The sequence below is a fragment of the Ambystoma mexicanum genome, chromosome 1q (assembly GCF_040938575.1).
Source record: "Ambystoma mexicanum isolate Mex_15411 chromosome 1q, UKY_AmexF1_1, whole genome shotgun sequence".
Taxonomy (NCBI): Eukaryota; Metazoa; Chordata; class Amphibia; order Caudata; family Ambystomatidae; genus Ambystoma; species Ambystoma mexicanum.
In genome coordinates this window covers 1,336,802,221-1,336,946,399 of record NC_090922.1, presented here as the reverse complement: position 1 = coordinate 1,336,946,399, position 144,179 = coordinate 1,336,802,221, and the positions used below count along the sequence as shown (strand labels likewise).

Below are 144,179 nucleotides of genomic sequence, written 5' to 3'. Positions count from 1 at the left end.
TGCGCACACGTGCAAACTAATCACTGCTTGCCGACCCTTCTTATCTACGGACAATTGCTTGATCCTTGCCAGAACTCTCATCTTATCCAAAATTGATTACTGCAATGCCCTTTACTTGGGAACCAGTCAAAAAAACATTGACAAACTTCAGGTAACCCAGAACAACGCCATCAGGGCTGCTCTTAATATACCTAGGCGCACACACATCTCCTCCACTAGACGCAACTTACGATGGCTCACCATCTCACGGCGCATTGCCCTCAAAACACTGGTTCTTAGTTACAAAGCACAGAACAACGCTGCACCAGCCTACCTGTCAGAGCGCTTCACACAACACACAGCCCACAGACCCCTAAGATCTGCACAAGCTAATACACTCATCATTCCTAGCTTCAAGCTCCAGACTGCCAGAGGCTCGAGCTTCCCAGTCCTGGAAGCCAAGCTCTGGAACTCACTTCCCAATGATCTCAGGAATGTCCCCTCCCTTCAATCCTTCAAAAATAGAGCAAAACAATGGCTTTATGAGCAAGACAAAGCTTCAGCCTCCTTTTTGTAAACACTCACTGCACGCTGTACCAATCCTATCACCTCTGTATATATTGGGTCGACTAACTACCTTGTAAATATATGTATATTTCTTTGCCTTATGTATATTTATACTTTGTAATATGTAACTGCCTTCCTGTAACTGTCTTTCTGTAACTTCTCATTGTAACCCTTCCAAACATGCGCCCTGATGCCCTTGGGCAGGCTGCGCAATATAAATAAACAAATACAAATACAAATAAGCGAGAAATAGGGATTTCACCCAAAATTCCTCAAGCAGTACACAGTACCTTTTCAAAGAAGAAGCTGGTGCCACGGCAGTTGTTCCTGGTAGTTTCCTGTAGACCTACGATTCCTGGCTTCGGCATGAAGAAGGGGGTCTACACCACACAGGGATGAGGCCGGCAGCAGCGGCGATGAATAAAAGGTGTGCTCCTTAAAACAGGAGAGGCTCTTCAGGTGGCTATACGGACCACTGCAGCAGTGTGCAGCGATTTCGACCACGAAGCGGACCTCTGGATGAAGAAGATGAGCTGGTTATCCCCACCAGGCTCAAGGGAAGAAGACTCCGGACTGGATCTTCTCTTAGTCGTTGAAGGGTAGATAGCTCAGGACTGCAGCAGGGCTTCACCGGGACGGGATAGTTGCAGCAGTCGACCTTTCCTCCGCTTCTCTTCGGTTCCTTGTAGTTCCAGTGGCGACTCTCGGACTTCCAGCCCAAGAGACCTGCCTTTTATGCGAAAATCCCCCATTCACACAGCCTGGCTGTCAATCACCCAGCAGGGGGGTTGTCCAGCTGGACAACCACCTCAGCCAATCATGAAAAAGTGCGACTTGGGTTTCCTAGGATACCCTGTGCAGGGGGTGACTACACTCCTCCCTTACATTCAGCCCACCTAGACACCCAGGCGCCTTGAGGAGGGCTTCTTGGCAGAAGCCCGCCAAAAGAAAGTGAACAAAGAAGGCAACCCTGGTTTGCCGCGCAAAGTAAAACACAAGAAGGAGTTCAACAAAAAGAAATGGCGAATAAACCGCAGCCAAAAGAAAAAACATTTGGTCAAGCGGGTTTAAATTCGAGGCTAACACAATAGCCTACAATATTACCACGGTTATATAAGATCACCGCGGTAGAAAATTAGGGTAGATACCACTGCCACCAGCCATCTCTAGATGTTAAAAGAGCAAAACAATGCTCTAGGAGGTACAGATTAAAAAGGGCCAAGGAGTAACCCTTTCCAGCACTCCATGTAAGGTGGGGTGTACTGGATCTGTGGTTAATTTGACTAAGTAAAGTTAATGGTAACTTTACCCTTTTCTGGGGGACAGTAGTGACCTCAGAAATGGAGTCGGTGGGAAGTCTGAACAACAACCCTGTGTCACTGCACAGAAGGTGCTGTGTGACACACACAAAGAGGGGGCTACTGAAGTGGTGTACTCCAGAGTCCACAATCACCAAAAACAGGTAAAAACACATAGCAAAACACAAGTATGAGTGGGGGAAAAGCTCACACTCTTACCAAGTGGAAAGAAATAACTCCATAGATCCAGCAAAGCTGCAGAGGGACTCACTAGGTAAGGGAAATTAGCCATGAAATGATAATTCTCCCTAACAACCACACACCGAATTGTACTGGATGTCCTCCCAGGCACAATATGCGTCATAGCTTTACATAGTGGAGCTCCCCCTGCCCCCTTATGTAAAAACTGGAATCGCTGGCTGCAGGACCCTCATGCTAGATACCCACTACAGGGATGATTCCCCGTTGGACCCGGTGGCCTCTACACTGAGGGCCTGGCGGCTGCTCTTTGCCCAGTTGGGGGGCCACTCACCCTTTCTATAAATGGCTCCCAATCTGGAACTTCCCGGGGCTACTGCAGATGCGTGATAAGGCGATTCATGTCCATTGGGAAGCGCTGGGTTACAGAGCATTCACTGACCTGTTTCCAAACGGGGCATTCATCACACCTGAGACCTGGAAACCGGGCCACAGAGATAATGGGGGTTACCTCTTACACTACTATCGGGTCCGCGCTGCGATTGCAGTCCACTGGACCGCGTACCCGCAGGAACCTCCAGAAACACTGATTCTCGCTTACATTGCCAACTTGGGGGATAGTAGCCACGTGGTATATAAAATGGCATTGGATGGGGTGGCCCCTCTCTCCCAGAAAGCGTGCTTGCGTTGGACAGAGGAATTGGCAACTGCCATTTCCGATACCCAATGGGCACACATGTGCGCACTCACCAGACTGGTCTCCCTCAACTTTTGCTTTAAATTCATGCAATTTAAGGTTCTACATCGCCTACACTATACCCCCGCCAGACTATCCAAAAGGCCCCCATCCCCTACACTACATGGTTGTCCCAGATGTGATGAAACAGCAGCGGACCATCTACATATGTTCTGAGGATGCCCGCGACTGGAAACGTTTTGGTCAAGAATCATTGAGATTCTCTCTGACATAACAAGCACCTCATTAGAGAAACACCCTCTGGGCGCGTTGTTTGGTTTTTGGTCTGGAACCCTGGATAGAGATGACCGGGCCTTTTCCAACGTTGCTTGCATGCTGGCTAAAAGGTCAATACTCCTCCATTGGAAGAATAGTTGCCCCCCCCACTGTGGGCGAATGGATGAAAGCACTGACATTGGCGCAAGAAACCGAGAATCTCTATGCCAACTCTCTTTCCCCTGTGACTGCACCCCGTGATATCTGGTGCAGTTTCCGCTCCTACTTGGCCTGAGAAGACGGGTGTGAATTAAACTGTCCATGCACTTTGAATGTTTCTGCTGATATACTCTCCTTATGTGTGATGACGTCTGTAACGATGCAATCGGATATTAATGTACAAGACATCTGTCTATAGGGTGACCCCCTTTCTCTGTTGTACCTTCAACTGCCAACTGTATAAATAAAAGTTAATGTTAGGAGAGGTATCACTTTTCCAAAATTTCAAAATCTGCTTCTTGGCTAGCAAAAGAGCTCTATATATCCAAAACAGTTTACTCGTAGTTAAACCAATATTTGAAGGCAGTAAACCTAACACAGCAACAAGTGGATCTCTGGGTATGGAGAGATCCAGAACCAACTCCATCCTCTGGGAAACACCATCCCAGAATAATTGTATTTTACCACATAACCACAACATGTGGAGTGTAGTGCCCACCTCCCTATTACAGTTCCAACAAAAGTCCACATTACTCAATTTACTCATTCTCATCTTCCATGGGGACCAATTTAAATAATGAGTAATTCTTTGTTGTGTATATCTCAAATCTCAATCCACTTTGTATTTATCTGGACCTGCACATATGTGGCTGCAATCAATATCCAACAATGTGCAATCTAAATCTGAATCCCAATTCCCTCTACCACACTGCGATGGTAATTTAGATGTAGAGGGTGCAATCAATTCATACAGAGTAGATGCAGACAAGGGCACAGTCCTTGAGAGAACAAAAGTTGTAGGCGAGGCATGCATTGTAGCATTCAACGGCGAGAAAAGTACAACAAAAAGGTCCCGCAGAACATTATATCGACAAATTGCAGACGCTTTCAGCATATACTTAAAGCGCAGAAACTCAAAATCAACCATATTCTGACCATCATAAACCTGTCCAATCTTCCATATACCAGCTCTCTGCCACAAGACCCATGACAAGACACGGTTATTCTGTTTCACAGCCTGGTTTCTCCATAAACTAGAATCTGCACACAATAAGTATTTCTCCTCACGAATCTCATTACTTTTACGCCATTCCTTCACAAAGTGCTTTACAAAAGGCGGAGTGGTACCAACAGACAGTCTCTTATCCATGAACAAAAGAACATCCGGTGTGACGGGAGAAACGGATTCCTCCTCTATTTTAATCCAACCTGCACAAGTACTGCGATCAGACATCAACCAATGATGCAACGCGCGCAGCGTAAATGCAGAGTGATACCGCTTTATGTCGGGAAAACCAAAGCCGCCTTGCTTCACTGACTTATAAAGAACATCTTTCGGAACTCTCGCTCTACTTTTGAAATTTTGGAAAAGTGATACCTCTCCTAACATTGATGACTGGCTGCAGAGTTTGGCCCTTTTGTCCAAGAGGGAGAAAATATCCTTTAAAACAAAAGATCAGCTTGATAAATATGAGAGGATGTGGGGTGCATTTAATGATCTCAACGCTTAAAATATTTGATTGTGTTCTAGGTTTCTTATTTTGCTTTGTTTTTGTTTTTTTTCACTTTATTTCTTTCCTTTACCTTCTGTCACCTTACTCCCTGTATTCAATTCCCCTCTGTTACTTCTTAAAGATTTATTTAGGAAATTATGGGTGAATAAGTATCACCTTGTGCATTTGAGATATTGTATTATGTTCTATTGCTTCTGTAAAGTTCTAAATGTATAAATAATGTTTTGAAGAATAAATAAAAGTAAAAAAAAAGAAATGAATACAATGGTGTTGTTGGTGTCAGACTACCGCCCCCTAGACCCTGGCACCTCAGGCAGCTGCCTGCACTGCCTGATGCAAAGACCAGTCCTGCACTCTGGATACTGACAGGATGGTAGTTGGTAATTAATCACATTAGTTCAAGGATACTTGGTTTCAGCACAAAGGGAGCAATGGGTCGCATGCTTGAGTCTACATATATCTGTTGCTGCCATTCTGTTCATGCAAGGGCGCTGCGCTTGCATGTACTAGAAGCATGGCTCTGTATCACCATTTTCCACTCAAAAGGAGAATGAAAGATCACTTAGGTCCAGTGGAGTCCATTTGTCCTTTCCGTGCCCTTGCTCTTTTTTGTCAGCAACATGAAAAGTGTGTAGCAGAGTGCAAATCCTTCCTCTAAGAGGATATCGAGAACTGGGCACAAGGCAAGGCGAGTAGGTTTGAGTTACAGTGTATGTTGTGTTTTAGTGATTTGGGCTTGAAATAAATGCCTTGGTGAATAACCTATAAATAATGAGTAAATCTGGAAAACAGTGTCAAGGATGGGACAACACAAAGTGGGGATCTTTGGGGTTTATCATAACCCTGAGCTGATGCCTTCAGTGAAAATAAGAGTATAGACGTTTTAGTATTGTCGCTATTTTAGCAAATCCCTTTCACCCCACGTATGCCCTAATCTATAAATCAAAGTCCAGGATGATGGCCTTCTGGCTAACTATAGGCTTATCCTGGCCAACACATGAATTCACACCTGACCTATCAATGTGCGGTCCTAATCTAGAAATAAACGTAAAAGATGGTTCCCCTGGAAGTACTCACGGTTTTGGCCTCCCCATGGGCTCGTCTCCCCATGGCCTTTCAGTTTCTCCTCCAGGCCTCTTTTTGGTGTTTTCTCAGACCTCTACATGTTCTGTCTCTTCTCTAGATCTCTCCACTGTCTCTGTCATCCTCTAGACCTCTCCATGATCTTTCTATTTCTTATCCAGACTTCTCCATGGTTCTTCTTATCTCTTCACCTTTCCACTGTCTTTCTCTTTTTTTATCCAGACCTCTCCATGGGTCTTCTTGTTTCTAGACCTTACCACTGTCTCTTTCTTTTTTAATCAGACCTCTCCACAGTCCTTCTCTCTTTTAGACCTGTTCACAGTTTTTCATAAGCCAAGGAGCTTTCTCCTTCCCCTGCCTTTGAGTTTCGGTGGGGCTCTTTTAATCCCAACCTGGGAACCAGAGGGTCTTGCTTTTGTGTCCATCTAGGTTATCTTCATACACTGTATGGGCCCAAGGTATTCATTCACGGCCCTATGCCATGTTGCAGCTGAGTAGCATGGGAATGCTAGTGGTGGGCTCGCAAAATCTACTAGCACACTCACATTGGCGAGTAGATTTTATGAAGGGTGAGTACCATTTGCATGGTTCTCGACCTTGCTGGCGAGTATGGGGATGTTTGAATCTTTTACTTGACATTTACTGAAAACCAGCTTTGTTTGCAGTAGCTGGCAGCATTACACCATTGCAGCATTCTCGAGACAGACGCGAGACACGCCGAAAGGCTCACACATTAGCTCCTCTGCAATGGCGCAGCAATATTAGCTTGGTACAGATGCACTTTCAAAGTAAGGACTGACACGGTCCGTGTTTCTACTGGTGCAATTACTGGTTCAGTAAATGGCTCAGCTAATCATTCTCACCACCAAACAGATAACACAGTGGGGCTCATTACGCGGTAGGAGGTAGCCATGGTGCTGCTAGCACCATGGCTACCCCCTTACCGCATTCCGGGTCCGGGTTCCCGAAATAGGGACTTACCGGGTCATTCCAACCTTGGAGGACCCGGTAAGTCCCCATTCCGGGAACCATTCTGCATTCCCATTCGAGCCCCCATAGGGCTCAATGGGAATGGGGATGGAGCTAATAACGGTACCGCAATTTGCGGTACCGTTATTAGCTCTGAAGTGCCTTAACGGGTTCCATCCATAACGCCTGGTAAAACCAGGCGTTGAGGAAGGGATCTGCTAAGGGACCTCGGAAAAGGATGGTAAGGGATTACCGGCACCGGTGACCTTGCCGCCTTTATTCCAACTCCACTCACATACAACCACCACGAACAGGGATGTCATCAGGGACTTTCAATGTTTTAAGTTGCAATGTATGGATCCCGAGCCAGGGCCACCTGAGCAGCTGCCCCTATGTTGGCTGCCGTCCCCTCCCGTGGGCCTCTTGCAGCATCCAGTAGCATTATCACCTTGCTGCCTTTTTACTCATGTTTCGAACACCTGAACCCGTTTCTGACAGGGATGAATAGCTTTTCTGTGGACATTTCGTGTTCAGCTCCCCACTGGTTGCCTGCCCCATGATAATCTGCAGCTATTACATTTTCCTTGCAGTCCTTCATCGAAATTACAATTTAAGCAAGGCATTGCTAGGGGGGGGCTGGGAGGAGTAAAGCCCTGGATAGAAGCTCAGGGGCTACAGCCAAAAGGCTAGCTAGCCACGAGTCCCGACAGCCCCGACAGTAGTGTCTTTTCTAGACCTAGCGACATCCATGCGTGACCCTGCGGTTGCCTCAGACTGTTTTTTCAAAAATGTAGTCCACGGGGCCACCAAACATGTTGAAATGGGTCACCAGAAGCCATGATACCTTTAGCTGGCCAGACCACAAACTAGAGTGAGAAGAAACAGCACTTTTCTGCTACCAGCCCGTCTCCTTTCTTTCTGGAAAGCCCTAAACACCTGATCCAATTCTCAGGAAAAACTGGACATGTAGAAAGTTTGATTAGAGCCAGGGACGTCATTTAGCGGTTGTCAGGGGTCTCCCTTGCAACCCCTAAAAAAATGAGAAATATTTTTTTGTTTTTTGTTTTTGTACACATTGAAGTTCCTGGGCTGTGGTCAATGTCATGTGACTGTTTGTTTCTGGACTGGCTGGCTTTCTTGTTCAGGATTCTTAAAAAAACAGGGGGTTCAAAAAGTGTAACACTTTAAGCAGTGACCCTAAATAAGAAAGAATAGGAATAACAAATCATTTGTCTTTCTGGAATTCTATACAATATTTGCTAGTCTCATTAAAGGGTTGAAAGGTCATGCTCTATGCTTCCTATGATGTCACTTCGGGGTGTGGTCAAATGACATCACTTCCTGTGATGTCATCAGAGGTCAATGGCCATGTGATGTCACTTCACTACCCATGGCATTTCGGTGAAATGACGTCCCTGATTAGAGACTATTTCAAATGTCTAACACTTTACAGACCATATCCTTTCAAGACGAGAATGTCACGTGGTTGTTCGATCTTTCGCGAACGTTGCGAGTGCGACGCTGAGCAGAATGTGGTGTCCAAATAGGTCACCACGGGGCCTACACTCCTTGGTAATGTCACAATGTGCAGCGGCGTGCGCGCGCCTCTGACCTGCTCGCAATAAAATTAGACAATTTGCACAATGTGCCCATTAACTGTGCATGCTCATGGGTTTCTCATCTGAACCGGAAGGCCTAGGAGAACGGCCCTCTCATTAGATAGTCGAATGTGCAAGTCAGGTATGCGCACGGTGATTGCAGCATGGGAAGGATGCAAGGGGTTAACAGATGCGGTCCTTACTGCCATTGTTAGATAGGTTAATGCGAAGCTAGGAACTTTTACTTCAACACAATTCGATACGCTTGTGTAATTTAATGTTAAAACGTTTGAAAGGCGGTAATTATGCTGTCTATAATTTACTTGGGTAGGCATACAAAACAACGGGCAAGGGGGCACAGAGTGTGCGTCTCCGGAGCATAGCATCTCAGCAGAGGCTGCGTTCGCAATATCCATTGAATGCTTGACTTCTTCTCCAGCGGCTCAGGGGCAGCAGTCTGGGTCGGCCCCTTCCTGCCCCACCCCTGAGCTATTTCGGTGCACTGGCCCGGCAGTCGCCCGCTTCACCCGCCCCAGGAAACGGGCCGGCCCTAGAGGCAAGGAATATTTCTGTCTTGAAGCTCCTATAAGCAGACTGTTGGCAGGTGTCGACGCGGGCAAGGAGACACCAATGTTCGGCCTGATGGGAGTTGTTCTTATGCTGTGCTCATATCTATGCTGCTTGATGGGGAGGCGATGCCACCTACTGCATGATATGGGTCTGCCAATTTGCACTTAACGATTATATTCTGGAACGAAAATTATGTTTTCTTGTATCTGGTTCTAATCTATTTGCTAACAGTTTTCTACTGTTGTACAGCCCACTGTGGAGGCCTTGCCAACCCGCTTTGAACTTTTCTCTGTACAGCGTTTCTAAATGAAACAGTTGCCATTATTTCAAATAAATATGATAGATACAGCAAAATAATGAATATACGACTACAACCAACCGTGCCAAGCATTCACATTGGGAATGAAATAGCGCCATCTAGTGTATATTGTTTGCTAAACGCTGCATAGTAAAATCTGAATCAAAACCTCTGCAAAATTGCAATCAGTGAGTCAGAAATATGCATTGTTTACTGCATGAGAAGAAGGCCAGCATAGTAGAGATTAAGGTGCAGTACTAAGAAAAGAACAGATGCATGGCCACTATACATATCTTTCCGGCCCACTAGTCATGGCCTTTGGCCGTGTCCACCTTCCATATTGCCCCTTTCCGGTTCCTTAAAGTATAACCACATCCTTCGGCAACACCCATTACCCCCACCTCACTGTAGCTGTAAAAGTCACTTTTTTTTGGTATTGATACATTTTTTAAAAACTTTTTCCAATAACCGCATTTATATTGACAATGCACTACAAAAAAACACGGTTACCTGTAGGCGCCCACAAATAACAGCAGTTATCTGTAAAACACGGGCACAATGCAAAACTCTTCCCTGCCCTCCCAGCACTCACCAAGTGCCCCCTCCTCTTGGCATGCTCGCCACACTCCCCTCAAGTCCTCGTCACCTTCCCAACCCTCTCCCATTCCTCCCAACACTCGTAATTTCATGTGACGCACTTTCATTCCTGATCTCGTTTTCTTTTATAATCATGGTTATCCCGCCCAATAGCCACGTTTATGAGAAAATGAACATGGTCCCTAGCCCCCTACCCATTCCCCATTTTCACATGGTGTCCTCTTTCCCCCTCCCCACCTCTAGCCTGTTGACATTGCATCCTCTTTCCTCCTCCAAATGGCATTTTGTCCACTTTTCGTTTTTGGCTATCCGCAGCTATCCCCGTAATAACAGCGGTTATATTTCGTATCGAACAACAACAATAATGGCAGATTTTTTTTTTCTGAAATGCTTCTCTCCTGCAAAGCATCATATATCAAGATATCGCTATAATTTTGGAAGAAGGGGACACCCCATTCTTGTAATAACCATGGTTATATCTTGCATCGAAGCAAACAAGAATTGTAGATTTTTTATTTCTGAAAAGCCTCTCTCCTGCAAAGCACTATATAGCTATAATTTGGGAAGAAGCGTCACTCCATTCTCTGTCAAATATTTTTAAAACCCCAAACCCCTCCCAGAAATCGAGTCAATGCTTCATGCCCAAGTTGTTTAATTACTGGTCAAATCCTGTCCAGTGGCTTTTGCTGGGCGCTGCACAGAAATGTGTACTTTTCCCTCTATGGGTAAATGAAGGGGTCTAGGTCGAAAACAGTTTTTTTTACTTTCTTAATAACTTTTTCATTTTTACCTTTTTTAACAGACCTTTCTCCAAATTTCCAGTCTGGAGGAGGTGCGGGGGCCGGGGGGCCGGTTGCAAAATATTTGTTTACACAATCTCAGCTAAAAGCGTCATGTGAGTCAAACATTATCAGCAATTCATTTTTCGGATTTCCTATGTATCTCAATACTCAACTATAATGCGGCGACTGCCGCACTATAATAAATATATATATATTCTCCTTTCCACCCCACAAGCAATAAAGGATATTTCATTGCTATGGATATTGTGGTACTTTTCTTTTGCAGTGCAGTGATTCCACTTTGCTGCTGCTATTTGGAGTGCAGTCCATTTCCGTACTCTTCTATGTGTGTTTTTTTTTAACATATTTTCATGCTGAGGGAGAAGGAGTTGCACTTTGCACACGCTTACTTAGTGAAGCGCAGACAAGCGTCTCTGTCTTTCATATGAGAGCCTTTTTTTCTGCGCTCCGGCATGACAAAGCGTGTTATACGCTGAAAAGTGCCAGTTGCTGGGTGGTGAGCCGGACAAGCCATGGATAGCTGATTTCCCAGCATCGTAGGGTGAGGGAACACGCTGTACCTACGGGAAATTTGGCCCGTGCACTTTCTGGATTTTAAAATGTTTGCACTTCATGGTCATCCGTTATAGCCTCAAAATCAACTGGACCTATTTGGGCTTTGGATGTGTAAAGAGCGAACCTTGTGTCATGTAGAGAAGACACCACTTCCCACACAATCCTGTGCGCACCTAAGATGATGTCACAAGTGGATAATGAGAATGCTCCCAGAGAACAGGCTGCTTCCCTGTTCAATGAAATGCAATCTACCATGAGTACTACTAAACAAACAGAAGCCATCCCAGAGGTTCCACCTAACAACAAAGTGAAATTGCTGAGAGAGCTGGAAAAATTACAGAGGAGGGAGATTAGCAAGTGGTGGGAAGAACATTCACTACAGAATTACGTAGACGTGGGCAGAATTTCCAGGGGCTTAGTCATTCTCACTAATATACGGAAGGGTACCTGGTTACTGCCTTGCTCTGCCCAGGTGGGTACAATAATATTTAAAAAAAACAAATGAGCAAGGTCAGATGGATCTATCTGCTGAGGTGCAACCTCTACAATCCTGGGTGGGTCACCCCATGCGTGGGTCGACACAGAATTGGCACAGAATCTGTTGTCTGTGATTAAAATCCTCCATTTTGGGATACCCAGGCCCTGCCATTTGAATCAGTTGATTCCTGATGGAAAACAAGATGGCCCTGTGGCCTCTTCCTTTCTATTGCCTGTTACCTTGTTTTTCCAAAGTCCTGGGAACCCCTGCCTCTGTCCCTTCCCCCTGACTGGCTGTTGGGTGGAAGTTCCATATATGGTGTTGTTGTGAAGTCCCGTCCAGACTGGCTGGAGTTTTCCCAGTGACTGTATGTTGTGGTTACGCCCTGTGGGTGGGACCTGGGTGAATGGAGTATGTGACCAATATGCACTTCTTGTTGTGGCTGTCTGGTTTCTGGTATGAGAGACAAAGACTGAGACAGCCCTGCCCGAAACTGGCCTGAATGCAGTGTGTAGTGTTGAATGGCTGGGTACTTGTCCCAATCCACATTCCTTGTTGTGAGTGTCTGAGAGGGACGAGGATGGCCTGAATGCACTGTGTGCCTGATTGGCTGACTGACTGCATGAATGCCCTTCTGTATGATTGGCTGCTGCGTGTGACCCAGCAGTGTGGATGAGAGACAGGATAGTATATCTGGGGACCTCTCACCACTGGAAATTGTTCAGAAGCATTCAGAAGCTGTGTCTACACTTGAAGAATAACTGGAATTGCTGATCCTCGACGCCCAGCTGGAAGAAGAAGACTTGCTGTTGCATTTGCTTTGACCTGATCTGAAAGCTGCCGAATTCGTAGAAGACTGATCCGAGAGAGGACCTGGTAAGGCGCCCTCTTTCCGTGCTTTGAGGGACCATCGAGCACTGCTAACCTTCGCCGAAGCTCCCTGGAAGTCAGACCCTCGAAAGGCTGCCGACCCAAGACGGGACTGCCGAGGAGAACGAAGCAAAGCACCTGGACTTCACCGCTGTCGAAGTCTATTGCCATCGACCAGGGTTCGCAGGTTTGTGTAACCGCTGGAGGCCCGTCGAAGTTGTGTTGCCCAGCCGTGGGGACCACTTGATGCCATGCCACCGACGACCGGAGCCGCCCGCTCCTTTGCCTAAGAACATTTGAATCGAAGGACTCCCTTGTCCTCAACGTTGACCGCTTTGTCCTGGTGGAGAAAGTCGAGGACGACCAACGCGCCGAGGAGAATCAGCTGGTGGGTTTCCCGCCACCTGAAGGCCACAAAGACTTTGACGACTCGATGCCCTTGTTGGGCCACAGTTCTTCTGAAACTCTTTGCGGTCCTGAACAATCCATCGCCGAGGTGCCCCGCACACCTAATCCTCGCAGGACGTCGCTGACGAGCACCGCCTGGATCGATGTCATGGTCTCGGCATCCTTGAACTTCTCATCGCCGCCGTCGACGACAAGTTCACCATCTTCGACGCCTCTCGACGATCCGTGGCTCCTGCTTTAAAGGGAGTCACTCAAGAAGGATCCTTTGATGCGTCTTCGAAGAATTCTACTTCACCAGGTACATTGGGGGGGTAAAACCTAAAAAGGAGGAAATAAGACTAGTGAACAATATATGGACTGGGCTTGTGCTATATATCTTTATTTTACAGGTTGCCCAGGTGGGGGGATCTCCACACAGAACTGTGTCTAGCGGTAGGGGCCAGAAATCTGCCTATTGTTTCAACCATCTTGCGTTCCTTCCTAGCTCTATTGCTGTTTCCCTTGTTATTGATCTGTGTGACATTTTAACCGTACAGTTGATGCACTTTAATGAAATTTGAACCACTTTAGAATTGTATATATTTATCATTGTTGATTTCCGAGTACAAAGTGCGTTATTGTGATCGTGTACATACCTTTGAATATTAATTATATAAAGACTGTGTTTTCAGTAATACAGTGTATGGACATTCCTTTGTGGGGGTTTGGGGACTACACTGTACTTAGAACCAGCCTGCATCACCTCCTGAGAAGCTAGGCCTTGATTGCTCGTCCATTGCTACCTTATAGAGAATCTTGGCTGGGGTCCTCTGTGCCTCTCCTCTACCATATAGAGAGCGGAAGTACAGGCACCCCCCACCGGTATCTTTACACTGGTGGCAGCGGTGGGATGCTTATGGTTTTAAGAATCAGTGTATAACCGTGCCACTTACAAAATATCTGCACTTTATTAAATTAAGGTTTGGTTGTGTACAAAATAACTGAATTACAAGCAATGGAGTCTATTGCAAATGGTAAATTGACTAGGATGAGCTTAGAGACTCTCCAGAGTGCTTGTGAAGCCAGGGAGTTAGACTTGGTGGATAAGTCTAGGGCTGAGCTGATAGCTGCCCTGGTGGACTACCAGACTGATGGTGAAACTCCTGATGAGGGGGGAATGCAACCAATGAGGACTCTGCCCCTGGGGGTTCTACTGAATCTGTTTCTGGGAATGCCACCATTCCTGCTGCCTCTGTTCCGAACCCCAGCACTGCTCTTCAGGGGGAAGCCCTGAAGATTGAACTTTTAAAATTGGAGCTACAACGGGAACAGTTAGCCTTTCAATACAAAAAGTTGGCAACAGAAGCTGAGTTGAAGAAAGAGGAGTTGGCACAGCAAGTGATACTCAAAGATAGGGACACTGAGCACCAAAGAATCCAGCTAGAGAAAGCTAGAGTGGAGACTTCAGCTAAACCAGTTGAGAGTGGCAGGTCCCCAGCCACCAAGTTTATGAAAGATTTGGTTGGTGTGCTTATGGAGGGTTCTGATACCCTCCAATGGATTGAAGTGTTTGAAATGGTGCGTGCAATTCATGATGTTGACAAAAGAGATTGGGCTAAGTGTTTGTTAAGCAGAGTGCCTCAGACAGGGTATGACTGTATTCTGAAGCTGAGTGTGGAAGACAGGGGTCAGTATGAGTGTATGAAGTCTGCTTTAATTGCCAAGTTTGGCAAGACACCTACCCAATACCTTAAAAGGTTCAGAGATTTTAAGAAAAGAGAGAATGTGTCTTGGGTTGACTGGGTGAGTGCTGCGCACATGAACATGATGGGGTGGATTGATGGTTACAAGGTGAAAACTTTTGTTGAATTGTCCCACCTGCTGTTTTTTGAGCATTTTTCTGAAGCCTGTTCACCGGAGCTGCGTCAGTACGTTGCTGACCAGAACATTTTGGATCCCTTTAAGCTGGCTAAGTTGGCTGACAAGTGGATCTCCCACCGGGTGTCCCCTAAGGACTCCAGTGGGAAGGACAAGGACAAAGAAAAGGGGGCCTCTCGGAAAGCTGAGGAGTCCCAAAAGCAGTCACAGTCGGGTAAACCTAAACCCTCCTCTCCTAAGACCCAAATATCTAGTGGGGATAAGTCATCTGTGGGTGGGAATAAGAGTAGTGGTCCACCTGCTGCAAAGCAGGCTTCCAGTGGTTCCAGTACCGTACCCCGCACGTGTTGGGATTGTGGGGCTCTGGATCACAAGAGGGGTGACTCCAAGTGTAAAGGTAAGGCACTTGGACTACAGGCTGTCAGCCTGACCTACCCTTACCCCATGCCTGAGGTGGAGGCCACTGTCCTCCCCTCCTCTACAGGGATCACCTTTGGTGCTCCTGTAGAGATTTCCTTAGTGTCCCTTGGGGCCTGGGACCAGTACGCGGAAGTACTGGCGACTATCCCACAGAACACCCATAGATTTTTGAGAAGTGTCCTCCTGAATGGCCAGCCTTCTATTGGTTTGAGAGACACTGGGGCAAGCATGACAGTGGTGGACAGGACCCTGCTCAAGCCAGAGGACTACGTAGGAGCTCCTCTGAGAACCACCAGGTTAGCTGGTGGGCCTCCCAAATTATTACCTGTAGCCCGAGTCACACTCGTAATTGGAGACAAGACAGCAAAGCTTCCTGTCCTGGTTCAGGACAATGTCCCTGCTAACATTCTGTTAGGTAGTGATCTACTAGAGTTGGGGTTGATCTCGGATGGTCTTCCCATGACTGAGGCTGCGGTCACTAGGTCACAGGTGACACCGGGTCTGGCTGTGAGTCAGGTACCCGAGCCAAAGGCAAGATGAAGGAAGAACAAGAAGGCCATCTCTGTGGAGGGAGCTCCTTCTCTTCCTGCTGTTCCTACAGCACCCATTGGGATCCATGCTCTGGACGGGCTGGGTCCAGTGGTAAACCCCGTCTCAACTCGTGTGGGAGAAGAGCCAGAAGACTCTCCTGTGGGAGAGGTTCTCAACCCGGAGGATCATCCCGATCTTCAATGCTTGTTAGCTGAAGGGGGACCCTCCCGGGCAGCCTTCTGTAAAGGACAGAGAGAGCCACTCTCTCGAGGGTCTGAGGAAACAGGCCCTGTCCCAGGCACAAGGAGAAGGGCCTAGGACATTCCGGATTTATTGGGAGGGTGAGCGCCTTGAACCTGGTGCCCTCAAGAGGTTGGTGGTACGCCAGGTTTACAGGCCCTTCCTACTGCAGTTGGCGCATGAGGTGCCCTTAGCTGGTCATCTTGATACCACGAAGACTAAGCAGAGGCTCTCTGCCCATTTCTACTGGCCTGGGATGGGAGTAGAAGTGGAGTTCCACTGCAGCACCTGCCCAACTTGCCAGTTGTATGGCAAGACTGGTGGCAGTGTCATTGCCCCACTGCAGCCATTGTCAGTGGTTGGCACACCATTTGAGAGGGTGGGCATCGACATTGTCAGTCCCCTAGACCATCCCACTTCAGGCAGACATAGGTTCATCCTGGTCTTGGTAGATCATGCCACCAGATACCCTGAGGCTATACCCCTTCGGACTGTAACTGCCAAGGTGGTTGCCAGGGCTCTCCTGGGTATTTTCACCCATGTTGGATTCCCTAAGGAGGTTGTCTCTGACAGAGGATCCAACTTCATGTCTAGTTACATGAAAACCATGTGGAAAGAGTGCGGGGTAAACTATGAGTTCTCCACCTCTTACCATCCTCAGACCAATGGTCTGGTTGAGAGATTTAATAAAACTCTCAAGGGCATGATAGGTGTTTTGGAAGAGCCCCTAAGGAGGAAATGGGATCTACTCCTGCCATGCCTGCTATTTGCTTACAGAGAGGTACCTCAAGAGGGTGTTGGTTTCAGCCCCTTTGAGTTACTCTTTGGACATCCCGTGAGGGAGCCCCTTGCCTTGATCAGAGAAGGTTTGGAAGCCATCCCTCCAGGTCCCGCCAAGCAAGTGGGGTCTATGTGTTAGGCCTCAGCCGGAGGATGACACAGATGATGGGTCAGGCAACAGCGAATCTCAAGGCCAGCCAGGAATTGAACAAGTACTGGCATGACCTTAAAGCATCGCAAGTGGATTGGACTCCGGGACAGGAGGTCCTGGTGATGGAGCCCACCAAGCCTCGGTCATTGGCAGATAAATGGACTGGACCCTTCAGGATAATCTCCAAGATGGGTGAGGTCAATTATCTGGTTGACATGGGAGCATCTGGGTAGCCCCCCAGGTATTCCATGTTAACAGGCTCAAGCCTTTCCACCCCAAGCAGAAGTCTCATGTCCCTTGCTAGCTTCAGAGCAAGAAGAGGATGAGAGTGAGCCCCTTCCTGATTTGCTGTATAGCAACCCTCAGGATGGCTCAGTGGAGGGAGTGCATCTCTCTCCCGATTTGACAACAGAGCAGCAGAGGGCCTGCAGGACTTTGCTCCAGCAGTATGCCTCTCTGTTCTCACTGACACCGGGCCTTACACCGTGGTGTAAGCACGAGATTGATACTGGTGACAGTGTGCCTGTCAAAAGCAGGAGCTACCGTATGTCAGATACTGTTAAGAACCACATCCAGGCTGAGGTCGCCAAGATGTTGGATCTGGGTGTTATTGAACCCTCAACCAGTCCCTGATCCAGTCCCGTGGTCCTTGTCCCCAAGGCAAGTTCCCAGGCAGGTACCAAGGATTGGAGGTTCTGTGTGGACTACAGAGGAGTCAATGCCGTCACCAAGACTGACGCGCACCCATTGCCCCGGGCTGATGAGCTCATGGACACCATAGGTGCTGCCAAATTTGTGAGCACCTTTGACCTCACCTCAGGCTATTGGCAAATAGCTCTGACGGACCATGCCAAGGAAAAGACAGCGTTCTCAACACCAGAGGGACTCTACCAGTTTAGGGTCATGCCTTTTGGGTTGAAGAATGCCCCTGCCACCTTCTAGAGATTGGTCAACCATGCGCTCAGTGGGCTGGAAGCCTTTTGTGTGGCTTATTTAGACGACATTGCTGTCTACAGTTCCACTTGGGAAGAGCATTTGACACATCTGGGTAAGGTGTTGCAGGCCTTGAAAAGGGCTAACCTCACTATCAAGGCCACCAAGTGCCAGATAGCTCAGGGGAAAGTCACATGTCTTGGTCATGAGGTAGGAGGGGGTCAAATCCAACATCTCCCCAGTAAGGTACAGGATGTACAGGACTGGGAGACTCCCACTACTCAAACCCAGGTGAGAGCCTTTTTGGGCATCACTGGGTATTATCGCAATTTCATGGCGGATTATGGAACCATAGCTGCACCCCTGACAGCTCTGACTTCACCCAAACAACCTACGAAGGTTAATTTGACTGAAGACTGTCAGAGGGCCTTTGATGGCTTGAAAGAAAGTCTGTGTAGGGCACCTGTGTTGTGTGCGCCTGACTGCAGCCGACCCTTTATCGTCCAGATGGATGCCTGCGACACCGGAATTGGAGCTGTCTTGTCCCAGTTAGATGACAAAGGGAGGGAACATCTTATCATCTTCATCAGTAGACAACTCAAGGGTAGAGAACTTAGGTGGGCTACTGTTGAGAAGGAATGTTTCAGTATAGTTTGGAGCCTTAGGCGTTTTAGGCCCTACCTTACGGGGCCTACCTTCAAGGTCCAAACAGATCATAAGCCCCTGAAGGGTGAAAACCTGAAACTGCTCATGTGGTCCATTAGCCTGCAAGGGCTAGACTTCACCATAGAGCACAGACCAGGGAAGAGTCACAATAATGCAGGTGGCCTTTTTAGAAGGTATGTTGACCGTCTGGATGAGGGTGTCTATCCCGTGAGAGATTAGGCACCCTCCACCTCAGTCTGGGGGGGGTGACTGTGATGCTGGAAATGCATCGGAGGGACAGGGCCTCCGTATCCTTGTCCTTTACTGCCTTTTTATTGTGTGTTTTGTCGTGTTTCCGTTCATGTGGGACTCCTGGCGGTGCAGCTCTCTTTCTTTTGGTTTGGTGAACAGACGCATGGAATACCCTTACGGCACCGATTGGTGAGGGGCACAACCCTGTGCCCCTAGTGTATGTTTATGGGCACCTATGGGTGGCCCGCAGAGTAGGGTATGGGCTGGTGGCAGCTCCATGCTGAATTTGACAGGTGCTCTGAGTATCCTTCATTTTGGGATACCCAGGCCCTGCCATTGGAATCAGTTGATTCCTGATGGAAAACAAGATGGCCCTGTGGCCTCTTGCTTTCTATTGCCTGTTACCTTGTTTTCCCAAAGTCCTGGGAAGCCCTGCCTCTGTCCCTTCCCCCTGACTGGCTGTTGGGTGGAAGTTCCATATATGGTGTTGTTGTGAAGTCCAGTCCAGGCTGGCTGGAGCCTTCCCAGTGACTGTATGTGCACTTCTTGTTGTGGCTGTCTGGTTTCTGGTATGAGAGACAAAGACTGAGACAGCCCTGCCCGAAACTGGCCTGAATACAGTGTGTAGTGTTGAATGGCTGGGTACTTGTCCCAATCCACATTCCTTGTTGTGAGTGTCTGAGAGGGAAGAGGATGGCCTGAATGCACTGTGTGCCTGATTGGCTGACTGACTGCATGAATGCCCTTCTGTATGATTGGCTGCTGCGTGTGACCCAGCAGTGTGGATGAGAGACAGGATAGTATATATGGGGACCTCTCACCACTGGAAATTGTTCAGAAGCGGTCAGAAGCTGTGTCTACACTTGAAGAGTAACTGGCACTGCTGATCCTTGATGCCCAGCTGGAAGAAGAAGACTTGCTGTTGCATTTGCTTCAACCTGATCTGAAAGCTGCCGAATTCGTCAAAGACTGATCCGAGAGAGGACCTGGTAAGGCACCCTCTTCCCGTGTTCCGAGGGACCATCGAGCACCGCTAACCTTCGCCGAAGCTCCCTGGAAGTCAGACCCTGGAAAGGCTGCCGACCCGAGACGGGACTGCCAAGGAGAACGAAGCAAAGCACCCGGACTTCGCCGCTGTCGAAGTCTATTGCCGTCAACCAGGGTTCGCAGGTTTGTGTAACCGCTGGAGGCCCGTCGAAGTTGTGTTGCCCAACTGTGGGGACCACTTGACGCCGTGCCGCCGACGACCAGAGCCGCCCGCTCATTTGCCTAAGAACATTTGAATCGAAGGACTCCCTTGTCCGCAACGTCGACCGCTTTGTCTCGCTGGAGGAAGTCGAGGACGACCAACGCGCCGAGGAGAATCCGCCGGTGGGTTTCCCGCCACCTGAAGGCCACAAAGACTTCAACGACTCGATGCCCTTGATGGGCCACAGTTCTTCTGAAACTCTTTGCGGTCCTGAACAATCCATTGGTGAGGTGGCCCGCACACCTCATCCTCGAGGACGTCGCTGATGAGCACCGCCTGGATCGATGTCGTGGTCTCGGCACCCTCGAACTTCTCATCGCCGCCGTCGACGACAAGTTCACCATCTTCGATGCCTCTCGACGATCTGTGGCTCCTGCTTTAAAGGGAGTCACTCAAGAAGGATCCATCGACGCGTCTTCGAAGAACTCTACTCCACCAGGTACATTGGGGGGGTAAAACCTTAATAGGAGGAAATAAGACTAGTGAACAATATATGGATTGGGCTTGTGCTATATATCTTCATTTTACAGGTTGCTCAGGTGGGGGGGATCTCCACACAGAACTGTGTCTAGTGGTAGGGGCCAGAAATCTGCCTATTGTTTCAACCATCTTGCGTTCCTTCCTAGCTCTATTGCTGGTTCCCTTGTTATTGATCTGTGTGACATTTTAACCGTACAGTTGATGCACTTTAATGAGATTTGATAACATTGGTGGTACCACTTTAGAATTGTATATATTTATCATTGTTGATTTCCGAGTACAAAGAGCGTTATTGTGATCGTGTACATACCTTTGAATATTAATTATATAAAGACTGTGTTTTCAGTAATACAGTGTGTGGACATTCTTTTGTGGGGGTTCGGGGACTACACTGTACTTAAGAAACAGCCTGCATCACCTCCTGAGAAGCTAGGCCTTGATGGCTCGTCCATTGCTACCTTATAGAGAATCTTGGCTGGGGTCCTCTGTGCCTCTCCTCTACCATATAGAGAGCGGAAGTACAGGCACCCCCTCCGGTACCTTTACAACATGCTCCACATCAACCCTATAAAAGGGCACATCGCAAAAGTGCTCTGTTTGGCTTTCTAGAGAAGACCACCGGTGCACATTGGTTGGGGCAGAAATTGCTTTCTCACCAATTGTGTGCCTGCAAACTACTTCTGCAAATAATGGCCACCAGAGCTTCTGCTACTACCTCTGACTCAGAAGCACCCACACCCTCACCACCAACACTTCCTTCTGAAAGTCCTGAGCAAGGGGACAGGCATCATAATGTGGAGGGACATCGAAAAGGAAACGAGAATAAAGTGGAAGGAATTCCCATTGCCTACCGCCAGCGTCAATCCTGGGTGTGGAAACTATTTAGGACCATTGGAGATGTGCCCAAATCTCATGCAAAGAGTGTAGTACTCAGCTGCAGAAAACCTTGCTTGTACAGCTATGACACCACCTCCATGCGGTGGCACCTGAAAGCTAACCACCAGGCAGCTATTTGGAGGGTAGTCCCCTTCCAAGCAGGCAGTAGGTTATTGTGCTCTAGAGCGTCCTCCACATCTGCTCCTGCCACCACTAGGGACACTCCAGTGGGCCACTGCATTCTGCAAGCAGCCGTGGATGACATACGCAGTGCAACAGACCCCTACCTTTCAAAAGTCACTGTATTGTGCATATACTGCAACGCGGTACTGTGTAGGGAAGAATATTTACGAAGTGCTTTTGAGGCTTCTGTCCGGGAGCATGGCAAACACTGCCCCTACCCAATTAAGGTACACCCAACATCTTCTGCTCTCCACGTACGATATCTTATCCCTGTGGTTGGTACCCTTTGCCAAATCTCCCTTCCACTGCTGGCTTTTCGGGTGTGTCTCATAACATCAGGAAAAATGCTACACAGCCAGAAAGTGTGGGGAACAAAAAGGCTTTTTTCAGAGCCACCTTCCACTGTTCAAAAATAGAAGTTGAATGCAAGCATGCAGGCGGTGACGCTGCCTATAAGCGCTGCGTACAGAGATGGCAACAACGGGCGGTGGAACGCAGTCAAACGCATAGTACGCATTTTCTAAAAGAATTGGTGGCTCTTAAAAGAGCCTTTTTGTGCTGGGTGTATTTTCAACAGGAAAGCTGTGAACAACCACAGGGAAAATGCTTCCTACACTTGCAGGAAGCGCTGCACAGCATTTTGGATATTACGCAGAAAGCTCTCATTGTCAGTATCAGTCAGATGGACTCCATCTGAACGAAAAATGTTCCTACTATTAAAAGTAATGTTTTCATTGTGGAAGGTGAGCATGCCAAAGTCGCGCAAAAAAGTGCAAACTGCCTTGTTCACATTGTGCCGCACTTTCTCCATTTGTGGGCCACAGAAGTAAGAACGCAGTCACATCTGTCTCTGGGCAATGCGAGAAATAATTATGTGAGATGTTGGAAACATTTCCATGAGTTGCTGAAATGTCTCCTTCATTGCAAACTGCAGTGAAATGCCAGTAACTCGCCCTAAACTGTTCCCTCCACAATGAACAACCATAATTTTTGGATGAGCAAGCGTCACCAAACTGGCACAAAGAGGACCCACATGGAACCACTGCATCCCACGTATTCCGTACCAGTGCACATCGACATTATGGAAACCAAGGTGTGCTGCTAGTGCACAACGTTCTGCATAAACTTGTACTCAATGTATCCACGCGTCGCCCAACAGCCATATAGTCTGCCTACTTAACGGCACACCCGTCCCCGTAGCCATGTGCACTCCTCTTGGCAAACAGACGTTCTGGCACAATCTGTTGATACACACCACACCCAGAAATTGATATTGACCAATCCCAACTCCTGCACAGTCCCATTTCCATTGCAACCACCCTCAAAAGACCCGGATTCAGCACATGCGCGCCCCCAAAAATGCGCGGCTTTCGCCAACATATTTCCCTGTATACGGGGCTGCACAAACACATTTTAAGCATCACAGAAAGTGTGCGTCTTCGTATTAAATGTTCAAAGTGTTTTTTCCTAATTTTGCCAAAGGGACATGTAAATAAACACCTTTTTGTGTGCTCCTTGTTAAGGGTTCCTCTCGTACATTACTAAACGTGTGTGTGCATCGTACATTGCACATAGTACAACAGATTACTAATTGCAAGAGGGGGGAAAAAATTCCACCGCCACTGACAAACGTCACACTACAAGCACTAATGTTGATATGGGCACAAAAGAACATCCTACCATGGAACACAAAAGCAGACACACCCGTGAATCGGTAAACCGTAGTCCCATTTCCATAGCAAGCACATCAGGAAGGACAGCATGTAGCACATGCGATTTCCCCAACTACCACAAGGTCCACGGCGCAGTAAATCAGGGCCAGTCCTTCTTCCCTTTCAAGGACTCTTCCAGCAGCACTCCCTGATTGGCTAGTGTTAAATTATTACATACGCATCCACCAATCACATCCATAAACTGTGCATATAATTCCATCACATCTATTGAACAGTGTGTAACAGCCATTAAACATGCAGAGGTGAAATATCCTGTAAATCAAATGCACCTGCATGGGAAAGTACTGTACAACGATCTACGCGTTCTGCACCCACAAACATCAGCATCGCTACCCATCACCACACCCAGTAGGTATTACTATTTTTTGTACTGTACAGTTCCAACTGTGTTATACGTACGTAGCAGCAGTGTACCTAGGAGTAAATCTCCATACCGTGCTCAAAAGCTGTACCATTAAGTCTCCCATCATCTACCATTAATACGCTCCTACAGTGGTAGGTGGTTCCAAAGGTTCCATTTGCGCACAACAGGTATTGGTATATGAAAAAGGTTACTCTGTTCTTTTGTTCTGTCATTTTTACAATGCTTTCCTCCATTAAAACACCTAGCAAATTTTTACAAATCGCACACAAAACTGTCAGTCTTTCCAACCAAACTGTATAAAGTGCAAACATTTCAAGCATAACAACAGTTTCCAACCCGCACGTTATACATAACAACATTTGTTCAGCAATAATAAAAAAGATTTGTCACATTCACAACAGTAACAGTGGTAAATGTGCATAATGAAATTAAAACCTCAAAGCAATGCCTGCACTCATGTACTAAGCATACATATGCAAATAGCTGCATGCAAATGGAAGCCCGAAAACCTTTGCACTATGTACATCTTTCTGCACCTTTTTTCTCATCCTTTCCCAATGCGCAGTACTACATTTGTGAAGTAAATAGGCCTACAATAATGCACACTCATTTTTTATAACAAGTGATACACTAAACTCCCAAATAGGCTGCCCAGTCCCTTAACAAACATGCTTATGCTCCCAAGTGCCCTCAATATTGTACAACTCCCTTTCAAACAGGCACACTTCGTCTTCCTGCCAAGACATCCCCCTATAGTTTTGGAAAATGTAATGTACAAATGTAAGCACTGTCATTAGCCAACATATTTTCTTACTATCTTCTTATGCAGGGGCAGTACCCACCTGTGCACTTCAAAATACAGCCTACAATACTCCTACTCTCTGCAATCAACTAAGTAAGTTCAATACCAGCATACTCTTGTATATCTTACTAGAAAAGTCCACCATTGTTGTACTGCAGCATATAAATGTGTGCCCGTCCAGCAATATGTACTTCATTGTTACTTATCACACCTCTACAGGTGCTAAGTGTTTGTTATATCGCCACCATTAGAGTAATGGCCACATACTAACATAGGGCTCATTACACGGTAGGCGGTGAGCCATGGCATCCTCTTTTCCTCTTTTGCATGGGGTTCCCTGCTTCCCTTACTAGATTCGACACCCTAGGCACAAATCTGTAGGTTGCCCACATGAAGAAAATGGCCAGTGGCGAAAGGCTTGGGGTTACCAGTGGGTTACCCTTTTCCTTTTGCGCCCCCGGTAGGTGCACCCACCCACATGTGAGGTACCGTTTTCATCAGGACACGTGTGGAGACGCGGGAAGGTAGGCCATGTGTTGTTGGCGGTGTGTTTCTGTGGGTGGCCAGAGCGAAATGTCTGAGAATTGTCTTCATTTCCAGCCAATTTCAGAGACATTTTCCTGTGTCCACTCACCGAAACACGTCGCCAACAACAGATGTCATACATTCTCGTGTTCCCACAGGTGTCCAGAAGAAAAAGGTACCTCACATGTGTGGCTGCAACTACCGGGGGCGCAAAAAGAAAAGTGTAACCGCAAGCCTTTCGCCACAGCACAATTTGTTAATGTGGGCAACCTACAGATTTGGGCTTAGGGTGGTGAAGCCAGTGTAAATGACCGGAGGGGGGGGTCTGTACTTCTGCTCGCTATATGGTAGAGGAGAGGCACAGAGGACTCCGGCCACGATTCTCTATTGTGGTAGCAATGGACGAGCAATCAAGGCCTAGCTTCTCAGGAGGTGATGCAGGATGGTTCTTAAGTACAGTGTAGTCCCCGAACCCCCACAAAGGAATGTCCCCACACTGTATTACTGAAAACACAGTCTTTATATAATAAATATTCACTATAATACACTATCATACATATAATACATTATCACAATAACGCACTTTGTACTCAGAAATCAACAATGGCAAATATATGCAATTCTAAAGTGGTACCACCCATATTATCAGATCTCATTAAAGTGCATCAACTATACTGTTAGAATGTCACACATATCAATAACAAGGAAACCAGCAATAGAGATAGGAAGGGAAGCAAGATGGTTGACACAATTGGCAGAATACTGGCCCCGTTACCTAGACACAGTTCTGTGTGGAGATCCCCCCACCTGGGCAACCTGTAAAATAAAGATATAGCACAAGCCCAGTCCATACATTGATCAATAGTCATATTCTCTCCTATAATGTTTTTACCCCCCCCCCCAATGTACCTGGTGGAGTAGAGTTCTTCGAAGAAGCGTCAACGGATCATTCTTGAGTGACTCTCTTCCAAGCAGGAGCCACAGATCATCGAGAGGTGTCGAAGAAGGTGAACTTGGCGTTGACGGCGTCGATGAGAAGTTCGAGTGTGCTGAGACCACGATGTCGATCCAGGCGGTGCTCGTCGGTGACGTTCTGCAAGGATGAGGTGTGCGGGGCACATCGGCGATTGATTGTTCAGGACCGCAAACAGTTTTTGAAGAACTGTGGCCCAACAAGGGCGTCGAGTCGTCGAAGCCTTTGTGGTCTCTGGGTGGCGGGAAACCCACCGGCGAATCCTCCTCGGCGCGTCGGCGGCCTTGACTCTCTCCGGCAGGATAAAGCGGTCGTCGGTGTGGACAAGGGAGTCCTTCGATTCAAATGTTCTTAGGCAAAGGAGCGGACGGCTCTGGTCATCAACGGCACGGCGTCAATCGGTCCCCTCTTCTGGGGCAACACAACTTCGACAGACCTCCAGCGGTTACACAAACCTGCGAACCCTGGTCAACGGGAATGGACTTCGACGGCAGCGAAGTCCAGGTGCTTCACTTCGATCTCCTCAGCGGCCCCCGTCTCCGGTTTGCAGCCTTTCGAGGGTCTGACTTCCAGGGAGCTTCAGCGAAGGTTAGCGATGCTCGATGGTCCCTCGGAGCAGGGGAAGAGGGCACCTTACCAGGTCCTCTCTCGGATCAGTCCTCGACGAATTCGGCAGCTTTCAGATCAGGTCGGAGCAAATGCAACAGCAAGTCTTCTTCTTCCAGCTGGGCGTCAAGGATCAGCAGTTCCAGTTACTCTTCAAGTGTAGACACAGCTTCTGAACAATTTCCAGTGGTGAAAGGTCCCCAGATATACTATCCTGTCTCTCATCTACACTGCTGGGTCACACTCAGCAGCCAATCATACAGAAGGGCATTCATGTAGTCAGCCAGCCAATCAGGCACACAGTGCATTCAGGCCATCCTCCTCCCTCTCAGACACTCACAACAAGGAATGTGGATTGGGACAAGTACACAGCCATTCAACACTACACACTGTATTCAGGCCAGTTTTGGGCAGGGCTGTCTCAGTCTTTGTCTTTCATACCAGAAACCAGACAGCCACAACAAGAAGTGCATATTGGTCACACACTCCATTCACCCAGGTCCCACCCACAGGGTGTACCCACACATACAGTCACTGGGAAGGCTCCAGCCAGTCGGGACTGGACTTCACAACAACACCATATATGGAACTTCCACTCAACAGCCAGTCAGGGGGAAGGGACAGGGTCAGGGCATCCCAGGACTTTGGGAAAACAAGGTCACAGGCAATAGAAAGCAAGAGGCCACAGGGGCCATCTTGTTTTCTATCGGGAATCAACTGATTCCAATCACAGGGCCTGGGTATCCCAAAGTGGAGGATACTCAGAGCACCTGTCAAATTCAGCATGGAGTTGCCACCAGCCCATACCCTGCTCTGTGGGCCACCCACAGGTGCCCCAAAAACATACACCAGGGGCACAGGGTTGTACCCCCACCCATGGGTGCCGTAAGGGTATCCCATGGGTCTGTTCATCAAACCAAAAGAGAGAGAGCTGCACCGCCAGGCTTCCCACATGAACTCCTGCGCGGAAAATACGACAGAACACACAATACAAAGACAGTAAAGGACAAGGATACGGAGGCCCTGTCCCTCCGATGCATTTCCAGCATCACAAAGACATTCTAAAAACAGCAGAGAATTCTAGAGAAATACATTCTAGAGAATCAACGTTTAAGAATGTTACTTTAAACCAATAGATCAGATGTCTACGTTGGTGGTGAGTAAGCTTTGAACTAGCATAATCCGAGCCTCCGGTCTTGACATAGAATACTGATTTTCCATACTAAAGTTATGGAAAGTCAAGATTCTATTAAAGACACCGAGGCAAAGGATTATCCGACCTAATTCATTGATGCAAATGTTTATATATATTTCTGATGTAATGTATAGAAATTGAGACTGTGGTGAGAATTACCTTTGACGATGACCCCCCCTATCGTAGCTACACTCAGTTTTGTTATATCATTATTTGACAGGAACTGAGACTAAAGCAGCAGGATCATGAGAAGAACAAGAAGGAGCAAAGTTCAATTACGGTGTCTACCGGTTGGGGCGCATGAGTTAACGGTTGAGACAGACAAAGAAAGAGGAAGGACAAGGAGTTGGAGAGAAGGTTATGGGACTGGCATTGAGAGAATTGGCTGGATATGTCACATGGTTCAAGTTAAACATATCAAAATTGGACTACGAAAAAGGACAATTTCTTGGGAAATGTAGTTCTTAATTTGTGTGGAATTTTAATATATTGTTTGATGTTTAATGCTGCTCGAGTTTCTAAGTAATAATCCTTTGCCTCCATGTCTTTAATAGAATCTTGGTTAACAAAGAGGGGTTTGCTCTGTCGTGTAACATTATAGGGGCGGGACTACTTTCTGATTCTAGTAGGCCCAAGTAATTTCTATTGTGTCCAGAGAAATACAAAAACACTGCAAATGTGAAAATGTACATGAAGTAGTTCAGACAGAAATAGGTATTATATTCAGCTTAAAAATTTATTTTGCTGTTTAGTGCATTTAATAAATCATGCATCCGTAATTGTTGATACACGACTGTTTTTACCGAGAATCAACAAAAATACAAAACAAGTTTTTCATTCAAAGATTCTTGGTGTGCAGGAGGTTAGAGCACAGTCTTAACCCTGTCCACACATTATTATGATGACGTCTAGATTTAGATCAAAAAGGTATTTGGGACCAGGAGAAGTATGCAGATATTGGTCCTAAAGACGTTTCGGCTGGTAGCCTTCATCTTGGGCCTGGAATAGGTCTCCCTAAAATAGAGGTATGGGAACTATTAGTGTCTGAAAACGTAAAAAACTGATGTTGTAATTAAAAGAACACAATCAGTTCCAAGATTATGGTACACCACAATAAAATCGGGGGCAAGGGAGAGACAGAACTGACCTTGGGGGCTGCGATGCTGCAAGATTCTATGGATTGTTTGTGCCAAGACAATTAGGGTGCAGAGTTGGGTGGGTATCTGGGCGTTGGTGGCAGGCTGTGAAGAGCTGCTGGAGTCAGAAAAATACATGTAAGAGTCAGAAACATGTAGTACAGGGTATTTATAAGCTGTGGTAGTTCGGGAGCGTGCGATTGTGGAGCGCTCACCTTGCTGGGTATTTACTGTGTCCAAACCATGCTGGAGAGTCATGGGAGGCCAGTAAGTTGGCCAAGGTCAGCAGAAGTCTGACTTCAACTTGAAGATTGCTGAATTAGGGCCAGATTCGTTGTCTGGTCTGTATTAGTAAAAGAGAAATACATAAGAAATAAGGAAAGGGAGTGAACGATCCCGATATATTGTGTATATAAATTGTTGCAGAAGTAACAGGAGGTTCTGATTACCTTTGGTATGATTCAGAGTGGGCTGTAGTCTGGCGAGTGAGTTCGCGTGGGCATCTTGATTTCAAAGCGACTCGTTCCCGTAGGGGAGTTCTTGGCAATAAATGGAGAAGATGTCGCGCTGCGCACAGTGGTACTTGGTGCGCATGCGCATCGCGAGTAGTGTTCAGCGATCGCGCATGCCTGTGCCGGATCTTCTATAGTATTACTGAATGAACCTGTCAGGAGGTGGAGATGCTAATCGCTGGCGCATGCGCGTTTGAGAGACTCAGTGCACATTGCTTATGTGCGCGTCTCTGACTTGGTCCTAGTGGTTTATGTGAGTGGCAGCAAAGTATGGGGAACAAGTTCATACACCATCCAGTAAAATGAGCCAAGTTATCACCGTTCGTGGTCTCATCTGGAGGACAGAAGAGCACATGAGGGGTCGCAGGAGGAGAGTAAGACTAAAGTTGATGTGTTTATCTGCTGAGGTGTATGGGATCTATCTCATTGAGGCCGTTAGTAGTGCTTTTGAGTTTAAATATCCACCACGCTTCTTTGTGGTTGAGTGAGTTGGTCACGTTATTTGTGTTCGGTACTGTGTCTGCTATCCACCACAGGATATCGTCTGGACCATGATGGTTTTCGATAAAGTGTTCTACCATTGGTGCAGATTTAGACTTACAACGGATTTGAGATCTATGTTCTCCGATCCTTTTGTTTATTTGTCGGGTAGTTTGCCCCACGTAGCGAAGCCCACAAGGACATTCGATGATATAAATTGCATTAGCTGTTTTGCAGTTAGTAAACTGTTTGAGTTGCCAATCTTTTTCACCTATTCTGAATGAGGACATTTTCTTAGTGAAGCGGCAAACCGTACAAGTGCCGCAGGGATGGTGCCCCCTTATTTCCCTCATGTTCCAGAGCGTTGATCTTTGTGACTTCTTTTCTAGTCTGGCATGTGAAAGCATGTCTTTTAGGTTCTTGGATCTTTTGAGCGCCATTCGCGGAGATTTTTCTTCAGGCAAGCTCAATTGTACCAAAGGCCAGAATTTTTTCAGTAAGCCTTTGATTTTAGTTGTATCAGGGCCAAAAGTAGAGACAAAAGTGATAATATTCTCTTGCTCTAGATTTTTGACTCTGGGTGTTAACAGGCTTTCTCTTGGTGTGTATTTTGCTCTTTTTATGGTCCGCTTAACAAGTTTTTTTGGGTATCCTCTTTCTTGAAGCTTACTTTGTAGCTTGATGGCATGCTCTTGAAATTTTTCCATTTCTGTGCAGTTGCGCCTTAGCCTTAAGAATTGTCCATATGGGAGGTTGTCCCTTAAATTTCTTGGGTGGTGGCTATTGTAGTGAAGCAGAGTGTTCCTCTCAGTTTCTTTTGTGAAAAGATCACACTGTAGTTTGCCATTTTTGACTAGGATGGTGAGGTCCAAAAAATCGATGGCGGTATTGCTCTTTTTCATGGTGAATTTGATTTCTTGGGTCTGGATGTTAATCCATTCAAAGAATGAGGTAAGACTACTTTCATTCCCATTCCATATTAAGATGACATCATCGATATATCTATACCATGAGGAGATTTGATCTTGGAAAGGGTTGGAAGTGTTAATGACGTGTTGCTTTTCAAATTCTGCCATAAAGATTATTGCCAGACTCGGGGCAAAGGCGGCTCCCATTGCTGTCCCACTAGTTTGGAGATAATAGTCATTATCAAAGGTGAAGAAGTTGTTGACTAGTGCAATTTCTAACAATTCCACTATAAAGTTAGTTGGAACTCTTCTCTGGGTCATGAAATGGGTTAAGTGATGTCGAATACACTCTATAGCTGCTTCTTGTGGGATGTTAGTATAGAGGCTCACTACATCCATGGTTACTAGGATTTCCTGTTCACTGTTGAATTGGCGTTCTTCAAATTTTGAGATAGTGGACATAGTATCTCTTAGGTACGTCGGAGTTTTTTGGCTCAGAGGCTTCAGGAAGTGGTCTATAAATTTGCAGATAGGTTCAAGGATTGACCCGCAACCAGACACTATCGGCCTTCCCGGAGGGTTTACGTTGTCTTTGTGGATTTTTGGAAGAGCATAAAATGCTGGTATTCTATTTTCAGAAGTGTTGAGGAAAATTTCTTCCCTTTCTGTAATCCACTCTTGCTCTAATGCAAATCTAGTTGTTTCCTGAATTTTATGTTTTATGGCACATGATGGATCTTTCCTCAGTCTTTTGTAGTTGCCTTCTGTATTTAATAGTTGCATCACCATTTCTTTGTATTGTGTAAGATTCTGAATCACAATACCTCCCCCTTTGTCCGCTGTTTTAATAATCAAATCCTATCAAAGGTATTGTGATTCAGAATCTTACACAATACAAAGAAATGGTGATGCAACTATTAAATACAGAAGGCAACTACAAAAGACTGAGGAAAGATCCATCATGTGCCATAAAACATAAAATTCAGGAAACAACTAAATTTGCATTAGAGCAAGAGTGGATTACAGAAAGGGAAGAAATTTTCCTCAACACTTCTGAAAATAGAATACCAGCATTTTATGCTCTTCCAAAAATCCACAAAGACAACGTAAACCCTCCGGGAAGGCCGATAGTGTCTGGTTGCGGGTCAATCCTTGAACCTATCTGCAAATTTATAGACCACTTCCTGAAGCCTCTGAGCCAAAAAACTCCGACGTACCTAAGAGATACTATGTCCACTATCTCAAAATTTGAAGAACGCCAATTCAACAGTGAACAGGAAATCCTAGTAACCATGGATGTAGTGAGCCTCTATACTAACATCCCACAAGAAGCAGCTATAGAGTGTATTCGACATCACTTAACCCATTTCATGACCCAGAGAAGAGTTCCAACTAACTTTATAGTGGAATTGTTAGAAATTGCACTAGTCAACAACTTCTTCACCTTTGATAATGACTATTATCTCCAAACTAGTGGGACAGCAATGGGAGCCGCCTTTGCCCCGAGTCTGGCAATAATCTTTATGGCAGAATTTGAAAAGCAACACGTCATTAACACTTCCAACCCTTTCCAAGATCAAATCTCCTCATGGTATAGATATATCGATGATGTCATCTTAATATGGAATGGGAATGAAAGTAGTCTTACCTCATTCTTTGAATGGATTAACATCCAGACCCAAGAAATCAAATTCACCATGAAAAAGAGCAATACCGCCATCGATTTTTTGGACCTCACCATCCTAGTCAAAAATGGCAAACTACAGTGTGATCTTTTCACAAAAGAAACTGAGAGGAACACTCTGCTTCACTACAATAGCCACCACCCAAGAAATTTAAGGGACAACCTCCCATATGGACAATTCTTAAGGCTAAGGCGCAACTGCACAGAAATTGAAAAATGTCAAGAGCATGCCATCAAGCTACAAAGTAAGCTTCAAGATAGAGGATACACAAAAAAACTTGTTAAGTGGACCATAAAAAGAGCAAAATACACACCAAGAGAAAGCCTGTTAACACCCAGAGTCAAAAATCTAGAGCAAGAGAATATTATCACTTTTGTCCCTACTTTTGGCCCTGATACAACTAAAATCAAAGGCTTACTGAAAAAATTCTGGCCTTTGGTACAATTGAGCTTGCCTGAAGAAAAATCTCAGCGAATGGCGCTCAAAAGATCCAAGAACCTAAAAGACATGCTTTCACATGCCAGACTAGAAAAGAAGTCACAAAGATCAACGCTCTGGAACATGAGGGAAATAAGGGGGCACCATCCCTGCGGCACTTGTACGGTTTGCCGCTTCACTAAGAAAATGTCCTCATTCAGAATAGGTGAAAAAGATTGGCAACTCAAACAGTTTACTAACTGCAAAACAGCTAATGCAATTTATATCATCGAATGTCCTTGTGGGCTTCGCTACGTGGGGCAAACTACCCGACAAATAAACAAAAGGATCAGAGAACATAGATCTCGAATCCGTTGTAAGTCTAAATCTGCACCAATGGTAGAACACTTTATCGAAAACCATCATGGTCCAGACGATATCCTGTGGTGGATAGCAGACACAGTACCGAACACAAATAACGTGACCAACTCACTCAACCACAAAGAAGCGTGGTGGATATTTAAACTCAAAAGCACTACCAACGGCCTCAATGAGATAGATCCCATACACCTCAGCAGATAAACACATCAACTTTAGTCTTACTCTCCTCCTGCGACCCCTCATGTGCTCTTCTGTCCTCCAGATGAGACCACGAACGGTGATAACTTGGCTCATTTTACTGGATGGTGTATGAACTTGTTCCCCATACTTTGCTGCCACTCGCATAAACCACTAGGACCAAGTCAGAGACGCGCACATAAGCAATGTGCACTGAGTCTCTCAAACGCGCATGCGCCAGCGATTAGCATCTCCACCTCCTGACAGGTTCATTCAGTAATACTATAGAAGATCCGGCACAGGCATGCGCGATCGCTGAACACTACTCGCGATGCGCATGCGCACCAAGTACCACTGTGCGCAGCGCGACATCTTCTCCATTTATTGCCAAGAAATCCCCTACGGGAACGAGTCGCTTTGAAATCAAGATGCCCACGCGAACTCACTCGCCAGACTACAGCCCACTCTGAATAATACCAAAGGTAATCAGAACCTCCTGTTACTTCTGCAACAATTTATATACACAATATATCGGGATCGTTCACTCCCTTTCCTTATTTCTCATGTATTTCTCTTTTACTAATACAGACCAGACAACGAATCTGGCCCTAATTCAGCAATCTTCAAGTTGAAGTCCGACTTCTGCTGACCTTGGCCAACTTACTGGCCTCCCATGACTCTCCAGCATGGTTTGGACACAGTAAATACCCAGCAAGGTGAGCGCTCCACAATCGCACGCTCCCGAACTACCACAGCTTATAAATACCCTGTACTACATGTTTCTGACTCTTACATGTATTTTTCTGACTCCAGCAGCTCTTCACAGCCTGCCACCAACGCCCAGATACCCACCCAACTCTGCACCCTAATTGTCTTGGCACAAACAATCCATAGAATCTTGCAGCATCGCAGCCCCCAAGGTCAGTTCTGTCTCTCCCTTGCCCCCGATTTTATTGTGGCGTACCATAATCTTGGAACTGATTGTGTTCTTTTAATTACAACATCAGTTTTTTACGTTTTCAGACACTAATAGTTCCCATACCTCTATTTTAGGGAGACCTATTCCAGGCCCAAGATGAAGGCTACCAGCCGAAACGTCTTTAGGACCAATATCTGCATACTTCTCCTGGTCCCAAATACCTTTTTGATCTAAATCTAGACGTCATCATAATAATGTGTGGACAGGGTTAAGACTGTGCTCTAACCTCCTGCACACCAAGAATCTTTGAATGAAAAACTTGTTTTGTATTTTTGTTGATTCTCGGTAAAAACAGTCGTGTATCAACAATTACGGATGCATGATTTATTAAATGCACTAAACAGCAAAATAAATTTTTAAGCTGAATATAATACCTATTTCTGTCTGAACTACTTCATGTACATTTTCACATTTGCAGTGTTTTTGTATTTCTCTGGACACAATAGAAATTACTTGGGCCTACTAGAATCAGAAAGTAGTCCCGCCCCTATAATGTTACACGACAGAGCAAACCCCTCTTTGTTAACCAAGTATTACTAGCCCAGTGTTCTGTCGCTTAAGGGCCATCCCTCCAGTTACCACTTTAATAGAATCTTGACTTTCTATAACGTTAGTATGGTAAATCAGTATTCTACGCCACATCTCCTGGTTCTCCTCTCCCACCTCTCTAAGACAACCCCACAACACCTATCCCTCACCCCATCATCCTAAACTTAGTACCTCTTCCATTATCCAGTTACTATATTATGCTCTACTCCTGTCCTTGTCCCTGTTTCATGTTTCTACCACCCCTGCATCATCTGGTCCTATATCCACATCCTCTCACCCATTGTCAGGATTAGTCAGGCGAGTACAAAGGCAGCGAATATGGCAAGGGAAATGTGCACTAAATTACACAATGAAAGGCTTCGAATTAAACTACGTGCACACAGGAACAACGACTCATGTATGCTAGAACCCAGGAGTGCAAATAGAGTGTGACAACAAAACCAATATATGAAAAGGGATGTGGGGTAAGCACCTGACCGCGAGGAAAGTCGGCAAGCGCCTTACCCCCAATTGCTGTTACAGGTACTGACAGCGCTAAACCCACGTGGACTGCAAGCAATGACAGGATCTGTGAACTAACACTCTTGATGGTATTAAATAAGGTAACTAAAGAACTGTACTCACGAGGACGAGATAAACCTCTTGAATGTCAGCTAGCCCACGAATCCTGTTGATGAAACTGGGACCCAGAAAGGCTCTAACAGCAATGGGAGGAAAACTAAATACCTAAATTGGAATAGTGTTTACAAATTAGTGAGGAAAACATAAGCATTCACACAGGAGCTAGCTACAACCACACACCACACCGAATAATCAAATGGGAAATAAATGCAGAAGTGCAATGGAAAACATGGAATGGATCCCAATAGAAAGTAAGGATCAGGAGCAGGGAAAAACGAAATAACCAATGCAAACTTCTCCCTACCCCTCCAAGGAAAAGACAGGAAGCTAATCTAAGAGGAAGGCTAAGGCATACGGGTTTACAGCAGCAAAGGACAGAGTCAAAGAAATATAGAACACAGACAAACTGGGCTGCATCTAAAAGGGGAAAGCACTGAGAAATGCTGCCTGCAAACAGAGGAAGACAAAAAGGGAATCAAGGGAGCATGAATCCGAGATTCAGGGCGGAGGAACAAGAAAACAGGAACTAGGAACAAAGGCAAGGAACAAGGCACTAGTCACAACAGGAACACTGCAAACGATGACCAGCGCTGGACTGAAGTAAGACTGAGGCTTTTAAAGCTGCTTAACGAGCACACGCCTCAGGTGTGCTGATTGCTGCACCTGCAGCCACAGCTGTTACCTATCCTCCACCCAACCTTGTCCTGCAAGGGTGGAGGTGGAGCAGTGGGCCAGGCATTCTGGGAAGCATAGTCATTCGGTTAAAGAAGCATGCTGGCTGCCAGAAACCTGGAATGGATCCGGAAGGGAAGTAGCTTGGAAAATAGGGATTTAGCGCTCCCAATTCATCACAGCACTGTAGCATAAGGTTCGGAGGAAAGGTCCAGTAGGGAATAAACCCCAAATCATGCCCCCAAGTGGTGGGAACGGGAGCGAAGGGAGCGAGTCGTGACAGTATACCCCCTCCTACGGCCGTCTTTGGGTGCCCGCCACCCGCACGAGACATCTTCTTTCCATGATGGGAGTGCTTTTTCTTTGGAGGTGGCACTGATGGAAACGGTGGCTTCTGGTGAGGAAGAGACTCATGGTTCGAAGAAAGGCATGAAGGACTTGCAGGACCTGAAGCAGAGTTGGAAGGACCAGGAAGCTCAGTCACTGGGAGTGGACCCTTATAAGTCTTTGAGGAGGGAGGCAGGCTGGTGCAACATGCCTTAGACAATGGTAGAAGCCCTGTTAGCCTTTCTGCCGAGAGTGGACATGCGAGAGGTGAGGAAATTGCTGGCTTCAGGAAAGGTTTATGTTCAGCCATTAGAGAAGGTGGCGGCTGAGGTAGAGGTTCAGATTTTCTTCTGTCATCCATCTGGGAAAAGGCTTGTGGTTGAAAGTGACTAAGGTTTGACTGCACATGTTCTACGCCTTGGAGACCTGAAAGTCCAATGGGTTGTACAAGGCTGGTACTCCTGGTGACAGTCGTGTAACCACCTTGTTGCACGTGGGATACAACAGTAGGGACGTTTGGCATACTGATAGGAGTGATAGACACAGTACTTGGTATTTCAGGCACACTCGCAGAAGGAGCAATAACAGACACATTTTGAACTGCAGCAGTCATTCCCTTCCTTTGGCTACTAGCACCCAACTGGTGCTTCTTGGCGGAATTCTGTTGCACAAGTCCTGTAGGTAATACGCCGGTCTGCACCACCCCCTGCGCACACCCAGGTGGGTGGTTCTGACTCACCACTTGGTCCAGCTTGATGACTCTGAAGCGGGAGCTGGCAAAAGTCTCAAACTCTGATGCTGCATTTTTAGGAGGCTCTGATGCTAAAGTGAAGCAGTTGGGAGAATCGTCTTGTGGAAAAGGCAGGCATTCTGGTGCTCCTCCTGAAGCAAAAGAAAGGCAAGCTAGACGTTCATCGACAGTAAATGGTTGGGATTCAGGAGGAATCGCAGAAGAAAATACAGCAGGATCTGATGGTGTAGACAGGTATACCTCTGATATTGGCAGCGAGGCTAAGCAGGATACAGGCGTCTCATGAACTGAAGGCAAATACTCAGTATACTCCGGGACTGAAGACATGCACTTTTGATGGATTACCGGAGGCTCTAAAGCTGAAGGATGATCTGCAGGATGAGTCACTGTAGCTGAAGACAGGCAGGCCAGGGGAAACCTTGAGGCTGAAGGCATGCAAGCTGAAGCAATCTCGGTTGCTGGATACAAACATGTCCAGGTCTTTGGGACTGGCTCTTGAGTAAATGGCAGACATGGCAGCGGTTCATTGGTTGAAGACTCGTGTGCCAAAGATGACTGCAGGGCTGTGGATTGGATCATAGAAGAGTCAATGGTTGTAGGAGGACGGACAGAAGTCTCAGAAGTTGACAGACACATTGGCGGCTCAGGAATGGAGGGCACCTTTAGGGCAGTAGACTCCTTGGCACCAGTAACCAAAGACTGAGCTGTACCCTTGCAGTCCCTTTCTTCAGTGGGTGACACAGAGTCTCTTTCTTTGTAGAAGTCAAAATCAACCCGTGGAATCACCATAGTAAAGTCTCTGTTAATCAGGATTTCGTCAATTGTCCATTCCTCTGTTTTAGCTTCTGAAAGAGGCAGATTAACAATCAACAGTTCAGGAATCGCCTGCCGGTCTTTTGGTTCTGTATACTGTGGAATGAGTCCATCAGAACATGAAATCTGTACTGTCTCTGACTGTTCGTATTGATCAGAATTGGCAGAAGGAAGAGTGAACCCAGAGGTAACATCGTTTTCCACATCAGCTTTAACATCTTCTTCAGTCTCAGCAGCTGTATCAAGAGCAGGGCCTAAGCCTACTGTAGTGACTGAATCTGTGTATGCCACCATTGTGGATTGTGTTTGGAAATCAGAAGCTTGTATGTGTGCTAGCTCAGAATTATGACAAACTGCTACACAGGAAATTTTAGGTAAAGGAGTGGCTTGTAAATCTTCAGCTAACTGCAATCCCTGACAAACAGCAGAACAATTGTTAGAAACTGTGCCCAGATTAAGCGCTGTGCTAGACGAAAGACCTTCACTCCCAATAGATCTAACATATTGACAAATATCATGGTTTACCAAAGTCTCTGCACTCAGGGGCTGAACAGTGTTCACTTCCTCAACATCAACAGATAAAGTCTGAGGTGTATTCAGTAAAGAGTGCAAGGTTTTATTCTCCTCTTGTAAAGAAATGAATTCTTGTCTTAACTCCTCAAGCTTAGCTCTTAGCATGCCCTGCATTAACTGTACATCACTATCAGTAGGCACAGGGGGAGGCATAGTGGCATCAGGGCTGAATCCTGCACTAGCAATCTGGATGTGCACCGATTGTACATTGTCCTCTACTGCTTGCAGGTGCTGTGATTTATAGTTTCTCTTACCAACTTGGTCTGTGTTTCTCTTAAGCAAACTATTGACATTAGACCTCTTGGCATTAGGGACTACGGTATGTACCTGTGCAAAGGAGTATGCTTTAGACTGAGGGTAGAAAACAGAAGTTATGCAAGGAACCCCTCCATTCTTTATGTTTGTATCATGAAACTGTTCTATCTGAGGTGAAGCACAACTGGAATCATGGGGTTCAACAACAGAGGTACTCTTGTATAATAAGTCTAACAGTGTGTTGTTTTCTGCGGCTAAGGCTTGCGCTGACATAGAATCGGGATCAAAACAAAAGATAGAACTAGGATCAGGCAATGTAGGATGTGCCATCCTATGGGAAAAATACTTTGCACGTAAATGCCCATTCGTGACAAGGAGTTCATTTAAGTCAGGACTAGTGATTTGATTGTCACAGGTAAAGGTAGGGGAAGCTTTCTGTACAAACTTGTTAGAGGCCTTGCTGCCTTTCTTTCTTAAACTTGCCATATTCAATGGGAATATTGGGCTGGTCATTCTGTCAGGATTAGTCAGGCGAGTACAAAGGCAGCGAATATGGCAAGGGAAATGTGCACTAAATTACACAATGAAAGGCTTCGAATTAAACTACGTGCACACAGGAACAACGACTCATGTATGCTAGAACCCAGGAGTGCAAATAGAGTGTGACAACAAAACCAATATATGAAAAGGGATGTGGGGTAAGCACCTGACCGCGAGGAAAGTCGGCAAGCGCCTTACCCCCAATTGCTGTTACAGGTACTGACAGCGCTAAACCCACGTGGAGGGCAAGCAATGACAGGATCTGTGAACTAACTCTCTTGATGGTATTAAATAAGGGAACTAAAGAACTGTACTCACGAGGACAAGATAAACCTCTTGAATGTCAGCTAGCTCACGAATCCTGTTGATGAAACTGGGACCCAGAAAGGCTATAACAGCAATGGGAGGAAAACTAAATACCTAAGTTGGAATAGTGTTTACAAATTAGTGAGGAAAACATATGCATTCACACAGGAGCTATCTACAACCACACACCACACCTAATAATCAAATGGGAAATAAATGCAGAAGTGCAATGGAAAACATGGAATGGATCCCAATAGAAAGTAAGGATCAGGAGCAGGGAAAAACGAAATAACCAATGCAAACTTCTCCCTACCCCTCCAAGGAAAAGACAGGAAGCTAATCTAAGAGGAAGGCTAAGGCATACGGGTTTACAGCAGCAAAGGACAGAGTCAAAGAAATATAGAACACAGACAAACTGGGCTGCATCTAAAAGGGGAAAGCACTGAGAAATGCTGCCTGCAAACAGAGGAAGACAAAAAGGGAATCAAGGGAGCAGAAATCAATTAGCGCATGAATCCGAGATTCAGGACGGAGGAACAAGAAAACAGGAACTAGGAACAAAGGCAAGGAACAAGGAACAAGGGACTAGTCACAACAGGAACACTGCAAACGATGACCAGCGCTGGACTGAAGTAAGACTGAGGCTTTTAAAGCTGCTTAACGAGCACACGCCTCAGGTGTGCTGATTGCTGCACCTGCAGCCACAGCTGTTACCTATCCTCCACCCAACCTTGTCCTGCAAGGGTGGAGGTGGAGCAGTGGGCCAGGCATTCTGGGAAGCATAGTCATTCGGTTAAAGAAGCATGCTGGCTGCCAAAAACCTGGATTGGATCCAGAAGGGAAGTAGCTTGGAAAATAGGGATGTAGCGCTCCCAATTCATCACAGCACTGTAGCATAAGGTTCGGAGGAAAGGTCCAGTAGGGAATAAACCCCAAATCATGCCCCCAAGTGGTGGGAACGGGAGCGAAGGGAGCGAGTCGTGACACCCATTGTTAAGGTCCTCTGATCTCTAAAGCATTGCTAAACATGGTGTACACATTTTTGTGCCACAAATGCATTGATTTCACTGTAATTTCCATAAGCAAACAAATAAGCATTTAATTTAATGTACTCAAGCTTTTTGCAACATACAATTATAAAATCATCAAAAGGCAATAAATAAATTTGACAGTATTTTGAAAAATTTAGATTAAAATATTTAAACTAAAAATACATTAAGATTATATACTGAAATGCCAACACATGACACATTTATGTGGGAGAGACATAATTGGGGTAGGGGTGAGTTGGCTGGGGTTGATGAGGATTGCCATGAAGACATTTGCAGTGATACCTTTTTTAAATTAGGAATACGGAGGGGTAGTATACTTGGTTACACTCCCTATGTTCAGGGGCGCAAGAAAACCCACATTTTAACTGGTGATGGGAAGGGCCACTTCAAAGACTGGGCAGGGCTAACCTGGAGGCTCCACCCCCTCTGGTCTACCCCCAAGGGTCGTCTGGTATGGGGACCAAGTATCAAATGGTACATTTTAAAGCGCAATATGCCAGTAAGAATGAAAATGGTATTGGATTTAAAGACAACATACACATTAAGTTGCTTTGATAATTTGTATATGCAATGGACAGCAACTTTTGAAAAATATTCCTGAGAAAATGTTTAGATTGTAAACTATAACACTTGCAACTATAAAATACTTGCCAATCCTACCAATTTGGGCTGTAACCTAATGCTTTTTACGCTGTCCTAACGCCTACAGATTTCACTGTCCAATCCTACCAATTTCTAGGCCTGCCTGCCAAGCCCAGCGTGAGCAGAGCACCATCCCCGGCATTCAGAAGGTGGATGTGTTAAATGGCTCATTCATTTGATGGATCATGGGCATCATCGGTGTAGTATGTTGTTCGGGTGTGTGTGCTTCTAAATCGAGTGGCAACATTTGGAAACGTAAGAGGTGGTTGAGTGTGCTTTTTGCTCCTTTTAGTTTGGAGCTGGGCAGAGTCTGGATTTCATCTTCATGTATAATGTTACAATTTCCACTAGATCATTATTCTTACACTATTAATGATAATACGACATTTCAGGTATTTGATATAGTGTAGCTGTAGCTCTCAGAAGCAGTTCAGCACTATAGTTCATTTCTTTGGACCCAGTAGAGTGGTAATATGAGTATTATAACCAGCACACTACTCCATTTTATGTTATGTCTGGACTGAAGAATAAATACACAGCCACAGTGAAATTGTAAAACACATTATACTGTGCAATGGAAATGGTAAATTGTGATAGGTAAAATATAGATATGTACATGTAATGACGCAAAACATGTTCTGTTTACAGTGTATGTGCAGTTATTTAACTGTAATACATTACCTGGTTTTAATGGAAACACTTTGACCCGTGAGAGAAATACACTGAACACTGTTTTTAAAAACTATGACCCACCTTGTTGACCATTTGCCATCAAATGGCTGCTCTTGTTGTGTCTGCTATCCAAGAATGTTGTCTCGCCAATTACCTCTGCCTTAATGCCAGTAAGACTGAGATTTTCCTCATCTGCACACCCGCTCCCTCCTTCCCTGCAGCTCTCTGGCCGGCCTATCTTGGCCCCCTTCCTACTCCCACCTGCAAGGCTAAAATCCTTGGGGTCATCTTTGACTCCACACTCTCCTTCTCTCCTCACATCTCTGACGTCTCTAAGAAGTCACACTACCAACTGTACCTCCTCAGAGGTATTCTTCCTTTCCTCTCCTGTCCCCAGAAGCTCACTGTCTCCAGAGCTCTGGTTCTCTCTAGGCTTGACTATTGCAACAGCCTCTTTCTAAATCTGCCTACTTCTACTCTCTGGTCCCAGAAGCACCTCAAAACCTTTCTCTTTGCGGCTCACCACTTGGGCCAATCACACAAGAGTGCGACTTGAGTTACCAAGGTAACTCAGTCCAGGGTGCCTAAACCCCCTTCCACACCCCCTGTGGTACCCAGACAGAGTGGCACCACTTTTGGAGGCTTCTGTGGAGCAGCCCGCCAAAAAGTGGAACAAAGGGCTCGACTTGGGTTGGAGTCACAGAAGAGAATACAAACGCCATTTTAGAATCGAGTCCTGGCAAAAAATACCAACCGGCGAATTAATATTAAATAAATAAACCGGCGGTATGTTCGAGACTATGAGAATTAAATAATTAAAGTTGGTAGCCTCGAACAATGGGAAAATCCCATAGGGAAATATTTGCGGTCGAATATAAAAAGTAGTGTCCACTGCCACCAGCCAAAACTCGATCAGGGGGGACGGAGACGTGCCCCCTCGACTAACAGACCACGGGGCAATCGAATTGCCCCGATCAGTACATCCACAATATGATGGTTTGTACCGGTTTCTGTTAATAATTTGGGACTAGTAAAGCCAATGGTGACTTTACCAGGGCCGTCACGAAGGGGGTCCAGGGGGGGCAAACTGCCCCGGGCCTCGCGCTTGCTGGGGGCCTCACGGCCCCCTCCTAAGTGGAAGGTAGCACAGTCTCCCGTGTCCTTTATTCACACGTGGGACTGTGCTGCCCCTGCAATGATTTTGCTGTTTCTTGTGAAGCCGTTTGGCTCCGCAACAAACAGCAAAATAATGGGAGACTGCTGCCTCCAGTCATTCAGCTGAAAATGTGGACATGCTGAATGACAAGAGAGGACTTCTCTCCTGTCAGTCAGTGTGTTCACGTTGCTCAGCGTGACCAAACTGACTGACAGGAGAGGAGTTCTCTCTTGTCGGTCAGTGTGTTCATGTTGTCAGTGTGACCATGCCGACTGATGGGAGAGGAGTTCTCTCTCGTCAGTCAGTGTGTTCACGTTGCTCAGCATGACCATGCTGACTGACAGGAGAGCAGTTCTCTCTTGTCAGTCAGTGTGTTCATGTTGTCAGTGTGACCAGGCTGACTGATGGGAGAGAGTTCTCTCTTGTCAGTCAGTGTGTTCATGTTGTCAGTGTGACCACACTGACTGATGGGAAGAGGACTCCTCTCCTGTCAGTCAGTGTGTTCATGTCAGCGTGATCATGCTGACGGACAGGAGAGGAGTTCTATCTTGTCAGTCAGTGTGTTCACGTTGCTCAGCATGACCACGCTGACTGACAGGACAGGAGAGGAGTTCTCTCTTGTCAGTCACTGTGTTCATGTTGTCAGTGTGACCACACTGACTGATGGGAGAGGAGTTATTTCTCGTCAGTCAGTGTGTTCACGTTGCTCAGCATGACCATGCTGACTGACAGGAGAGGAGTTCTCTCTTGTCAGTCAGTGTGTTCATGTTGTCAGTGTGACCACGCTGACTGATGGGAGAGGAGTTCTCTCTTGTTAGTCAGTGTTTTCACGTTGCTCAGCATAACCGCGCTGACTGACAGGAGAGGACTCCTCTCCTGTCAGTGTGTTCATGTTGTCAGTGTGACCACGCTGATTGATGGGAGAGGAGTTCTCTCTTGTCAGTCAGTGTGTTCACGTTGCTCAGCGTGACCATGCTGATGGATTGGAGAGGAGTTCTCTCTTGTCAGTCAGTGTGTTCACGTTGTCCAACATGACCACGCTGACTGACAGGAGAGGAGTTCTCTCTTGTCAGTCAGTGTGTTCATGTTGTCAGTGTGACCACGCTGACTGATGGGAGAGGAGTTCTCTCTTGTAGGTCAGTGTGTTCATGTTGTCAGTGTGACCACACTGACTGATGGGAGAGGAGTTCTCTCTTGTTAGTCAGTGTTTTCACGTTGCTCAGCATAACCGCGCTGACTGACAGGAGAGGACTCCTCTCCTGTCAGTGTGTTCATGTTGTCAGTGTGACCACGCTGATTGATGGGAGAGGAGTTCTCTCTTGTCAGTCAGTGTGTTCACGTTGCTCAGCGTGACCATGCTGATGGATTGGAGAGGAGTTCTCTCTTGTCAGTCAGTGTGTTCACGTTGTCCAACATGACCACGCTGACTGACAGGAGAGGAGTTCTCTCTTGTCAGTCACTGTGTTCATGTTGTCAGTGTGACCACACTGACTGATGGGAGAGGAGTTATTTCTCGTCAGTCAGTGTGTTCACGTTGCTCAGCATGACCATGCTGACTGACAGGAGAGGAGTTCTCTCTTGTCAGTCAGTGTGTTCATGTTGTCAGTGTGACCACGCTGACTGATGGGAGAGGAGTTCTCTCTTGTTAGTCAGTGTTTTCACGTTGCTCAGCATAACCGCGCTGACTGACAGGAGAGGACTCCTCTCCTGTCAGTGTGTTCATGTTGTCAGTGTGACCACGCTGATTGATGGGAGAGGAGTTCTCTCTTGTCAGTCAGTGTGTTCACGTTGCTCAGCGTGACCATGCTGATGGATTGGAGAGGAGTTCTCTCTTGTCAGTCAGTGTGTTCACGTTGTCCAACATGACCACGCTGACTGACAGGAGAGGAGTTCTCTCTTGTCAGTCAGTGTGTTCATGTTGTCAGTGTGACCACGCTGACTGATGGGAGAGGAGTTCTCTCTTGTAGGTCAGTGTGTTCATGTTGTCAGTGTGACCACACTGACTGATGGGAGAGGAGTTCTCTCTCGTCAGTCAGTGTGTTCATGTTGCTCAGCATGACCATGCTGACTGACAGGAGAGGAGTTCTCTCTTGTCAGTCAGTGTGTTCATGTTGTCAGTGTGACCACGCTGACTGATGGGAGAGGAGTTCTCTCTTGTCAGTCAGTGTGTTCACGTTGCTCAGCATAACCACGCTGACTGACAGGAGAGGACTCCTCTCCTGTCAGTCAGTGTGTTCATGTTGTCAGTGTGACCACGCTGACTGATGGGAGAGGAGTTCTCTCTTGTAGGTCAGTGTGTTCATGTTGTCAGTGTGACCACACTGACTGATGGGAGAGGAGTTCTCTCTCGTCAGTCAGTGTGTTCGCGTTGCTCAGCATGACCATGCTGACTGACAGGAGGGGAGTTCTCTCTTGTCAGTCAGTGTGTTCATGTTGTCAGTGTGACCACGCTGACAGATGGGAGAGGAGTTTTCTCTTGTCAGTCAGTGTGTTCACGTTGCTCAGCGTAACCACGCTGACTGACAGGAGAGGACTCCTCTCCTGTCAGTCAGTGTGTTCATGTTGTCAGTGTGACCACGCTGATTGATGGGAGAGGAGTTCTCTCTTGTCAGTCAGTGTGTTCACGTTGCTCAGCGTGACCACGCTGACTGACAGGAGAGGAGTTCTCTCTTGTCAGTCAGTGTGTTCATGTTGTCAGTGTGACCACACTGACTGATGGGATAGGAGTTCTCTCTCGTCAGTCAGTGTGTTCACATTGCTCAGCATGACCATGCTGACTGACAGGAGAGGAGTTCTCTCTTGTCAGTCAGTGTGTTCATGTTGTCAGTGTGACCACGCTGACTGATGGGAGAGGAGTTCTCTCTTGTCAGTCAGTGTGTTCACGTTGCTCAGCATAACCATGCTGACGGATTGGAGAGGAGTTCTCTCTTGTCAGTCAGTGTGTTCACGTTGCTCAGCATGACCATGCTGACTGACAGGAGAGGAGTTCTCTCTTGTCAATCAGTGTGTTCACGTTGCTCAACATGACCACGCTGACTGACAGGAGAGGAGTTCTCTCTTTTCAGTCAGTGTGTTCATGTTGTCAGTGTGACCACGCTGACTGATGGGAGAGGAGTTCTCTCTTGTAGGTCAGTGTGTTCATGTTGTCAGTGTGACCACACTGACTGATGGGAGAGGACTCCTCTCCTGTCAGTCAGTGTGTTCATGTCAGCGTGATCTCTGACTGATTGGAGAGGAGGTCTCTCCCTTCAGTCAGTGTATTCACGTTGCTCAGCATGACCACGCTGACTGACAGGAGAGGAGTTCTTTCTTGTCATTCAGTGTGTTCATGCTGTCAGTGTGACCACACTGACTGATGGGAGAGGAGTTCTCTCTCGTCAGTCAGTGTGTTCATGTTGCTCAGCATGACCATGCTGACTGACAGGAGAGGAGTTCTCTCTTGTCAGTCAGTGTGTTCATGTTGTCAGTGTGACCACGCTGTCTGATGGGAGAGGAGTTCTCTCTCGTCAGTCAGTGTGTTCACGTTGCTCAGCATGACCATGCTGACGGATTGGAGAGGAGTTCTCTCTTGTCAGTCAGTGTGTTCACGTTGCTCAGCATGACCACGCTGACTGACAGGAGAGGAGTTCTCTCTTGTCAATCAGTGTGTTCATGTTGTCAGTGTGACCACGCTGACTGATGGGAGAGGAGTTCTCTCTTGTAGGTCAGTGTGTTCATGTTGTCAGTGTGATCACACTGACTGATGGGAGAGGACTCCTCTCCTGTCAGTCAGTGTGTTCATGTCAGCGTGATCATGCTGACTGATTGGAGAGGAGTTCTCTCTTGTCAGTCAGTGTGTTCATGTTGCTCAGCATGACCACGCTGGCTGACAGGAGAGGAGTTCTCCTGTCACTCAGTGTGTTCATGTTGATTAGAGAGGACTCCTCGCTTGTCAATCAGTGTGTTCACGTTGCTCAGCGAGACCACGCTGACTGATGGGAGAGGAGTTCTCTCTTGTCTGTCAGTGTGTTCACGTTGCTCAGCGTGACCACTCTGCCTTGATGGGAGAGGAGTTCTCTCTTGTCAGTCAGTGTGTTCACATTGCTCAGTGTGACCATGCTGACTGATGGGAGAGGAGTTCTCTCTTGTCAGGCAGCATGTCTACGTGTCGGCTACGTGGATGCTTTTTAAGGGTGCATGGAGGTAAGGTAAGTGTTTTTTATTTTAAATTAAAAGTGTATATGTGTATTTAAATTAAATTAGTATGTATATGTGTATGTATTTATGAATGCATGCGTGCATGTTGATGTTTGTGTCAATGCTGTGTTTGGTTTTATGTATACATGCATGTATGGAGTTGTGTAACTGGTGGTTGAATGCATGGGTGAAAGTGTTTTTTGTGAGTGTGTGTTCAGCACCACCCCTAAATGTAGCCGCCCTGGGGGCCACTTCATTAAGGGGTGGGTTCATGGCATCAGAGGTGCACCTAGGCTAAAATGTCAGGGGGAAAAGGGGACTAATACTTCAAATGTTGGGAGAGGTGCTGACGTCAGTAGCTGTGAGGAAGGGGCAAACTTCCTTGTGTGGGGGCACCTAAAATCTTTCCACTTTTCGAATGAGACTATTCTGGTGAAGCTTCAATGTTACAAGCAGCTACCTCTTGCCTTCATTTCTGAAACATCACACTTAAGGACTGCTGTGAGAATGAGATGTCTCATGTCACCACTTCCCTTCTAATCACTCCCCTAGCATGCAAGTGCTAACCCCACATCACGATTTCAATTACCTACAAATGTATGGATATGAATGCAGGTGCTAACAGTGAAATTACTTCTCATGGCCATGCTAATCCCTATGGCAATTCTCACCCAGTCCCTGCCCTCCCCACCCAAAACAACTCCTCACTGGAACTCTTTGGGCTAGCTTTAAACATGGCTAGCCATCAAACTTTGCCCTCAATGTGCCTGCAAGTGTTTCCTCAAAGGAGTCTTCTAAGAGTTCATGACTTCATTGGAGTTGTAAACACATAACTGGTGTAATAAAAATGTCTTAATCAGGTCTGCCTTTAGCCACTCAATTTAAAAACACCATGCCTGTCTTTCGCTGAAATTCTTTTAAAAATAAGCATTGGCAAAGCCAACAGTTTTGGGTTGTGTATAAGTATTAGGCATTTACGAGGCACTGCTATTAGCTGCTCAGGTACTCAAACCATTTTGCACTGGCACTATCAATGGCCAGCTAATACCAATGCAGAAGTGCCTTTCCCATGCCTACACGAATGCCCAAACTGTTAACATTGCCAGTGCTCTTTTTGCTTTACCCTTGATGCACAGGACTATGCATCAAGGTTAAAGCAAACATACTACCTGGTTAATTGGCCCACTTTGAATGTAGGCCAATCTAGCCAGTAATAACACTTATGGTACACAGTCAGCCTGGATATACTTTCTGTGGCATGGCATTTTAACTGGTTGGGAATCCGTATATGGTAATAATGGCAAATATTGATGCAGCCTGCATCAACATAATTAGAACAGCCAGCATGAATATATGTTTATACTAGCATATCTCGCGTGGAAAGGCGGCATGAAATATATTGGAAAATGTTCCTATGCACAATTTGTGATTTGCAACTATTGGGAATTTCCATGTGCTTCCATACAAAACCAATTGCAAACTGTGCGGATTTCTACCCAATTTTGCAAATAAAGTGCTGTAAAATGCATACCTTTAACCCAATGTTTAAAACATTTTCATTTTCTTGGGAGTGAGAACCCCACCCCCCCAGCCGCCCTTGTTTGGTTTGGGCTCCCTCACTGTGCTCTGTTGATCTTGACTAATTGGAACAAACATTTAAGCCTCTTAAGTTCAGAAATGTACCAGCCTCCACTGTACATCATTTGTCACTGTGTATGAAGTGCTCCTTAATGATATGATATGGCATTTATAACATGCCTGTATGCAAGTGTTTCTAGGCGTGACAAGGCAAGGAGGGAAAAACAAAAGAGTAGGACAAAACACAGATCTTACTAGGCCTTGTGTCATTCAGATCGTGCAAGAGCAGGGAAGGGGAGGAGGAGAAGTGCTGAGGGTGGGGTAGGATGCAGAAGTGCAGGAACAAAGGAGAAACAAGAGTGCAGCCAACTGGAGGCAAGTGTGAGTACTCATAACTGCAGCCAACGGGTGGACAATGCAAGCAAGAGCGGGGACTGTGGGGTTACAGATACAGACCACAAGTGCAGGGGAACCAAGAGGCAGTGTGGGATTGCAACAGGACAGGCAGGGACCTGGGCCCGAATTCAGAGCTTGACCAGGTGACCAGTGCATGGATCAGGCAGGTGATCAGCAAGGGAGAGGAAGAGAGAAGGCAGAAGCAAATAAACAGGTCTTGAGGTGCTTCCGGAACCGGAGATGGTTCTCCTCAAGTTTCAGCGAGGCAGGGAGGCTGTTTCCAGAGGGAGGCCCCAGCCGAAGAAAGAGATCTGCCCTCAACTCTTTGCTTGGAAAAGTGATTGACCCACAGAGAATTGGAGGTGGCGCAATGGAGAGCTCATGCCATTTTATATATATTTATTCATATGATAAAAAAGTTAGTCTGGCATGAACCTTTCTTCAGTAGAGAAAGTAGTAATAAACCATATTTGGGATCCTGCACACAAACTCAAGGGTAGATTTCTCAAGTCTCCTGTGTGCGTATATGCCGCCGCTGGCCGAGTGCAAAAAATTGTAAGGGGGTCTCACCAAATGTTTTGCCCCGGGCCTCAACACATCTTCTGACAGCCCTGGACTTTACATGCCCTGGGAGGCAGTAGTCAGTCCCAGGGTATGGAGTCTATGGTGGGGTGTCACTATGACACCCCTGTGTCACTGCACGAAGGGTGCTGTGTAACACACATAGTAAAAACACATGAGACCCTATGGAGTAAAGGACCCTATAGCCCATAAAACACATTAACAGTCAAAGGAACACCATAAATCATGTCCAAGAGTGGGAGAAAAAAAGAGTCTCACTCTTGGCCATAGCTCTCAACCATTTGAGTCGCAAAAGCGGGTGAAAACACCCGATTTTGTTTTTGGCGGGTGAGAGGCCCATTGAAATGAATGGGCCTGCAGGAGGCTTGGCGGGTGAGTCCACTCTTTTCAAGGCGGGTGACACCCGCCAAAAGCGTGTGAGTTGAGAGCTACGCTCTTGGCAGGAGAAAAAAACAAACTCCAGAAATCCAGCAAAGTTGCTGGGGGACTCAGTAGGTTAGGAAATTCAGCCTAAAGAGAGAATTTTTGGGCTCGCATCCTGGGGAGAGGGCTGATGTGAGCATTTGATTTTGCTGAGGCAGGTGTCATACTGTGCATTTAGTGTGTTCAATAAAGAATTGCTACTCAAAAAAGTGTATTTTCTGTGTCCTTTCTTTATGTCAACGGAGGCAGGGTTTATTGCTTGCGTGTCCGTTTTCAATTTCCACGGTCTGATTTCCACAGAGAAGGTGCCGATAGAGCAGAGCAGGTCACGTGTTCTCGCCGTCACTGCCTCCTCTTCGGCTTCTCCTCCTTCGCCATCTTGCACACCGCGTGTAGCTGCATAGGTCTTTTCACAGGTCAGTGCTGTCTCTACCGGGCGTGGGCTGGGTGGTAGCGGCGGCGGGGAGTGTGTGCTGGACAGTTAACCGCAGGGTCCCTTCAGTGCGCCCGTTGGCAGACGGTGCAATCCCATTCTGCCAGAGCAGAAGACGGGCCTGTCAAAGTCTAGACTTCAGGATTATCCACCCTGCCGAGAGGAGCCCCCTTCCCGAACTTCGCTGGCAACATCTTCTGGTCTTTTTCCCTTCGCTGCCGCTGTTCTTTTTTTCCCCAGTTGTGTGTCTATTCTGGCGGGCGCTGTAGAATACTTCTTTCCCTGGTCTGACCCCAAGCGCCGTGCTGTGTGCACGCCTTACTCGTCTGACAGTGTCAGGCTGACATCCTGTGCTGTAGTGTACTGCTTCCTCGCCTGGTCTACCCATGGCGACTTCTCTCTCATAAACCCCGCTTCTCGTCTTATAACCCGTGCAACCACCTCGAGCGAAAACATAATTCCCCCATGACAGCTCTCCTTTTAGTGTATCCTCCTCTTCAATGGTGCCTCCCTGTTCGATTGCTCGCCCTGTATACCCCAACCCCGTGTAATGTGTGAGTCCCAACAGTAGAATGTCCGCTTTGATTCTTCCTTGATAGTAAAACATCACATAAACACCGCAATGCTGTTTTCTGTGTTCACGGCTCGTTTTCCTGCTTCAGATCGTGCCAATTAACTACAGTAGCTTGTGTTCTCCATAGCTAACAGTAAACGCGCATTGGGAAAGGAAAACGTTTTGAAGCGTAGAGAGGCTTTTTTGGCACTGACATAGTGGTACTACTTGGTTATAAGATGACACCAGCAAGTAGAGAGATGATGCCAACAAAGTTGGCTATTTTCTAAGCAAAGTCGTTTCCATTGCGGTATTTACACGAATTCGTTTAGTGCAACACATGGTAATGCAATTTGATAGCTGATAATCCACCGATAAAGCGCGCATCCATAATGTTTATGTGCTTAATATAATATAGTGTGCAGCTACCTTACAAAGGTGATTGCTTTCCTTGCAAAAACTGTTGGCTCTACCATTGCTTGTTTTTCACAGGAATGGTAGGAACATATACTAGGGCACACACGTTGGTTCTAAGTCAAATAATTGAAGACACTTGCTAAAGAACTTTTTGTCACACTTGACGCTTATTTACAGCTGCAATTCAGACATTGCATTTCAATGGCCTGCGTAAAAATAACTTGCGACACAGTTCCAAGGGCATGTCTTTTCGGTACGGAGGGGCGTAGTGCTTGGGATTTTGCTTTGGAGTCTAGCCTGGCCATAATCGGTGGGTCAAAAATCAAACGCATGCTGTGCCCCACTTCACAAACAATATCTGCGGTCTTCCCTTCCCATGCCAATGATTTAGGCTTGTATGCGGCATCTATGAGTTGGCGTAATAGGTCTGTTTGGCAAGATCCCGAGTGTGTTTAAAAAAAAAAAAAAACTTTACTTGGGATAAAACATGCTTTGGGGCATGGTGTAATCGATTGTCACTAACACCTGCTTGTCTGTTTCAGATTAATAATGAACCAAGAAAAGCTAGCCAAGCTTCAAGCTCAGGTTCGGATAGGCGGTAAGGTAAGCGCAATACGTTTCATTGATAGATTGTGTCCCTCCCCCCACAGAGCTTTGTGCGATTTGTCAAATACTTTTAGGTGCAGTTAAGTAAATGTTTTGTTTTGACGCGTCATTAGTACCACAGAATGTGAAATCTGCATGGGTTCGCACAGCACAATAAAACCAGTTTTAGTCTTCCATAATATGAATACATTGAGCTAACGCTTGGTTGCTGCAGTTATTAGACCCATGATCTTTCCATTCAGGTACCTTGGACTTTGCTTGGCTGTTATTTCATTAAATTGCCAGGTGTTGGGTTATAAAACCAATTAATAAAGGAATGGGTCTGTTACATGTTGTAATTATTTGGGTGTCTGTAAACCGTAAATGGAATTCAGAAGATGTTTATTTTGTTAACCATAAAATCCAAACCTAGTTTACACTTTGTTTATATGGAATGTGAGTGGTTGTTTTATGATGAGGTGGTTCTCTTTGAAGTCTGGCTCGCCCCACTCTTTGTGCTTGGCTCGATGGTGGGGGCCTGAGCCAAGGAAGCAATATGGTGGTACTCGATTGGATTTACGTTTATTAGCTATTGTTTGTAGTGGTTGCTCTGTACAAAGCATGGTGAGTACTAGCTCACAATAACTGCGTTCTTTTAAAGGTCCTTCTCCAGGGTAAGGAAACGGCTACAATATAGAAATTGTAAAGAAGCGACTACTTCGGCGTGCTTGGTTTCTCTGGTGGATTCCAGAATTTGAGCCCAGTGGGAGGGTCAACCTACTGTGTGTGGTCCCTCCCAAGTTTTGGGGAGACTGACCAACAGGGCCTTTAACAATAATTGTGGGTGCGGGAGCACAGCGTGCTGAGCATCCCCTATACCATTTGTGAGTTAAAACTACTCATTCGTTGGAAGTAAAAGCTGATGTGTATGTGAACTGACATTGTCAAGGGGTGATTGACTTGAATGCCTTGCTAAATTTGCAATTTTATTTTTCTTTATCTTAAATTATTTAGATGTTTGCATCGACGCCCTAATATCCTGCAGATACATGAGTTTCCATTTAGTGTACAAAATAAGTGCTGCAGTTTGGAGGTTCCATACAAGCCTATTTTACTTTCTAGGAATTAAACGAATCAAACTTACTACGGTGTTGCATGCATAGTCTAAATCTAGACGTTTAGAACTGTCACTTTGCCATGTGTTGACTATAAATAGAATGGAATTTGGCATTTGTTCACATAATGGAAAAGAGCACATAGCTTTCGGGTAGAAATGTGGGCACGTCGCTATTGAAAGAAAGTTGTTGGTTTACTAGTGCAACAGCCTGGTGTAGGGGTTGTGGGCCCTTGAGCACTGTGCAATGTAAATATCGAAGTCAGCGCTTTCTTGTAGAGTTTGTTTTCTGCTAACACATGCAGGTTAACAGCTGTCGTCGGCAGTTGCTGACTTTTGTTTTCTTTCTTTTTCAGGGTACGGCTCGCAGAAAGAAGAAAGTTGTGCACCGAACGGCAACAGCTGATGACAAAAAACTTCAGAGTTCTCTTAAAAAGCTAGCAGTTAATAATATAGCTGGAATTGAGGAGGTGAGTCTCTGTTGTGTAAAAAAAAAAAATACCCTGAAGTTTATAATGGCAAGGGCCTCTGGTTGCAATTTTTCACAAGCCCTACAGTGTTTTAATTTTGAAGTGTTCATTCATTTGGCAATAATGTATGATGGGGTCTTACTCGCCCTCCCCACCCCCATTTTAACGTTTGTTTATTGTGAGTAGTTTGGAATATGATAGTTTATATGTTATGTCTATATAGTGCCTATACACAACGTGTATCGAATCGCTTCACGACAAGGGAAAATACAAAACATTCTCACAGGCCATGAACAACTAGATTACTATCGGCCTAGCAATGTTTCAGGTGGTCCAAGTGCTAAGACACAGGTAGGAAGTTAATGGGGAAACAGGCGGGTGACTACCGTACTAGGCCTGACGACATTTCTGGTAGAACCGGATAATTACACCAGGTGAGGGAGAGGAAAAAAACAAGCGACTATCGTACTAGGCCTGACGACATTTCAGATAGAGCTGGAAACATTGTTCCTATCATACTAGGTCCAAGGACGATTCAGATAGAAGAAATAGTTCTGTTTCGAATCGATCTTGTACTAAAATAGCCCATATGTAAGCTTACATTTTTAGGCCTAGCTGGAGCAAGCTTTTCTCACTGCCAGAGCTAATGGTGGTACATAGAACAGTCTGGCTCTGGTCGTCTACTGTCGTGGATAACCAGTCCATCTTGCTGAAAGGATGTTAATGGCAGCTGCGGTTTTGTAAGGGCAACATTTAAAAGCAAAACAAGCTATATTTTTTGAATTTTTCTATGCGTGCACCATGGTACATGTTAATTTTGCCAGTTTCCCTCACCCACTATTGCCACTTGTGCTTCCACTCATCCTGCTCCAGCCTTGCAACAAAACTGCTCATTTAATAAGGGCTGTAATGTGGCCACCAATGAAAAGATAATTATTGGCTCAGACTCAGGCATTGTCGAACATTCCCGTGTTCTTCTCTTTAGTTTCCTCAACTGCGAGTTGCAGTGAAGAACTGGAAATGTCTTACATCATCCAGTAGTTCTCAAAGCACACCCTTTCAATTAATGTCTGCATTATTGGAAAATAGTCAAAATTCACGTTTGCAGTTGGTCTAGTCCGACAACCACCGCCCTACTTTTATTTTAGATATGCATAATGCACGTGTACAATTTGTATGGGTTAACAGTTTTGAGTAATGGCGGTAAAAACCATATCACACATTGTTTCCATTCCACCACGTGGCACTGAGTCCATTTATAACTCGTGTCTGCTTCTAGCTGCAAACTTTCTTGTATGTCTCTGGTACTCGCCTCCAGTAAGAACTGAGGCAAGGACACTTGCTGCCACTCTTAAGAGCTTACCGTTCATTATCGTCTGCATTGAGAGCACGCCATGATTGGAGGTGGACGGTAATTTTTGTGAGCGGTACAAAATGTCATTTGAGTGACCTGTTTGTGTGTAAGGGCCAGCATGTTCATACTCTACGTGCGAGACATCAAGAGTTCACTGTCGGTCTTGTGGTGCATCTCGTGGCATTTTTACTGTATTTGTCTGATGGGGCAGAGTGGCATACATTTAGTTTTCACATTTCATTTATGTATTTTAATGTCGGGATGCTATTTGTAAAGATTACCACTTTATGCAGATTAGTTTGTAAAAATTGAACACTTCGGAAACTTTGCAGGGAATAAGAATTATGTATACACATAACCCCGATTTAAGGACAGAACTGTATCCGTCAACCTGCACTATCGCTGACGTCCTGCTTGGCTAATGCATTTGTATCAATGCTTGAACGCCGTCCTGTGTTTGGTAACGGAACTATTGAATGTTTTGCGTTTTTGGGCAGCAATTGTACATCTGCATTGACATTTTGTTGGCATATAGTACCATTGAATGTTGGAAACTGATCATTTGCGCAACCTTATCAAATATTCTTCACGCCGGGCTGCGGTCCCCACCGTCCTCCCACCCACATACGCACACAAATGGCCACTTTGAGATGTTTGCCTTCTAGGTAGAATCACTACTGTTACGTTTTAAACCATTTGGAGACTTGGTTTTGGAATGATCTGGGTTCAGTTATTGGACGCTTCCTTAGGCAACCGCTATTGGGGCCTTGACATATGGTACGGGTGATAATCGTTTGTGAGGAAATGGAGTGTGCCGTGAAATGGTGCGCTTGAATGCAAAGCCCAGATGTTTAATTGTTCATGGTTCAGTCTCGCCGTACTGATGTGCCCCAGCATAGCATGTGACTGATCTGTGCACTAAGTACATTTTACTTTTAAAGGTGGCTGTCTTCGAGTGTAGTAGTCTTTTTCATTGCTTTGTTTAAATGTATTTTTAGGTTTCGCACATAAGGGAGGACTGATGGATGTAAATGCCTGGTCATTGCTTTTCTTTCTGCTGATTGTAAAGCTACAGTTGTAGCAAAAGGACATTGCTGTTGCATTTTTTAAGAACGCAAAGCTCCGGAAGTTCTTTCCATATGTAATAACACCAATATAGTGTTTAGAAGTAATTCTGAGCAGTCTAACAAAGCAAATGCAAAAGTACTGTAGCCACTGCCCAGATAAGATTTTGGAGTGTTTTACTCCCTATTAAAGTTGGGTGTAAAATTGTATTTTTAGGGAGTCAAAAGTCCAATTCCCAATGAGTATTTTATAAGCGAGTACACATTTTGTAACTGAAAGCGTGAATGTTTTTGTAATGGTTATTTCTTTGCACCTAGTTGCTCATGCACATAAAATGTAATCTCTGCAGCACTTCGCACAACTGTCTCCCCAGTTCATACTGCTGATTCGACGTACCTATTCTGCGTGCTACCCTTCTCCACCTACTTTCAGCCTCTGAACCATCGGTGCATAGAACCTTACTGCAGTTACTGACAAGTGCATTTTTCTCTCCACTGCTTGTGGTGTGTTCATAGTGGTTCTCTTGCTGGTTACTCAACGTACTCGCTAATTTAAATGTATGCCAACAGCTACTTGACCTTATAGTGCTTTTTTAATCTGTGCATTCTCCATCTTGTGCTTTTTTAAACAACTTTTTTTTTGTTGACTATGAGAATCTAGGTGTGCTTTTTTTTAAATCTGTGCATTGATTTATTTTCCATTGCACACCTTCAAAAATAGTACTTTATGGGCTATTCGATAGTACAAGCCTACATGTAAGGCAATGAGCAGCCAGTTCCATCTGAAAATTGGTTTTCTTTTAAATTGGGGGGTGGGAGACTACGTCCGGCTTTGGAGGGCATCACAATTTGAAAATTTACCCACTGCTCTACCATTTGTCCTACCCTATTTCACCTCTCCACTATCAACCGAACCATAGTCCACTATTGACCAACTCCTCAATCTGTACAATTACATCCACCCAGATGAACACTTTTCACCTTCTCGTGGGTCCATGCAACCATAATCCTCCTCCTTGTCCATACAAATTACTCTTCATCCATCTATCCATCAATTTCAGCCACTCTATACATAAAGCCATTCACCCAAGTTCTACTTTGCCTCTTGGCAGTAGTTGTGTATAATTCGACTCGCATTAGGTAGACTAGGCCCTCCCCACCTCTTTAATAGTTTCTTGTTAATGCAGGCATGACTTTCCGCTGTACCTGGGCCCCTTCAGTACTATAGCTGAAAACCTGCCCTGGCGGTCTTTGGCCAAAGAAACTTTTTTTTTATGCTTGTTGTGCTGGGGTTTTATGTGCATTAGTTATCTTTTTCAACATTTTCTTATATTGTCGCAGAGCCTCACCACACCTCTGACTAGTCGTAGTTCTAGCCCTCAAGTTGTACAGTGTCGTTTGAGAAATGTTTAGTATTGTCTTGATATTTCCATTAGACCAGTGCATAATTTCACATTGTAAGCCATTGGCACTGAATAGGTTGCTCTGTAGTTGGAATATATTTATTAAATATCATGATGAATACTACTGCCTAGGTCTGACTACATTTTGTAGTAAGCAGTGGAGCGGATGGCTGGAGTGCTTGTAAGGAAAGGCACTCATGGTAGAAGATAATGCTCAACGAATTGTGAACTGATACAGGGGAGATTAATCTAAAGTGGAGAATGTAGCTGGACTTCGGTACGCTTTCTGTTAGTCTGACCCATGAGTGGTATGGCAAAGAGTAATTCATCCATAAATAGACGTGTTTAAGACACGACTCATGTGGATAAGGACCAGTGCAGTGTTATCTATTCTTGCCCTTCGAGAAGATTGACTGGGCAGAACAGTGCAACCCTTGAATAGCAGTCACTGACATCTGATCAGGCGGCCACACAGGTGCCCCTTTATTTTTAGTTTGGGCGTTTGCTAGTGCTGAGCACTACCGGAACTGTCATGAGGTGCGAGGAAGGTGTTCACTTTTTGTAGCTCTTCTGAACAGCCTTAGGAAAGGTAATGGCATCATGGCACATAAAAACCAGATCCTGCTGTAATAACTTTTATACAGCCTCTTAATTTATAAGCTGTATCTGTTCCTGTTAAAACTTTTAATTCTTGAGAGAATGGAATCCATATCGGCACTGGCACACACATTGAGGTATTTTGGTGTGTATGTATACATTTGTACTGTATATTGCTTTTTTGCACAGATAAGCATGTTTTGTACTTGAAATTTGCCCAATTGTATTGCAATTTGTATTGGTATACATTCAGCAGGTCATATCTGACATTACGATATGTATCTGGTTGTAATATCTTTTTGCATTTGCACTTTAGAATGTATGGGCCAATAAGCTGATCATTCTGCACATGTACGACAATTCTTGTACTGGCATCATTTTAGTGTTAGTATTGGAAGGCGTAGAACTGACTTTGGTTATGATTTTTACTTAATCATTTGTGTTTATAATTAAATGACACTTGCCAATAAGACGCATAACATAAGTGCCGATTTATTAGACTCTCTTGCAGTTGCTTTGCGTAATTGTCTTTTGTTAACCTGTTTGGCTGTGATGATTTTTCTAACATTTGGCTGTGATTTGGATAATTTATTTTGACTTTTAAATTCGGCTTCAATTTTATCAGCACTTGCACTTTAGCTTCGAATTTTGAATTACTTTATTTTTGAATTTGTTCAAATTCAGGATTTTGGTGTCATTAAGTTAAGATACTGATCTTAGTTATTGAGCCATGAAAAAGTATCTATTGTAAATATAGACACTAGTCCAAGATGGTGGTGCTTAACTTCAGATATTGGCTAAGTAACATAGATTGTCGCATGACCAGACTGAACAGGAATTAACTTCAAAACTTTATTTAGTGGAGCATAGCATTTTGCATTGGCAAATTAGCCTGAAGTCCTAGTAACAGAAGTACACATGGCGATTCAACCACGTGGGCCATTGCTCCATAATTGAGAAATTATGGATATTTCACCCTATCACAAGGTTTTTTTGTAGCATTTTGCTGCACTTCAAAATAATACCACAGTGACCGGGTCTTTGCGTTCTTATAGTTGCTGCTGCAGTGATTTAACTTTTTGGCCACCTGAACGTCTGTGTGTGTGCACCATTACCAGTGTCCAGGTGCTCGCATGGCGCTGCAAGAGAGGGTTTTGTGTGTTAGTGAGGGTAGGTTCAGAACTAGGAGGAACTGGCGTCTGTGCTTTATCTTGGGTGTGGGCGTTTGTTTGAGGGGCTCTGCATGTTGTAACCGTATTGGTAGGACCCAGTGCCTTGGATGTATGCTGGTGTTTGTGTTGTGTGGTGTATAGTATGCTGTTGGTGTGGGGTTTGTGGTCGTGCACACTGTTGTATCCATAAGGGGTCCGGATGACTTGGGTGTTGTGTTGGTCTGCATTTGTGTAGTGTCGATGGGTTTATGGATACTGAGGGTCCCCTCTAATGTAATTTCCAGCGTCTGTTGGGCGCGAACACTTCTCAGGGTGTCTATTGTAGCTAGCCCCTAGTCTTGTATAGTGGTGCTGGTTATGAGGGTGGGGGGAATTGGTTAAATCGATTAGATTGACAATGCCTCTTGACGTGCTGCATCTTCGGTTGCTGCTCAACGGTACCTTCTAACGATGCCCAGTCATTTTACCGAAAATCAGAGTGGAAAGTTTTACTGAAACCTGAACAATTTTTTTTTTATATTAAATGTATAGTAACGGATTGAAAAACGGGGGGCTTGGGTGGGGGGACCCCTAAATTATTAAAAAAACAAGGAAAAAGTCTGTATTTTGACCACTCTGAAATGTACCACTCTTTGGTAAATGACATATAACCCTACCAAAGCATTGGGCTGATATTACCTACGCGTTTGAGAGCAGATCGTTTGTTGTGCCTAGTGTTTCTGGTTACTTGGCAGGCTTTAGTCATAGCAGTTGGGGTTAACCTGTTCTGAATGGCACATCTGATGGTATAATACATTGCGGAAGTGGTTGTGAACCTAGTTATGTAATGGGTCTGCAATATCTATTTTGTGGTTATGGTTAAGTTGGACTTCCACAGGAAGAACACTTTTAGGATGGCTCATAACTTCAGCATTGTTGACAAATCAACAATTTTACAAAAAATAGATCCAGCTCTGAATCCGCACAAACCATTCCTAAACCTGTTTTTTTTTTCTTAACATGCGTGTTTGCAGGTGAAACTTTTTGCATGATTTAAAGATAATACATGTTAGCAAACATATATAAAGTCAATAGAGGCAGGCGCTGCTGAACGGCAACAAAGATAGCACCGGCGACTGCCTTTGTTAAATCCTGAGTTGATCCCTGTGGATCGACTCCCTTGATGGTGGCAGTTGGCAGAAGGAATCTGCAATAAGCAGCCCGGAGCTGGTGGCAGTTGGGACTGGGAGCGGGTGGCAAGACACAGGGGAGCTCCATGTGCGCTTCCTTAGAGCGGGTGCTGCATGATGCTGCGGCCTTGGCTGTGCTGGGAGAGCAGAGGCAGAGGACGGGCGCGGGCTGACGCAGGAAGTGGGCGGACCTGCTGTTGTGACACTGTCCCCTTGGGGTTAAATAGAGCATGGTGTGGCAGGCCCGCAGAAATCCTGTATTCAAACCCTGCTCTGGGCTTTAGTAAGCGGCTCTTGAAGCTGCAACAGACTCCATACAGTTAGGGGGGAGGGGGTGATTGGCGGGAGGGGGGCAGTGGAGGTTGGTGATAGTGTAGTGTCACCGCAATGAGATGGCTGTGATAAAGAAGAAATTGGCAGCTGTGCTTTGAAGCATGAGGACCTGGAGTCACAATGGCGTCAAAATAACATACTCAATGTTTGGGTGCCCAAGTGCTATCATATGGCATTTGTAACGCGCCTACATACGTGTTTCAAGGGGTCATATGGAGCAGTTAGTTCTTTTTGGAAGCGCAATTCTCAATTCTCTGCACCATTTCTAGTGGAAAGGGCTCATACGCTTGTCCCAGTCCCAAAGCCTGGTTCACCACCGCATATGATTGTTGCCAGGCTATTGAAGTGCATTGATCAAATATTAAAACTGGCTAGAGAACATGGATCCCTACATTTTGAATCCAGTAAGGTATTTCAGTTTTCTGGTCTATGGTAAATGGGGACTCGGCTAGTCATGCCGGCGCAAGCAAAGGAATTGTATGTAAAGTTGCTGTTCGCATTGCACTCCTTGCATTTTCATATGAAGATGGGGAGGTTGGAGGGGTTAGGGGAGTTTGGCTAGATCCGGTTCTCTGTGATACAAGTGGTTGGGCCATGTTAAATACTGCGCACTGTTGCCACCTGTGTGGTTTGAATTTTCTGTTGTGAATGCTAAAAGTTCAGGGGAGGCAATTGCATTTCTCACATGGAATGTGCAGTTTTTGAATAACCTGATTAAAGCTGGCATGCAAGTGGCATTCACCCAAGGTCCTTCGACTCATGCACTGGGTAAGGTGCATGTGACGCTTGCCAAAAAGTGGGGCAATCGGATGTTATTACTCATCAGTCAAGTGAGGTAATGACCCTCCTCAATTCCTCATTCTATTCGAGCCATTAGATCCTGTATTGACACTGAGGTGTTTTTTGGTGGGGGAGGGGGAGGAGATCTGGCTGGCAAAATGATTGGATTGGTCAATACATAAGGGTGGAATGTTGATGACCCTGACTTTTCGCAACAGTCTATTATTTTGGCTAGATCTACAGACCTTCCCATTAGATGGTATTAAAATCCCCAGATATTTTATTTAAATTTATAAAGCGCACATCGGCCCAGAGGCATCGTGGTGCTGTTACAGAATACTTGCTTGGCACAGGCATACAATGACCAGGAACGGTGCAAAGAATAGTGACATAGGTATATAATGCATGTTCAGTTGGTTACATAGGAACATCATAAGCGTTCTTGGGCTTGTTACATATTGGAGCGAAAAAGACAAGCTTAGTTGAACAGGTTAGATTTCAGCATTTTGCGGAAGACTGGGTAGGATTTTTTGTTTTAGTGCAGTGGGCAGGGCGTTCCAGTTTCAGGGTGCCAGGTGTTGGAAGCTAGAGCCTCCAGCTTTGGTTTGTAGGCGGGCACATAGATCTGGTTAGCCAGGTGGGCTCTAGTGGGTCTGGCGGACGAGCTGAAGGTGATTCCTTCCGATTGGTAAGGTGGGGCATCGGAGGAGAGGCATCTGTGATGGCCATGGTTTTTAAAAGGATGCATTCTTTCATCGGCAGCGCGGAGTCGAGGTAGACTCCTAGGATTTTCACTGCTGTTGAGACTGTGATGGTGGAGTTGTCAATGTTAAAGGTTTTGTATTGGGGGGGGTTGGGGTGTGTGAGTTAAGTGTTACTTTGGTGCCTAATACGAGGATCTGTTATCTCCATTTAGACAGAGGCCATTGGCTGCCTTCCAGGTCTAGATGGCTGTATATATCTTAGTTGGTGCCGTGGCGCTTGTTCATAGATGCCGGTTAGTGGGAGTAAGATTTGAGTGTAGTCTGCATAATTGGTGTAGGCTATGTCGCAACAATCCGAGTCATTGAAGAGGAGAGGGTGAAAATGTACAGCGTGGGTGCGGTACACTAACCCTGTGGGACACCACAATGAATGGTGGTGGGGGAGGCACATGCAGAGTCTGAAGGCTCTCATGAGTCGACCATTTAGGAAGGATGCAGCCCAGGCGATGGTTTGCAGTGGGAAGTGGGCATCGTTTTTAGTTGCAAACCGAGGACGATATGGTTGACGAGATCCAAGGCAGTGGACAGATCTAATGGGAGAAGTGCCGGTTTACCTTTGTCCATGATGTTGCCAAGTTGTATTTTGAAATAGAGTAGAGCGGATTCTGTCCTGTGTCCTGATCGGAATCTGGATCGTCTTTTGCCTAAGATGTGGTTTTCTTCCAAGTATTGCTGGATTTGCATATAGGCTAATTTGTCCAGTATCTTGAGCAAGAATGGGACGGTGGTGATGGGTATGTAGTTGTCTATTTCTGGGTCCAGTGTGGGTTTTTTTCAGTAGTGGGCGCACCCAGGCTTCTTTTAGGCTGTCTGGAACGGTGTTGGAGTTGAAGGAGGCATTGATGAATGTCTTAAGAAAAGGTGCACGTGTTTCTGTGCATTCTTTGACTAGTTTAGCGGGGCAGGCGTCTCCTTTACAGTTGGAAGGCCTGATTTTGATAACAATCTTACTTCGGACTCAGTAACCTCTCTGAATTTGAAGGGTGTTATTGCATCTTTTGTGACCTCTTTTGCGGTGTGGGAGGTTAGCCTAATATGTTTAGATTTTTGTGGTGTTCCTGAATTTTCTTTTGTAGGAGCTCAATTTTGTTTAGCAAGGCTGTTAGTGAAGGATGACACTTGGTGAAATACCATACAATCTCTTGATTTGGCAGCTGGGATGGATAATTATTTGAAAATGGCGAGGATGTTTTGATTCAGAGGTAGCATTAGTAATTCTGTCATATGGTTCAGATTTGGCTGTAATAATGGCTTTCTTGTATTGTGTGGTGAGAATTATGTAAAAGGATAGCATGGATTCATTTGGGAACCTCGCCATTTGCTAAGGGCCGTACATTTTTGGCTCCGATTCTTTTAGTTATGTGGAGAACCAGGTATTGGAGTGTTATATAAGGGTCTGATTCATGGAACATTTTCCAGTAAACAGTTCTATTTGAATGATGGTGTATACAGAGTAAGCGTAGTTATGTGATATGATTATCTTTAAAGCGCCCAAGACCAGGCACGTGAACGGAATGGCAAGAAACAGAGCGACACATAGACACAGGGCTGGGCTTGCAGCAAAGGGAGGGGGGGGGAAATACGGATATATAGCAACAGCATTGGGAACAGGAAGCCAGGGTACACAGAGATACACGTATGGGGCATGTTAACAATTACATTTGCGTTTCTATCTAGATGTGATTCCGGCTAATGTTCACAGCTCTATCGAAGTGTGGGACAAGCCAACATTTGCATTTCTTTCTTGAAAGGACTCAGGCTAACGTTCACAATCCTGTCAGGGTCTGGTGGAGGCTAATGTGACAATTCTATCCGAGTGCTGCAACAATCCTGTCTGGGTCTGGCACAGGTCACTATTCCAAACAAAGTGCAGTATTGGTCTGGGCAGGCTAATGTTCACAAATCGAATAGTGCGGCATTGCTAGCATTCACAATCTAGTATCGGTCTGGGAAGGCCAATGTGTACAATCGAGTGCTAACATTCACAATAAGTGACGCAGGCCATTGTCTAAAATCTAGTTGCGTGTTAACAATTAGTCCTATCTAGGACTGCGATCAAGTTGCAACATACTACCAACAATTCCATGTAAGTGTGGCAAATGCAAATAAGTCTACGTATGGGACATGTTAGCGTTCAGTTGCCTCTTAAGTGTGGGACATGCTGACAACTGCATTTCTATCTGATGTTCACGGTTTCATTTAAGTGTGGCACATGCTTATATTTTTAATTCTACCTAAGTGTGGGACATGCTACCTTTTCAGGCTAATGTTCGTAAATTCTCTCCGAAAGATGGACTATAACTTTTACAACATGTCTGGCTAATGTTCACGATTCAAACCCAAGTGTGGCATTGCTAACATAAATTCTGAGGCAATGTAATGTTGAGTGGCAGGGTTTTCCAGAGTAATTGCTCTACTCCCCACCCATGCCACACTTACTTTTTGGTTGCTGGTGGTTGGGGGCCCGCCTCTGTTGGGGGCCCGCCTCTGTGGGGGCCCGCCTCTGTGGGGGCCCGCCTCTGTGGGGGCCCGCCTCTGTTGGGGGCCCGCCTCTGTTGGGGCCCGCCTCTGTTGGGGCCCGCCTCTGTTGGGGCCCGCCTCTGTTGGGGCCCGCCTCTGTTGGGGCCCGCCTCTGTTGGGGCCCGCCTCTGTTGGGGCCCGCCTCTGTTGGGGCCCGCCTCTGTTGGGGCCCGCCTCTGTTGGGGCCCGCCTCTGTTGGGGCCCGCCTCTGTTGGGGCCTGCCTCTGTTGGGGCCCGCCTCTGTTGGGGCCCGCCTCTGTTGGGGCCCGCCTCTGGGCTCTTGGCGGCAGGAGGCTGCCCTGGGAGGGTCAGTTGAGACCAGGAGATGAAACAAATCAGGGCAGGGGCGGGAGAGGGGCCAGGAAGAGATTAGGGCACACAGGCCCAAGGCTTTTTTATTTTTTTTGTTTTTTTTGGGGTCTAAATTACTCCTAAATGAGAGTTGCACCACTCAGCTGCTTACTCTCCTGAGATTTACTGCCGCCACCACCATGAGCTTGAAGACCCTCGGGGCAGAGGTGATCCCGAAAGGTAGGACCCGAAACTGATGGTGGGATAAGCCAAATGCGAACCTTAGGTATTTTACTGATGTTCAAGTATCAGAAGACCAAGATGGGTCTCAGTCCTACGTCCTTCTTGGGTAATAAAAAAATTAATACCAACCCTTGTTCCACTAATGATGGCGCGCCCTTGCGGGAGGTCTAGTGAGAGTGCAGGACCAGCTGCATTGTGTAGCCAGGTCTCTGATGGCTAGGATGAGGTCATGGATTTTTGTGGCATGTGCTGGGAGGCATCTAGCATTGATCCATGCACATTGCAAGTTGGTGGGAGCCAGGATTCCTTGACTTAAAGACCGATCATCGGATTACTAACACATTGTTCACTAACCATGTGGGCTCTCTGCCCTTTGATCTGTGAAGCATATATGTGGAGAACTATTGTTCTGGTCGGTTGGGACACTTAAAATTGTCTGAGTATTGAATAAGGTGGTTGGAAAATGAATATGGAGTTAATATGCTGTTACTGGGAATGATTAAAGGCAACTTGTTAAAATTCTAGGAACTGGCGGAAAAGGAGGTAGTTTACAAAATAGACCTGGGAGCCGGAACAGTCAGGGCAGAGAGTAATGTGCAGACAATAGTTGGTACTATGGGATCCGCTAGTATTGTTCTCACTACTGAGAGAGATGTTGACGCAGAATTTAGAAATGTAGCATTGTATGCTAATGTGGACTTGATCTGAAGAGTGTGATGGCATATTTGGGTGACATGGTCTTCCCTCAACTCCCAGATGAGGCGAAGCTTGCGGTCAACTTACTTGAAGAGGTAACTGCCGCAATATCCGCGCTGGTGTCTGACAAAACACCTTGGTCAAATGGCTTGGGTTTGGAATTTTATAAAGAATTGAAACTACACCTGCCACCACATTTACTCCAACTATAAGAAGAATCGCTGGAACTTGGATCTTCCGTCGTCCCTGAGAGAAGCCATTACTATCCAAACGCAGTAAGCTGCCAGATGATGGAGCCTCATGTTGGCCACTGTCATTAATAAAAAGATCCTGGTTACTAGAATTTTGCCATGCATGTCATTACATGCCATGCATGTCATTGATCAGTCTTCATTCCGGCTTTGTCCACTGCACTTTATCTGAGGCGGTTCTTTTGTATTATTTCAGAGCTAGTGTAGTGGTGGCTTCACTGGACAGGCTTTTGTGTCTTGGAAATACCAGTTGATGGTCCTTTGACGATGCCAGTTTGGTGATTAGCTGCTTCCAGCTCCTGTATTCTCATCCCATCCTGAGCATCCGTTACAACCTTATCTCTGGGCATGCAGCTAAGGAGAGGGATACGTCGGAGGTGCCCCTTGTCTCATCTGTTAGCGGCACTCATACGGGCAAAGCGCAGACATGGAGACCTTCACATAGCTGGCCCGCCGCAGGTGATTTTACTACATTCTGATAACCCTTAACTATGTTTGTAACCCGGAGATAATGTGAGTCGTCGGCAATGAGAGCTGGAGACAAGGTGGTCATATCGTGGCTGAAGACATTTGAAAAATAGGTTAGGAAAATGCCTCTGACCTATTCTAAAAGTGTCTCCCAACAAACGAAGGTTAGTCCATCAGGATGTCAAACTGAGGATCAGGATAGGGCGTTTTGGCTACACTGATTGCTTTTCACACTATGAACAAAACAAATGTGCAAGGAAATGTCAACCCGATATTTCCTTGCACAAGTGTCCATAATTGAAAATAGCCTCAACAAAAATATTCTCCAAGGGGAAAGCGGTTGTTCCTTAACCTGGATTCTTAAGTAGGATTGCGAACAGTTACTTTGTGTCTCTTCTTGATTCACAAGGCTCCTGTTTAGGCCACAAGTTCTGTAACTGGCTTTCTTTAACACAAGTTTCTCGTTTCAAAAAACTGTTTGATAGCAAATCGCCTGGTTATACTCCCCTGCAAGAACCCGTTGTGCTATTCCAACTGTCTAGTATACTCTCATTCCAGGACTACTTGTGCGTTTTCTTTGCCAGGACTACTTTCACAGTTCCTCTATCACCAAAATTGTAAGTTATTTCCTTGGTTTGGTGCATGTCTGCTTTTAGCTTAATGGGGTTTGAATCTGCACTTTGCCGTTTCTGCATTCAATCTTTTTCTGGTCTTAGCCAGTCACATTTCAAATTGACGGTGTGGTGACTGGAATGCTCCGGGTCCCCACTGGCTTCGGGTTGACTCCAGTTTTCCCCAGCGTCTGTCTGGTTTGCGCTTCTGCAGTGATGCTCTTTCACTCGCTTCCCACTCTGGAATGCGTAGACTACTTCCGGCTTTCTTTGTGGTTCTGCGGTCACATGCCTGCTTCCCTTCAGGTCCTGGTATGGAGAACGCTGACTCTTCGAGCTGCAGAGTGGCCAGGATGTCTCGCGTCTCCACAGCACTTCCTGCTTGTGCAGTGCATTTCTCCTTAGAGCTTGGCGATCTCCTCAGCTCCGCCCCACCGGTGTATTTTGTGCTGACAAGCCTCTGCATACGAGCAGATGTCTTCTCTTGCACTGCTAACCTCAGTAGTGCGGTTGCCATCTTTAAATGTCCCATGCACAATTGGTCAGAAACTGGTCTGTACACGTCAAATTGAAGCACAACATACAAACTCCTTCATCCTCCTCGCCTCAATACTTGGGTGAGTATGGGAGTTGATGTCCATAGTGTGTTTTTAGTGGTTGTACATGAAGGTGCATCAGAAAAGGGTTGTACTGGAGCTTTGTGTATGTATGTCATAAGTTCACTCCCTCTACAAGGGGTATTAGAGGGTCTTCCTCAGGATGCCACGTCTCGTCCAATGAATTCATGACTTCTCCCTGGTATTTGTCTCCTCACATGTGATCTTTCATATAGACGACCCAAGGTCCGAATCGGGTAGCGGCTGCCATCCCCTGGCCATATGGGAATAGTCCTTTCCAGGGAGTCAAACACTATTGGATTCATCACATAAAGCGCAGCCTCATAATGAAGTGCATGAATTTACAAGGTATTCAGGATACAGAGTCCAGAGGGTTTAGGTGGGTCACTTCACAAATATCTTGGCCTTAAGTTCTCCAAAATACATCTCTATATGCAAATCACTATGCAGAATGCCTATCGCACCTCGCTGCAAAATTGAAAATGTGGACTGAAGTATGAGGCTGCCTCCCCTTGCTTGAAATTATAGTACTTTGCACATTATATATTTATGTGATATGCTCATCTGGCATTGCATGAACTTTTTCACAACATTGACCTCTCTTGCGATTGAACTTTGTGGATCGGGAGTGGCCAGGGTAAATTGGGGAGTGGGGGGGAGGGGTCATAGTGTGGGGGAATTGTCAGACCCATGTGAGCATAGAGGGGTGGAATTTCCAACTCTTCTCTTAACTGCACCTTTCCTTCAATTTCTATGGACCCTCAACCTTTTTTGTCTGACCTACTATTTTGCTCATCTGTCATTTGGAAACTGACATGTCCTTCAGGCTGTCAGTACTGGGAAACATTGTTTACTTTAGTCTTACTTTGTTACTGGCATCACTTTGCTGACTTTATCGGGTACACGTTTTGTTTTGCCCTAGACTAACGATTTTTTGGTTACTCTAGGTGTGCTAAATAGACAAGCTGGTGGCTGCAGGTTAACTTTTTTGTTTTTGTTTGGGCGTTTCGTTTTAGCCATACTGTGCTTAACGAGTTTGGCTAAACTGTGGCTAGTGGTCAAACATGGCCATGCCACAAGATTATTTTGCTTGTCCTTTGGGCATTTTATGTTAACCTTCTTCTTGGCATGTAAGGCCAGGAAAATCTTTATATGGACTGCCAGTGCCTGGGGAAAGCGCAGGCTTTTGGCAGAGTACTGGTGGGCTGTTTGCTGCCAGGAAGTGGGCTCAGACGGTCTGGTGCCAATCCACAAACTGGTGCCAGTGTGAAGTGGTATGCATGATTTTGCCGCCAGTGGCCCTGATTGGACCACTGCTGGGGGGGGGTGGGCAAGATCTGCCAGTGGGAGCTTCAGTGCTTACCTGGCTATTGGGATAAGAGGACCCCTGCACCAACTCTAAAGAGATCATGGAAGAAAGCGAAGGAGCCAAGAATCCTGTCCAGCTGAAAGACCTGTAGGAGGAAGGCCTGGTGACCAACGGCTGCTGCTGTCCTGTGGAAGATCTCCTGCAGTCATGTGAATGAGCTGTGACTTTGAGGGGAGGGAACATCCATTCTTGACAACAGTTTGAGTCCTGCAAAGTAGAGCCTCAGGAAGTGCCCCTGGACCGCCCGTCGACCAGCAGTGAAAATAAAGCGGTGTGGAAGGAACTAGACGGAACCTATAAAAATAAAATTGTGCGCTTCGAAATAACCTTGAAATTAACCATGCCTCCTCCACCTGTCCTAGAAAACTCCTTGAGATTCTGAGATACCTGGAGAAGCCTAAAGCCCTTCTAACATTGTTTGTGCCGACACTACAGGACACTATTGCTGTTCAAGTAGCCTTTGAGGATAAAATAACCAAAGCTAGAGGAAAAAATCCAAGGCAAGGAGACCTTGCCTGATTCCAGCACCTCCAAGATAAAAAAAGGCACGGAACATGAAGAGGGCCCTGTTTTGCTTTCACTGCCATAACTATTCCAGATATGCAGAAACTACTGTCTTCTATGCACCCCACTTAATGTTCAGAAAATATACTCCCTCCGAAGCAAGTTCTAGAACATAGATATTTTTGCCTCTTCCGTGACCAGATTTGTCAATGCCTCCTTTAGAGATGGCATGATCCCTCGGTCACTTAAATCTGTGGTGGTTCTACCTGTTCATATTAAAAAAAACTGACTTGGATCCTAGGGACCCTGGAAACCTTAGACCAATAACGAACTGCCAGTTTCTTAAGATTCATTAGCATTTGTGGAAAAAACAGAACTTTCTAAATGATCAGGCATTCGATCTTCTAGTGCTGACAGCCTTGCTAGATCTGTAGTCCCATATTGTTGGAAAGGGGTAAGGTAGGTGTATTGGTCCTTTTTGGACCTATCTGCAGTGTTTGACCTGGTGGACCAACAACACTGCACTGCCTAGGTCAACTGCATCTATGCTCCGATGGGGTAGTTGGTTGGTTACACTCCTTATCCGGATGTGAATCTAAAATCCAGTGGGTTACTTGTGCTTCATCTGGTGTGGTGTTCCCCAGGGGGCTAGCCTCTTCTCTCCCCCCCCCCCCTAGTTCAATCTTTACACAAGGTCATTGTGTTCTCTTTTGGATGACTTGTGTTTTTTAAAAAGATATATATTTTTTTACTGACTATGCTGGTGACACCCTGCTCGTTTTCAAGTCTTCCGGGGATCGTTTAGTTGACAACACTTTCCTTGTTAATATTTACAAACCGATTTAACACTAGATGTACAAACTGAAATGTATCTTTGGCTCCAGACAGGCCAGAACAAAGTTTGTCTGTCCTTAATTTGTGATGAAACATCATCCCTGGTCAAACCAAGGTAAAGACTATGGGCGTCAATTTGGAGGCCAGAGGCCCATGTCAAATCTGAGCAAAAACTGTAATTACCATCTTCGTCTACTGAGAATTATTCGCCCTTACATCTCTGAACGGAATTGTGCGACCATAGCTCGAGCTACCATCATTGCTTGACTATTGTAATGCCCTGTTGATTGGTGCGTCTAGCACTAGTATTTTAAAAAAAAAAAGCCAGATTCGGGATGAGGCAGTACACATGTTTCTAGGTGTACCCATATCTCTAAAAATCAATCTTCACTGGCTCCCCATCAAGGTTAGAATCATGTTTAAGACCGGCACTTTGGTGCACAAATGCTGTTGGTCAAGCCCCCACCTAGCTGAAGACTTCCATTCCACAGTACTGTCCTACTAGAACCCTTTCCTCTAACAAAAGGCAGATTTATTTTATCTGCCTGGAGCACAAACGGGACTGGAAGATCTTACCCTGTTAAGGCAGCAACTTTTTGGCACTCACTTCCTATCGTCCTGCAGTCTGAAGCGGTCCTTGCTACTTTCAGGAAATCTCTGAAAACTTATCCTTTCAAATGAACCAGCCTAATCTAGTTGCCCTGTTTCTTGATGGTTATGTTGTCTTTTGTGTTATGGTGCCTGTGGTCTTTCAGCGCCAAATAAATAAAGGAACCCAACATAGCATGCAGAAGACTGCAGCAAGTGAATCCCTTTGCATCACCGTGCATCAGTGGCATTCAAACTGCTTACTTGCGTCCAGTCCTCTCCTGAGGGGCCCTGCATAGTTCTGCAATTGTTTCCCAGCATTAGTTGCCGACCAGAGTGCTTGAACTTGCTACCCCTGGGGATCCAGGGCTGAGGCTGACAGTGTGAAAAGCAACCTTGGACACTCTTCAGACCTCCCAACGAAGATTCAGAGTACTGATGTTGAGTTATAGCAATACGTATCTGCACCCCTGTGTCACTCTTAAAAGTTTTGATAACTTTTATTAACCTTTTGTATTACTTTTCAAACGAGCACTCAAGTTGGGTACACATTTTAGTTGGATTAACTTATCCCTGAACATCTGGAAGTGGTCCTTGGACTCCAGAGAAACTACCTGCATTTTTTTCCAGATTTACAAAACTGCATGGAACGCTGCTGAACTTTTGGGCCCAATGCCCCATACATCTTGATGGACTTGTGGGACATTGAGTAAAATGTTAAACTGATAGCTGTGAGTGGTGGCTGTGGATGGTGGCTGCCACCTGCTGTTGACTGGTTGCAGCAGCCTTTTACCGGATTGGCCACAGCTATTCTGAAGGCCAATCGGCACTCGCTAGCCCTCAACGAAGGCTCGAAACCAAGACTCCTGTCTGGAGACGCCGGAAGCACGTCATGCGGCTCGATTTCTAAAGCACCAATTCTTAATGCTCACCCCACCTTCGTGCACTGCTTAACATCTGATATTACTCTCCCTCTTATCTGCTTATGTCCTACTTCCCCGCTGACTACCAAACAATTGGGCCATCCACTATTGACTAAGCTACACTGTTGACCTCGATAAGGCTAGCCCTGTGAGCATTGCAACCTGTTACATCAACAGATTTGACGCCCACTTGTGCCTTCTCACTGTATACTGCCACCTGTATTAAGAGTTTTAATGCGGCAATGTGACCCAATCTTATTGCTTAATCTGTCTACTTCTCTTAGCCTACCTGCTATACTTGTTGAATACCAACTGTTCACTGCTCTCGCTTTCTAGCACCATAGGGCATACTCTGTCCTTAATGCAGTTCTGAATGTAGCATTGCAAGTACGCCGTACCACATCACTGTGCCAACTGCCTGCCCCACTGCTTATTACTCACGATATACGGCTAGGCATTGGATCCACTTTTCTTGGGGCATACATATATAAATGCTGGTGTACTTTGCCCCTAGATTCTAATACAACTTTGAGTTGACGATGCATCAGAGCTAGTTTGGCGTCCAGTTCGACTGTGAGAACAACTTGCCTTTCTGATAGTTTGTTGCGTTACTTAGCTTGCCATGTTGGCATTGACTGGCAGCCTGCTGTATCACTTAATTTGTATATGCTAGGAGTGACAGTTTCGACAAGTATAGCGTATATCCGTAAAATCAACAAATTGATACTTGCTGCCACGCAACATAACGCAACTAATATGTTTCAATAATTCTTCATACACTGTCTGGCCGCGCTGCCTACTTGTTTAGATCTTTCAGCCTATACTGCCAAACACTTGCCTTATTTGGCGATGGCTAATGGAGGTAACATATTGCCAATAGCTAGTCGATTGCATGGGAGATAGCGGCTTGCTCAAACTCTGCTATCTATGCCATCCATGACTGCCTGCACTGTATAGCCTCTTAGACATTGTATAGCCATTACTGTTAGTATTCAATCCTCTAATGTGCCGAGTGGCGCCTATGTTCGGTTGCCAAAATTAAGTTTGTATTGGAAACTACTTTTATTGCATCGCCAAAATGTATAGATTGTTGCGAATTGCACGCATTCTCACGATTATAGTCCTCTGGCTGTCCATACCATCTGCACTCTGCTGCTTATGCTGATCGTCTATACTGTGCTCAGTTACTGCTTTCCGGTCTAAATTTGGTACCTAGACAGCCTGGCCCCTGGGGGGTGGTCACTGTAGGTGGGCGCAGCCCTTCCAGAGAAGCCACCTGGATATCGCAAGTACGGGGGCTGTGGAATCAAGTCCTAGGGGTCACCAAACGAAGGGAAGTACCTCTATACGCACACTCCAGAGTAAATACAACCCCCTAGAGAAATAAGCCAAGAGATGGCTTTGCAAGAATAAACTAGGTTTACTTGTACAAAATAGAAGTGCTAGCAAAGAACTCTCCTGCTCGAGATCACTCTGGTCTTAAATTCATATACATGGGCTTATAAACAGGAAAATTGTTTTGGTGGCACTAATTGGAAGCACCATACACATGGGCCTGCCAGGCAGTAATTGGATGGTTCTTCCCAGTCAATCTTGATGCACATGGTCAGCTAGGCTCATTCTCGCAGTGTCGGGGCATGTATAAAAACAATGTATCTGATCTAAACAAGTCAGACCTTCATTCGTTATGGCAAGACACCTTGGCGTCACAGGAAAGGGGTGGCAGGGAGAGAGGATGAAAGACGTGCTGACCCATACAGTTCGGACTTCCTTCCCTGGGGATGATCATATCGGCTTTTAGATCTTTGGTGTGAACGTTATGGAGGTTAGGAGCTGGGGGTCAGGTGTTAATCCAAGAGCAGATGGTGTGTGTGTGGCTGGCTCCTGTCTGGGTGTGGGTTAGAGACCGGGTAGCAAGTTAGTGTAGATGAATGGACACAACAACGAGCCTGGTGCTGTCTCACGCTCCGTCAGGTGCATTTCTGGAGACTATAATAAATATTCGCAACCCTGAATGTAAGAGGGGGAAAATGGACTTCCGTGGGAACAGGGCTCAAGCGGAGCTAGCATGTTGTATAGAAATTGGGCTTTATGAGTTGGGACCGTGAGTAACGTGGGCCTGTGCCCTGTCCTCTCTGGGCGTAACACAAAAAATGGTGTTGCAGATTGTGGGCATTTCTAGTGCTTAGAGCCTACTTCTATGTGCTGCGAGGTCTTTGAATGGTACCTAGTGATGCATGCTTCTCCCCCTTGTAGGTTACATAGCCTCATATGGGGATTACCTTATTTGGAAGTCCTCAGGGGGGGGGGGGGTTATGGGAAAGTGGGATGGGGAGATATGGGATCCTTTCCATCCGAACACCACAAGTAGAGCGAGAGATGGAAAGACCCCAGTTGGGACCGTAGGGTCAGTCAGCAACGTCAACCAGGCCAGGGCCTGATCAGCGATACCCAGGTTGGCACAGAGGAATTTGCTTATGCCATCCTGCTCAGGCTAGATTGGAGAGACTGAGGACCGGAGGGACATTGGAGGCAAGATTGGAAAGAAGGGCTTCACAGGTGTTCAGGAGAGCAGTTTCTGTGCTTCTGGCAGCTCTGAAGCCATGCTGGTGGTTGTGGAGGCAATCCAACAGATTCTGTATGCAGATTAAGCTAGTAAATGGCAAGCTTTTGCAAGAGTGTGCCCAGGAAAGGAGTGATGGCTATTGGGCCATAGTTCGCCTGAGAGGAAGGATTGGCAGAGGGTTTCTTTAGAAGATGGTGCACAAGGGACTGCTTAAGGGGGAGGGAAAAGTTCCAGTGGCAAAGGAGTGATTACAGACATCAGCCAAGGCTGGCACAAGGGTGTCTGAGGTTCTGGATGAGCAGGGGAGAACCTGTTTTGAAGAGACTTAGGAAGAGACGGCCTCAGACGGGCGAGGAGGAGGAGGAGGAGGAGCAGCAGCAGCAGCAAGAGAAGGTGTGGATGTAGACACTACTATAATAGTTTGAGTTTTTTTTTTTTAGGGAATCCCAGATAGCAGTAGTATTCCACTATTTCCAGAACTCCAGCTCCAGGTCCAATATATTTTCAGTCCACCCTTCCACCTTATTTGAGCAACTGCTCAACAGGTGTTCAAGCTGACCACATTATGCGATTGCCTTTTATATTTGTTTATATTCATTTCCCCTAGATTGCTAGGCTTGGGCAGGGCTATATTAACCAACCATGTTATATAAGCATGATCGCTTAGCTCAGTGTAATTGTTTTTAGCCAGCTTGCACAAGCCTGATCTATGTGCATAGATTGAACCATTAGTCCATGTATAGGTCGGTATGGATGTAGTCTTTTTGTCAAATGACAGGAATTCGAGTGCGTGTGTAGAAAGAAAGCGCCTCCATTCTGTCCCCCAGAGGCCCCCACAGTGCACCCAGGTGTAAATCTCTTAATTTTAGGTCACTAGACAATAGAATTGGATCTCTTGGATGGATCTCATACCATGCTAGCAGTTTTACAAATTGTCTTTTGTATCCATTTTGTATGGGCGCCCATGGGAGGATTGTAGAGATTGATAATCCGAATGCTCCTTAAAAAAAATCTGATCTGTAAACAGATCACATTAAACATACGATGAGGGGAAAATCAGTGTGCTCAAGTGTGTAGTTGATAGATCTAGCTCCTATTGCTAATTCCCCACTATATCTGCCCCGAATCGACGGGATCGCACATTTTTATATGAAATACCCATCAGTATGGAAGGGCAAGTCTCTTGTAATATAAAAACATTAGATGACACAAGTTTCTGAAGCACAGCCGGTTTGGCAATAACGATAGCCCCTTGTGTTCCTTGAAAGCCAGTGAATTTTTCTTAGTTCCCATTTGTCAATTGCTTCTATATTTGACTCGCTCTGGCATCCTGTATTCCATTTCTTGTTTTGCCATTTGCTAATGGCTGCTTATTCAATTGGGGCATAAAGTTTTTTTTTTTTAAATTGTTTTTTTCTTTGCGACAGATGAGCGCAAAACCCAGTTCCTCCAGGAAAGAGGCATGCTTTTCCAAGCAAACCATTAAACTGGGTACTTCACTACCCCACTTATATCTTGGAAGTTCGATTGACAGTATATCTGCAGATTTAATTACTCTTGCTTATTGCATTAAAGATGGCCAGAATGCTAGAGCGATTTAGGAAAGTGCAGGAGTTGGTTATATTTCCTCCAAATATACCCATTTTCCCACTTCACTGTGGCTTTTTTCTCTGCAATTGAAACATATGCATTGTGCACCGTCACTTTAATTTGCCGTTTAGTGGTCTTCTCCGATTCCTTCATAACATCGACATTTGCATCCTGTAATGTATACACCACTGGTTCTAAACGCTCCGTATAAGCAACTGGCAGAAGATGTTTTTTATTAACTTGCTGCTGTGTTTGTAAACTATTAGTTGCCCACCTCATTTCCGGCACTTGTACCTAGAGAAGTTTGTAACATCATGTATAACAGTTTTTTGAAGGAGAGGTTTTTCAGTTTCAAGTTGAGCAGAATTATCCAAAGTCCACAATTTTAATCAAAATGGATTTTAAATCGAATTGTTCCATTTTTGCTACTAGTACATCAAATGATTTTGGTAAAGTCTATACGGCTGCAGCCACTCCACTGCCGTCACTCAATGTTTTAGTCACTGTCAGTCTCATCTAAAGAATCCGAAGATGAAGCGTTTAATTCATCCGAGGATGTTAGTAGTGTGGTCAGATCAGGAGTGATATAGGTCCACTCATATTTTCCCCAGGATGAATATCAACGGGGAGATTATGATCCCCTCCCAAGGACCAATACACATGTCCAAAAGTGACATACCCATTTCATTTTGCATGCCCTGTAATTAGCGGCTGTGTACTATGGTCATTTGTTTTAGCATTTAGTGGCGCCTGAACTGAGATTTTCACTCTGGTGCCTTTTCCTTGCTTTTATAGTCGGGCTACGTAAAGCCGAATTTATGGGCCCGGGCACGCAGCATATTAATGGTACCCAAATTAAGTAAATTGGGAAAGGCTTACCTTAAATCCCACTGGGGGAGGGAAATAATCCCACAGACGAGAGGCAAAACTCTGCCAACTTCACCCTCAAAGTCTGGTTTATGGGGAGTGCTGTCCCGCTCCAGACTCCCACAGACCACAATGACCACTTTTCTGCCACGTGCCCCCCTGTTTCTTGAAATGGATTTCAATTGATAAAGAAAGAGGAGACGCTGCCTATGCTTAGCATAGGCACAAGTCTGAGGCTTACCCTAGATTGTGATTCTATATTTTTCAATTCTCCCTTTTGGGCCAGCTGGCCTGGATCTGAACCACTACATATTGTTAATGGGAGGTAGGGGTATCCGTTACTCCCATTTTAGGGAACAGAAACCAACAGGCATGTAATGTAGTGAAGTGACTGGGGCCAAGCTAGGTGGCTTATTTGGGTGAGTTGGTATGTCGGCCATTTTGTGTACACAGTGGTGAAAGCCGCAGGAGAATGGCCTACAGACCTGCTGTTTGGGAGTAGTGTACCACTGAGGGCCTGGCCTCTGCCCTGTCCAGAGTAAAATATTACAAGGGGCATGGATGCAGAACGTTCCTGGTGGGTACTGTACTCAGTGCTACAGATACGATTTTGAAGTGGGCGTATTTTAATCCCCATTTTGTAAAGTTGGTAGTAAGAGTCCCAATCGTTTTTCTTGGTTTTAAGCGAGTAATTGTTTTATTGGAAAACATTTTTTTTTATTTAACCTAGTTAATTCATTCACATTAAAAGATACTGTTACTACATGATAGAGGTAAACATGTATGTTCCTGTGGCACTGTGTACTAGTCCCGACATATACATGGAGCTGTGTGGTTGAAAGTAAGGGCGCAAGGTCCTTGTCTTTCCTAGAGTATTTGCCTGTTTTTAGGGAGTAAATGGCTAATGCGCCCATTATCTGTAGGGCTTACTGTACCCACAAACACTTGGAAGTAATAGTTTCAACACAAAATTAAACCCATAATATCAGTTATGGTTTCCATAGCCACTGTAACTGCCATCGTAATAGGACCATCATTCTGCCGTAGCTCATGCAATGTGCCAATACAAATGACATGTAACCAAACTTTGTATCTGATTTCAACATACTAAACTTAAAAAAATAATAAAGGCTTGTTGACATTGCATGTGAGGGAGAACAACCAACATTATGCTTGAATGGTTGAAACTCCAGTGGAGGACGTTTAAGTGATCTGAGGGTTTTATGAGCAGCAAGTGGTGGTGCCAGAGTTATGGTGGTCTTACGATGGTAGTGGTACAGTTGTGGTTGCTTTTGAATCCAGAACTAGTGTATTCTTGCAGACGGGGGTTTGTTACACCAAAACTAGTACATTCCTTTTTAAGAGTTGATTTTACAGACAATTGGGTTTAATCTGGCCTTCTAAAAACGAAATTCAATAGTTTACACTGTTTACAATGTAGGTACAGCTCTACGTTGGAGCATTTAACTGCAAAGCGTGTGCTTTATTCAGAGTCCCGCAATGTTTATATATCTTGAGACTTCTTGCTGTGTAGAGACCTATAGGATGGGTGACCTTTATAGTCGGCTTGACTGTCTTGTCCAGAGGATGCAAAGTTTTAGCATGGTAGTTCTAAATACAGATCACCACAATAATGCATTACAAAGTAATCCGGTCAGTAAGCACCAATACATCCTTGATAGTTTGAACAGTACATACTTAAAATTTCTCCCAGTAGCAGCTTCCCTGGCACTTGGTTAACCACACAGGGTCTTAAGCGACAGAATATAGTCTCCTAACATACCTTAAGTTGCCTTTTGGGACACATTTGAGTGGTCAGAACCCAATGGGTACTACCTTTCTCTTGACAACTTCAGGACATGCACTGGGTTTCTTGAAAAATTGCCAATTTTAAATCTCTACGTTTAAATGTAACCGTTCACCTTGCTTGGATGCACCGTTCCCTTCTGGAATGCATTTTGCTTGGTTTTCTGAATGCAGTTGGGCAGGGTGTGAGGAAATGACTTCTGGCCAAAGGTGAAGGGATGAGTTGTTCATAAACCACCCACTTTTACAAAGAAATGCCTCCGACTTTGGGGCTAACATGGCCCAGCTATAAAGGGGTGTGAATGTGAAACGGTAGCAAACTAAACCGCAAAGTAAATTGTTCCAAAAGAAAGGAATGTCCAATAAAGGTACTGTAGTAAAATATACTTTTTAAACACGCAACATAACTAAATGGAATACTAAACCACCTCTCTGGTAAGAACGCAGAACATTCAAGAGACAAAAAGGTGCATCACTCAAGGGTAATGAAACGGTGGTGAAAGGCAATAAACAAATGTTTGTAAATGGATATGTTCTTGGCCGTAAAAAGGGATTAAGGGTGACGATAAACACCAAGGGCTAAGCTGTGCTAGTTATACTAACATTCCTGCTGTTAGAACAAAACATTTTATCGCAAAAGAACAGGCGTAATGGTTAGTCCTGCTTCTAGTGAGTCAGGAGGATCTTCCTGGAGCTCGGGTCGGACACTAATTTCTGGTGTTCCTCTCCCTGGCACTCGGTTCCTGCAGCACCAAGTACAGCCAGCAACGAGAGGACTCCAGATGGGTTCGTCTTGGGGTCGATTGGCCCCACCAACCCAAGGGGAGAAGTCATCCTTTGTGGCGAATTTGGAGCTTCAGCACTGCAGCAGGGCTTCTCCAGGCAAAGCAACGGTCCAGGAGTTGCAGCAAGCATCTCTTCCAAGTTCTTCTTCGGATTCCTTCGTCCATTGGTCGACTCTCCCTATCTTGCGAAAGACTTTGCCTGTTATGCAGGTCTCTCCCAACTCTCAGCCTAGCTGTCACTAGCAGCAGAGTGGCTGTCCTCCAACAGCAGCCAGCCAATCACCTTTGGGTGCATTCCTGTTACCAAGAACCTCCCTCGCTTCCTACCCTGACAGACTCGCTGGAGCCAGAGAAGTTTATTTGAATACCTGTAACTGAATCTTTAACTCCCCTACTGCTCACATTTCCCCCCTTCACGCTACCAAAACTGTGGTACAAGATTATACCAAAGGTTGGCTTGCCTAAACCTGTAGTCCTAGTTTGTAGTGTTCCCAGAGGGTACTGCATTCAAACTTTGCCTAACACTTCACATGCACCAAACACATAATTTCTCACTTGCCATAGTCCATTTCTTACTCTACTAATTTTGTTTGGTTGCTTTTTTGTTTGCATGTCTTGCTATGTTTTTAAAGATGGATTACATCTGTCTATTTTTGAGTTCCAATTAAGTTGTAATGTATTTAAGATGAGCAGTTTGCTCAAAATATGCTTGTCCCACTATATCTATGCTGAAGCTTCAAAACTATATTGGGATGTTTTTTAAAGCATGAGAAATACAGATTACCGACTACCAATTTTCAAATTGAACATATTGCTTTTTCACATTCATTTACAGGTGAATATGATCAAAGATGATGGCACAGTTATTCATTTTAACAACCCCAAGGTCCAGGCATCCCTCTCCGCAAATACCTTTGCAATTACTGGACATGCAGAACCTAAACAGATCACAGAAATGCTTCCTGGCATTTTAAGTCAACTAGGTGCTGACAGTTTAACAAGTCTTAGGAAGTTAGCCGAACAGTTTCCAAGACAAGGTAGGTATTGCTTTTTTTTTCTCTTTGCTTAAATGTTTTCAAATCGTTCAACATGAAAGTTGTAGTTCAGACATGAGACCTCAAGACCGACCACTAAGTGTTTGAAATCAAACTTGTCGTTTTTCAGAATAGCCAATAATCCTGCTCTCTCCTACAAGTACAGACTGACACAAATGCTCATGGGAATTTAAATTCGGAATAAGTTTGTGCCCTATAGGAACTAATTGAATTCCATGGTAAATTATTTCCCCTAAAGGTTTTCTTTTGCCTTGCCTAGTACAGTAGTCTGCATGGTTTTCCATGTTATGGTTCAGTGTAATGCATTGTGCTGTAAATATTTAGTGGAGTGTATTTATTGCCCTTATTTTATTTAAAGCACATACCTAGCTCAAGAGCAGCAGGGGGTTGAGCAGTGTAGCCAGCATTTGGGCTGTCCTTAACAGTGCAGTACTGGGATCTGTGCGTCTATTGGAATTAGTCCTTGGTCAGGTGTTGAGAGCCATGTTGTGAGAGCATTGCCAGGTGACATCAGGATAGAATTGCATAGGGTGGGTGTATGACAAGGATTGTTAGTGGGTCCTCTTTGCGGACAAGTTGTGATTCTAGCCAGTTGGCTGATTTTGCTGCAGAAGGAGCGTGGGCCACCAGATAAGTGGAGCTTAGCTGCCAAGTATGCCGATTTGCTATTCATGACTGCTTGTAGATAATGCATGTAGTTTTTAGTATCCTGGCTTGGAGTGGAAGCCAAAGTAGTTTGGGTAGGATTGGGGGGGGGGTGTCTAATTCGGTCCACTTCATGTACCTGTAATAAGATGTACTGCAGGGTGGGTGGACTGCTTTTAGGGGACCCAAGTGAGCAGCTATGAGCCCTATCATGAGAGCATTTCCCACATCGATGTGCGAGACCACAAGGGCCTGCACTATGGTCCTGAAGTCCAGGGGCAGGATGACCGGTTTAACTTTATCAAAGGGTAGAGATTCTGAGCAGGCTAGAGATTCTGAGTCAGGCTATTTGGGCATTCTTGGCTATGTTTCTGCAAGGGCCGATTGTGGTCCATGGTGAAGCCCAAGGGTGTTGCTTAGTCTGAGTTGTAGATAAAATACTTCTAGGCGCTTATCATTGAGCACTTCTTGGGCAAGTTTGTTGCAGGCGGACCTATTGGGACGAATTATGTTGTCTCCGAATGATGCCCTGCACACTATTTACACTCGTGTAAAACGGAGTCTGTGTTTTGGTGGATGGCTATATTGGAGGAGAGTGCCCCGAGGCTCAATGTAAATGTTAAAAAGGATTGGTGAGAAGATGGAGCCTTGGGGAACTCCGCAGGACAATTGATGTCTGTTGGAAAGCAACATAGTTCATCTGGACAGCCTGGTGTCTGCCTGAGAGCTTGGTGGTAATCCATTCAGGGCAGTGCCAGAGATAGATATATATATTTTCCTTCCTTCCTTTGTTGGGATTTCCTAATCCTTCTGTGCATTGCATGTTTGACCAAGAGATGAGAAGAAGCACTCTGGCCCACATCTTACTGGCTATGGTCTGTTTCTGTGGATGTTTTTCAACTTCAAGTATTTTCCCTTTCACAGGAAAGCATTTTTAGTGTTGCTCTTTGAAGTGCATAAGGAAAAAAGCAACAGTGGTTCAACATGTCCCAGGTATGATGCAGGATAGAGTGGGAACTAAGCTAGCACACTCCAATGCATATGCAACCGGTGAGGCACGGTTATAGGTGAAGGGGTCTAATCAAAAGGACCGAAAACATTTTTTTTCATTTTATGTTTGGGTGGGGGGGTGGGGGGGTCTCCAACCCTCTTTTGTGGTAAAAACTTTTTTTACCTATACGTAAACCCAAAAAAATGACCCTTTTCTTTTCGGTCCTATTGCATCGACCCTATTGCATTCGATCATTTTGTAGTCGAAACTTTAAACGGACACCGTGAGGGCACATGGCAGATTTGAAATTCAAAATGCAAAAGCTGCCCATGCATCAGGTTGGTGGAAATGTAGCGGCAGAGCTTAAAGGAATAGTGCACTCAAATTTTATTGTCCCGATCGTTCGGGCAAGTTGTTGTAAGCATACGATCGATCGTAAAAATGTTTCCGATGCACCTTACCTTTTTTGTTTTCCTCACTTGTACACATGCAAAAAACGTGTTGGGCACATATTTTGCTAAGCTGATGTGTGGATCGATGGCCGCGCTCGCAGCAATAAATCAACACCCCCGAAGCTGACATCACTTGTCCCAACAATCTGCTCCACCTATTTTCATTACGTTTGTGGCCAGTGTAGCCCAACGTGCCACGCCACAACCCACATAAACAGGAAGATAATCAGATGATCAAAGACATCCACACAGCGGCACCTTCTCGGTCTTGCCCTAAATAGCATTTCCGTATAGAATATTTCAATGATACATCAACAATAGTCATCCATGTTGCAAGTGCTTTATTTTTCAAAGAATTTATAAACTCCCAGAAACCATTTTTAAAATTGTGTAGGTTGGTTCGAGTTGGTGACTATTGCATGACTCTCGAGCTATGCAGATTTTGATGAACGCTCCATGTTTGTGTCTTTGCCATATGGCACAACAGCAGAAAAAATGCATTTCCCTCCCCTCCCCTTTGTGTTCCGTTTGGGAGAAGACCTTCCTTTTTTGCACTTTCGAAGCGCAACGCTCCCACTTCTCTGCTTTCTTACATCATGAATGCTGACCTGTTGCTCCTTATTGCTGGAAACACAAATGGACATATAGGGCCATATAGATAGTCCCACATAATGCAGATTGAAAAACAGTTTATGGTAATCCTCCATTGTTGATTCCAGAAGCCTTCTGCTGGCACCTGGAAGCTATGGCACTGGCAGTACAGTACAAAATCTGTGAACTAAACACAATAAAAATATTTCAGTAGCTGTTCATTTTAATATAAATTACCGTATAACTCATGATTTGAAACCGAAATCATAAGCACAACACAACCAATATTTAACACAATGAAAACAAGGTGTCCTACTAAAGACCACAAGTGTAAAATTTGAGCACTGTGAAGTAGGTATAGCTCCCAATCGGATGGAGAAAACCAAGAACCAACATAGCAACCATTCAGCTTGAACCCCGGAGTGATGTCATTTTAACGAAGCTTGCAAGATTACGTCCTGCGCCCAACTTGTTTTTAATCCTAATAAAGATGTTAATTTCACTTGAAATTACATAGTTTCTGGAAATTCCATGGTTAGTCCACGTGCAACCGCTCTGTATGATGTATCGCTCACTTTCACACTAACTTGGCGCTAAATGTCCCCTCTAAATATTATATTTTTTGCTATTCCCCATAATTTATGTCCTTTGAGCAATCTCTGCCTATCGTTCAAGGCCAAATTACAATAAGGCACTTGTCCTATTCAAAGGCCGAGACGTTGAGCTTTCGATTACGTCAAAGAATGCAGGGGGGGGGGGTTATTGAAGCGGGACAGGGTTTCGGAACTGGAAGGACAGCTTGAAAGATCCATCTAAAGCTGTTAAGTCACGTTACAGGTGTACATTCCTGAATTGTGTTGATGCAACGCACAAGTGTTTATCATCCCTCAAATTAAATTCCAAATGAAACTAACCTCACCCTCTTCCAGAAATGTTTCATTCAACCAAGCGGATTACCTGTTGAGTAGCCGGCTCTAGCACATTGTCTTTTAATGTAACTTGTGCAAGTTAGATGGACCTTAGCATTTGCTACATGAAGAGATGATCCTAGCTTACACGCGCTGCAATGAATAGACTGAGCAAAAAAAACAATTGTAGTCTTCCGCCACCTATGTAGTACTGTTATGTACACCAATGAATGGTGCATGTTCAGACAGTGTCCCACTGTGTCAGAAGGCTGAGCATACCTGGGTGGCAGGGCCATCTTGAGAACTTTTGGGGCTCTGGGCACAGACATCTTTGGGGCGCCCTCCACCAAACCAAAATTAGTGATGAGCATTTTTTTTTTTGTCAAGGAGCAGACTTTAAAATATGCTTGCCCGAGTCCTGCATCATCTGGTCCACTCCCTTCCGTCTACCACCCCTTCCACTGAAATGGCCTACATAAGAAAGATAAAGTAATGGGCTAAACAATGCCATCAGCATGCGAGGAGGCAAACCTCGCAGAAGACGGTACAGTAATGTACGAGATGATGATTTGACCAGGATCACTGTATTGTCTGCTGCCAAAGCAGGATACTTTTAGGCTAACAGTTTATGCTCCTCGTTGGAGGTGATTAACTAGGTTTTACAACACCACATCTGAACAAACCAATTTCTAGACCTTCACCATAAGGATGACTTGTTTGCTTTTAGCACAACCCCGATCTGGTGCTGATACATTGCTGATAATGGCACCCGTTGTGCTGCAAGACCAAGTACATATGCAGGCAGGTTTATAAACTGCAGACATAGGAAAGGCTCAGACAGCCTTACAGGAATGTGCTATTCTAATCTTGCATTGGAACACAATCTCTGCAATGAGTGCTTAACACACTGAGCTAACTTCTGAACCATTGTGGCACTCAAAATGTACCAATATGCATTTCAAAATTGGCTATTGCACATGATCAACATAATTGTCAATATACCACAGTGAACCTGGTAAGTCCAGTACTTTGCGGAAAATCCTGAACTGCCAAAGTAGATTCTCTGGCAAATGTTTCTGGCGGTATCCAGTCATAATGTCGAATACAATAATGTCGAAAGACAAAATGTCGAAAATATTTAATCGAAAATAAAAATGTCGAATTACAAAAATGTCGAATTTTTTTCGAATTAATGTTTAAATAAATAATTAATTATAGTTTATAAAACATAATTTTTTAAATGGTTAAAGGTATATCCATGGTGGGTGGGGGGGATGGGGAGGAGGGGGGGGTTGGGGTAGGGGTTTGGGATGGGGGGGGTTGGGGGGGGACCCCCCCCATAAAAAACGTTAGTATTTGTGTAAAAAAAAAAGTGTTTTGGGTTTTCGATTTTTTTTTCGAAATTATGACTTTTCCTATTATATGTATGTGTTTTCGACTTTTTTGCTTTTCGACATTAAGTTTTCGACTTTTTGTCTATGAACCGTTTCTGGCTACCTGGCGACAGTCAATTGACCTCTAACATTCCAAGCATGACTAAGAGCCGGGAATAAGAATTCCCTGAGTTTTAGCAGGGAACTCAAGGCCCACAAACTGGAAGTCTTGCTGAAAGTCGATCCGCTGAAACAAAGCTGCTGAACCATGTAGGTTCCCAGCTGGCAATTTGCAGAGCATCAGTTGAGCAGACCATGTAAATGTATTATGGTGGTGTAAACGGGTTGCTTGGATTTTCAGGTTTGTGCCTTGTAATACGCAACACACCTTCACCAATGGCTCCACGCATATCTTGTCCCTGATTGTACACATGCTCAAATGTGAACATACAATCTCTATCGGGCAGCTATTGAACACAATGTACTTTGTTCCTTTAGTAGCCAATCGTCCTGCAGTACTGATTTTTGTGAGTCGACAGTAGTGGACAAATCTTCAAGACTTTGCAAATTGAAGCCGATCGTGTGCAAGATCTGTCAATTTAGTTGAAGCTTCAACGTTTCAGTTAATGTGATAGTTCTACATGAATTGGAGGAATGGTTAACTTTGAATTTTTTTTTTTGTTTTTTTTTGTATAGAACACTTTTTGCGGGTGTAAGTTGCAATGCATCATCACTTCATTTTAATGTTTGACCTGGCACAAAGTAGCAATGGTACAGGCTGACTGTGTAAGGGTTGCATGTGACAGTCAATGCATTTTCCAGCCACTGTAATGCATCACTAATCTGCTTGTTGACTGTGCCACGCTGCGCATGAGATTAGTTGCTCCAATGTGAAATCGGTTTGGCAAGCGGCATCTTAGGTTTCAACTTCATACTCTTAGTTCTGGACTTCTAAAAGAGTAAGTGGAAGATGCTGAATGTATTCCTAACATACAATGTTGCAACTAAAAAACTAGGTATAAAACATCTGCTCAAAAGCTTGTGAAAAACCAACTGGTGCACTATTTACCCTTGGTTTCTTGATTTGCTTCGAAACAGTGGCCTTCGCTTTGCGGACGGTGACATCCAGCTGCACATTTTTTTTTTATATGGTTTTAATACTCCAAATTTAATTTCAAAGCAAATCTAGTACATACCTACAAATCGAAATCAACTAGACGGACTGGAAAAGATTGTGACATAATTAATAACGTGATGCCCTATTTGACATCATATGTATACCTCAGTTGCATGCGCCTCTTAAGTCCACATCTGGAGCACATTCTTTGAATGCAGTAAAATACAATTTCGGCCGAAGCGCACAATAAAAGTGCATTCAACAGAGCACCTCCAAGCTAAGTATTTTACAGACTTTGAACTACTTGCTCTTAGGGTTGCTGTGGCAACACAAATGGAACATTAGTATGGATAAAACCTTGAAACGAGTGTATGACTTGATCGGAACGTTATATTTCACCTGATATCCATCCAAGTTCAAACTTGGTCTTGATTTGAGGTCACCCTCTAAAACAGTGATTTGAAGATTGCCAAGCAAAGTTGTGTCCTTGATAACTGTTCTGTATTAGAGGTACGAGGGGGGAGTGCAACAATACTACCAAAATCAGAAAAGTTTTTTGTGTCTCAAAGTATATCCAATGTCGGATGTACTGTGATTCTTGAAAGTGAAATGTGAATATAAATCCCTCAAGCTGTGGACCGGTTCCAAATGAAGATGAGACCATCTGTCTATAATACAGCACTTGTTTTAATAGGGATTAAAAAGCAAAATGAAACAAAATGCAATGCAGAAGAAGGTACATGCTGAACTGCAGACAATGGTAACACAGACCCGTACCTGTCACTTTGTAGAAATAGCCAGTACTGGACATAATACAGTTTGGTATGTTTACATTTAAAGCATACCACATGCAAGTAGTTCAATCACAGAGTATTGTAATATTACTTGATGTGTTTGAGGGGTTGTAGGTCAACTGGTTGAATCTAAATGGTCGACAGGACAAATGGTCAACACCAAGGTCGACGGGTCAAATTAATTTTTTTTGTTCACTTTTTTTTGGGGGGGGGGGGTTTCCCCAACCCCCTTTTTTCCCTAAATGAAAACCTAAAAAAAAAAATATATATATATAAAAACAAATTCAACCATTTGACTAGACACTGAGGTTCATGTTTCCGGAATAAAATTGATGCAGAATCTTGCTCCTTCATTTTCAGCCCAATGTCTGAAAAGAGTACAATGGAAAATGAAAATTAGTACTTGAAAGGTGGACTTATGCGACGAGATAAAATGTCACTTTTTGCAGTTCAGAAGGAATCACCATTGGCATGTGTCTCGGTGGCTTCGTTGCTTGCGAGGGTCTGTTCTTCCATCAATGTGCTCTAAGTGAAGGATATTTCAACAAACACACTTCCTAAACATTATATCTAAGGGGCACTGGAAGTTTTCATCAAGGATCACATTTACTGGTTAGAGGCTCCAGAAAGCGGGGAAAGATGAAGTATGCTAAAATGAAATATTTTCAACTCATGTTGAATCTGGTGGCTATGGAAAATGGAGTCATAGAACAGTGATGTAGATAAACCGATGGAAGATACTTATTAATGCAGACCATTGTACTACATACCAACAAACATAACAAACTCAACTTTCACTCCTCTCCTCACCAGCCACTTGTGGAAATTGAGTTGGGACGGCATTTGGAAGCAATTTAGGAAGAACTCGCAGTAGACCTTTTTTGTGTACCTTGACTGGTTGTACATCTCCTGGGAGAAGTGCAGGCTGCAGACATGTAATCGATTGGCCCTCACATCGGCCAACATTTCCTGGGCCCTAATTTCAATATCTTCCACTGTACAACTGCAATTTCTAAGCAATCTTATTAAATCAATATCCTTGGGAATACATGCAGGATAGTACCCGGATCTTTGACGTGGCTTGCAGAATTGCAACCGACAACCACACATGATGGCATTCTTGAAAGGTACATAAGATCTGTATAAATAAATATGAACTATTAGCACAAATAACACAGGATGAATGTGACCAAAGCAATTTGCACCAGAGATTTGTCTTTAAAGTTTAATTGGAATAAAGACAGAAAAGGTGTTGCCTATCCCAGTGAACTCTGCAACAACTTTATTACACTGCACATTCTACTAAACTGCAGATTCTACTACAACGCACAGTGATGAATTTTGGTAGTATCGAGTAGAGAATACCTTTGCAAAGGCAGCAGTCTTTGAGCTACATGAACATTAAAATCCTGGGTACATTTGGTTGAAATTGACATAAACGTTCATAAAACGTTTGAACATAAGGAAGTAATTAGTTGACCGACCCTTGCTTTGGCAAACAGATGAGCAGATTTAGCAAGCAGAGCAACAAGTATCCGGTGAACAAGTAGCTCGATGACTATATACCTAGTAGATCTCCGACATGTTCTAAAGATGTTTATAAAGGCTTACACAAGTTGGTGTGTATGTGAATAGATAACGTATTCAAAGACACCCACTCTGTCTCCATCCCAATGGTTCCCATCTCCCAGAGTCTGGAGAGGCCTAGTGGACAATCGTCACCGTTTGGAAGATCCCTTTGAAGTGTACATGGTGTTTGACAACTTGAGCGGTCACCCACCCAGCGCCCTTGGGAGGGCACGGTCATAGGTGCAAAAATGACATTGATACTGGAAGGGGGACAAGGTGAGTGCAAAAGTGCACCAACCAGGGCTGGTCTGGGCTACTTGGTAGTGTGATGTCCTGGTGTGCATCTGCGCCTATTTTTTTATTTTATTTTCAAATTGTATCATAGGAAAAGGGTGGCACTAGATCAAAATGTGTAAAATGGGACTACTTTGTAAATTATTTCCAGTGCCTCCATTCGTTCAGTCCACCCGGCAACAAACGTTCTAGCATGACACTCTTAGACGATTGCGTGTGTTCTCGACTCACTGGAAACAAAATATCCTTATACTCATATAATTTAATTGGGTGATGTTGATGGCACCAACAAACTATAAACTATAAATTGTATACTTTAGGTTGAAGTACAGTATTAGAAAATCCCCTGTACTGTCCGCTGTCACTGGGAATTTGTGGTCAATTGCTCAAAGGACACAGGCAGGTATTGTTTGCGGTATCAAAGCCTCCCATAAATCCACCATGTAAACTAACTATAGGCCACCCGCCTGTACCACCTGAGAAAGAAACATACATATTTAAATAGAATGAACAAGTGTAGCAGCCAAGTCTCCACTATATGATAACGATTGGAGGTACACCATGTTGAAACGTCTTCCATGCGCTCGGCTGCGGCTCATTGTCAGATTTCCCCATTGTTTCGGCAACCTTCTTTCCATCAGTTCCTCCTTTGAAATACTCAGGCTCGTACTGGTAGGGCTGTATTGTTGACGTACGACAAAGATTTAACAAACGCAAGTAACAAGTGAAGTTGGTTCTGCTACTGTAAGTAACGGTTTGCAGGTGCTTTGTACTATTAAAACAGCTCAACCGAGCAGAAACAAGACACGCGATCTAAAATAAATACAGTGACACTGACGAGTGTTTCCTGATCCGAAAGGGTCTGTTTATACCTATTGAGGAAAGCAGCGTCCTGCCATTTCCATGGAGACATGTCAATAACTTGCAGACTGAGAACATTGAAACGAGACGTGCATTGGTGTTGTGGAAAGGGCCAAACGTGTCCAGTGTTGTCTGCATCGGGGGCGGTTGTTTTGATTTATTGCCGCGAGCGCTATTGAACTTGGGGCGATTGATCCGCGGCCAACACATTGTTTTCGCATGTGTAAAAGTGAGAAACAAAGGTGAGGTGCATCGGAAGTTTTTTTACGATCTATCACCCTGTTTATAACAATCGGGACAATAACATTTTTGAGCGCAGTATTCCTTTAAATATCATGCAAATTACACCTAAATGGGGCAACACCAATATGGTACCCACATCTACAGCACATGGTAGAACGACTGAATTGGAAATTCTATTCATGTGGTTCTGCTAACCCCAACAACAGTGGATTAGTACACAATTTACGAAGTCTCCTTTAGCAATGTGTACCCTTGGACAAAATAAAATTTCACGTGAAGTCAAATAGTAAGACCTTAATGGAGGGGCTGTCAAAGAATACACCCACTTGACCTGAGCACTGAAGGATGGACTCATGTGCCCCCACCCTTAAAACCATGCACAAATGCAAAGTAACCAAAGTTAGTTTTTTGCACTGGTAAACTGCAGGGCTGGAGTACACTTTTATTTTTTTTTTTTCAATGAATAAAAAGCTTCTATACTATATGCAAGGCAGTTATATTCTATTTGAACTGTACACAAATAGGACAAGCCAGGTATCTACCCCTGGCATTGTACAATAGATGCCCAATGTGCTTAGCAATTGCAGGAAGGATGTGCTCGACAAAATGCTATGGCACACATCATACTACCATGAGATTGGGGACATTCAACAACTGTGACAGAAGCAACTATTTTCCTGGCAACATATGCTAGAGTTGGAATTCACTCCACACAAGGGAGAATACTACTTGCTAATCTAAAGCGCATTTTTTTTATTCGGACATTTGTATGCTGCCCATAAACCATTTTTCTTCTCCAGGTGCCACAAGGGGTGGGGGGGGGGGTTTCAAGGAAACGTTTTATTGGCCTTGTGACAATTCTAGTGTGCAAGTGCTTGAAGTTTGGGAAGTGCAGGGGTGAGGGGGTGGCAGGAGTGGGGTGCCCCCTTGGAAGGGGCAGTGAAGTGCTGGGGGGCAAGTGCCAGGGGAAAAGATTGCTGTGGGAAGGAGGACCAGGTTGGGCTGGTCCAGCAAAGGGAGCTCAAGGGCAAGTGCTGGAAAAAAGGATGTAGGGACTGGTGGGGTTTGGGCTGGCCTATGTAGGACTATGAAGGGATCAGTCGTAGTGGCATAGGGGGAGGTGGCACGAGAGATGGAAGGAAGAGGAGAAAGTCATGAGCTGTTTCTGGAATTTTAGGTCTGGCTCAAGTAGGGGCAATGGGGCGGGCGGAGAGAAGGGCATTCCTGAGGGAGGAGCCAGATGGGGATCTACCGTCCACTCCACTCTGCTTGGAGAAGCGTTTGACCTGCAGAGTTGGAACCAGAGGACTGGAGGACTCTGGACGTGAGGTATCTAGGGAAGGAAAGCTGGATGTACAGAGGTCCCAAGCAGCCTTGTGGATGCTGCAAAGGGTCTTGCATTTGATCCTTGTGGTCACCAGGAGCCAGTAGAGAGATGGGATCCCTGGGCTTGAGGCGAAGAATAAGTCTTGCGGCCCTATTCTGGATTAGTTGGCGTGGGCGAAGGGAGGAAAGAGGCAGATTGAGGAAGGGGCTATTTCAATAGTCAGCCTAGAGAGCCAGGGCTCTAAAGACATTGATCTTTTGGGTGAAGAGGAGGAAGGTGGTGTGGAAATGCTGAATGTTGGACGACTTGTTAAGGTCTGTGATGTGTGGAGAGAAGTCAATGATGAACCCAAGATTTTTGCCTCACAGGTGGGTGAGGAGATGGGAATCCAATGAGTCGGGAAAACGAGGAGCGGGTGTCCAATGAGTAGGATCAGTCTTAATGGCATTAAGGCAGAGATCATTGGCAGAGCACCAGTCCTGAATAGCAGTAAGGCAGTCTGGTATGCTGGAGGAAGAATAATATGTTGAGCCATGGCCATAGAATGGAACCCTGGGGGACTCCACAGGTAGTAAGTGGTGGAGGGGAGAGAAAAGAACCCTTTGCACTTGGAGGGTCTGTTTGAAAGGAAGTGAGCCACGCCAGTGCCCTGTCCGTGATGTCTAGGGTATCATGGAGGTGGTTTATGAGGATAAAGTGGTTGACGTTGTCCAAGGCAGAAGAGGGATCGAGGAGTATCGGAACAGAGGGGGAGTTGGAATCGAGGCTGGAGAGTAGGTCTTCACGGGTGTTCAGGAGACCAGTTTTCGTGCCTCTGGCAGCCTTAAAACCGGACTGGTGATCATGGAGGTAGCACACCATTTCATGGAAGGCCAGTTGCGGGATGACCAGTTTCTCCATGAGGTTGCCCAGGAAAGGAGTGATGGTGATGCGGTGATAGTTAGCCGGGCAAGAAAGGCAAGCACTTTTTTATTTTTAGGAGAGTGTGCACAAGAGTGCTTGAGGGGTTTGGGAAGGAGCTAATGGCAGGAGTGGTTGTAGAGATCAGCGAAGGCGGGAATGCGAGGCAATTTTGTCCTTTATGGTTCTGGAGGAGCAGGAGTGCACCTGTTGGTGGAGACTTTGATAGAGTGGACAACTCTAGAGCGCTCATCTGGTGCAATGGGAGTGAAAGGACAGTGAGAGGGGTGTGACCGAGAGGCTAGAGTGGGGTGGAGCAGAGGACAGGATGTCCAATTTTGGCGAAGTGGGGGCGGGGAAGAGGACACTAGTAGGTTTGGAAGGTTCCTTGCAGATGGGAGTCCAGCTCTTTTGGGGCTCTAGAGATACAGGCTCAGACATGAGCTCTTTTTGGGGCAGATGGACAGGCGGTAGGGTCTTTAGAAAGCAGGCCAGTTTGTCAGCGGATGAGTAGCCGACGGCCTCTTATGCTGTGCACCTTTTTTGGATTTGAATTTCAAAGCAAATGTTCAAATAAAGTGGCCAGGTCGGAGTCATACCAAGAGTTTTATTCGGAGGCAGACTTCATGCAGATTATGTCCAGGTTGGAGATGGAGAGGTGGAGCTTAGAAGGAACAGTCGAAGCGAGAGTCCAATAAGGTGGTAGAGGGGGCAGAGGAGGGATGAAGGAAGATGCAAATGCAGGGACTGATGCTTCATCAGTCAAATGCCAAGGGCTCAGGGAAGGTCAAGGTGTGAAGAGAGGCAAGAGTGGTCAGTCCAGGAGAGTGGGCGGGTCATGAGTGGGTTTGAGACGGGATGTCAGTAGAGATGAGAGTATCAAGGGTGTCCGACCGGGTGGTTTGGCCCAGAAGGATATCGGGGGGTGGCGGGGGGGGGTGGCAATGAGTCTAGCTGGATGTTGAAGTTCCCAAGGAAGATGTGTTTGGGGGAGGGGGCAAGAAGAGGGCAGATCGGCCCATTCTGAGGAAGAGGGAGGATGATCTGGGTCTGTTGCTGGTAGCGAGAGGAAGTAGGTGAGACAGCCTGCAGACTAGGCTTTCAAAGGATGAGTAGGTTTGGGTGGGGATTATGGTGGCAGGAACCCACTCGGAAGAGCAGAGCTACTCCACCAGATGGAGAGGGCCTGGAATTGGACACTCTTATAGCCTTCAGGAAGTAGCTTCAAAAGCAGTGACTGAGCTGGCCTTGCACCACGTCTCAGTGAGAGCAAGGACGTCAAGGTCTTCCATGAGGTGACTGGTGTCAGGAGTGATGATAGGAGAGCGAGAGTTGAGGGTGGCTAAGTGCAGTTGGGTGCCCACGGATTAACAAGGGAGACATGGGTGGGGGTGACTACACATTGGGGGGTAGGGAGGGGACAAAGTGGGCTGAGGGAAGTAGGGGTGGAAGGAGGGTGGGGGGGAGGGGAGTTGAAGAGTGAAGGGAGACTCCTGTCAAGAAGATAAGCCCTGGTCCATGATGATGCCAGTATGATAGACATTAATGGTGCATTTGGAAGTTGTAAGTGCGCCAAGAGCACTCCCAGACATGGACCATATGGGGGGGGGGTCCATAGGTTAGAAGATGGAACGGCAAAGAGAATGTTAGTAATGGGAGTGTCTGCGATGGGCTGACCAGGATTGGAAATTAGGAATGGCTTTTTTTAGCTTCCTACCAGACCTGGTGAGAGGGGGTTGGGGGTGTATGAGATGGAGAAGCAGTTGGAAAAGATGGGTCGGGATGGAGAGTCATGGGGTGAAGGAAGAGTGGGTGGGTGGGGGGGGAGCCAGAGGCTACAGGGGAGAGGATTAAGCACCGACAGAATCACACCAGGTGGCCAAGCAGACAGATCTTGGAGCAAGTTGGAAATGCCCAGAAATACAGATCAGTTAACACATTGTTAGCACACCTTAAAATTCGATTCAGCCAAAAGCACTAGAAACAGTACAAAATGGTGGTGGATGCACCATGGAGTGCTCTTTATTAAGCCATATGAATTCACAAGCTCAAACCTGGCCATATTTATCTAGCATTCATCCATCAAGAATACTGCTGTAAATGGTTTGTCTTGTATGGAATTTTTGTTTACAGTATTGAAATGGAATAAGATGCAGTATTTAACAATTATATTTGCACACATGTAACTTCAGTTAAAACACATTTATCTGGCATTGCCTGGAAGGAGCATTGGATGTAATCTGCACTTGTAGGGCTGGGTTTAATGTTGCAGGGATACCCCTAACATTAACTTTTAGTTTTGTGAACCAGTTGTAACGCTCTGGATCCACCATAAGATGGCTGACTATAAATGGGGTCTATTTGACTTCAGTTTTACAATCTGACTTGCTGGCGTTGGGAGTGGGGGGTAGGGGGATTTGTGGCTGGCAGCTGAGATGGGAGCTTGCCACTCTTCTTTGAACCACCAAAATCCTGGTTGGTTGCCACCAATCCCCCAGAGATTATCCGCCTCAAATGGTGGTGCCATGGTAAGGGATTAAGCCTAGGAAAGCAGCGAAGTTTGGATTATATACTTGCGGCAGCTATCTTCAAGGATCGGGTCCTGGCTAGATTGGATGGTACTGGGGCGCCCAGGCTGCACTATGGCAGAGGTTCTGTGCCACAGGCACTTATACCGAGGTTGGATGTGGTGGATAGCAAAGTCTGCAGTGACAACATGACAAAGTGGAGGTCAGAGGGAGATGCTAGAGCAGGACAGGGTCTCTACATGAGTCAGAACATGCTTTGCGTTATTCTGCTGTTGCAGCGTAAAGCTCACCGTGTCCAGTGATGCAAGCTTACCTGAAACCAAGGACCTGCAGAGAGAAGGAACACTACAAAACTTACCTGGAATAGTATCCTGTCTTCAATCCATCGCCGACTTCAGTTCCACTCACCTGAAGGTACGAACTCCATCATCCAGCACTGCATGCATCCTGGAATACCATAACCTGGAAAGAGGAGAAAGACAGCATCACGTTTACTCCTGAATTTAGGAAGCCACACAATTCTTGGGTAGTCATCTCTTGGTCAGTATCATTGCTGGAACATTACGGCGCTCGGCGAGGAACATCGCAACCTGCAAAGAGAAAAGACACGGGTTAGCTATATAAAAGGCGATAAAGTGCCGCGCATCGCCTGGGTAGCAGACAACAACTGCGCAGCCTCCATCACCGATAACTCCCCTCAATCATGGTCCGACCAACATCTCCTCTCCTTTACCCTCGCAGCCTCGAGCCCCATCACCAACAATGTGCTAGCCTCAGCCATCCCCACAAGAAGTAAAAAAAAAAAAAGAAATCGCAGTGGAAAAACTCATACCTCTCATCCTCCCTACTCTTAACCAACTCCCTGCTTCTTCCAACCCTCACGACCTTGTAGAAGGCTATAACAAAACTATGCGCACTGCCCTAGACTCCATTGCACCATTAAAACTAAGAAAATGTAAACCGAAAAAGCATCTCAACCACTGGTTCTCCAATCACCTCAAAACCCTTAGATTAGAAAAACGCAAACTGGAACAAGCTTGGAGACATTCTCCCACAGACAACAAAATATTGCTCAATAAAAAAACGTCCCAACTACAAAAGAAATCGTAGCCGCCAAAGAGTCGTACAACCTGAGAATCGCCCCATCCAACTCCAGCACCAAAGAGTTGTTTACGATCATTAAAGAACTGGAAACACCTGTGCTAACCCCAGACACCTGTGTGAAGGACAAACAGTGCACCAGTGTCCAAAAGGCCCTCAACAGTCGCAAGCCTTCAAACTAAAATCAAAAATAAGACTCCTTAGCCAAACCAACCCTACTAACACGACCCCAGGCCCCAACACCCTCTGCCCAACCCCTCCCGCTTTAGCTTCTCCTCCACTCCCGAAGTGGAAAAATCATTCTCAGCCTAAAACCATCTGTCAGGGCGACCTTTGCCCCCCACAAATTATTAAAGATGCGGCAAGAGACCCCTCGCCTTCATCACAAGACTCATCAACGCCTACTTCTCCTCAGGCACCGTCCCCAGCAACCTCAGAGTCCTGGGTCCTCCCCCTTCTCAAAAAGCCTTCTCTGGACCTCTCCATTCCCACCAACTACAGACCTATTACCACCGCCCCCTTCATGCTCAAGATATTCGACAAGACAGCCTACCAATAAATCAAATACCTTGAACTAAACCATCTCCTTGGTATCCGACAATCGGGCTTCAGACCCCAACATGGGACAGAAACAGCCCTTATCGACCTGAAGGCTCAAATTGGCACTTGGAGACAACGGGAAAACGGCTTTACTGCTTCTCCTTGACCTCTCTGTGGCATTTGATCTAGTTGATCACAAAATCTTATGCAATCACCTGGATTCAGCTGCCCACTTTTCCCAAGAAGCCATTGGCTGGATCGAGTCATTCCTCAGCAACAGATCCATGCGTGTCTTCTCCACCACAGCCGCTGCCGACCCTATCACATGCAGAGTCCCCCAGGGCTCATGCGTCTACCCTACACTGTACGTGTTCACGAAGCCCCCGTTTGATGATCTAGGTGGTCTGGGTATCACCTACACTAATTATGCCGATGATACCCAGATCCTCATCCCGCTGACCGGACATTACAGCCATGGTGAACAGGGTGTACCTCATCCAGGCATGGATGGCATCTCAGTCTATGCCTGAATGATGAGGACTGAACTCTGTATACTTGGTTCCACCGCAAACCTAACCAAATTGGACCACAACTACACCAGCTTCATTAAAGACGGGAACACGATCAAAGTAGCTAAGGAAGTGAAAACCTTAGGAATATACATTGACTCCTCCCTCTCCTTCCATAAGCAGGTTAGCTCTATGGCATCCTCCACGGCCTACACATGTAAGCTTATAAGAGCAGCCAAACCCTTCTTATCCACCCAAAGCTGCATTACTCTAGCCAGAGCCCTTGTATTATCAAAACTGGACTATTGCAATGCCCTCTACGTAGGAGCTAGCAAACAAGTTACTAACAAAATACAGACGCTACAAAACAACGCTCTCAGAGCAGCGCTCGGCATCACCAAGAGAACCCATCTCCAACATTAGGAGAGCCCATAACTGCCGCAACACAACAGATAAAATTCTGCTCAAAGTAGCCTTGCTAAAAGTAGCCTCACTAACACACATTCCTCAACGCTGCCCCCGCTACTTAGTCGATAGAGTAAGTAAACACACCTCCAACAGACCTACTAGAACCTCCAACGCTAATCTTCTCACAAGATTCAAACGCACCAAAATGGGTGGCAACAGCTTCCAGGTGAAAGCAGCACAACACTGGAACTCCCTACCACCTTCTCTAAGAACACCCCAAACCTACACACACTTTAGACGTAACTACATACACTGGATAAAGAACAATGACGGCTAATTCCTTTCATCCCGCCTCACCGCTACCTACATGTAAATATGTATATTTGTAAATCCGTGAACTCTTGCCTTTTCATGACGGCTTCAATCATCTATTATCCATTGTATTTACTGCATTGTATCCATAAAACCATTGTAATTACTTTACTGCATTGTAACATGTAACCAAGCTGCGAATAACCTTGTTGCCCCTGCGCCCTCATACCCTCGGGTCTGGTGCGCAATACAAATGAATAGACTAGACTAAACTATATTACTCGCCTGACAGCATCGCACTTTCGCCTACCGGCCCATGCTCATCTTCAAACTGCATGACAAACCCAAAATACCTTTCCATACCTAAAAGGAAAGCAGCAAGACATTATTTGAACTAAATGGATCAGAAGAACTGCATATAAAGGCTATAAAGCAGCAAACCTACAGAGTCGCAACAGGCCTGGATTCCCACAGGGGGACTTGCACCAGTGAAGTAACTTGGTTGCTGCTCGCCCCCACATCTACGCGCCCCTGCCACGAGGAGCAGGACGGAGAATCCACCGTTTAGTAAGACCCATCTTTAAGGAGAGGCATTACCAAGGGAATGGGAGAGGGTTCGAGAGTGCAAATCATCCAACCAGGGCTGGGTGGTGTTCCCGTGGATACCAGGTGAGCGTAACAGTTGCACTTGAAGTTGGGGGCGTGGACTGTTACTAGTTGGTGTGCAGGTGCAAGTGGATTTAGGTCACCTGGCCTAAGCCTCACCTCTTCCTTTCTGCTCTTAGAACAAGGGTGTCTCTCGCCTAGGTGTCCGAAGTGAAGGGCAGACAAAGAAAATGGAAATTCCTGTTGGGACATTTTCAGACTGAGGACCCAGGGCCCCAAACCCTTCTCAGACAACAGGTAGCACGCACTGATGTGGGTTTTCTCCCTCCCCACCACCATCGGGCAACGACAGCCCCTCAAAAGCATGGACTCCGTAATGCAGAAATCTTGCCCACATCAGCTCCAATTTCATACGCTCCTTCTCATGGTCTACAACACGGACGTTGATGCTCACCAACGTCTGCTTTGCCATCACTTGTGTAACGGACCTCGCCAACCTCCTCACACCTGACCTTGATGCCATCTTCACTGAGACCTGGCTGACACTCCACACACATCCTATACATCCCTGTCCAATGGCTACAGCATTAAACATAGACTGAACAAGACAGGTGGAGGCCTTGGTCCTTAAGACCTCGCGGCCCTCCACCATACTTTAGGTTAGCTCATTTGAAGTCCTCTCCTACCACTACCCACACTCCCTGACAGCCACCAGCCATCATCTACAGACCACCCAAACACTGCCTTCATCAGAGATTTCGCCGACCAGGTCACCACTGTGATCCTAACTCACACCAACATCTTCCTAGTCGGCTTCAACCTCCCTGGAAACGAGGCCACCAAACCGATGAAGGAATCTCTCCTCTGTCTTCTTGACACCCTCACAATCACACAGCACATGAAAAACCCAACACACGAGAAAGTCCAACCTAATCATCACTACACTGTCTTCCCTCCACTACAGTTCCCCCCCCCCCCCCCTGCTTGACTGGTCTGACCACCTAACAGTAACTTTCAAAATCCTCCACCATCTCAGTCAAGCGCTCTCAGCAGAAACCCATCAGACAAACCTGCATGCAAGAACTTGGTAGCACTCAAGGAATACCTCACCAGCCTTCACCTTACATGGACTGAACACCCACAACCAAAATGCGACTCTCTACTGGAAGCACTAAACGCCACCCTTTCAGCTACCGGCATGCACCTGCAAACCAAAACGATCAGCACACTGGTACACGCAAGAACTCAACCTCTGCAAAAGAATCGGGGGAAACCTGGTGCTGCTCCAGGACTGCAGCCGATCTGGCGCTCTTCAAGGAACTGTGAAACCCGCCGTCAACTCATCACAGCGAAGGCCCCTTACTATCAGAAGCAGTCCAAAGCTGAGCCATGTTCAAAGCAGTCCAGCACTGCGTTAACCTGCTACTCACCCCAGCCATACCACACCCTCAAAATCCATTGCCATCAACAGAATCAGCAAAATTTGCCAGCACAGGCACCAGCTCTGCATCCACAGACCCACCTCGCGTCCCTCATGAAATTCCCACACCCTATTCAAGATGCGCTCAACGGAGGATCTGGAAGAACCCAGGCTACCCGCAAAACTACATCATATAAAAGCATCCATTCTTGAGACCCTCCCTGCAGAAGCTCTCCTTCCCCACCTGGAGATCAACCGCTCCCCAGGCACCACTCTGCTAAAGAAGAGAAATAAGCTGTTCCCTAGAAGATGCGCAGCCTGAGGTGCTTGGTTAGGAAAGAAAGCAAATTACACAATATAGCAATCTCCTATGAGTAACAATACTCGTTTTTAATAAATTCTTGGCCTTTGTAAACACGCGTTTCGACCGCTTTTGTCTTTCAAGGCACGGCTTGTTATAAAAAAAAAATCACTCCCTTAAATGTCCACAGATCTCAGCTGGGTTGGACTAGGTCCTGCTTGAGTCCCGTGTGCAAATGCCTTGTCTGTTTTAATAATTGAACATCCAGATAAGTAAATGAGTTGCGTCACAAAGTTCTGTCAGTTTTGGAGTCCGCATGTTATCAAACGTTTGACAATGGTAAAGCGTCCTGCGTTTCCGCTTCCTGTATTGTCGAAAGCCACCTCCTCGTTCTACTTGACCTCTCGGCCTCTCAACACTAGACCACCAGGCCCTTGTCCCACTTCATGTTTGTTGGTTTGGAACCTTATGTGCGCTCTCAGTACTAAATTAGACAATGTTCAAAGAAACCACTTGAATGTTCAATTTCTGTGTTCAAATTAAATTTTATTTTCTTCCCATATTGGTTTCATACTTTTTTAAATTCATCCCTCTCGACACGTGTTTCCCCCCATAGACTTAACTATGGTTCATCAGGAGATAAAAAAAATTTCATAAGTATGGAAATAATCACCCTTGGGTTTTGATGAGCTTTTTCTTGTCCTTACTGGAGGGAAAGAGGATTCAATTGTCCTTCACAGCGCCAGGATCAGCTTTGTCCTACGCTGGTTCAAGTACTACCTCACCAACAGCCACCCGTTTGTTCAGACTGACTTCTCTAGATCACCAATGCCAACAGTCACCTTTGTTCTGCAGGGTTCCATCCTCTCCCCAGTGAACTTCATTCTATACACAGAGCCACACACAACACCCACCAATACACTGACACTGCTATACATCAATATCGACTCCAAGGACATCCATAGGCTCAACCTGTGATCTAGTCTTTGACGTTGAATCTCCAAGACTGAATTCCTACTCTTCACCAACACCGAACATACAGACATGGCTATCATGAACCCTGAGGGCTTCACACCCGAGCTCACATCCTGGGGCAAGTACCTTGCGTTCCACATCGACAAACGCCTCTCCTTCAAGAAATAGCTAAAAACTCAGCTTGATCGGCTCTGCCTCCTGTGGAGTCAAGCCCTACCTCCCTCTGACAGATTTAGAGCCACTGTTCAAGCACTAGTTTTATCCCACCTTGATGGGGTTGGGGGGGTTGCAATGCACTCCTACAGAAGGCCTCCGGTCGTGTACTGAAGTGTCCTACATGCAGCCGCATGCCTCAAGGGTCTATGCAGATACGACCATCACCCTGGCCCTAATCAACCTTCACTGGCTCCCACTGCATGCACGGATCACCTACAATTTTTGCGGCATCTATCGCATTTGACCATCACCCAACTACCTTGTGGAGAAACGCTGCATCTCCAGGGGACAGTGCACCTGCAGAAGCTAGGACATGTGCAGACTTGATAATCTCCCACTGCAAAAAGGAAAGGACCAGAAAACAAGCTGCCTCTGCCCCAAGACTACTGAACCTCCTCCCTGTCAATCACTCGTTCCTACAATTAAGAAAAGAACCTTTGCAAATCTCTCTACCTCCATTCCTAGGTCATCACATTGTCCTTTGCGCTACCTTACTCGCTAGACGCTGCCCGTCCCTCTACTCCCCACCACCCGGTATAGCTGTACCCCTCTGTAGCCCACCCCCACTATCTGTTCTGTTCCGTTGTGCATCTGTATTGTTGTATACCTCTGCAAAGCGCTACTTTGCTGCTCAAACTAGACCTGTGTTAAATAAATACCATAATACTAAAGGGGGGTGTAGGAGCAAGGTTGGCTTAATTGAATGTTTCAGTATATTTTGGGTGCACCAGATACAGATATGTGGTGAATGGAAAGTTGACTGTAGTAACTTGCTGTACTTGGCCATTCTGCAAGTAACGCACACAATGGGACATGGATTGACCAAATTGAGAGAGGGGGTAGGTGGACGGGAGGGGCGGTGGGGGCAAGTGTTTGGATCTTCCTATTCATCCTATCCTCCTGAGTGTTATGGGTGATGGACTCTGCCCTATTAACTGTACAACAGACTATGTTGGACCCTGAGGGGGGTTTGCAGGGATTTTGTGGAGGTGATTGGGACGCTTTATATTGTTGCTAGGTACCAATGCGTCAAATGTTGACCAGGCTACCTTTTTCAAGAACGTGAGTGGTGGGCTAGATGGTTTAGGGGATTTTAATGGACAAGGCTCTGATGCGCAGAGTAGGAGCACACACCCTCTGGGGGTACCATAAGACTTTGCCTTAGGTTGCAACAGAGTGCGAAATTTGGAAGACTCACAACACAAAGATGCTAGCCCCAATTCATACGTGGAGGCTTAGTAATATGCTAGCGGACATAGCCTCTGTTGAATCTCCTCCCTTAATGAGGAGACAGTTTATGGAATTGGGACAATGCAAGTGATTAAAGTTCTGAATGACGCCAAGTTAAAAACTATTGCATGCGCGAATTACGGTTCACAGAATCCTGACTGCAGTCTCTGCAGGTGAATAAAGTAGATTTGGAGTAAGAGGAACGAGGTGATGTGTTGCATGCTGAGGTAAGTGCAGCAAGGGGGAATTTGATAGGGACTGCGGCTAGCTGCATCTACAGGACTATGCTGGGTATGTGCTAAAACAGATGGCAGGTGATGAGGATGGCAGACTGCTGGCTTGGCTGGTAAAGAGGGAAAATGGCTAACTATTCTGTCAGGCGCTTAGGGATGGGAAAGGCACTCTGGTCACTGACCAGAAGGACATGTGTAGAGTATTTCAGGATTCTTCTGCTTACCTTTATGCCAGGAAGGGGATGGGTTATGGGGCAGTTCGACACGGTTGAATTGAGCTACACTACAGGCTGAGCGAAGAGCAAACTTGGACGCTCCAATAAGGATGCATCATGTGGAATGAGCGATCAACGATATGCGAATGGGCAAGGCACCTGGGGGTAGATGGACTGGCTGTAGAAGTTTATTGGACTTGTAAGGAACTACTGGCCTCACCTGCTGGATGTTTTTAGTCTCGGGAGGCAGGCAAACTGCCAGAATCCACGCAGACGTCTTGGCTGGTGGTGCTTCCAAAGGCCGGTCAGAATCCCAGAGAATGCATCGTACAAATCGGTTTATGATTTATTTGGACACTACTGTGTAAGAGCCTTGCTCCAGTAATGCAGAAGCAGGTCCACCAGATGGGATTTATCCCAGGTAGGAGCCCATCTATAATTTAAGACCACTCTTCCTAGTGTTGGACAATCGTAGGGGCACGTAGAACAGCATGGCGGTGGCCTGCCTGGATGGCATTTTAGTCTATACACGGATGCCCAATGGGTGGTGCTGTGGAAAAGAGTACTTGGGTCCTAGTTTACGTGATCAGTCCGTTTACTGAATGAGGGTGCACGTCTCAACAGGACTATTTCTGACCCCTTGTAGGTGTTTAAGGGCACACAGCCGGGCTGACCGCCCCCCCAGCCCGCCCTGTTTTGTGTTTACATTGGCCCCAGTGATGCGCAAATGGTTTGTGGTTGGTCTGCCGCGGAGAGGAGCATGGGCTGTTAGTAACAGTATTTTACTGTATCTGGTCAATGAAATGGAAATCGTTAAACAAGTATTTGGGTCGTTGTAGCTCCAATCTGCCATCTATAGTGCTAGTTTGATACCACTACAGATGGATGTTTTGGAGGGAAGATTTAAGCTTAAGCATCTAGGCTATTTATCATTGCAAACTGGGAATGGGTCTCATCAAAATGTGGAACAGGCATTTATGGTGTGGAGTCTTGGATTACATTTCCAATCTCTTTCCTGCGATGAAAGGCTGGTAAAAATGATTGTACTTCCGAGGATGCTTTGTATCAGGCGATGCCAATGTTAAACAGTATTTTAGCACTCCCAAGATGTTGAACTTGATTTTTAAAGGGGAGGTGAGCATTGCGCTCACCACACAACTACCAGTGGCTAAGAGGGTTTGGTCTTGCATACTATTGGGCAGCGACACTGCAGCATGTAATGGATTGGTTCCCTCGTCTGAAGGATGCAATTGCTAATATAACCAATGTGTAAGCTGTGTAATTATTTCTGCTTGTAGAAGCAGACTCTGTATACTTCCCTCTCCAGTTGCCACTCTGTTGCAGTGGCAAGCGACTAAATTACCTGGCCATAGACTGTTTTTACCAGCTATGTATCTGAGCAGTTTTGGATATATGGTGGGTGGCAAAGAAGGGATCTGTATAGTTCAGGTAGGTCAGGGCAGATGCAGATGAGAGGCTAGGGCTATTGGATATAGTTGTTTCAAACAAGCACACCCACAGAAGGATGAACTTTTGGCAATTTGCCAAAATGGCGGGACTGAGATGGCTATCTGGATTTTCCTGCAATGCCTGATGTCTATAACGGCAGGCTCTGGTTACACAGGCTCTCTGGAAATCATTACAGCCGTATTTTCTTAATCTTCCTCTCGGTTTCTGCTCCAATGGTCGACTTGTCAGCAGCTTCCAGAGTTTTTATCAGGAACTATAGCTTAACTTTTGCATTTTACAGCAAGGGACTGTCTGGCTGTCTCAGGACATCCAGCCCCCCACTTGGAGTTGAGTCCCTTCAGGCATGGTGGCAGACAAATGGCTGCAGAGTTTTGGACTCCCTTGCTTTATGCCTTCTCAGACACTGGAGCCTTGGCGGGGAATACAAAGGATTCCCGCTAAAGGCAAAACTCCCACTGAGGTTGTTCCTGCCTAGAAAGGCAGACTAGGCAGGTAAAGACTTCAAACTGAGCAAGCAAGAAATTTGTGAAAAGGCATGCTGGCTTTTCTGTGCATTACCAAGGCCGAATTAACAGCCTGCAAGTAAATTGGTGTCATGAAGGTTTACCAACACTGCATGACTGATGTGGTCTACTACCCTTAATTTACTGTAAGGTAATCTGGAAGTAATTTATGGTTTTACTCCACATGAATAGGTGTGGCCTATACTAAATTTGTATGACCAGTTCTGACTTCCCTAGAATTACTGTTGAAGGTTTATGCTTTGGTCTGTGTATCGGCAAGCGTTGTTTTTTGTGTTTATGACTGACAATGGGCCGTGAGGATAGCTCAGTGGCAACACGTTTATCTTGAACGCATTGCAACACAGGTTTGAATTCTGGTCTCGTGCTTAGAAACTGGTATCCAGTATTAAGCGTGTTATAAAAGAACAAGACTTAACTTTGCCTAACTATTTTAAATTGTTATACTTCTGATTGTAAGTTTCTGTTGAACCCTTGGTACAAGTTGTTTGTACATTACTACAGTCCTCTCTCCCTCTTGAGATGAGTCTGGCTGCTGTCTACGCTGATGGAGCCTTTACTAAGAGTGGAGTTTTGTACTGTCTGTTGTATGGATTTTCTGAGCCCTTAGGATACATTAATCTTGAGGGTCTATTGTGCTGGTAGCTATGATGTCTGGAGATGACCTGAAAGGTTGGCGCTGTAAAGAACGACTTGGGTGACTTACTTGCATGTGTGGTGGGGCTGTGCTCGTGCGAGGCTTTTGGGAACGGGTAATACACAATGTTTGATTTGACGATGGTGAGAATTCAAACAAAGATGCACTGCTTGCTGGGTCCTTTGTCCGTCAAAGGAAAAAGGCTGTACATGGTATCCCTGGGTTTGATATTGACCAAGCGCACATGAGCAGTGTCTTGGAAGTCAGCAGTTGTACATCCATACAATAGTTGGCAATGATGTTGGGAGCTAATCTGGATAAGTTGTGAAGAACTGAGCCCGGAAGTAATGGGCATGAAAGTATATGGCATGAGATGGGACAGGTCAACCTAGTCCCCAAATTGTTCTGATTGGAAACTTTGGCTGTATTGTGACAAGTTCACAGAACAAGAGGGATTCAGGAACCCATTGTGGATGAGAAGCCCCAAGGGCGGGACTGTCAATTGGTGTGCAGAGTTTATGGTCTAAGGCAGTGGTGGGACGACGTCTGGGTATGAAGGTTTCTATATTCTGGGAAGAGGCTTAAGGGGAGGCTATGTACCTTGTTTCTATGTGTGCACTACAATTTCTTGTTAATGTATGGGCCAAGTGGCCAATGGTTGTACGATGTATAAAAGCATATCGCTTGCTATAAAACGGAACAATAACCAATTTAAAGACTTGCTGGTGAAGAATTGCCAGATGTTAAACTCCTTGGATAAGTAGCTACAGAAAGATTTGTCCAGACAACTTGGATCAATGTATTGCTGAGGCTATGACTAATGCGTGTAATTTGTACTTGAAAGTTGAGACCCCTTTCTGACAATGGCTGTCCCGATGCCTTAGTCCTTTAGGAAAATACTGCTGTTGTACCCTTATAGGTACAACCAGTGACGGGCTAGTACATGGCGTTCCTTATAGGAATATCAGTTGGTCTAATCCGTGCCCAGGTTCCAGCGAGTTCTTAATGACCGGAGTCATGCAGCCATAATCTGCAAGTAAAACAAATCCTCACTGTAGCCAAGGCTCTTTGTGCAACAACCATGCTCTTCCAATTCCTTGCTAGAGTATTGGAAAATGGGACTCGATGGGCATCCCTAGAGTGCTGACCGTAGAGCAGTTTTTTGAACTGCCTCTTCTATATGAGTATGTGTAAGGGCCAAGACACAGGACTGTCTAGGATAGATCTCGACCCTGTTCACTTGCCATATGCAGGACTCTCATGGATTCCTGAATTTGGTTGTCTAGTAATTTTAAAATGTATTTGACATCTTAACTGTGTTGCATGTATTGATTTTTGTTCAAAATAACCTGATTAAGCTCTAAGGGGGCAACCAATGATTAAGGTGTCCACTTGTGTAGCAAGTTTCACAAATGATTCAGTCTCACTAAAATATTTTATTCTGAATTTGTTTCAGTATTGGACAGTAAAGCACCAAAACCTGAAGACATTGATGAAGAGGATGATGATGTCCCAGGTAAAACTGCAATTTGATGTACTGACGTTCAATACCACTCACTTTACAATATTGCAGGCCTGAATATTTGTTGCTGAATTAAACCCTATTGCTTTATGGCTTCAACTTCATTAGAAGTACTCTGGTATAGGCAAGTCAAACGCCCCACTCATCTACTCTTACAGTGGTGCCACTCCTCCATCCCTATGCCTTAATCACCTGCCATTCCTACTCTAATACCTCGTAGAAATGCATGCCGGCAAATTGTGGGTAAAATGAATGTTGTACTGTGAGCAGTCGAATAGTGCATGGCAGCCCAGGGCTCAAATAGATAAAAGCAGCTCCTGGGTATCCAGCATCAACCAGTGACAAGCTAGTACAAAGTGTTCCGCAAATCTAACTTTCACGTAAGATGGAAACTATTTGACCCATAGATGTACTCTAAACTTTATAGATTGTCTGAAGGGCAGTTAAAAATCAGGTGTTCGGTGTTAGTTGGCCTGGGGAGCTAACAGTAGCGCCTGTTGGTGATTGGTGTCAAGCTAACCAGACTCTTATAGACTACAAACAGGAGCTACATGTCTCCCGGATACCCTCCATTTCAAACTCTGCTGCAACAGATGTCTGAATGCTACCAGATTACCTAGAAGCTAATAATGGCTCCTGGTAGCTGTTTATAGCCTAGGAGAGCCTGGTTGGCTAGTTATTACCAGGTGCTAAACAGATCCCCGCAGTTTCGAACCCTGGCATCCAATTGGCTTTAACACTAGAGCTATAATGGAGGCCCAAGCACACGTGTTTCATAAAGATCCTATTGCAGCTTCATTTTTCCACCGTGTTTAACTTGATGTATTGACACTGCAAAGAATCTCAAAGCACATAGTACTTTAAACTATATGCTGTTACCATTGTATGCTGGTTATGTTCAGCTGTAATTGCAGTCCACTCCTGTAAGAAACTAATGTATTCCCGGATTTCAGCACTCCTACTTTTACCCAAAGCTAGTCTATCTTATAATAAAATTAGACTCCATGCCTTCCATTTGTTTGTAAAATCGTGATCCCTAAATGGCTTCTGCTAGACTACTGAAGCGGTTTCTACAAGGAATTGTAGATTGGTTCAGAAATGTCTCATGACCAATGTGGTGGGTGTCGTTGAGTACCTGTAGTTGCAAGTCATACAACCTTCAGTTTTGGTATCTTGATCCAGCTCGACTTGCTTAAGAAGGCATGCAAATTGTGGATTGGTCCTCAGTATCTTAGGCCATCTAAGTTTTGTGACATTGTTTGCCAGACAAGGTTGTATCTAGCTACACACCTGCCTCTGCCCAGTCAGCTGTTGTCTTTGCGTTATGGATCCACTGGTTCTTGGGCGTCTGTTGCTGCTTGGCGAAAATGTGGGGAGAATCTCTATTTCAGTGTCACCCTCTGCCACAGATGGGACAACTATGGAGACCTGCAACTTATGCTTGTGAAAGGAGGTGACAAAATGCTCCTAGTAGTTGCCAGATGACAATGGGGATTAAGCCCCATTTGGCACGAAGAAAACAGCTGGCTAGAGAATGCAACTGGCCACAGATTTAGCATCAAGGGTTTTCCCTGGGGTTGATCTGGGGCTTAGCATGGCTCAAGGGCACTCACTTCTTCCTTCAGGCACATGAAAATGGATAGGACCCTTTATTGAAGGGTTTCAATTTTCTCACTGACTCAGCTAAGGTTTTTATCTCCACAAAATCATCCTTTGCGTCATCCACCTCTTAGCCAATCTGTTAACCCTACTTTTTTGGGTTTAAAGGGTTCCATTCAGGTAGCATGGCAAAACGCATAAGTTAGTCCTTCCTTCCTGCCATCCTTTCGGCAAGAAAAAAAGGCAGAACAAAGGATTTTCTTCAGCTCCAGCTGATCCCAGGGAACATCTTACAGCAGTAGGATGCAAAGACTTTTTTATTTTTTAACCATCTTGGTAGCAACTGACTTTTTCAGCTTTCAGTGTTTTTGTTTCTTTAGGGGAAGATTCCCACAGACAATTCTATGGGGATGTGATCGGTCACTCTGCAGACTAGGACAATAACTGTGGCAATGTTTTATAATGGGGAATTCATCTGGATGCATCAGACCTGGTGGGTGAACACAATGTAACTGGACTCCCTCTGCTGACTTTTTTTTTATGCACCCATATGTAAGCTACAGCTGAAACTGAGGAATCAGTTTTGGACTTGTGGTTCTTCCCATGATTTATCTCTTTGCCAACCACCCAATCCAACAAGTGGCCCTTCTTTACTCATCGTGAAATGGTTACGGGCAGGAGATCAGGGGCACAAACCTACTCAAGTTTAAATTGTGGCTGGCTCGGCAGAATCTAGACGCTGTGGACCTCTTCCCAATACACTACTTGGTGAACCAGCTTCTATCAGTGGTTGCAGTCCGACTTACAACCACCATTATCTAAGCTGGATCACATCTTATTCATTACTCATCTGGAAGTATTTGGCATGAATTCACTAGTGCTGGATCTTTCAGTGCTTTAGCATATCAAGGGTCCAATTGAATTCTTTCAGTGAAATCCTTTGAAGGATTTTAATTGACTTGCTGTTGAGCCTCTTTCGCAGGCGCCTCCTTTAGGATCATCCTAGTAGTTCTGGCGCTCAAGCCATTCAAGATCATGGATTTGCAGACTTGAAACATTTTTTTTCTTAAGGAAGGCTGGTTTTCTAGTAGTGGAAATGCCTGAGGTCTGACTGAAAGCACTGATCTCCCAAGTGTTTGTGTGTGTGTGTGTGTGTGTGTGTGTATGTGTGTGTATATATATTTCTGATGTTTGTTAATCTGCTTAGAATCACATGCTGTGCATAGGTCCGACATCCAGTGGTCACTGAGTATTGCATTTTGTTTTTCGTAGTCGAAAAGGGGACGTCGACAAGGCGTGTCTGTAACACTAACCCTATAGTGACGTGCGTTATACCCACAATCCCTCACGCGTCGAGGTCCCTCAGATTGTTTTTTTCCGCCCAGCTTATGGTCGCCTTACGCGGAGCTCCTAGAGAGACATTGCTAAACAATTACTACGGACCTCGGTCCTTAATATATACTTATTGTTAAAGATCCCTCCCCTCGACGTTACCTGTGAAGCTGTTTCTCCGCCGAGCAAGTTTTCGACGGAGGGGAAGAGACGGAGGAGATCCCTCGGCGCTGCCGAACACGTGGCCAGGCCTCGCCGGCCAACATACAGTAGGGAGAGTGGGGGTTCGAACTATTATCTTCTCGTCGAGAATGTCTTTCTTTCTCCCCTATCTTTCCCTTGGGGTTATCACCAGTTTTTATTGCCTCAGCTATGGAGAGGACACCTTTAAGTTTTGCCCACGCTATAGGGGCAAATACACTTGGAAGGACAAACACAAGCTCTGTAATCGTTGCTTGCCCCTCGATCATAAAGAGGACGGCTGCGCGGCCTGTAAGCTCTTGAAACCAAGAACTCTTAAAGAACAAAGTTAAGAGGTGGGCGGACTACGCTATGTCGAAGTCAGTTTCCTCACCAGCCGCCGCTGTTACAGAAAGTGACGAGGAGGGTGATAACTCGACGTCCGTTACGGAAGTCATTAACCCCCAGAAGGAGCGCTCGCGCTCCTCGACGTCCGTCCCCGGCCCCGACGGGCTCGGCTCACGCCCTGCTTATGGGGATGAACACCCCGGCGACAAGGACGCACACAACCCCATAGGCCTAAGCACACAACCCACGGCTCTTCTTGGTCGAGGACGAAGGATCCACCAGCGCCGAAGGGGACGCAGGGCACTCCGGCGTCGACCTCAGACCGCAAGGGTCTCAAGCCCCACCCGCAAGCGCAGCCGCGACCAGCGATTGGGCTGTCATCTAACACGGGCGCTACCTCCAAAACATCCGACGTACCGCTCCATAGAGCGGCTGTCGAAAAACAACGCGCAACGCAGGCAACGCCGACTCCAGAACCCTCGACTGACGAACTCGTCGTCGAGAGTCTGGCGAGAATTGTTTCCGAGGACAAACGTAAGCGGACGACGAAACATACGTCGAATACCGCACCCATGGAAATAGAAACGCCGAAAAAGCACGAGTAGCCAGGAACCGCCCCATTCATCTAAAGGCACTTCTGAACTACCGGAGGGTTTTTTTGAGGGTGAGGAAACCTTTCGTCGACGTTGTGGGACCGTTCGAAGCGTTTTGAAGGTGAAAACACTGATTTCCCCCCCTCTAGACTATTCAGGGGTTCCCCATGAGACCCTGGAAAGACTCCATTCTTGTATGGAAAAGATGGAGAGGTTTTTGGGTAGCCAAAACCCACCCACACCCAAAAGACCAAGAGAATGGACCCAGGATGACCCTAGGGTCAAGATTCCTAGGCTGTTTCCTCCTTCTACAGATGCATATGACCTCACTGAAGAGGAGCAATACCTCCAGGAAGATGAGGAGTGTTTAGGTGAAGAACATGAGGAGGAGAGGTTTGAGGAAGACCCTTACGCTAGCGCAGGAGCTTTTGAAGAAGATACAGCTACCTCACAGCCCTGGCACTCCCCATCAGTGCAGCCTTGGTAATCCCCATCAGTGCACTCAGACCCTGATGTCTTTCACCCTTCTCCTCCCAAGGACTCACCTATTGGGAACACCTCCCCCATAGATGACCAACCCTCACTTAATGCACTATTGCGCAAGGCAGCAGCGCATTTTGAAATAGACACAGGGGAGACTCTTCCGTACATAGACTTTGTAGAAAAAGTTATTAAAGAAAAAGCCCCGGTCAGTCAGTCCATTCCGCTCCTGGCTTCTATAAGGAGAAGAATAACTCCTTCCCTTTCCAATCCGGCCTTAGTCAGAGGGGTCAACCCTCGGATAGAAAAGCTCTTCAGCCCTTCGTCTTCTGACCCTTTGTACATAAGGGGACATTCTATTCCGGACTCTCTTGTAGTTACTAACACAAAGAGAGCGGGGGTACCACTATCTACTAGTGAGGCACCACCTGACAAAGAGGGCAAGAAGCTCTATGCACTTGGGAAGAGAATCACGACCTCCGCCGCATAGGATTGCGAATAACAATTCCCTACTAGCTAGCTACGCAGATGCACAGTGGAGCAAGGTGCGCAGCGAAGCAGAGGACGCACCAGAGCCCCTGCGTTCATGCCTGTTGGCTACTATATCAGAGGGAACTCTTGTAAACCAGGGCATCGTAAAGAACTCCTTAGATGCCGCAGAGACAGCTGGCCGTTCCCTGGTTCAGGGAATACTTCTCAAACGCCATGTCTGGCTGCGCAATTCAGGATTTAAGCCAGAAACCCAGGCTTCCCTAATAAATAAGCCCATAGAGCAAACACATCTGTTTGGAAAAGCAGTTGAGGCCCTAGAACATGCGAAGAAGGAGTTTGATACCATCAAGACTCTTGACCAAATTTCTAGGCCACCTAACAGACGCAGCTATGGCAATAGACGCTCCTTTCGTGGCCAACGCCAGCAGCAAAGCCAACAACAATTTTACTCTGCTACCAACTGGCCCTCTAACCAAAGCACCCAGTTCAGTCAAAGAGGCCAACGTCGTGGCAAAGGAAGAGGGCGCGGCTCCAGTCCAAAAGGCCCCACGCCCAATACCAACAAATGACCCAAAGATTCGGGTCCCCTCCCATGCATCACCGGTCGGGGGCCGGCTAACATTGTTCCTTTCAGCATGGGAGGGAATAACGTCAGACCGCTGGGTATTATCCACCATAGCCCACGGATACTGCATCGAATTCAACGGTTCCCCAAAATACAGACCCCCACGGAACCGGCGCATGACACCGGAACACCTCACTATTCTTCTTCAAGAAGTAGAAGAGCTACTGAAAAAAGAAGCTATAGAGGCTGTCCCCCTATCTCAGGTAACAGAAGGTATTTATTCAGTGTACTTCCTTGTACCCAAAAAGGATCTAACCATGCGCCCTGTATTAGATCTGCGTCCAGCGAACAAGTTTGTCAAACCCCAAAAGTTTCGTATGGTGAACTTGCAGGATGTAATTCCACTGTTATCACAGGGGGATTACATGACAACACTAGACATGAAAGATGCATACTTTCATATTTTAATGTTGCCAGCGCACAGAAAATACCTCAGGCTCAAGATAGAGAAACACTACCAGTTCAGAGTACTACCCTTCGGGATAGCATCTGCACCAAGGGTATTCACGAAAGTACTGGCAGTGGCATCGGCCCACCTGCGCAGATTATACATCCCGGTTTACCCGTACCTCGACGACTGGCTCATAACGGGGGATTCTTACGAAACATGCTTCTCCAATACCCAAAGGACCGTAGATCTTTTGTCCCAACTGGGCTTCTCCAACGAAAAGAAGTCCAGTTTAGACCCCAGCCAAATCAAACAATTCCTAGGGGCTCTAATTCGAACAAAGGACGGCCTCGTCATCCCCTCCAACGAGAGGGTCCAAAACATGCTGTTTCAGATCCCCCATTATGTGGCAGGTCGAGAGGTTACGGTACGCAAAGCAATGCGCTTGCTAGGGATGATGGCGTCATGTATTTATTTGGTACCTCACGCGCGCCTGCGCCCAATGCAAGAGTGGCTCTACAGCCAGTGGTGTCAGGCCAGCGGACAATGGGACGATCTAGTGGTGGTCTCGCAGGCCTTGGTTCTCTCGCTACGGTGGTGGACAAAGAAAAACCTGTTATTAGGGAAAACTTTTGCCACACCCGCAGTGGAAGCCACTCTAACTACAGACGCATCCCTTACAGGATGGGGGGGGCTCACCTATCCCATCAGACTGCTCACGGAGTGTGGACTCCAAGCTTAGCATCCAAGCATATAAACCTGCTGGAACTGTTAGCAGTGTTCAAAGCACTGAAAGCCTTTCAGGAACACTTACAAGGAAAGACAGTGATGGTCCTCACAGACAGCACCACAGCCATGTACTATCTCAACAAGCAAGGGGGCACTCACTCTCCAGGACTGTCCAAGCTGTCCCAGAATATATGGAAGTGGGCTCTCAAACACAACATGTTCCTACTATCACAACATGTACCAGGGGAACTCAAATCTGCTAGCAGACAAACTCAGCAGAGACTTCCCCCTACCCAAAGAGTACGAATGGCAATTGCACGAAGACATTGACTTAGACGTCTTCACGCAATGGGGTTTCCCGGAAATAGACCTGTTCGCAACCCTGGAGAACTCGCAATGCCAAGGTTACGCCTCCAGGTACCCCCAGAACCAGTCCAAGGGGAACGGTCTGTTTCAGTGGTCAGGGAAATTTGTTTACGCCTTTCCCCCGACTCTCCTCCTCAACAAAGTGGTGCACAAGATGCACCAAGAACAGGTTACCATGATATTGGTGGCCCCAATGTGGGCCCGGCAGCCATGGTTCGCTCACTTGATGGAGATGTCCCTATCTCCCCCAATGAAACTTCCCTGCACGTACAACATGCTGTCACAAGACAAGGGCAGGACACTGCATCCATGCCCTCAAACCATGAACTTAGCAGCCTGGCTCCTGAGATCATAGAATTTGGACATTTACATCTCCCTCAGAGATGCATGGACATCCTCAGGGAAGCCAGAAAACCTAATACTCGCCACTGCTATTCTAGCAAGTGGAAAAGATTTGTCATCTGGTGTAGAAGTAAGAACATCAACCCGGTTGACTGCTCTGCCACTAACATTATTCTGTACTTGACCCATTTACTGGATTCAGGTCTAGTGTTTAATTCCATTAAAGTCCACCTAGCGGCACTTTCTGCATACACCACTTCCCAACTTAGTGTCGTGGTGGAAGATACCAGTTATCAAGGCCTTCATGGAAGGGGTAAAGAGAATACACCCCCCGATAGCTAACCCAGCTCCCGGATGGGACTTAAACGTGGTACTTTTTAGACTCGTGGGCACTCCTTTCGAACCCATGCACAAGGCAACTCTTAAATACCTCACTCTTAAGAGTAAAATACTCTTAAGAGTAAGTGAACTACAGGCTCTTTCTGTACTAGACCCCTTTGTATCAGTTAACAAGGATAAGGTGGTTCTTCGCACACACCCAAGGTTTGCACCAAAATTCATCATGAAATTCCATGTCAACCAGTTAATAGAACTACCAACGTTCTTTCAAAACCCTTCAAATTTGGGAGAAAAAAGCCTGCATACACTTGAAGTGCGCAGAGCGGTCATGTGTTATATGGATAGAACTAGACCACTGAGAAAGACTAATAAGTTCTTTGTCTCGGTGGCAGCAGGAAGAGAAGGAGATGCAGTCTCAAAGTCCACTATCTATATGGATTGTTCAATGCATCACTCTGTTACACTCTTGCTAAGAGAACTACCCTTCAAGCCAAGAGCACACTACTCGAGGCACTGGGGCATCCATAGCATTCATTGCAAACGTTCCCCGTGAGTCCATTTGCAAAGCGGCAACCTGGAGTTCTGTACACACCTTTACAAAACATTACTGTCTAAATGCCCACTCTAGATCTGATTCCCAGGTGGGACAAGCAGTATTAAGACCTCTTTTCTGTACTGTTCCTTCTCACAACCCACCTCCAACTCCGGGTACCGCTTGCTAGTCTTTGCACAGCATGTGATTCTAAACATCAGAAGACAATACATTACTTACCATAAAAGCATTTCTTATGGTTGTATCTGCTTAGATTCACATGCGCCCACCCTTCCTCCCCACTCGGATAGAAGGAACATGGACATCTTATCTCTTTTCTGTACTCACTCACGTCTAGAAGGCTCCCTCAGGGCAGATAAAATACAGAGGGACCTCGACGCGTGAGGGATTGTGGGTACACCGCTCGTCACTATAGGGATAGTGTTAGACACGCCATGTCGACGTCCCCTTTTCAACTACGAAAAACAAAATGCAATACTCTGCAGTGACCACTGGATGTCGACCTATGCACAGCATGTGAATCTAAGCAGATACAACCATCAGAAATGCTTTGTTATATAAACTTGCACACTTTCATGCCAAGGATCATCTGACTTTATAGTTAAACAGAAAATCCACCTCCCCAGTATTCTGCCCCAATCTTTAATTGGATCCTTAAAGAGCCCTGCACATCTGGACGTGGTAAGGTCCCTTACATTTTGCTTTGAAAGTAAGTAAAAATGTGATTAACCTTTTGGCACTACCTTTTCACTGGGAAATCCCCTGGTTTTAGAAGTTCCCCCATTGTAAGGTGGGCGGTGGAGTGTTCTGTAGTACTAAGCATTGAGCACGTTGCAGCCCCAAAGGTTCGTCCATCTGAGAGGACTGCCTCAGTGACTTTAAGAAACTAGTCCTGCTGGAGGACATCTATAAAGCTGAAATGTTTGCAAACGGGTGCATTTTGTAAGAACTCTTCCTTTGCTGACAGATTGAGGTTAAGTGCTCAGTTTGGGCAGGCCATTTGTAACATCTCATGCTGGAGATTATGCCCTTATAGATTTTTATTGTAATGTTGCATGCTGCCTGTCCACCTCTGCTTGCTTTGTAATATCCCACAAGTACTGAGGGAAGAGCTCGGGACAAAGTGAGGGAATGCCAGCCACTCACAGTAGTGGCTACTGTACTTCAATTGGTGTCTTTGCCTCCATAGATCCCATCCATCAGCAATTGCATGCTAACTCATTTATACTATGATGAGCGCTGACACTTGCCGTGCGCCGAGTGGATTCTGTGTGGAGAGGAGTGCACTCGACACTGCATATAACCTTTATATGAAATGCTGCTTATTAATTTGGTTCTATCCCCAAAGGATGAATAACCCATACGTATGGAGGAAAACAGTCTATGGACTGTGCCGTATAGAAGTCAACACTGAATTGCATTTCCTATTTAGAACTTTGAAGCACTTGTAAAAAGTGTTATTTACTGCATTGATTGATTTGTTTTTGTTTCTTTTTAGATCTTGTAGAAAACTTCGATGAAGCATCAAAGAATGAAGCAAACTAAATAGTACTTGGGAGCCATGGACTTGATTTAAGATCAAATGTGTGGTTTCAAAGTTTTTCAAACATAAAACATCACGTGTTAATAGTTCAGTAATATAAATATTTTGTATTTTAATGATGCTGTTTGGTCAGCATTTTTTTTCTGTCTATTGATTTTTGCATTTTGCACTTATTCCCAGGATCCAACCTTTCGGTCGTAGTGAGAAATGCTGGTAACGCTTGAGTTTTGTCTTCAGTGGAGAGCTGTTAGATATATTGGGTTGCAACGAACTTTCATCCTGCATAAATTAACGGATCTTAACTTTCTTACTTCCTCCCACAAACATTGTACCCATTGAATGGAGTGGCCCTAACAGAGGGAAATGGGTTTACTTTGTTACAGGCTTATTAAAGCGATCATAAACATGATATGACCTTGATTTTATTTTGCTCTTAAATTCCCTGTGTGCTTGGTTCAACTACTGTACACTACATTTTGTCGGGCCAACTAAAAGCCTGCTTTGTCTGTTTTTCACAATAGTTAATCTGCTTAGAATCACATGATGTGCCTTTAGTCTGACATCCAGTGGTAACCGAGAGTATTGCATCTTGTCTTTCGAGATTCAAAAGGGGACATCAGCGTGCCTGTAACACTATCCCTGACGTGTAGTGTACCCAAAATCCCTCACACGTCAAGGTCCCTGATTGTTTTTTCCACCCAGCTATATGGTCGCCCTAAAACATTGAGTTATATTTCTCGACCTTTGGGTTTGTATTCTGTCACTCCATCGGCTGATTCCTATGCCACCGCCAAAGACTGCTGATGACAGAATTTCGACGGCTGTTGATCCGGCCGGCGCTGCCGACGACATGGCTGGGCCTTTTGGTCGGCCTTTACAGTAGGAAGAGTGGGATCGGGGTAGTCCTTTTCAAGAATGCCTTTCATTTTCCCCTTGTTGTTCCCTTGGGTTTGTCGTCGCAAGCACAATCCTGCGCTATGGACAGGACTCCATTTAGATTTTGTCCTTCCCCCTCGATCACAAGGCTGTAAACTCCTACGGCCAAAGACTCTTAAAGACCGCCATTTGAAGCGGTGGGCGGCCTACAGTATGTTGCAAGCCGAAGTAATTCCCCTGCCGCTGAATGACTAAGGGATTAGCGATGACAATGCTCCACTTCAGAGGCCATTGACCTTACCGTGGAAAGTTCTCGTTCTTCAGTGTCAGGCCCGATGGGAGTCCTGCTATGGGGGACGATACGTCCTGGCAACAGGGACGCACCCGATTTTTCACACCAAGCACACAACCCACAGTTCTGCTTCAGTGGTCCAGTCGAAGCGCTCCAAAGCACCAACGGGCACATCAGATACTTCAGCAATGCCCGCTGATCCTCATCGGTAGCCCTCCCCGCAACAGCGGCATGCATCCAGGCAATCCAAAACGAAGGGTGCTAGCACCAAAAGACACATCACAACGCCCAAGCATGGAAGAGTATTCTGAGAGCCCTTGTCTTTATCCAAGACTTTAGAAGGAAATCTTGATTTTCTGAAGAGGAAATTCGTCAAGACGCCTTTCCTCCCCTGGTTCATCATGGACCAGGGAGAAGTTTGAGGGGTGCATGAACTGATTAAAGAAGTTTATTGAATTTTTAGAGAGGCTTGCTCCCAAGAGGCCTCCTCGCTGAGGAACTTCCTTTTACGCTTATGGCTAAGTTTCAGAGGACCTTGAAGGATCCTCCATGAACAGAATGTTTTTACCTTACATATGACTAGGTGCCTGTCAATACCTACATACAGTATGATGATACCTTTGGGACCTTATGGGTGATCCTGCTGATCCCATGGACAATTTGGAAGATAACCATCCAGTTGATCAACCTTGGGCGTCCCCTACTCCTACCCTGTCGCTCTGTGTATGGATTCCCCTCTTACCACTCCGTCAGGCCTCACCTGTGGATGATCAAATGGCGTTCAATGCCATTTTAAAGAAGGCGGCTGTAGATTTTCAAATCGCCACACAGGAGGCTGTGCAAATTCGGATTTTGTAGAGGACTTACTGAAGGAAAAGCCTCCTGCCAGTCGTGCCATTCCTTTACTGCTTTTTATTAAAAGCCATCTGGCGCCTTCATTAACTCCAGACCAGGGCGGTTAATCCCAGGGTAGAGAAGTTGTTTTACTCTTCTCATACCAACCCCCTTATATTAAAGACCATGCACTCCAGATTCCCTGGTATTTATAACTACGAGAGGGCAGGAGTCCTCCTGTCTACAGGGGAAGCACCACCTGATAAAAGAAGGCAAAATGTTGTGTGGACTGAGAAAAGGGGTCACGACTGCTTCTGCATTCTCCACCTGAATAGCCAACATGACTCTGTTGGCTAGCTACTCGGATTTACAGTGGAATTTGTTGCAAGAGGGCCTTCAAGAGGTCCACAAACCAATGCAGGCTAAACTGATCTCGATTTGTATCAAAGGCAAGCCAATCAACCACAACATTCTGAAGAACACTTCGGACGCTGCTGAAACAGTGGGAAGGACCTTGGCCCAGGGTGCACTACTAAAACGGCACGCCTGGTTGAACTCTGGTTTAAAGCCTGAAACACAAGCAACCTTAATAAACAAGCCAGTTGAGGAGACAAACATGTTTGGCATGGCCGTGGATGAAGCGCTTGAGACAGCTAAGGAGCACAACTCTCAAAACCTTAAACCAGATTTCACAAAGGCATTCACAACAGGGGGCTGTTGTCCCTTTTCGTGGGCAATCTCGCTCCCCTCAACCAGTACATTTCAGGAAACAACTTGTCTTCAGGACAAGGATCCAACACCACCACGTATCCACCTAGAGGACAACACCGTGGAAAGGATGGAGGCCGGAGTTCCACTCAAAGGCTCACCGGCATCGGGTCAGAAATGACCCTCAGATCCAGGTCCCCTCCCCAGTTGGAGGACATCAAACATTCCTTCATGCATGGGAGGGGATAACAGACCAGTGGGTGCTGAAGACAGTCGCCCACGGGTACTGAATAGAATTTTTCTGACCACAATTCAGACAGCCAAAATCAAGATGCTGGACGCCGTAACACCCACGCATCCTGCTACAAGAGGTCGAGATCCTGCAGGAAAAGGGCGCCATAGAAGTTGTCCCTCTTCTACAGGTAAACAAGGGTATTTATTCAGTGTACTTCCTTGTACCCAAAAGGGACCTTACATGCGCCCTGTGCTAGACTTGCGCCCAGTGAACAAATTTGTCAAACCTCAGTTTTGTATGGGCACGTTGCAGGAGGATATGAAAGATGCATACATTCATATTTCAATGTTGCTGGCACACAGAAAATAGTGCTTGTCCTCTATCATGAACCTATCAGTTCAAAGTATTCCCCTTCGGCTTTGCCTCGGTGCCAAGGGTGTTTATGAAGGTACTGGCAGTAGCACACCTGTGCAGAGAATCCGTTCCAATTTACCCTTACATCGACTACTGGTTCATAACCTGGGATTCCTACCGAACATGCCTGTTGAACACCCAAAAGACGATGGACCTCTTATTCAGCCTGGGGTTCTCCCTCGAAGAAATCCAGCGTAGACCCCAGTCAGGTCAACAGTTCCTAGGGGTTCTTAATTCGGACAGAAGACTGCCCTGTCTTCCCCTCCAACAAGAGGGGCCAAACATGCTGTTTCAGATCCCTCAATATGTAGCCGGTTGGGAGGTGACGGTACACAAAGCCATGCAATTGTTAGGATGGCGTCATGCATTTACTTTAATTATGCATGCGCATCTGCACATGCGTCCTATGCAAGTGGCTCAGCAGCCATTGGTGTTAGGCCAGCGGACAATCGGAAAAAATACAATCAGAGGCCTTGACACATGAGGGATTTTGGGTACACTACACGTCACGTTGGGTATAGTCTTACAGGCACGCCCATGTTGATGTTCGCTTTCGCATATCGAAAGAAAAGATGCAATACTCCGCAGTTACCACTGGATGTTGGACTATATGCACAGCATGTGAATCTAAGCAGATGCATTACTCAGAAATGCTATTACGGTGAGTAATGCATGTCCTATTTCTGAGGCTTGTGGAATCTGCTTCGATCACATGCTATGCATAGGCTGACATCTACTGGTTGCTGCAGAGTTGTTTCAAAACGGATGTCGACAGGGCGTGCCAGTAATACGATCCCGTGTGACGTCTACTGTACCCATGGTGCTTCATGCATCTTTTTTCTGCCATCATTGTTGGTTGCTCAAAGCGGAGCTCCTTCTGGCGATCACCAATATTTACAAAATATAATTAGATCTAGTTTACTTTTACTGTCATTAGCCGTTCCCCTACAAGACCTTTGCCGACTGTTTCAAGGACCACCTTAGTCGATGACTCAACTCACTCGACAAACTTTTCCTACGGCCTTGGAAGGCTGCACCGGGCCTCAGCCCTCACAGTAGTGGGGGTGGGGGGGGGGTTTCATTGCATTTTCCCTCAGAATGCATATTTCGAATGGCTCGTCTTCCCACATATTCCTCATCTTTGACATGTAATGTCCAGCTTCAGCAAAAAATTCCTGCTAGTGCGCTTTCCATGGCGTCGAGTCTCTCCCTCGCAAGCCTCCATCGAGGGTGATATCATCGAAGGGTGTGAATATATAGCTGGCGCAGCGCTGTTGGCCTCAGTTACATTTTTCCATGTTGGCTCTTGCTTCGGGGGGAAATTCGGTGCACCTCTTTCTGTGACTTGTGTTATGAAAATCTATTCTTTGATGACTTTAAGAAATGCAGGGATGGTGGCTTGAAAATGTCACTTACTGACCTGCATCTTCCTGTGGTTCCTCAGGAGAGCATGATACCTCAGTGTTCCAAGTGTCAGTCCATGACCGGAAAGGCCTTGAGGGAACAGAAGGCGAAAGTCATGGGAGGAAAAATCCAAATTGACCTATCCGAATTGCTAGGCCTTCGACCGACGTGTCGAAGGAAGTCTCCTCAAAGGGAGGACAAGCTTTCGAATGAAACTGGAAAGGTGGTCTTGGTCAAAAACCTGCACGCCCTAGAGCCTGGGTAAGACCTGATCACCATCGGGAGCCCCTCGAAGCCCCGATCATACATGGCGATGGGTCGAGGTAGTCTACGCCGGTGGTGCCTTCGGCGTGTATTAAGTCCACCGTCGACATCAGCGCTGAAATCTTGGATGCCAGCAACGTCATCTGCACCTAATGCTCCTCGAACAGTCGACGAAGAAAATGTCGACAACAATGTCTAAGCCTGCGGGTTCAAAACCTGGCAAGATTTATGCACCCCTCCCGAAGGACTTTTTCAAGTCCCATACTTACATTTTTGAAGAGGAGGATCATTCAGGTACTGAGGATGCACCCTTTGGGTTACAATACGGTTCACCCAATGTACCAGAAAGCTTTATCTCTGTGGAGAGCAGGATGCAAGATTTAAGAACTTGAAAACAGCAAGTGGGGTTGACGCCTCCCCACAACTGGAGTTCAGAAAGCCTGAACTAGGAGAACATGCTGCTTTATCATGAGTTTGTCCTAGGTAAGGGTATGTGGGCTGGAGTAGGCCCTCATTACCCTATGACCAGGATGACCTAACAGACATTCTGGACAAGGGCCCCCAAACTGATCCCAGTTTGCCCTTTCATGTGGCACTTCAGAAAAAGGTGGCTAGGCACTGGGAGCAATCTGGCATTCGACAAGAACCTCTCAAAAAATACCACCCCTCCATTAGCTACCACGACTACCCATCAAAACACCATTCTCCGGAGAGTTAAGTGGTGCAGGCACCTCCAGCTACTTCAAAACTGGCAGCGTACCCTACCATCCCTCCTGATTGGGGGGGGGGGGGGTGTGACAAGCGCATAGATGGTTGGGCGAGGAAGGTATTTTCCGCATGGAGCATGGCACTAAAATCTGCCAACTCCACTTGTGCCCTTGCAAAGTTTTCATACTGTGTGGGGCTATCTCCATGGCGGCAGAGCATATTCTTGAAGGGGAAGAAAGGGACGGTTTCTTGGCTATTAACGGACGGCAAAGAAGCCATGTGCGATTCCCTTCAATCTGGGTTGGATTCTGCAGATAGTATCAGCAGATCCATGCCTACCAGCACTGTAATGCACAGAGTTGCGTGGTTGAGGTCTGGTTTTGCACTGGATGTGCAAGTTGGGCTTCTCAACATGCCTTTTGACGGGTCTTTTTGGCAACAAGGCTGTCCAGAGCCTTGAGGTTGCAGACTTCAAAGGTGGCAGCCAAAACTTTATAATAATGATGCTATATTTATATAGCGCTTTAATCCAAAGTGCTTTACAGAGCGCATATTTACATACAATATCACCCAACTGAAATTGGTACTCATTTATCGACCTCGGAAAGGCTGAGTTGGCCTTGCCGGAATTTGAACCTGTGACCTGCAGATCATGCTCAGATCGCAGCAGCAAGCGCTTGACCCGCTGAGCTACCTTACCGGCTTTAGGCGCCGCTATTGGGCAACCTCAGCCTCAGATGTGGGGGCAGGGGCAGATGGTCTCATCTGCAAGAATGGCGAGGCATTACTTGGGATACTTGGGCTTGGAAACCATAGCCCACGGTTATTGCTTTTATTTCATAAGACCTGAGAATCCACCGGGGAACCACTCTGATGATTCCTGATAGGTCCTTTTGCAGAAGATTTTAATTCTGATAAAGGAAGGTGCTATAGAACCAGTACCTATAGCCGAGAGGAACAGGGGAAGGTACTCCACCATATTTTTTGATCCGTAAAAAGGACTGAGCCTGAGGCCCATTTTGAACTTGATACCTGAACAGGTTTCTCAGGAAGGGCAAGTTGAAGATGGTCACACTCGGATCCTTCAGGCCCTCAAAATTCGGGATTGGTTGGTGTCATTGGACCTTAGGATGCTTATTTTCATGTGCCAATCCTTCTGAAGCACCGAACGAGGCTTGGGGTTCTCATGTTCAGTTTCGAGTTCTGCCATTCAGGCTGACCTGCACCAGAGGGTTTCACCAAGCTGATGTCGGTAGTGGCTGCGAGCCTCGAGAGGGATTCAAGTCAACCCCTACCTGGCCGATTGACTGATCAGGGCGTGTTCTCCCGAACAAGCTCTAGATCTGTCACCTGCCATTCTCTTCAGACTCGGCTTCTCCCTCAATTACAAGAAGTCCCAGATGACACCTTCCCAAATGCTCCAGTACATTGGAGCAATACTAGACACATCCATGGGGAAAAAAGCTTGCCACCCGAGGTGAGGACTCTGTTCTTCAGATGGGTACCAAATTTCAAAGTGCCCAGAGTCTTCTGACAATTTTTTTTGTTTTGAGGTTCCTCGGCATCATGCATATTTCTGGTGCCAGGGGGCTTCCTGAGAATGAGATCCCTCAAATCTGCTTTAAGAACACAATGGTCCCAATTCTCAAAAGATGTCGGACCGACTTCAGATTCCATTCAGAGTTTCACATGATCTTCTGTGGTGGGCTTGTGAGGAAAATATTCTGAAGGGAGAACCTTTTTGGCAACCCTGGCCGGAGATTACAGTAGTGACGGACGCCTCGCTCAGACACAAACGATCTGACAATCTGCAGTCGTTGGTCTCCATCGGAGTCCAAACTACACATCCATCTTGGAGCTGAAGGCCTTCCTGCCCTCTCTACAGGGAAGGAATGGCCTGATGACTGACAACATAGTGGCCATGCACTAAATTTACAAAGAGGAGGGTCACTACCACTGTGCAGAGAAGCAATGCAGCGCTGGTACTTGGCAATTCAAGAAGGAATCTCCCCATCGGCAATTCACCTAGCCGGAGAGAAAGCTACGGTGGATGATCTGAGTAGGCAGAGCAGTCTCCCTTGAGTGGGAACTAGCTCAGGAAGTCCTTCAAGAGAGCACCCTTTGGGGGACACCTCAAGTGGATCTGTTTGCAAATGGGGTCAACGGAAGCGCGAACTGTCCTGATCAGGGGAATTTCCTCCAGAGGAGCTCTAGGAGACTCGTAGGTGGTGAACTAGGATTTTCCACTCCTGTTCGTGTTTCCTCTGATCCCTCTCATTCCTCATGGATTCAGGAGGTTGACAAGGTTTGGGATACACATTATCCTAATTTCTCTGGATTGAGCCAGGAGGACGTGGTACCCGGACCTTCTAGATATGTCCATCTGTCCATCTTATGGGTCTTCTGCAAAGAGGATCTTCTCTCCTCTAAACCTTCAATCTTGGTTTCTGAAAAGCTGAGATAAAGATTGGGACCTCCTGGATGATGTGATGGAGGTGTTACTTTCACCAGAAGACCAGCAACAAAATATTTGTGCCTTTGGCATAAATGTTGCAACTGGTGCAAGAAAAAGAATGATCCTTTTCTGTGTACAATTCCAGATGTCCTTGCCCTCCTTCTATCGTTGGGTAATTTGGGCCTCCAGATGGGTACCATCAAAGGCTACTTGGCAGCGCTATCGATCTTTAAGAGCTACCACTGGTGACTCAATTCCTAAAGGGACTGACTAATGTGTTCCCTCCATATCCTTTCCAGGTTCCGGTTTGGGACCTAAATATGGTTTTGAAATTTCTTATGTGCCCCATTTGAACCTCTGCTAAGGTTAACCTTTTAAGGCAATTCTATTAATGGCTCATCAGCCTGCAGAGTGAGTTGCAGGCAATCTAATGCAAGCCACTCTTTACAGTCTTTCACATGCACAGGGTTTTCTTGAGGTACAAAAACTCCTTTTTACCAAAAGTTGTTTCAGACTCTAGTTTAGGTACTATGACCCAGGAGGAGGGGACCATTTCAGGGGCATGAGTCAGAAGAAACACCCTGCACCTGAGCCAACTCAAGCCTCCTACCCCATCTGTTGTCCCAAGTTCATCCCAATGGTCTACTGAAGAAATTGATGGGGTCCTGAGACGTATGTTTTAGCCAATTTCTTAGATAACCACCCAGAGGTTTTAGTAAACCCTCGGGGCACTCGCCAGCTAGTGGGGCTGCACTTAAGCAGGGTCCAGGGCAGCGTTCCTACGACTCCTCTCAGGACTTCAGGACACTGGAGCATACACGGACACTGAAGACCAAGGGGACATGTAGATCAGTTTTATGACAACAATGTATGTCATACAGTCGCCAGATCATGCAGACCCGCCAGTGGCAGACTCACTGGTTGACAATTGGCTTCAATATGATATGCTCCTAAAAGCAGCAGAACATTTCCAGATAGATACTCAGGAAACCCAGAAAGACGAGGACTTTGTTGAAAACCTTCAAGTCTGCTACCCAATTCATTCCAATCCGTACAGAGAATTCAACCTTCTTTAGTAACCCCAAACCTACCATGGGCAGTAAACCTGCGCATTGAAAGGGTTTTCTGACCAGCTCCCTCAGACCCCTTTTACATCTGGGGTTAATTGCCACCCGCTTCATTGGTGGTTGCAACCACTAGAAAGGAGCGGGAACACCTAGCCACTTCAGATGCACCCCCGGACAAAGAGTAAAAAGTATACTTTTGACAGTAAAGCCACCTCCTTGGCAGCCTACAAGGCGAAGATTGCCAATACCACCTTACTGTCCAGCTACTACTGCCATAAGTGGGACGAATTGGCTACTTGGAGAGTTTCAGCCCCAGAACCACTTGAACCACAATTCTCACTCCATTGCAGAAGGGAAAGATGTTTTATCAAGAATAATCTAGATGCAGCGGATAATGCAGGGAGGATAATAGCGGAGGGCACGCTTATCAAATGCCACGCATGGCTATGCCAGTCTGGTAGACACAAGCTAGTCTTAACATGCCAATAGAACCTAATGGTCTTATTCAGCAAGGCAGTGGAAGACTCCCTCGAGTGCCAAAGAACACCTTAAAGTCTCTGGGCCAATTTACTGATAACTCCCCCCTCCCCCCCACCCCCTTTGACCAGAGGGTTTATCATTTTTGATGCTTTAGAGGGCAAAATTCACAAAGGGTGGTCAAGGTTCTACCAGGGTCACAGCGCATCATGGTGCTCACCATAGGGGCAGTCCTTGCAAGGTTTTTAAAGAGGCACAAGTGATCCTAACTACAGACTTCTCACTTGCCAGATGCCCCCCTTCCTTCACCACACGGCCCACCTCCAGTGGACACATGCTAATGCTCAAAGACCTATTGACTTCCTAGAACTCTCGGCAATCCTCAAGGCTCTTCAGGCCTTTCAGCAACATCGTGCAGGTCCTAACAGACAACACCACTCCCATGTTCTACCTGAACAAGCAAGGAGGCACAGTGTCCAAGCTATCCCCGAAAATATGGAAGTGGGCACTCAAGCGGAACAGATTCCTAACCTCTGTTCCAGGCAAACTCCATTCTGTGGCGACTCAATTCCTAAAGTGCAGACACTGTAAGCACATGCCATCTACCAGAAGAACACGAGTGGCAACTCGACAGATGTCCTAGACGGAATATTCACCCCAAACATCGTCCCCTCTTAGACTTGTTCGCCACAAGCCTAAATGCACTATGCTCAGACTTCATGTCCTTGCGCTTCCCTCCCGGACACCACTCCTCAGCTAAATAGTGCACAAGTTGCACTTGGAACAAGTAACACTAATCCTGGTTGCATCTGTGGTCAAGACAACCTTGGTTTCCACATCTGCTCAATCTGGCGATGTGCAACCCAATCAAGCTCCTGTGACCCTACAACGTGTTCACAACACAAGGGAGCATCTTTCCATCCGCATCTTCAATCTGAGCTTGGCTCCTGAAATCATAAAATGTGGCCACTTGAATCTTCCACAAGGTGTATGGATATCCTAAGAGGCAAGAAAACCCAACACTGCTATTTCAATAAGTGGAAGAGATTTGTGATCTGGTGCATGTCACAAACACTAAAACCAACAATTTTCCCCAGTTAACATTCTACATTACATGCTTTACCGACTAGTCTCCAGCCTAGTATTTGACTCAAAGTGCATCTGGTGTCCCTGTCAAATTATACACTTAAAGGTATCCTGTCATTAAAGCATTCATGGAAGCGGTGAAGAGGCTATTGCCCCCTAACCCCCCAATTGCTAACCCTACTCTGGGTTTGGAATCTTCATGTTGTGTTCTCTAAGCTCATGGGTTGACACTTTGAGCCTATGCACAAGGCCATCCTAAAACATCTGACTCAATGCCTTCCTAGTAGCTATCACCTCTAAGATGAATCGGTGAGCTACAGGCTTTGCCTGTACAAGACCCTTTATAATGCACAAGGACAAGGTGGTCCTCAGAACACACCCTAGGTTCTCACCAAAGTTCATTTCAAAGTTCCCTCTTCATCCATAGAACTTTCGACCTTTCAAAATCTATCTACCTCGGCAGAAAGAAGCCTCCATACACTTGATGTACAGAGGGCGGTCATTTGGTATGTGAACAAAACGAAACCTTGAAGGATAACGGACCAACTCTGGTTCCATAGCACCTGGAAGGGAAGGTGATTATGTATCGAACGTCATCTCCAGATGGATAGTCATGTGCATACAGCTAAGCTAGTGCCTATCCAAGAAAGTCTTACCTTTACCCCCCTCCCCCCCCCCCCCCCCCCACCACCCAGGGGTACAGAGGCTTCCCTAATCTAAGCAGAGCATGTGATCTATGCAGATCCATAAGCTCCAGAAGGGATAAATTACTCACTGTAATCGTATTTCTGGTGCTTGTATCTGCTTAGATTCACATGCACCCACCCTTCCTCCCCTTCTGGAGTGGAAGGTGCATAGATGTTTTCTGGGTTATCACTGTTTCTGCTTGATCATATCTCTACTCGCGCTACACTTCATGCAACGCCATGTCAGAAACTAACAATCTGTGGGACCTCGATGAATGAAGGACAATGGGTACCATATACGTCACACTAGAGCTAGTAGTACTAACATGCCCCATCGTCCGTTTTCAGGTTTCGAAAACAAATCTTGTATACTCGTGACTACCACTAGATGTCGAACTATGCAGAGCATGTCAATCTAAGCCGATACCAGCACCAGAAATACAATTACGGTGAGTATATCCCATCTTTTTTACATTTTGTATTTCAGTGGAACTCATCTAGTGTGGCGCATTATGCTTTAGACTACTGTACAGCTGCGTCCTGGTACAGTTGACCCCAATTCATAAAGTTAAAGTAGCCTTTCTCTAAGAGTTTGCAACTTAAATGGGATTCGTATTTCTGTACTAAAAGCAGTGCTGGCAAACATGGGAACTGAGTCGCATACTGAATCTGAATGTTGTGTGAATTTCACTATATAGTGAATCATACACACTTGACTATTTTGTAACTGATTTCTTTGGCACCCATCTACCTGGCATGGTGTTTACCTAGAGAATGCTCTGTTATGGCAAACCTGCTTTGGCAACCTCCGATCTATCAGGGTCATTTGGAGGATCGAAGGCGGTTGTAAACTACCTGTTCAGTTAATGCTAAGCTTGTGCTGCACTGTACTGTATTATGGTACAATGTTTACATTTCTGCAAGCTTGTTTAATCTATATACAAGACACCAGCCAATTATCTTGCATACATTATTTAGGCACTGCTAGGCTTGTACCCTGCAATACAATGTTAAAGGATATTTGTACCGCACACTATCACCACCTGAGTTGTCCCCTGGCGCTATGATGGCTCTAAAAAGGGAAGGGAGTGAGTTAGTGGGAAAAGTGAAAGAGAGCAGTGATGTGCCGTTGACGGCCTCACCAGTTAACACCGTTTGCTGAGCTTGGGGTGTTTCGGTTGGTAGATGCTATTGTGCGTGTGTGGTTTGTTTTGTTGCGGTGTAGTGAAGTTTGTGCAGTTTGTTGTGCTATAAGAATGTGGTCGTTTAGATTAGATTTTGAGGTGTATGCAGAGTGGTGAAGTTGTTAGTGGGTTGGTTATTTGCATCGCTGTATGGAAGCGATGTGCTAAATGTCCACGTTCTTTCTAGGTGTGGCGCATGAACATCTCTGCATTTCTATCTAGAGCCGGCATCGGCCGATATTCACAATCCCTTCCATATGACGCCCACCATTATTCACAACTGTGTCTAAATTGATCCCTGCACACCTTTGAAACCTGTCTATATGTGAGGCAAGCAAGTGTGCGCAATTCCATCCAGATCTGGCATTGATGGCATTCCCAATGCACTTCAGGCGCAGGATTGGTCAACAACCACTACTCTATCCAGATGTGGTGATGGTTGGCATTTCCAATCCTATTCAGCTGATCACATGGGCTACCGCTCATAATACTATCCAGTGTGGTACATGCCAATGCATTGCAACTATGTCCAGTCGTGGCACCTGCCATCATCTGCAACTTCATCCATGCGTGGCGTATGCCAACATCTACAACTCCGTCCAAATGTGCCAACCGCTAACGCTCACAATTCCATTCAAGTATCGCCTTTTGTGGCGAACTCGCAGTATCTCATAGATTCCAGGTAGGGAACATGTCATCTCTCAGAATCGCCTACATTCTCATGCATTCCATGTAAGGGGTCCATTCAATCTCATGGAATGTTCAGGCCACTCTTGCACATTCACGCCGTCCAAATGTGCCAACGGCTAACATTAACAATTTCATCTAATTATCACCCTTTTGTAGTGCTCATGGGGTGGGCGAGGTTGCTAGATGGAGTTGGGCAGGGTTGCAAAATTTCTGTCATCATAGGGTTGTCGCTCGTGTCTTATTCCATCTAGCGTCTTTGGTTATGGTTGGGGATTCCTTGGGTTTTTAGATGAAGCTGGGCAGGTATGCTAATTTCTGTCCTCAAGGTTGTTGCTTGTGTCCTATTCCACCTAGCGTCATCTCTCTTGTAGTTGTAGGAGTTTCCCTTAGTTCTAGGTGTTGTCTGTCATCCTACATTCTGTCAGTTCTTTGTGTGAAGAGCCAGTTTTTTAGTACTTTTCTGAATTGTAGGTTGTCTTTGGTGTTATATCTTTCGGGATGATCCAGGAGCCCCCTAGTTTTTTCTTGTATGGTTTAGGTTCCAGGTGGATTTCATTGCTTGATCTGAGGAGTCTCGTTGGCTTGTAGATTGTTCATTTCTTTTGTAGGACTTCAGCTCCCTGTCAACTTACTGCCCTGTGTTATGCACATTGTTTTGAAGGTGATGCAATGTTTGACAGGAAGCCAATGTAGTATTTTTAGGGCTGGAGTTATGTGGTCTCTTTTGGATAGTTTGAGGAGTCTGGCTGCTGCATTTTCGATGCGTTGTAGTTTCTTGAGGAGGTATTCTGAGGTAGAGGCTGTTTGCGTAGGGCGACAATTATGAGTTTTGTGGGTGAATGAGAGGAAAAGTAAGATTCTTCTTGTGTGAAGGAGGAAGAAGCATTTTTTGATTGTTTATTTGCGGTTCTAAAGTTAGGATGTTGTCTATTGGGATGACGTGGTGCGGTTCCCATTTCCTTTGGCCAGGGAATGTAGAAGCTCTTGGTTTTTTGGATATAATCAGGATTTCTGAATTACCTGGGTTGATTTTCAAGTTGTTGGGGTTCATCCAGTTAAAGAATTAAGACATTCAATTAGGGTTGAGTGATTGGCTTGAGCGTCTTCGATTTTGTGGATGATTTGAGTGTTGTCTGCATAGTTGTGTATTTTTTGAAGATTCTGATTACTGGAGTCTGGTAGATGTTGAAATATATAGTGAGGATCCCTGTGGAACTCCAGTCGTTAACTTGTGGAGTAGATTTTAAGGGTTTTATCCATATGGTTTCTGTTCTGTCTGCTAGGAATGATTTAGTGCAGAGTAGTCCCATGTCGTTATACCTATGTCTTCCACTCTTTTAGTTAGGGTGTCATGGCTTACTGTGTCAAAGGCTGCGGAGAGGTAGAGCAGAATCGGAGCTGAGGTTGTGTGGAGTCTGCGTTTGCTTTTAGGTTGTCTCAGATGGATAGTAGTGCCGATTCTGTTCCTCTTGCGGGTCTAAAACCGACTTGTGCTTGGTCTAGCAAGTGGTGTTTTTGGGGTAATTTGTATACGTAAGTTTAGGGAATGTTTGAAATGTGTAGTTGGAGAGGTCTTCCACGTCACCACTTGTTTTTTTAAAAGTGGTTTGATATATTCTGATTTTGAAGGATCGTGGTACAGTTCCTGTTGTGAGTGAAAGATTTAGGAGGTTCCTATAGTATTCTGATGGCGCTCCTTGTGCAAGGATTGATTGAAGATGTCGGAGGGAGGAGGGGGGCAAGGATCCATGAGTGATCCTGCTTTCTTGCTGTTTTACCAACTTGGTGAATGCCTCCGCTGATATTTCACAAACGTTTTAGAGTTTGTGCTGTGGCTCTTTGTTGGGTCCGGTTGGTTGAGTGTTATGGTTGGTCTGTTTTGTACGATTTGTTGGATGTTCATTTTGTTCTTGAAATGGTCTGCCAAGTCGTTTCACGGTTTCTCTGCGGGGGTTGGAGTGTTATACCGCAGAGGGTTTCTCATTTCTTTTATGATTTCTTTTGTTGGTGGCATGATTCTGTCATCATGCCTTATCTTTTTGAATTTCCTTCTTGTATGTGCGTATTTGTTTTTGGAACAGTTTTCCTGTCTTGGTTGTATTCTTGCCTCCATTCCAATTCCAGCTTCTTGTTCTTTTTCATGGTGCATAGTAGTGGAGTGAACCATTTTGCCATTGCTCATTTTTTTTGAGGGGGGAAACTGTTTTTCCGGGCCGATGTTTTCAATTGTGTCAGCAATTCATTTGTGGAGTAGCTCTGCTTTCCGTCTAGGTCTGCCAGCTCCAGTTCTGTAGTTGAAGGTTTGGTCATCTCTAGTTCCATTAGGTTGCTCGCTTTGATGGTTTTGCAGTTTCTTTTTGTAATGGTTATGAGCTTGGAGGAATGGATGCGTGCTTGGTTTGGTAGTGTGATCAGGAATGGGATGAGGTGGTCGCGCCACAGTATTTGTATCAGTGGTGATTAAGTTTTTCTGTGGTGAAGATTGCATCAAGGGTGGATCCTGCTGAGTGTTGCTCCTTTGACCAGCTGTTGAAGTTTCATGGTTTTTAGCTGCCCAATTAGTGAGTTTTGAGAGTTGGCATGTTCTTCTCTGAACCAGATGTTGTAGTCCCCCTGGATTATCAGATGTTCGTGCTTGATGGCTATGTTGGTGATGGCTTCTTTGAAGATGTCGACGAAGGTTGCATTGTATGTTGGTGGTCTGTAGCCCAGAATGAATGAATGAATGATTGTATTCGAATTCGCCGATGGGTGTATGATCATGGTTTTGCAGTTTGATGTTAAGGGGTTCGCCCGTTTTTATTTTCAGGTGTCCTTTGAATGCTATTGTGAGGCCTCCTTTTTTTTTTTCTTGTTTACAAGAAGGCATTTGAAATTGGTGGGGAGGCAGCTTTGGAGTGTGATTTCGTAGTCATCCAGCCATGTTTCTGTGATGAATAGTATGTCAATGCTGTTGTTGCTGAGAAGGTCAAAGGTCTGTTTAATGTTTTGACATCGATCTTGCATTTATTAGGGTGCAGTGGATTTTTTAACGTGTGGTTTGACTTGTATATTAATGTTGGCATTGTCTTCTGACTGGTTTTGCAATTTCCTTACAGGTTGGTCTTTTGTTGAGGTGCTGGTGTCTGTTAAAGTTCTTCTAGGTTCAGTCTTGGGTTTTTGTTTTCATCAGATTCCTCTTCTAAGTTTTGTGGCTGTCCAGTGGAATGTTCTGGTGATGTAAGGTGCTAGTGTGTCGATTTATGTTCTTGTTCTAGTATTGTCCGTTCTGCTGCGTCGTATTTGGTTGTCTGTTTTGTCCGTTGGATTGGCTCTTTCTGGTGACTGGTTATTTGCGAGGTATGGAGTTGGGTAGAGGGCTTTCTCTCTTCTCTTGGTGTTGGTTCTGTTGTCGTTCCTGTCTGTGGGAGTATATTCTGCAGTTATGAGTCTTTGGTGGTGTTGAGTTGTTTGTTCTTTCTGCTCTTTCCTTTGGTCCAATTCTTTTGTGTGGTATTTTGAGCTTGTTTTTTTCTTTTTTATAACTGTTCATTGATGCCGAGTTGGTCTTTTTGCTTTTGGTCTGGCTGTCTTGTGATGTTGTACTGGGAGTGGGGATTGTCTGGTTCAAGTTTGGGCTCAGTCTGCTGGGTCAGTCAGGTGATGTTGTTGGGTGGTTCAGTCGCTATCTTGAGTTAGGAAGGGGAAGTATACATGAGTAAAATCGCTGGGGTATTCCAGTGGCTGTCCCTAATGTGGGTGTCCCTGGAAGTGGTTTACTGCAATAAGCTAACGCTTTGGTGAGAAGAAGGGTACAGGTAAGAACTGCAGAATTGTCTTAATTGGCGCTGTTGGGGAGAATTCTCAAGTGTGCTAATTCCCTTCACCTTAGAGACCCCCTTGCGGCTTTGCTGTTGTTTTTTACCTGCACTCGTATTTTGATGTTTTACCTCTGTTTTCTTTTGTTATGGAGTCTAAACAACTCCATAAGCATTTCATTTGTGACACAGCAACCTCAGTGCAGTAGGATAACAGGGAAGCCTTTCAGGATTTCCCAAGGTTTAAATACCTTCTCTGGGACAAACTACTGTTTCCCAGAGTAAAGTGAAATTGACTTTACTAGTCTTTAAATTCCTAGACCCAGCACACCCTATCTTACAATAGTCCCCCTGTGTCTAAATACTCATGTAGCAGTCAAATCCTACCCTTTCCTCTCAGAATGGCTGTTTAGTGGTTTTACAACGAACTACCATGATTTTTCACGACTGCAAACTATTCGTAGCTCCGGTAACGTTAAATTGTGGGAGACATGTTTTTCAAGATGGCGTCTGAGGCCCCTTTGTTTAAACGGGTCCGGTCATCTTTTTTCCCCATTTCTTTTTGGAAATGACCTTCTAGAGTTTCTCTGCGTGCCAAACCTAGTTTGGTCTTTGTTCATTCGCCTTTGGCGGGCTTAAGGAGTGAAGACTGCCTCTGACGCCAGAGTATCTGGGTTGGGCAGGAAGTAAGGGAGGTGCCCGAAACTCCCTTTGCTTAGTCTCCTGGGAGACCCAAATACACTCTGTGGTGATTGGCTGTCTGGCCGGCAAGGACAGCCACCCTGCTGGGTAAGTGCAGCTAGGCTGGAATGAATGGAAGAGAACTTGGCTTGGAAGGCAGTCTACCACTAGAACGAAAGAACCAAAGACTAGCTTGAAGAGGACGGCTGCTGCACCTCCTGGTCTGTTGGTTTGCCCGGTGAAGCCCTGCTCCAGGTCCAAATCGCCAAGTTCACTTCGACAGAGAAGCCCTGCAAGGACGAGTTCACCCTTTTGAGTGTTGGTGGGACCAATCAACTCGACAGTAAGCCACAGAGACACTAGTTTGTGTGTTACTTACAGCCACCGAATTAAAGTATTGCCAGTTGCAAGCTTTGTGACCATTCCTGCTGAAGTGCAGGAGTCACCTGACGTCCTCCACGACTGAGGCACAGGAACAGCGAGATCTGCAGGAACTGCCAGGAACAGAAGTCCTCAGCTGCATCTTTTTTCTTCATTGTAAGGTACTGTGAAATCAGAGTACTTGCCTCTCGCGGTGAAAGTGCTTGAAACTTTTGCAACTCACAGGCCTAATCAGCTTGTGACCCAACATATGATTCTTCTTTTTACAAACTACTTCTGAGAACTTGTGCAGAGACTTTTCCGTTGAACTATCAGAACCGCTTTATCCTATCCAAGACTTTAGCCCATTGACTTTGGCCTAGCCTATTGAATGGACTCTTCTGGTGAACTGAAAATATCTACACTACGAATAATTGTAACCTTTCATGTGCTAATAACCTTTGCCTTTTACTCCTCTTGACAAGTATTCTGAAATGGTATTGAAGTATGTTATACAATTGCCTCCTTCTTATGAATGTTTTATAACTGACAGATAAAGTATTTATCAAACCTTGAGTGTAAGAGTTTCAACACCTGTGATTGTAGACCTCTGTAACATCATTGCTGCTCACATTTCCCCTCTTGAGATGAGGCTTGCTGCTCATCACGCTAACTAAACTGTAGCACAGACTTGTACCAAAGGTTGGTTTGCTTACACCTGTAGTCATAGTTGCTTGTAGTGTTCCCAGAGGCTACTGCATTCAACGGGTGCAACAGTCACAGTACGACTCCAGTGATGCTCTCTAGACGTGAAATGGTCACTGTGTGCCAATCTCCAATGTTAGGGCTCAGTTTAACGATCAATTAAAGTATTATCCTGGGGGAGAAGCAAACAATCGCAGTACTGTCCAGGGTGGGGTGGGTGGGGCGGGAGTGCAAGCCAGTAATTGCAGTACCATGCTAGAGGGCACAAGCTAGTAAATGCAGTGCTAATCCGTAATGGAGGTTTCTAGGAGTGAATCAGGTTAATGAGTGCCAATCTCTAAGGGTAGAGGGCAGATTGACAATAGTACATGGCTAGGTTCGAGAGTACTGACCATTGGGAGGGAGGTCCACTGCCCACAACACAATCTAAAGTAGGACGCTGTTAGCTCTGGGAGTCCTGCACAGTGGGACGGACCCACAGCCAACTGCCAAATTCAATACCAGACAGTGCAGTTTGAAGCTAGGACACAGCTAGATTTGAGTCGCACATAGTGGGAGACACTCGCAGCCCACAATGCAATTTGAAAATGGGGCACAGCTAGATCTGAGATTCCTGCGTAGTGGGAGAGGCCTATGGCGAACAATACATATTGAGTACCAGAGAATGCAGTTTGAAATGGATTCCTGCATAGTGGGAGAGAGGCCTATGCCTAACGGAGCAATTGACTGCAACACTAAACACAGCTAGATTTGACAATGTGGGGGAAGGGTTAGCAGTAAATAATCAGTGTTTTAGATAAGTTATCTAAGTGGCTAGGCTTCTGGGGTAGAGTAATTGCGCCACTCCCCACCCAGGCCACTCCTACCTTCCTAGTCATTGCTAGTTGACTGCTGGCTTCTTCTGCGGACACCTACAGATGCTCTGGAGCTGCCTCTGTTGGAGCTGCCCTTTGCCTTGGGGTCCAAAAATATATCTAGCTGCGTTGCAGGTTGCCTCCAGGACCTGTTACCTCGCTTCCTGGCTCCCTTTTCCCCCTTCCCCTCCTGCCTGCCTCTCAACCCTCCTCCCACCTGTGATTAGCTGTGTGCCCCCTGGAAGGTCCGTCTTACTGAGCCAGCATCCCCAGCTGAGCAGTGTTGGGTGCCTTGACCCCAAAAATATCTCTAGCTGCCTTGCGGGTTGCCTCCAGGCCCCACACGTTGCCTCACTTCCTGGCTCCCTTCTTCCCTCCCCCCCTCTCTCCCAACCCCCTCCACCTCATGATTGGCTGTGTGCCTTCCTGTAAGCTCCTGATTGGTTTGATCTTACCTTAATGAACCCTCCCAGGGCATCCCTCTTGGACCCCAAGGCTAAGGGTGGCTCCAGAAAGTGTCTGCAGGGAAAGCTAGTGACGCCAACTTTCAACCGACAGCACAAACAAGTGTGGCATGGGTGGGGAGTAAAGCCATCACTCTACTCCAGAAAACCCTGCCACTCTACATCACAAAAACAGGCCAACATCACTTACAACACTCTTACTTAGATAGAATTGTGACCATCAACCCACACCTATCTGAGACAGGACTGTAATTTTTGGCGTTGCATCGCATCTAGATAGGTGACTCTTAGCATGTGCCTCGCTTAGATGGAACCATGAACATTAGCTTGTCACATTTAGATAAAAATATGAATGTTAGCATGTGCTTCACTTTGGAATCTGTAACACCAGCCTGCGTCGCATCCTTTGCATCTAGATAGAAATGTGAATGTTGGCATGCGCCGCACTTAGATGGACTTGCAAACAGTTGCATCTAGATAAGATTATGAATGTCAGCAAATGTTATCACTTAAATGGAATGGTGAATGATAGCAAGTGGCGCACTTTGTGAACAATACTCCGCGTCACGACTAGATAGGATTGTGAATATAGGTCGGTGCCCATCTAGATAGCCAATGCCACATCTAGACTTTATTGGTATTACTATCAAGGCCAGAATTAGAACTGTGAATACTAGCCTGCTTCACATATAGACAGGACTTTCAAAGGTGGGCCAGTGCCACATTTGGATACGATTGTTGAATATTGGTGGACGTCTTTTTATAGAGAGGATTGTGAATATCAGACAATACTGGATCTAGATAGAAATGCAGATATATCCACGTGCCCCATCTTAAGAACATGGAATTTTAGCACATCATTTCTAGACAGTGATTCTAATAATCAACCCACTAACAATGTCAACCCTCTGGTTAGAGTTTGAGTGGTCTATGCAAACATAACCCTATAGCACAACAAACCCCACAAACTTTACTACAGTGCATCAACAACCAAATCACACATACTTGCACAACAGCACACACCGGCTACTGACTGGAAAGCACCACAAGTCCAGTGACGGGTGTTAACTGTGTTGGGGCTGCCAACGGCAAATCACTGCTCTCTTGCACTTTTCCTGCTCATTCCCACTAACTTGCACCCTTCCCTTTTTCAGAGCTGCCAGGGGACCACTCTGGTGTTTATAGTGTGCGGTAAAAATATCCTTTAACATTAACAGAGCACCAATCAGGTTGCGGGGGTGGTGCGGGCAGGGGGAAGCAGGCGGCGCGTGTGCTCAACATGCTTTTTAAAGCACTAGTTAAAATATCACGTGCCCTGGAGCGCTGGGGGTCTTTGCTTACTCGCTACACCGGGGGAATTGAAATGGCACCAGGGCGGCGGGCCAGCAAGGTTTCTAGGGCCTCTGTTGCTGGTTTCTTCTAGCACCAATCGGGTTGCTGGGGTGGTGCGGGAGGTGGGCAGAGGGAACCAGGAAGCAATGGGGGGGGGGGGTGAGAGCAGGTGCAGAGTGTGCTTTACGTGCTTTTTAAAGCACTAGTTAAAATTTGATCAGGTGCCCTGGAGAGCTGGGGGTCTTTGGTAACTCTTTGGTAACTCTCCACGCCAGGGGATTCAAGAAAAAGCTGGGCAGATGAGGGGTTTCATTGTTTGAGGAGTGAGTTTTATTTGGATACGGACAGACCAGAAGAAATGTCAAGGCATCATACATACCATTTCTCACACCCCTCAGTGAAATGGTCTATCCGGATGTTATGGCTTCAAGTAAGTGTGCATATGTCTCAAAATCTAGAGATTCAAACTACCTTCGAGTTTAGTCCAACAAACTACTATGCATGCGCAATTCAACTTTTGCCATATCGATAGTCGTAGAAGGCAGGGCATGTGGATGTAATTGTGCATCAGAATAGTTAACTTACCCTTGTTGCTGAGAGCAGATTGTACTTCTTACTTGCAAAGAACTTGTTGCACCTAAACCAATATTTCATTTGGTAGCCAACTGTTCAAAATTGTTTGTGACCAGTGACTGCAAAACCAAGGATTAGGCTGTCTGCTGTGAAAAGGTGTGAGCAGTACCTTGTTATTGTTAAGCGCACGTTCGCCCAAACTCATCATGGCGCTGGAGAGGTGAGGAAAGAGATTCGAGGGGATTGGGTCCTCCGACGTATTCCATATCTATGACAGGTAATGTCCACAGCTGTGTTTCTTCGGAAAATCTTTGGCATCTGCGTCGATGCGCCGTCCCCGAGGACCTCCTCCGACGTCACCTGATGTGATAAGAGAGAATGAACGACGCCCATAGCCTCAGTTCTGTTTTTTCTGCGAATATGTTCGCTTCGTGAATCTCGGTACCCCTCGACTCGTTGGAGTTTGCTGTTTTCAATTCTCGGCTTGTTGAACCTGTTTGGTTTGTTAAGATCTGTTCGTGGCGATGTCTTCTTCGTCTTCAACCCCGCGCCCGGGCTTCAAGAAATGCGGGGACTGTGGGTCCAAGATGTCGGTCACGGACTCGCACAACGCCTGCCTCTGGTGCCTTGGGGAGGCCCACGATACGGACGACTGTGTCAACTGCCAGTCGCTCACGGCAAAGGCCTTGCGGGAACGCAAGAAGAAGCTGTCGGTAGGCCGGGTGTCTAACCCCTGGAAGTCGAGGTCTGCGGGGCTTTCGACGGATGACTCGAGGGGCGGCTCTCCGTGTCATCGGAAGTCCAGTGGGTCTCCTTCCAGGAGTCTGTCTCGCCACTCCTCTGCCTCTTCAAGGCATTTCCGGAAGCGCCGGCATAGGTTGCCTTCCCCGTCCTCTTCTGAGGACTCCGCCTGTCAGCGGGTCGCTTATCCCTCCATGCAAGCGACACCGGAGGAATGGGCTTCCTTCGGGAAGCAGATGCTAGCGATTCTTGAATCGCAGGGCACCGGTCCGTCCGCGCCTCAGAGTGGGGTCGGTCGGCACTGGTCGAGAGACACCGCTCGTATGCCTTCATGCTCAGGTGGTCGGCACGGCTTGTGGGAGAGGTCGCGCTCGGATAAGGGTAGCTGTTCTCGCCATGCCCGTTCCAGGTCCCGGTCCTCGACGCGCGCTCTAGACCGCGTGATCCTGTGTCGTCTTCGAAGAAGACGTCTACGCCTGTGGCGCCGAGGTCGTTGACGATTTCTCTCGAGGCTCTGCCTCCGAGGGGGTCGTCTGTGCCTAGGTCGTCGAGACACGCTCGGAGCTCTGGCTTCGAGGCCTGTGTCGACGCCGCTGATGCTGGCGGCGCTGCAGCTGACGTCGACGCCGATTCGCTCGGCGGCGATGCCTTTTCTGTCGCGCCGACTCGTTCGGCGCCCTTGACGCCTTTCGAGGCGGTGGTGTCGGAGGGGCCCGTGGCATGGGTTTGCCCCTAGAAAGGCTCTGGCTAAGGTCAGGCACTGCTTTGGTCCCCAGAGATCTTCCTCTCCCCACCTGGAGTACATTTCTGAGGGTGATGAAGGCTCTGATGGTGGCTTGGTTCCGGTTCCGGTTGAACTTATCTCGGGCCATAGCCAGTTTGATGACCTGCGGCAGTCTCTGCATGATGCCAGTGGACTGGATACCTCTCCGGAGATGGAGTTTTGTAGGCCGGAGCCTGGCATTCATGCCGATTCTTCATATCGGCGCCTTATGTCTCGGGTCACCGAGTACTTGGGTTGGTCAGCTCCCCCAGGGGAGTTCGTTCAGGATGATCTCACGGACATCCTTGATCTCGGTCCCCCCACTGACCCAGTTTTGCCTTTTCATATGGCTCTGCAGAGAAGGGTGGCGGCGGCTTGGACTGCTCCAGAGTCTCCCGGCAGTGGGCAAGTCTTTGTCGGGGAAATACCATCCAGCCAGTAGCGACCCCTGCTACTTGTCTAGGCACCCCACTCCGGAGAGTTTGGTGGTGCAGGCGGCTACGGCCCCGGCAAAGCAGGCGTCGTATTCTACCATCCCTCCGGATAGGGACGACAAACGTTTTGACGGCTGGGTGAAGAAAGTGTTTTCTTTCTTGGGTAGTATGGCGCTTCAGGCGGCCAACTCCATATGTGCCTTGTCTCGTTTCACACACACTCTGTGGAACTGTGTTGCATTAGCGGCTGAACATATTCCCGAAGGGGACGAACGGAATGGTTTCCTTGCTATGGTCCAGGATGGCAAGGATGCCATGTGTGAGGCCGTTCAGTCGGATTTGGACTTGGAGGATTGTGTCAGCCGGTCCATGGCGGCAAGCACCGTAATGCGCAGGTTTGCGTGGTTGCGGAAGTCTGGGTTCGCTCCTGATGTGCAGTCCCGGCTCCTCAACATGCCCTTTGACGGTGAACACCTTTTTGGCAGCAAGGCTGACGAGAGCCTTGAGAGGTTGCAGACCTCCAAAGCTGCAGCGAAATCGTTGGGCACTGCAGTTCGCCAACCTCCGCCTTTTCGTCCTAGGGGACAGCAATGGAGGGGAGGTTCCTTTCGCTATTACTCGTCCTTCAGTAAAGCGAGGGGAACTAGCAGTCAAAGAGGCCATCGTAGGAGTGCCAGAGGTGGAAATAAAGGTACTCGACGTGCCAAGGCCGCTCGTGCAGTTGCCTCTTTGCCCTCGGGCAACGCCGCAGCCGCTACTGTCATGAGGCCAGGTCCCATGGTTCGCCGGTTGGGGGAAGGCTGGCGCAGCATCTTGTATGGCAAGCCATTACTTCGGATGTGTGGGTTCTGGAGATCATAAACCACGGCTACTGTCTTCCTTTTCGGCAGAGGCCTCACGACAATCCACCAGGGAGCCTCTCTTTGAAGAGTCCGCATCCGCTCCTTGTGCAGGAAATTCATGCCCTGCTGGAGAAAGGCGCCATAGAACTGGTGCCTGTAGCGGAGAGGAACAAGGGATGCTATTCCCCTTATTTTTTGATATCGGAGAAAGGTGGGGGATTGAGACCCATCATGGACTTGCGCGGTTTGAACAAACTCCTCAGGAAGGACAAGTTCAAGATGGTGACTCTTTCTCAAGTCCTCCAGGCCCTTCAACTTCAGGACTGGTTGGTGTCTCTCGACCTCAAGGATACTTACTTCCATTTGCCGATCCATCCCAAGCACAAGAAGTACCTGAGGTTCGCGGTTGGCGACTCGCACTTTCAGTTTCGGGTCCTGCCATTCGGATTGACCTCCGCCCCGAGGGTTTTCACCAAGCTCATGGTGGTGGCAGCGCATCTCAGGAAAGGGGGGGGATATTCACGTCTACCCCTACCTGGACGATTGGCAGATCAGGGGAGCTCTCCTGAGCAAGTCCTGGATCATCTGTCCGTCACCTGCCACTCCCTTCACAGGCTGGGCTTCTCACTCAATTTAAAGAAGTCCCATTTGACACCAACGCAGCGGCTCCAGTACATCGGAGCAGTGCTCGACACGTCCCTGGGGCAGTGTTTTCCTCCTCAGTTGAGGGCTCTTCACATTCAGCAGATGGTGCACAAGTTTCATTTTGCCCAGGATCTCCCAGAGTCCCGAGTTCTTGAGACTGCTCGGCCTCATGGCATCTGTCATTCTTCTGGTGCCAGAGGATCATCTGCGGATGAGATCTTTGCAGTGGGCACTCAAGCTCCAGTGGTCTCAGTCCTCCGGCAGGCTGTCGGACCCTGTTCAGGTGCCGCCCTTGGTGGCCCGGGACCTTCTGTGGTGGGCCTTCGAGGCCAATCTGATGAAGGGGGCCCCATTTTGGCTGCCCTGGCCAGAGGTGACGATCGTGACGGACGCATCCCTCACGGGATGGGGAGCTCATGCTAACGAGTTGACAGTCAGCGGTCGTTGGTCTCCGGAGTCCAAACTCCATATCAATCTGTTGGAGCTGAGGGCTGTCAGGCTAGCTCTGAAGGCTTTTCTGCCGACTGTGCGAGGAATGAGTGCCCTGATTCTAACGGACAACACGGTGGCCATGCACTACCTCAACAA

At 46.1% G+C, this 144,179-nt stretch overlaps 1 protein-coding gene across 1 annotated transcript; it reads left to right on the top strand.

Moving 5' to 3' along the window:
• The first annotated feature begins 50,753 nt into the window (after nucleotides 1–50,753).
• BTF3L4 (basic transcription factor 3 like 4) lies at nucleotides 50,754–118,429 on the top strand. The gene is made up of 6 exons (XM_069642201.1): nucleotides 50,754–50,926; nucleotides 52,456–52,516; nucleotides 53,969–54,082; nucleotides 81,083–81,284; nucleotides 108,046–108,105; nucleotides 117,976–118,429. Exons 2-6 carry the CDS (start codon nucleotides 52,463–52,465, stop codon nucleotides 118,020–118,022), a joined length of 477 nt encoding a protein of 158 aa, XP_069498302.1. The 5' UTR covers nucleotides 50,754–50,926; nucleotides 52,456–52,462; the 3' UTR covers nucleotides 118,023–118,429.
• The last annotated feature ends 25,750 nt before the right edge of the window (nucleotides 118,430–144,179 follow it).

What these genes read in the sequence shown, in the direction of transcription:
- BTF3L4 (XM_069642201.1), top strand. Translation starts at nt 52,463, where the DNA reads ATGAACCAAGAAAAGCTAGCCAAGCTTCAAGCTCAGGTTCGGATAGGC. An exon ending in CGAACAGTTTCCAAGACAAG is followed by an intron (nt 81,285 to 108,045) that starts GTAGGTATTGCT and finishes AATTTGTTTCAG; the next exon opens with TATTGGACAGTAAAGCACCA. An exon ending in AGAGGATGATGATGTCCCAG is followed by an intron (nt 108,106 to 117,975) that starts GTAAAACTGCAA and finishes GTTTCTTTTTAG; the next exon opens with ATCTTGTAGAAAACTTCGAT.